Source organism: Python bivittatus, unplaced genomic scaffold (genome assembly GCF_059951505.1).
Source record: "Python bivittatus isolate LINGU-HERP-01145 unplaced genomic scaffold, Pbiv_v1 ctg000610_np1212, whole genome shotgun sequence".
NCBI classification, from domain to species: domain Eukaryota; kingdom Metazoa; phylum Chordata; class Lepidosauria; order Squamata; family Pythonidae; genus Python; species Python bivittatus.
Window position 1 is genome coordinate 29,152,957 of NW_028277088.1, and position 144,179 is coordinate 29,297,135.

The following is a 144,179-nucleotide window of genomic DNA, read 5'->3' on the forward strand; positions in this document are numbered from 1 at the left end:
ATTTTTGAATTTAATTCACAGCCCAGAGTGCTGCTGAACTGAGAATTCATACACAGTATTTCAGTGTTTCTCAACCTTGGCAACTTTAAGGTGTGTGGACTTCAACTCCCAGAATTCCCTAGCCAGCATGGCTGGCTGGGGAATTCTGGGAATTGAAGTCCACGCACCTTAAAGTTGCCAAGGTTGAGAAACACTGCAGTATTTGAACCTCTTCTTGCCAATTAATTTAAAATCCCTGGCTCTGTTGCTGCTCTTCTCACTAGAAATGCAGAATGAACTAGTTTAGGAACTATAAGCTAGGCTCTAGTCCTTAAGCTCAGGTTTTCTAATCACCTCTCAGACCATATTTATTTATTTATTTGCTTGCTTACCTAGGTGATTATGTGCTGTTCCAGTCCAGCAGAACTCTGAGTGGCTTATATTCCATTGTTATAATAAAAGTGTTAAAATACAAAACTGATATTCTAAGATAGCAAACTACAGTACAAAATAATAGTAACAGAAGTTACTAAAAAGGACACTAGGGCCCCTGAGAACAAAAACATCCAAGAACCTCCATGTTTGTCCACTATCCTCCAGTGACTATTAATATAGCAGGCACTGAGTTTATAGCTAATTCCCTGTGCCTCCATATGTCTGAAAACAACTGGCTTTCACCTGCAGCTTTTCATGGAATCTGCAGTCAAGTTCAGTAACTTTCATCTGGATCTTCTCATCTTCCGTATGATATTTCATTTAGCCATCTTGATTACTCTCCAACTTGATCTAGTCTATCCTCCTTCCCCATACATTAATTATTTCATTTTCACTTTCCCTACTTGTATTTTTCTCTTTAACAATCCTCTTTCACTTACAACAAGCAATCTGTTATCTCTATTAATCTATGAAGAGATATAATATAAGTTTATCTATTAATAAAGTAATACTGGGCACACTAGTATGTTGACAGCAACATTTACCCTAAGCACCATCTTAGTGTTGTGCTAAAAGTGAGCTGAACACCATGTATCCCCACGTCTACTGTCTCCAGGCAGCTGGAATTCTAAACAAGAGATACATGTGTATGAGCTGAATATAAAATAATAATACAATCCAAAGTACTAAAAAAATGGACTTCGTGGGGAGTTATAATGACATGCAAGCAAATGAAAGTGCAACGTTCCTTCACACTTCCAACCAAATACATGGAGCTTAAGGAGAGACTAGGCGATTTATTTTCTACCCAGTTCGAGCCCTTGGCATATTCATCTAACCCTCGAAGAGGGCTAATGTTAGGAGCCAAACAGTTGCCTGGAATGCTTTTTCATGACTTCTATGCTTTATGCTGTAGTTTGCTACGACAGACCCCAGGTAATTCCATCATAGCCAAGTGGTGTTCCTGTGTTATATAGGAAGCTGTATTATAGTGAGTTAGATCATTGGTCCATTAACCCATTATATTTGACAGTAACTGGCAGCAGCTTTCCTGCATTTCAGACTGGAGTTTGCCAAGCTTACCTGGAGATTAAATGGACTAAACTTGGAACCTTCTGAATGTAAAGTATTTGATCCTTCCCCCCCCCCCCCTTTGTTGGTGTTCCTAAACCACTGTCATATAGATCCTTTTTCGATATGTCTAAGGCAGACCAATTGAAGTAGCTTGTTATGGTTTAATAACACATGGAGCACCCAAAAGATTTTTTTTCACAATCCACATTTGCAGTTTGAATTCACTTTTGCACATGTACATGTAAATTTATATGGGAATGGGCATGTATATGTAATTCTGTTCTTTTTGCAAAAGTACAGAATGGAGATGTTCAATGCAAAACATTATTTCCAGGTTATTCATATTAAAGTTTTTAGAAACCGTGTTGGGATAAATTGTTTATGACAAGATGATTAAATCTTAACAGAAAAAAAGTCCCATTTCTTGTAATGATTTTTATGTCTTTTATTCAAGTTTGCTTAATGAGTCCACAATATCTTTTAGTGGCTATGTGTTTTTCAAGGTTACGTTTAAATTTCATTTATTTTTACTTTGTAAGGGAAACAGGAAATACCAAAGAACACTAGACTCAATAAACTTGTAATATTTAAGAATGTAGCCCATTATTTCTATCAATTTTTCACATAACACTTTGGAAGTTATGACTAATTACTGTTTGGTTTTGACAGTAACAGTTTAGGAGACTTTTGTTTTTTGTTTTTATGGCTTTCATATTAGGGAGAAAGAAAGTGTTGTTGAGTGATAAAATATTGTCAGGGTATGTACTTGATACTCAATAGGAGTTCAACTTTTTGATTGCTAAAACAATTACATGTGTTACCTGAGTTTTATTGCCATCCTAAAGAGCTAATGATTGGTACAGTTGCTGCTAAGAAGGCAGTTGAATACTCCAAATTCACATGAGGTTAAGGAAGGAGAAGTTTTGTTTCACTCACATTTTATTGCAAATCCATTTAATTGGCATTTTTTAGATAACTATGTAAAACAAAAGACAGCTATTATCTATATACCTTCTTCTCTTAGCTATGAGATATTTATTGATTGTGGGAGGAGACCTGTGTTTCTATGGTAGCCAAAAATCAGGAGTCTAGTAGCACCTTTTTGTCTAACAATTTTATTAAAAAGCTTCTGTGAATGATAGCTCATGTTATCAGATGCATGGAGCAGCTAAATTGATGTAGGATTTAAATTGGGATGAGGTAGAGGGGTGAAAAGGGAGGGGAAGGAAGATGCACATTACATATGACAGAGGTTATAAGTGCCTTATCAATTAATAGTTGTAATATGGCAAAAAACTAATTGTATTTTTTGTGATCTTTTGAGATTGCCTGAAAACTTTAGACACGTATGAGTTCACTAGTGTTTGTGCTGATAAAGTTTCTCTGTTCTGAAACAGCTACTTTGAGATCTGTAATGTAATGTCCTGGTTAAATTGCCTTGATGTTACTTTACCCTTGTTTTAGACTTGATGTCAAACTTGTGTCATTAATTTTTTTGCACAAAGTCTGACCTCTTTGTCCTATGTAGAACCCAGAGGGGCATTGCTAGTAGATGACTGTTTATATCATATTAGAAGACCATGTGAAAGTGTGAGCTGTAGGTGGCAACCAAGGGTGTTTTGTTTTGTGGTCTGTCTTTCAATAGGTCCTTCCTGGGAATTGATTTGGCTCTTTTTGGCTATTGATCTCACTGAGTAGGTAGTTCAGTCTCCTGAACGCCTGGTTTAACTCCCTCAGTTGAGCATCTCTGTCAAGTAGGTGAACATAATAAAATCTGGCAACAAATAATTGGATTTGTGGGATGTTCTGGGGTGAATTGGGAAGCATATAGGTATGTATCATGATCTGTTGATTTCCTGTATAACATACTGTATTTATGTATTCATTGTATAGTTTTACCATGACATCAAGAAATGAATTCGTTCAGTAGATAGGTTGAGGCTAGGTTTGATGGTAGGGTGAAAGTTGTTGAAGTCTTGATGTAATTTGATGAGAGATTATTTACCATGGATCCAGATAATGAAGATATCATCAATGAATTTCAAATTAAAGAGGAATTTCAAAGGGTAATCATTGAGAAAGCATTGAAGATATTGGCATATTGTAAAGCGACCTCTAAACCCATGGCTGTGGCAATGATTTGTGGTTATATGTTGCCAAAGGTAAAGAAGTTATGGGTAAGTACAAACTAACAGTTTAGTGGCAAGGCATCAGTGATAATGTTCCTGATGGCTTGAAATCTGTGGGGAATGTTGAAGTATAGTGTTTCTGTAGCTTCTGTAGCTATGGAGACTAAATGGTGTTGTTAGGGAGGTTGCAAATGAATCCCACTCATCTTAGGAAGTCTGTGGTTTTTCTTATGTAAATGGAAGTGCTGGTAGGATAAGGTCTAAGGACAGAGTCTATGAAACCTGATATTCTGGCTGTGATGGTTCCAATGCTTAAGACAAGGGGTAGCCCAGATTGCTAGATCTTTGTATTTTGGGAAGTAGGTTGAAAATGCCTTGATGGGGCTCCTGTAGATATGATCTTGTACATCCTTAGAAAATTCTTTCATAAGATTGCATAGTCCTTTTTGATATGTTGCTGAGGGATGTCTGAATCCTGAAATTCCATACCACACTACTTTATTTTGCTAGAGTATATTCATTTATTTGTCCCAGTAATAAAAGTAAAATATTCAGAAGCACCAAATGACTCAAGTGTTCATAGTCGTGATTGCCACAAACAGAATAATTTCTGGACTTTTCACCTTCAGAGACACAGGATTGTTCTTTATTCCATTGTAGAAGCAACATTTACTCCAATCTGTTCTTGGGAACAAAGCTACACTGAGACATATTTTAATTTCAGTATATTTTAATAAATGGCTTCTGATAGGGACGTTACTTAATTTCATGCTCTCTGGTCTTAAAATAATCCCTGCTCTGTGAAAATAAATGAAATGCGTCTTCCTGTAAGCCTATAAATGGGGCAGGTAAAATGAAGGACTGTTTGCTGAACCTTACTTATTTTGCCCTATCCACCAATATTCCAAGCAGCTCATATGGGGATAGTGGTTATTATCATGTATGTTACTTTCAAGGATTGAAAAAGGAGGAGTGTAACAGTGATCCTTAGAACTGACTGTTTTCATAAAAATGCCAATTTATTCTGCCAGCATCTGGTCCCAAGACTTCTCTGGATTGAGTTCATTTTGAACTGCTTCATATATCTTGATCTGTTTCTTTCCAAAACAGCCACACTGCCAAGAATGGATTGTCAAACATCAATAATATGATGCACAAATGTCAATAATATGTAGGAGAAGGTAATATATACCTTTTGTTAAATGGTTTGTTTAGTGAGCTAGTAAAATATAGGATTCCTCAGAATTCCAATCAGAAGAGGACTCTGGTTTGGCTGGTAGAATCAATATCTGAATTGGGTCTTGAAATATATGAACCCCGGGACATTTGAATGAATGACAAGAAATATTTACTCATCACTTTGTAATATATATTGAGACTAGATCTGTGCACTGCATACTGTAAAACTCCAGCAGATGGCAGGAAACAGTTATAGTTGGCTAAACACATTTAAAGAAAAGCATTAAGAAAAAGGAAATTGGAAATTGGTATTTAAAGGGTTTGGATTAATAATTATAATATATAATTAAATAATTATATATTATAATTATAATATATAATTAAAAACAATTATATATTGGCTTGCGGTTTTCTGGATAGAGTGGTGGGAGATATAACAATCCTTTCAGTATTTTGTTCCTAGCCTGTTATAGGTCTAAATGGTGAGTCTGCAATAAGTACTTCCTTCAAGTATGTCCTGAAGGAAAGAAAAAGCTAAAGCATAAAGTGCTGATGACCTTTACTTGTTACATTTTCATGTTATTGCTCCTATTTTTCTAATCTTTGGCACATACAAATTTATTTATTTATTTATTCAATTTATATGGTCACCTATTTTCCAAACAGTTCTGGGTGGCTAACAAGGGTTAAACACACACACACACACATATACGCACATATACCGCTTACACACAAATACAAATAGTAAAGATAGAATGAAGGTAGTAAAATAGTAAATGTCACTGTGTATAAGATACTAAAAGAAAAAAATCAAAATCCATGTTAAAGTATTATTTTTTATTATTTATTTACTATATTGATATATGTATATAGCTGCCCATCTCACAGCTGCTACTCTGGATGGTGCATATATGATTAAACAAAAACAAAAACACAATCATGAAATAATGGTAGCTGAGGACAAGCCCAACTCTTACCGTGAAAAGCACAAAATCATAGTGAGAGGCTCACCTGACTTCCAGACCCCATCCCTGAAGGAACGTCCAGGTCTTCAGGAACTTATGAACTGCTAGCAAGGTTGGAGCCTCAGGGGGTGTGGTGTTCCAGAGGGCAGACACTGGGACACAGCATTAGATCTAGTGCGATAAGCATAAACAGTTGGAGGGAGGCAGTCCTTCAAATAACATGGTCCCATGCCACAAAGAGCCTTATAAGTGACAACCAGCACCTTAAAATGCACCTAGGAGCCTGCTGGGAGCTGGTAGGTGCATCCACAAGTGCCTGTGCTATTGTATTCTTTTTCTTTTTTCCAAGTAATTGTTTTATTTCATTATAAGATGTGAGCATTTCAATATAAAATACAGATATTAGCTGGGTACAGTGGTATTTAGACAATAATAACTAGAAATTGTTAACACTATGATAGTTTAGGTAAGTTGAACCTTTAAAGATAAGAAGAAAAAAAATTATATCAATGTTGAATAGAATTTCTAAAATGTTAATGAGCATACGGTTGCTTGAATTGTACAATTAAAGCTGAGTATAGCATTAATAGACAATTGCAAAATGGATTGAATATAATACATAATACATAATATATAATATAACAAGGTTTCTATCTTGAGCTTAATACTGAATACTAAGGTGTCCACTGTATTATCATCTGTTATTGTTTGTAAATGTAAATGTAAAAAGTATAAATGTTAAAAAAAAAGAAAAAACAAAACAAAAAGAAAAGAAAAGAAAAGAAAAGAAAAGAAAAAACAAAGAACTGCTTAGAAAAGTAGGTAATTATTGATTTCTAACTTCCCCCTTTATTATACTTAAACCTATTTGTAGTATTTGTAAACATTTAGACCCCCTTAGGAACCATACTGTAAGTATTTGTATTTGCCTTGCTGAATGATGTATGTGTATATAGAAACCATTCTTGCTTGAATTTGATTAAACTTCTGCTGTGGATATATGCTGTTAGTTTTGCCATTGCTGTGTATTTTTCAAGTTTAAGTTCCCAGCAGATCTTTCTTCCAATGTTGGGCAAAGTTTTTTCTCTCAGCCATGAGCATATATCTCAGTAAATTGTGATGTTTCTTGTTAATATATTCTGGAAATATACCTAATTAAAACTGTGATTTCATTTCAAATTTAATTTCTAAAATTCTCTGGATGGAACTGTGTATATACTTTTGAGTTTTTTTACATGTCCACCATGTGTGAAAAAGTGATCCTTCTATTTCTTGGTATTTTCAACATTTTTTACTGTATGAGTTGTCTCTTGGAAATTATTGATGGAATAGTATACCATCTGTAAAACATTTTATACCAATTTTCTTTTAGATTGTAACTTGGAGTAAATGTTATGGATTTGGTCCATTGTTCTTCCCACTGCTGTGTTGTAACTGTTTCTTTAAAGCTTTGCATCCATTTTATCATGCAATTTTTTATTTATTCGGTCTACGTGTCATATCTGAGTAGGAGTTTACATACGTACCCTAACAGATGGTGTTGATTTTGTATACGTTTTTTAAATTCTGTCCTTAGTGTTCCTCTCTCATTCTTGATATCAGATTTTATCCTTCCAGCAATTTGTAAGTACATCAACCATTGTATATTCCAGCCTTCATTAAGTAATTCTTGCTGTGTCTTTAATCTATCTGAGTGAAACATATCTGCATATGTAATGAATTTTTTCTTACTGTAATTATCTCCATCATGGAAAGCATTTGAAGGAGAGGCTAACAGTGAAATTGTTGGGCTTATTATTTTCTTTATGGAATTCCATGCTTTTATCCAATTTTGTATGATAATGCAGGTAGTCCTCACTTAATGACCATCAGTTCAGTGACTGTTCGAAGTTATGATAGTGCTGAACAAATTGTATTTATGCCCGGTCATTGATATTATGCCCATTACAGCACCTCTGTGGTCACATGATCAAAATTGGGGCACTTGGCAGCCTGCCTGTATTTACGACCGCAGGGTGCACTTCAACTCCTCCAACTGCCTATCTTCCCTGTCTCTGCCCTTTTGCCCACCCTGCACTCTGCTGCCTCTGCCACCCTGCCATCCTACACTCCACCCTGCATTTCCCACCCTGCAATCTGCTGCCCCTGCTGCTTTGCGCTCTGCTGTTGGGCCACCCCTTATGAAGGCCACAGAGAGGCTGCAGTTGCCTCATGAAGGGCCAGGCCGGGCGTGCCTCATCTTCAGCAGGAGGAAGAAGACAGCGAAGATCATCTAGGTGCAGCATGGGGCTTGAGGTGGCACTCCTCTGGCAGTAGCAGTGCCTGTAGTGCTAGGATTAAAGTAGAGGCCCAGGGGCAGTGGCGGTTGGGTGACACTGGTGAAGGCCCCGGGCCTCTACTTCAGTGCCAGTGCTGCAACCGCTGCCGAGGAGTGCCACTGTGCAGGGTGGCCAAAAGGGCAGAGATAGGTGGGTGGGGGGAGTTCAAGAGGAGGCGGCAGTCCCTTACCTTACCAAGGGTCAGGGCTGGGAGGGACCAAGCTGGGAATAGCTTGGATCGGGGTGGGTCCTCTCCTGACAACCAGCAGGATTTGGTTAATGATAGCAATGGGGACTGCCAGAATTTCCATTGCTAAACAATGTGGTCATGTGACATCACGCTTTATGACCACATTGTTTAGTGACAGAAATTCCAGTCCCAATTACTGTCGTTAACCAAGGACTACCTGTAATCCTATACATACGCAACCTATATTAATGAGTAAGTCGTACTGGAATGTCTTTTGAATATAGTTGCATAGGACTGCATTGTGAATTACTGAATTCCTTTTAAGACTGGATTATCATTATTTTTCTTATCTGATTTTCCCATTTGGGAAATCAGGGAGGAGAAAAACAATAGTTCCTAAAATAGCAAGAGTGACATACAGTACCTGTCAGTGATGGTTTTGCTCAGTTTATTTCCTTTCCTTTTATTTAAGAAAAGTATTTTTGTGTCAATATTTGTTATAGTTTTACAGATGATTCCTACTTAGTATTTTTGTTATATTTTTATCATTACTATATACTTAAGATACAATTTTTGTTTGCATTTTTGGGCCATGAACCACATCACAAAATTCTTTACAATATGAATTTTGAACACAGGTCTGATTTAATTTATGTAAATATTTGAGAAGTTAAAACTGTGTACGATTATGTAAACATTGGTATAAAATAAATTTCTTCACCATCACTTCTCCCAAGCTACAGTTAGGGTTTCAATGTATACTTCTGCCTCTTGAGCTGAAATATGGTATATTCTGAGACACCTCTTTGAAATTATTTAATCTTGATTTTTTAAAGATACTTGATACTAATTTTCTCTAATGTTTCTTGCCATAATCAAGTCAAATACAAATAGCATTTCCAGTTATCTGGTGTTTATTTAAATATAAGGAAAAAAGTTCCTGGTGGTAAGATCTGTACAATAGAACAGTGTACCTCTAGAAGTTGTGGGATCTCCATCTCTGGAGGTTTTTTTTAAAAGGCTGAACAGCCAACTCTGATAAATGGCTTGTTTTTTTTGCACATTGCAGAAGGTTGGACTAGAAGATCCTTGTGATCCCTTCCAACTTTGTGATTCTGTGATTCACTATGAATCTCTGTTTTATATCCTTGCTTCTTTATATTGGAGTGGTAGCAAGTGAGATTATGTTGAGTTTTGAATTTGCTCAAACCCGAAAGCAGGTAGTTAAAAAGTTAAGCTTTTGTCTATGTAAGGAACATGTCAATGATAGATCAAATTGTCATTTGAAATAATAACAGAAAATTGTTATAATTTAGCACATTCTTTTCACACCCTTGCCTCCCTCATTTCATTCTGGCCTCACAGAATCATTAAACAATAACATCAGCAAGACTTCAAAAGTTGGCAGACTGTCTACACGTTGCCAAATTGTCTGGAAACTGGCACATTGATTTTCATTTTATCAAAAGGATAAATCCAACAATGCTTCAACATTCCAACAGTTTCAACATTAAGACTGGCGGGTAGGAAACTGGGTTGATCAAGATATTAGTTACTGGGGAAAAATGCAGCTTTAGCAAAAAGAAAAAGAAAAAAGTGAATTTCTTATAAAGTAGCAATCATGTCTCAGCCAACAGATTAACTTGCTCTATACTAGGACAAGGAATTGGCAGTCATGAAGATATCCTTATTACAGAGGTGCTATTAAAATGATTTCCTGAGAGTTACAGTCCGTACTATAGCCATCAATATAAAGCCTGGACATGAAGGAGTCAGGCCAGCTACCTGGATTTTAATCTTCAAAACAGTTTGAAAATAGTTTAGGTTACAAAAAAATATAGTTTCCCACTTTCAGTCCAAATATGGTATTGCCATTTACATTATATCACTACTGTCCTATTGCATCTAGTCTTGCATGACTAGATCTCAGTTTTTATTAAATAATTCCAGTTAAAACAGATTAGGGGAAGCATGAGGACCTGGCTTTTGGAATTCTTTCTAACTCCTTTACCAACAGTGGCCACAGGACTCATCCATACGTTCTTCTAAGTGCATATCTGTGGTTTTTTGCATCTCTGTGTTGCATCTGCACGTGTGTATTGAGAAGGATGCTTAGAATGCAGCAGTCAGTGACATTCTGAGCTGCTGTTCAATTACCACTCCAATAGGGATACACTGTGAGTCTTTTTTTCCCCCCTTGAATGTTTTTCTCTGCATCTCCTGACCTGATAAAGATCATTTTCAAACTCAATTCTTTCTTTTCCTGGCTCCTTTCTCCCTTCACACCCTGATACCAAATTTGGTCCTGTTCAGATCAAATAATTACGAGGATAGTGCTTTGAGTAATACAGTGGTACCTTGGGTTACGAACTTAATTCATTTCGTGACTCTGGTCGCAGCCCAAATTGGTCGCAACCCAAAGCAAATTTCCCCATAAGGTTCAATGTAATTACCGTTAATCCATTCTGGCGTGGAGGACAGGGAGGCGGCTATTGCTTGGAGGGAGAGTCCCCCTCCCTACGACCACATGTCAGGGGCGGAAAATGGCCGCGGACCACGTGTCAGGGGCGGAAAATGGCCGCGTACCATGTGTCAGGGGCCGAAAAATGGCTGCGTACCACGTGTCAGGGGCGGAAAAATGGCCGCGGACCGTGTCATGGGAGGGAAAATGGCCACGTATCCTGTTCGTACCCCAAGGCAGAGTTCGCAAACCGAGGCAAAATTTTGCGGCCGGAGCTGGTTGTAACCTGAAAAGTTCGTTAACAGAAGCGTTCGTAACCCAAGGTTCCACTGTACCTTTGTTCCACTGTTGACTAAAACATCCAGCTTCCACCAAGACACCAAACTGAAAAGAAGTTCTTGCAGGCACAATACTATGAACTGAATCATGCAGATAAATACATTTATAAACTATATAAATGTACATAAGAGAAATTAAATGTGTTTTTCTTATAAAGAATTATGTTAGAATAACTCTGCCTCTTGACACAGACAGCCAACCATGTCATTATCAATCCTCCCTGCATTCTTAAAATCTTTCCTTTGAAAATGCAGGCCTTAGCTTGTTTTTCTGTGAGATGAATTTCATAAATATTTACTTTCAAATCCCTAGGGTATTTTGTTGAGTACTTTCATACATAATAGAATCGTCCCTGCTTTTAGTAACAGTAAACAATAGTACACTTGTATTTATATATGAAAGGTTATCCCTTGACCTATAAAACACAGATGTTCATTTGCTTTCTAAGCAATTGTTAAGCATAAGGTTGGGGGAGGACTTGATAGAAATCAAAAGCATTTTGTCTCCAAAGATTGTTAATAGATGTAGCTGCCCTATATTAAGTCAGAACAACTGGTATCATGTACACTGATTGGCAACAGCTTTCTGGGTTTTCAGGAAGCATTATTTTTCATCTAGAGATGTCAAAGGCAGAACTTCGGACTTTTTGCATTATGTTTCCTATCCCCAGGTTTAAACCCTTCCTTCTGAGAAAGTGAGGAAGTGATAAAGGAATAGCTTTAAACACTTCTTGTTCTACCTTAGAGCGTCCTAGTTTCAGTATGAAATTGCCTTTTCCTTAAGGCATTTCAGGATATAGTATATACAATTATCCACAACGTTTTCTAGTTCTCCAATGTTTTATTTTATGTTTCTTAAGTTCAAAATAGAAGCTGTAAGCTCAAGGATATTATCTAAGCTCAAGGATATTAATCAAGTGATTAAACTGAGTGAGTAGCCCTGACATCTGCTTTCCTGGCTGGAGTGAAAATATGTATTTCTTCCTTCACTACAATCCTGAAGTGAATGTGTGTTTTGCATTTGAAATTTGTTTACTTGTTCATGACACAGATCTGGGGGCTATCATATCACATGTTTACTGAAAATTGGGAAAGCCTTTTTGGATCATTTTCAGATATAATATGGTATAATATTAGTTATTTCACCTATGATATCCCACTTTTATGTACCAATTATAGAATAAGAGTTTTTAAAAATTATTCCTGGTCATCATAAATTTTGCATATTCCGACTAAATGCTATTAGACTGCATACATGTCATGCAGAATATGAGAGAAGTTTTTATTACCTATGCTGGAAAAATGTTAGATAAATTGAACCCAAAATAATAAAAAGTATAGATTTATATGACCATAGCAATTATTACTCATACAGATTGAAAATGTTAATAAAATGGATTATATTGTTTAAAGAAAGAAATAGAAAAAAATTGATATTTTGAACTTGAGATTCTATGTATTAAAAATAGTACCTGATGAGTTACAAACCAAGAACAATCCTGGTTGAACTATAAATATGTGAATCATCGTTCATGTTAGAAAAATTAAGGTGAACTTCAAAATAAATTTCCACTTGATATCATGGAGTACATTATTTCTTAAGTGTCAAGGGAATGTACAGTAACATATATTTCTGCTCTGCCTGATTGACTAAGTTACATTTACAAATGACTGAGTTCTGAATTTCCTTTAGTTTGAATTATAGAACAATCTTTAATATGGCTGGGTTAACACAATGCACTGATTCCATTGATAATATAATGTGAAGCATTTTCTGTTTTCTAATATTGGAGGAGTTTTGGCAATAAAACACTGTTATTCTGTTTATTTATCTATCACATCTGTCACCACCCATCTCATTGAATGACTATGGGCAGTTTACAAAACAGTTAAAATCAATTAAAATTACAAAATTACGATAATAAATAGAAAATAAATAGATCCAAGAATAATTGGCAGTCACTCAGGGGGCCACCCCCTGGCTTGGGTAAGGTTGTTATCACCCCACTCAAGCTGGCAGAGCCAGGTCTTTAATTCTTTCCAGAAGGCCGGTAGAGTAGGGGCCTGCCACACCTCTGGGGGGAAAATGTTCCAAAGGGCAGGGGCAATGGCAGAGAAGGCTCTCCTCCTGGGCCCCACCAGCCAACATTCTCTCATTGACGGGATCCGCAACATGTCCTCTCTGCCTGACCATGTGGGTTCTGTTCTATTGTGCTATATACAACATTAGCTTGGGAGTAGCGCATGTCATCAGGTTCTTCTGTGCCCAGTTAGAAAGGGCATGGAAATATTTGGAGCAAGCAGAGATTATTAGCAGTTCTGCCAAGGAAGCAGACCAATATAAATTAGTTTCTTTAGATCACTATTTTGTATTGAGGTTTGGTTGTTAGACTGCAACTTGGTTAGGATTAGTTTTGATATAGAAATGGCTTTACTTGTTTGGAGGATATGACTGTAGAGCTGGTGAGGAATAGTGAAATGGCTCATTACTGATTTCTTGGGGTTAGACATGAGTTAATTTACTGATATTAGTTAATGGGATTGTTTGGTTTGGCTATTAATGTACCCTATCTATATATCTTACTTCATGATTGCATTTTTACCCAACTTTTCTCTTGAGAATTTAAGGCAGTTGTCTAAGATATTGACTATAACTTGGTAGCATCATGTATTTCTGTTGTTTTGAATTTAGGCTGTTCAGATATTTGTCAGGGGAATGGGGAGAATAATATCATTTCTGTTGTAATGGGTGGAGGAAATATGGTGATAGAGATGGAACAGAGAGAAGAGAAATATTTTATGGTTGTCTCCTTTCCTCTAACTAATCTGGTAGAAACTCTTATGGCACAGAAATTCATTGGTTATCAGATGGTTCTGTTTAATGTCAGCTACAGACTGACTTATGATGAGTGGCACCTGGGTGTGACCCTTGTGTTCTCCAGATTTCTGAATATATCAGTGAGCAAAAGATTATTGGGATACATACTGAGGTATTATCTTTGGCAGCTTCAAGATTAAGGTATATACACTTGGTGTAGGGGCGCTAAGGGCTCAGCTGCAAGTCCCATTTGTGAGGATGACTCACTTACTGATTCTGGAGGATGCAAACTCTCAGAAGGACTCTACAATTGCCCCTAACTTGGCACACAGGCAAGCTGAACCTGTCTTATTTTCCAACCTTTGCCAGCATAAGCAGTGCCATGTAATTGCCAACTACATTTTGTTGTTGGCAGTGTCTCCCCTCCATTTGATTAATGTGCACTGTGTGGGTATGTCCCCTCCTCTCTGCTCATTGGTTGCTGCCCTCCAGGGCCATTTCATCCTGGGCTGCTGGAGTGGTGAAATGGTGGGCTCTTGGAAGTTGATGGGCTGTGTGTACTTTTTAAACCAGTTCAATGGTGGAGTAAACCTTCCTTTAAAAAGAAAAAGAAAAAAGGTCCATTGGTGAAATGGTAGACCCATCTTTCTTTTGTTGTTGTTGTTTATTATGCTTGAATACTCCGGTTTTTCTTCAGATTGTATAAAACATATTATGCTTGTTTTAATCAGTGGATGGGAGAACCACTGAAACAGTGGAGTTTCCTTTTGGTTCTTTTCCTTTTCAAATTAGTTCCATGAAAATGATTTAAAAGGAGGGAGACAACAGAGGGAACAGAGACTGTTGGTGGCCAATACAAGAGAAGAAAATACTGCAAAAAGACAGGATGCAATGGAGAGAAGAGAATTTCTATGTATATGTGTATATGCACTCGTGTGGGTAAATAGAACAAAGAAGCAAGCTATTCCCAACCCCCCTCCCTCTTTCAGGCAATAGTTAAAATAGTTTGGCTTGTTGGAGCCAAAGAGGCTTGCAAAGGCAAATGGCGGGAGAAGGCATATCTGGATGGAGTGCAAGGACTGGGCTGGGGCAATTGACAAAAGTTTGCCTGTTTCCCCTTCTATATCAAGTGACAGCAAGAATGGTGAATTAGTGATATTTCCCCCACCCACCCACCCAGTGGATTGGTGAAATGTTCATTGTGACAAGCAACTCTGCATGGAGAAGGGGATTGGGCTAAATGATTTCTAAGGTCACTTCTATGGCAGTGTTTGTCAACCTTGGCTGGGGAATTTTGGGAGTTGAAGTCCACACGTCTTCAAGTTGCCAAGGTTGACAAACACTATTTGTTCACAGAAATAGAAAGAAATATCCTCGAAGAGTTACCAATGGAAAGGAAAGTGATTGCCACTTGCTTTGGTGACATAGGTAGGAGGGGTAAAGAACTAGGAGATTTTATCAATCAAGGGCCATAATAATTGCTATCTGGACAGAACACCAGGCCAGCAACATTATCAAAGCTTCAAATTCCAACAGTGATTTCTTAACCAGGCTTCATTTCTAGCACAGAGACAAGCAACTTATGACTATCATGAGAATTATCCTAAGAAAGAAGTGGAATTATGTTGGTGTAATACCTACCTATGTAACAGCCTCCCAGTCTCAGCAATGTTTTTAGCATTCCGCAACTGATTTTGTAACTTGATGTTATGGTTTATAGTCTAAAATCAGTAATACAATACTTATAGGTATAGTAACTGTTTAGCAAATATACTGTATAACAAAATCTATGGTCTTACTGGAATAAGAAAACATACCCAAAGAGTTATATGATCAAATACCTAGAGCAAATGGATCATTCAACAAATCAACCCAGAGTTCTCATTCAAAGCACAAATGACCAGGCTTAAATTATCCTCCTTCAGACACATTATGTGAGGATCTAGCTGTCTGGAGAAGGCTCTGATGCTGAGAAAGGTAGAAGGAAAGAGAAGAGGATGATCAGCAGCAAGGTGGATGGACTCAGTTATAATGGTGATAGGTACACCTTCGAAGACCGGAAGGATCAGATTAGGAAAGATTGTCATGGAAAAAATCTATCTATGTGGTCACTAAGAGTTGACATAATCAGTGAAAATATGCTTCAAGCAGGTACTGTGTCTCTGATCCTGCAGTTTCAGGAGGCTTTTCTCTCGGAGGATCTGGGACAGGAAACTTGTTCTATTAAATAAAATTAGCTGCAGCAGTGTTTGTTTTGATACCCATTTCCACTAGTAATGTGAATCAATAGATTCTTCCTCGGTTTAATCCTCAATATAGTCTTGAACATTCACTTTGAGGTCCACTCATTGTGTTAAATTCAGGGACAGGAGTATGTCCAATTTAATACCTAGTACCATACAGGTAGTCCTCACTTACCAACCACAATAGGGACTGGCAACTCTGTCATTAAGCGCAATGTCACTTGACCGCACCAACTTACGATATCAGTTCTGGCTGCAGTCATTAAGCAAATTACCACAGGTCATTAAGCGCGACATCATGTGACCGTGACTTGCAACTTCCTCCTTGACTGTTGGAAACTGGCTGGAAAGGTCACAAATGGTGATCACATGACTGTGGGACATCGTGATCTTCATAAATGCATTGTTGTTGTTGTTGTTGTTTAGTCGTTAAGTCGTGTCCGACTCTTCGTGACCCCATGAACCATATTGCGCCAGGCCTTCCTGTCCTTCACTGCCTCCCTGAGTTTGCTCAGTTTCATGCTCATTGCTTCAGTGATGCTATCTAACCATCTCATCCTCTGCCGTCCTCTTCTCCTTTTGCCTTCAATCTTTCCCTGCCCGAATTGCGATCATGTGACCCCAAGGATGCTGCAACTGCCGCAACTTCAAGGACCAGTTGTACATTTTGTTTTTCAGTGCCGTTGTAACTTTGAACAATTGCTGAACAAGTGGTTGATAAGCAAGGATTACCTATACATGCAACGTGTATAATAGTGAGTGTGTAGCTTCATGCTCAGCACGTTTCGAAGTCTAGGGTATTTTCTTGAAAAAAGAAAAGGAAGTCTTGACATAGAGTTTTTGCAAATGTTTATGTGAACAATTCCTACTATCATCTTTCTGCTCTCTTTAAAGGATATCTGCACCTGGTAAAGTCTCTCTAGAGAATATGGGGAGCCTTTCGAAGAGTGTAGCTGTACAGAGGATGAGAGAATTGGCCCAACATCATGTGCTTTTGCCGAACTTCCTTTTCATAAGCAGTAGCTCCTGCTCTGTGTGATATAATTCAGAAAATGCCCTGGCTACATCCTTGCATTCTAAGGAGGCACTAGGATTGTAAGGGGAAAGGATAGGGGAGAAAAAAACTGGTTGTATGATTTTTCTTTTGCTTTTTTTCACCATTAAATTACATACTATTATCTAGTGAAAGGATGTTCTTTGTCTATATGTTGTTACAACAAACATGTTTAAGTTACAATATACAAATCTGCAAGAGAACAGATAATTAAATACAATTTAGTCATGAATAAATTCTACTGAAATATGATGAACAGCTATGAAATACTGTAACTATAAACTATACATTATTGGACAATAGATTTCTTTTATATTCTTTACACATTCAAGACTATCACTTTTATGGCTGCACTAACTTGGTAAGCATGTGATCCTGACTGACCTTCTGTCATATATTAAGGGTCTAAGAAAAAAAAAACATACTGTGAAAATTGCCATTGCTATTGCAACAATACTGATCAAGCTAGATGCACTTTAATTAAATTACATCTATGATAACCTGTAAGTCTTTTTCTTTTTGTCAGGATATCACAAAGAAGAAGACTTACATCTTTTCTCCTTCATGGTTGTATTACAAAATATAGCTTGTTGGTTTTATGCTATTTTCACATTTGGGCTAGATGTTCAATATAACACTATTTGAAGATGTGAATATGAGGGAAAAAGCAAAGTAAACTATTTCTAATTAATTAATAGTTGTTATTCTATAATATTATGTTGTGTATATTTGTTTCATTAAAAGATGTGATTCTACCCTAGTTCCTTCCTCTAAATGCCATTCATTGTTTTTCCTAAAAACTTTTATGAGTAATGAATTCCTGCCATGACATTATTGCATTACATTTTGCCTTTAGAGGCTTCATTAGGACTTGAAGTACCAGTAGGCATTACAACAACTCTATATAATAGTACACTTTATTATGGTTGATTTAGAAGGAAACTAACAATTACTTTGTCAGGTCTTTTCTCCAGGTGGCACAATAAAATGCTTGGCTATTGTAGCATTGGTATTCAGGGATGTTTATTTATAAACTTTCACAAACAAATATTTCTTTTCTCACATATAAATATATTTTTAGCCAGTTTAACTGGCCCTGTGGAATTAATTTTTTTCTGCAGTTTTTGGAAACTAATGCTTAGTTGGAAACAATACATTAGCGTGTATGTTTGTATATATGTATAATACCTATGAACTGACTTGAAGCAAAGTGCATTTTCATAATATAAGTTCCACCAATGGAATTATGAGCAATGAAGAAATAATCATGCTGGGAAGTTAAGGGAAGAGAACAGTTGTTCCTAATAATCTGATATTGCCTTCAAAGTCCTAGAAGACGTATTCATGAACATGATAGAAATAAATTTATTTCCTCTCCTGAACTAAACAATAATAGGTCATTTATGACTCCATACAAATGCAGATAAGCACAGTGCCATTTAGTGAGTATCCAATATTCTGATAATATATTATTAATATTTTTGTACTAGCAAAACAAGTATTTCATAGGGTTCAAATATAGCTGCAAAAATCTGAGGAACACTAGATGGCAGCAAAGAGTTACAATTTTCAGTATTGTTTTCTGCTTTCTAGTGGTCATTTGGATTTTGCAAGTAAGTTGTAGATAAGTGCTCAAGTTTTCAGTTTCAGTGGCTGTTCATAAAATATGTAACACATCAGCAAGGAAACAAGTAAGAAAATTGGATCAAACTACAAATTGTACATTACATACAACGGTGCAAAGCATGCAAGTAGCCTTTGAGGGAAGTAAAAACAGTTTGTGTTTTATACTATATAGTCATATTCTTAAAGTGAGTTGGTATTCTTGAATGTATAAAGAACAGGCCTACATAGGAAGTTTAATTCCAGGACAGAAGTAGTCAGCCACTAGCTATAGTAGGCAGTCTTCCCAGACCCCATTTTACCACTTATTTAGAGTACTCCCAGATTAGGTAACCAGCATTTAGTGACAAATTGATTAATTTCTGGCAACTGGGGGTTTATTTTTAACAGCAATAATGGTGGAAATGGATCTATTATGCCTCTGTGAGACAAAACCTCATGTACCATAAAATCCTCAATCCTCCTAACCCTCCGCAAAAGGTAATATGTTTTTTGCCCTGCTGTTTCAGTGATATCATTCCATCACTAGACATATTCTCTACAGTCCTTGGAGGCCAAAGGAATAAAGCAGATTTCTCATTCTGGAAAAGTTGTCTCTCTATTTGTTCTCAGCATCAGCATCATCATCATCGTTATTTTATTACAACTGTTTCTATACTGCTTCAGTGATAACATAGAATACATACAATAAATTATATTAAATCAACATTGATAAAATTATATGATAATAGTAATAGCAACATCAATAAATACTATAATATAAAATAATAATAATATAACAATAATAATAATAATAATAATAATAACAATAATAATAATAATAATAATACCAAACTGGCCTATAAGAAAAACCAAATGAAGAATAGAAAAGAGAAATGGCAAGGCACAGTGTTACATGGCCAGTACAGACACACACACACACAGACACAAACTAGCAGGCGAAGCAGATAACAACAAAACCTGGCAATTGCTAAGAGCAGGAAAGGTGAAGAAAGAGACAGAGGGGCTAATTCTAGCTGCACAAGACAAAGTCTTAAGAACAAATGCATATAAACCCAGAATTGAGAAGACAGCAACAGAAAGCAAATGCCACCTCTGCAAAGAAGCTGAAGAAACAGTGGAACACCTAGTTAGCTGCTGCAAGAAGATTGCATAGACTGACTACAAACAATGGCATGACAAAGTAGCAACAAGTGTGCATTGGAGTATTTGCAAGAAATACCATTTGCCTGCAAGCAAGAACTGGTGTGACCACAAAGCAGACAAAGTAAGAGAAAATGAAGAACAGACAAGCACCTGCCACACAACACCCCAGACTTAACAATTGTTGATAAGAAAGACAAAAAAGTCTGGATAGTGGACATTGCAATACCTGGAGACAGCAGAAGAGAAGAGAAAGAACTGGAGAATATCACAAAATACAAAGACCTGCAAATAGAAATAGAACGACTGTGGCAAAAGAAAGCAAATATAGCACCAATAGTAATAGGCACCTTGGGTGCAATCCCAAAACATCTGGAGCACCACTTGAAGACCATTGGCATTGACAAAATCACCATCACTCAAATGCAAAATGGCAGCTTTACTTGAAACAGCTTACATCCTGCAACAGTACCTTTGACACCATCAAACAACGACATCTGCCTTTCCCAGGTCCTCGGGAGGGTCTTGATAGGTGGATAGGGGTGCCAGGTCCAGTCTGGACATCTGGCTGACTGTATGACCAACCGTATTATTATTATTATTATTATTATTATTATTATTAATAATAATAATAATAATAATAATAATAATACCATCACACCAAGAGATCCAGATTCATCTCAGCTCAACTCTCCTTCTTGCCTTAGTCCCTGAATGCTCATTTAAAAACCCATGTTTAAAAGCTTCCGGAATGCTACAAGTGAGGATGTAGTTCTTATATTTGGTTGCCTCCAAGGCCCCTGTCATCACACATCACAAAAGGTGTGAATTCAGGAGGCACTTTCCACCAGCACATTTGGAGCAGGCAGCTTTGAAGATAACTAGGCCCCAAGCCAGTGAGACTTTAGGAAGTTGTGTTCTGGGTATGCTTCATGGCTCTGTTCATACGACATGCTTAAATTAATCAAGAATTAGTATTTGAAAATTCAGTCAGTATAGAGTTAGAGATGGTTAATCTATGGCAATATTGGATGTGTTTTGGATAAAACATCCTTGCCTAATCATCCATTAGGCAAGGATGTTTTGTATCCACAAAAGATACCATAAAGTTGATCATTTTCCTGATTTTTTTTTTTTTTTTTTTTTGCTGTTTTGCTTTTCATCTTCCCTCCGCAGATGCTGGGGATTAAAGTTAAACATGAGGATCACCATAGTTTTTGGTTTGTTTAACTGTCCAAACCAAAATCAAACATGATGGTGGTGGTGGTGATGATGATGATAATTTAAAAAGAAAGCTGTCCAAAAGAGACTGCGTTAACAGTGAACATTATTTCTCTTGATCTAAATAGGGTGGATTTGCTTTGTGCTGATCATCTGCTGCTGCTTCACCACTATATCCTTTAGCCAGATGTAGTGGGAGACTGGGAAGCTGTTTAGGGTGAACCTAATCTCTGCATATGGTGCTACTGCTTCGCCAGCTGTTTCCATTTCCTTTGGATTTCTTGATCCTATTTGACATCCAAATCACAAACATTTTGTTAAATTCTTAACTCCCTAGATTCAGTCTGCCTATTTAATAGGACTGCCAAATTTGGGCTACAAAAATATAGATGACCAGTAGATGGCCACACACACAGCTGAAATCTTCTGTATCTCTGTGCTGCTTAGTGGTCATTCAGATTTCTGCACACAGATATGATAATCCTATTATTTAGACAAGTATGTTAGTAAATCAACACTATCCTCACTTCATTTAAATTATATTCTAGAGGAATGTAATCCACATAGAACTGGTAAGAAATGGTAAGGGGGAATACATAAGACTGTTAGACTTGGCCTGAGAACCATGATTCAAATTCCCTTCAGCCATCTAACCTAGTTGAAAGAGAGAAAATGAGAGAATCTCAAAATCCTTAAGAAATAATGAGGATTTAAGAAAAGATTATACAATTAATCCTCTTGTACTATAATAGCCCTTTTTTCTGTAGAGGCCAGACCTAGACTCTAAATATTTATGGTCTTGTCAACTAAAAATAGGCTAACTGTATTTTGCTACATGTGGGAATACCCTTTAAAAACTATCTGGAAGCTAAATGCAGCTGACATGATTTAGACTACAGGTATGGGGCCATATCTGTAAATGGATCTTCATTACAGCTTTTTGAGCACACATTCTTCATTTGGGTTTAAAATTGTATGTTCCTATAAATGATCATCTTAGTCTATTCTATATCTTTAAAATTAAATTTTAAGCAAACAATTCTCTTTCTAATATAATGTGTACTATAAGATCAGTAATGTCAGCATTTTTTTGATGTCAGCATTTTTTGACTGGGCTCCAATTCCAGGTAGCTTAGCTAAAGGATCAGGTTTCAGTATCCAGTAGAGTTTCTATAACCTTGGAACTCTGGAATTTCTTTAAGTCAGACAATGAGAAAGAAATTGCAGTAATATTTATCAGTGTGGAAAGAAAAACATTCTGAGAAATTCCTGAGATACTATGTAATGGTTATAACTGATTTTCTTATATGCACCCTTAGTCTATAGAATTCAGCAAGGGAGCTACCAATGCTAAAAGCAATAGAATGCTTTATCTTGACTTGATCAAGTGCATGCCTGTTATGCCACACAACACTGCTGATCTTTTAATAACATCTAACAATTGGCAATGCATGCTTAAAAATGACAGCATTGCTTATCAAGGCAATATAATGGATATGCAGTTAGAGGTGCACGTACCACATATTCACTGCTGTTTAGTTTGCCATAAATGTACAGTGACTTAGAGGGTGTCTTTGCATAATATACAGCTCCATGGTTAACTGTTTTTGCACCAAACACTGAACCATAAATTAGGGCTGTACAAATAAATTCAACAAGGTGCTTTATTAATGAGCAAAGCACCTACCTGTATCCATTCTTTGAAGCTGAAACAACAGTTCAAGTGTTTGGTCTATATCTCAGCTTTCATCCAGAAGCCCAAGGCAGCTTATATGATGCCATTAATTAGATTTCTCAGCAACAATCCTATGTAGTAGGTTGGGCTAAAACAGTTCATTGTCATCTGGTGAGTTTCCATGTCTGACGGTGATCTTGAACTTTGGATTTCTGAATTCTACTACACTTTAACTATTGTATCACAACAGATGAAAGTGACTACTTTAAGGCTCACCCAAGATGGCCTGCACATATGTGTGCATTAATAGAAGACAATTGTGTCAGGACAGAGCAAAACATTTCATTGATGATTTGCATAGGCCTAACATAAACTAGAGAGCCAGTTTGGTGTAGTGGTTAAGGCACCAGGCCAGAAACTGAAAGACTGTGAGTTCTTGTACTTAGGCATGAAGCCAGTTGGGTGACTTTGGGCCAGTCCCTCTCTTTTAGCCTAGGAAGAAGGGCTAAACTGGCAAACTACTTCTAAATTCTTGACACTTGAAGACACACACACAACCTCCATCCCATCACCCGCAAACTAAATGACTTGGATTTGCACAACATACAGAGCTGCAAGCTAGCCAACTAGCATATTGTGGAAATCTAGCCAGATAATCCAGATGTTTCAGTTTTGATGAGGTGGTTAAATTGCCTGAGGAATGGCAGGCAGGCACATTTATTGGTTCATAGTTAACTGAAGGACTAATTTGGCATAAAATGGGAAATAAACAAGGCCGACTTTTCAGAATTTGACTGCATCTTCAGGTATCCAGAGAAGTTAAGAGTTTTATTTGATAGAGCTTAGGATTCCAAGAGTCTAGTCCAGTGTTTCTCAACCTTGGCAATTTGGAAGATGTGTGGACTTCAACTCCCAGAATTCTGGAAGTTAAAGTCCACACATCTTCAAGCTGCCAAGGTTGAGAAACACTGGTCTAGTCAGTCTGTATTGTTTAATCAGGCAAAGAGCCACTGTCCTCCATCAAACCCAGCTCAACTAAATTGGGCACCAGTATAAAGTGCTCAGCTCCAGTCACAGCTATATCAACTGTGCCCTTCCTGACCAACAGAGTGAAAGTTGCATAACCTCTCTGATGAGGAGATGGAATCTTCTCTGAGGTCTTGTTCCTCACTTTGCTTTTGAGCTCACTGTAGGTGCTCTACTACTGTATTTCACCAGTTACAAGCACACTAGGTATCTTTGCTCTATTATTTTTGCACCATGTTATTTTCTTCACAGAGCAAATGAATCATGCAAACAAGCCACAAATTTCTCAAAGATAAAAATACCTTGAAGTATTTCAGTGTGAAAGGGGGAGGTAATAACCATAGGTTAGTAATTATCCTAGCAGGTCAAATGAGGCAGAAGATTTCACATGCTCAAGCATCTTTAAAAGACACATCTAGTCTCAGAGTTGTTCAAAATACAGTTTCTCCTCTGCCCATCTCCTAATTCTCTGATTCAATTCTGATTACAGTAATCTGCCATGCCAAGGTCATTGAATATTTGGTTGCTTATATTTCTTCCCTCCTGTATCCTATGGAAACTGGAGAAGTTACAGTACGGTCTTTTCTAATTTTAACTTCACAATAAACATCATAAGCAAAAACAAAAAAAAAGTTAAAGCTAACTAGTAAGATCAAATGTCTGAATGTTACCTAAAATTATAAGTATTTTTCTGCTGAAAAATTTAATCCTGTTGCAGCCAGATAGACATGCATGATATTTATCTGTAAGGAAACCCAACATTTTATTGAAAATGTGAACATTCTGGAATTTGAGGTTTCCTACCCCATTCTCTATACATCTGATGGCATTTATTGTTCTATAAGATCAGATCCATCCCAACATACTTTATTTTTAACAAAACAGGCAGTAGAAAATTGAGAGACCAGCATTGGATGGTGATGTGCTCTACTTTACAAAAACCAACCATCTGTTTGAATACGTCCTTCATAAGAAAGACTGTATAGTACATTTGACAAAGTCTAAGAAAGCAAATCAGGGACTGAAGTTATCATCCAACACTTAGCACCTGGATAACAGACTAAGCCAGCACACAAATCACCAATAGCAAACACCCCTCTATGATGAAAGGGAATGTCTATTTACATTCTAATGATTATATATAAAATTGCATCTTTCTCTTTCTTCATACATTTACATTTTATGAAGTGTATGACCTTTTTGGCATTTTGTTTAAATGATACCTTTCTCTCTCTCTCTTCCTCCCTTCCTCCCTTGCAATGATCAAATGATCACCCTCGACTGCAGCAAAATTAACCCATGTACTATCATCTGAAGGCTGGCATCTCAATTAAGAGGCCTTGTATTTTTCTGGATTGTGAATCACTAGTTAACTGTCCTTATATTTAAGACAGATTGCTAAAAACTTTAGATTTGGCATAGAATAAGGTGCTCAGAGGGATTTGTTGCTCTTGTGCTATCTTTTGTTTTGTATGAGGGGGTTGGCTTTATCCAATTCTTTTTTCATATAGCAGTGAAATAAAGCTTACCTTCCTTTTACAACAACATCTGGATTAATATGTTATGTTTTGTTCTCTTTGTTTACTCTGTTCTTACTGGCTGTCATTTTTGTTCCCACCTGATTTTATTGTTTTTATATGCTTTTATTGTGGTCTTCTTTGCAGATTTTGTTGTGGATATTGTTCCTATTCACCTTGCATTTTGTTAATGGAAGCAAGGAATATAAATGACACAAATAATAATGAATTAATCCCATTTATACACACTCAAAAGTACAATTTACTGGAAAGCCATCTTGTGAATATCTGACTTAAATGAATGGGAACACGTAGGAGCCCAATTTATTCACATATCTTGCAGTGGTATATATCTAGAACTTTCCAGTGAATTGTATCTGTTATGGGGTGAATGAAACCTGTAATTTTCTGTGTTTCACAGGAATACAGTGATTATATACTGCTCACATTCAAACAGAGGACATAGTGACATTTCACTTTCTCTTGACATCACTCAGAAGTTTATTTTCTTAATGACTTGTTAGCAAACAAGGAAGAAACTAGTAAACAAGCTTTATTTTTATGTTATTGTTGCTGTTTAAATAATATGTAGATAATTTTGTGCAATCTGAAGATGATCACATATCTCTTGCAATCTTACCAGTTATTTCTTTCTGCATTATTATTAAACTATCAAACAACAAAAACACTCCTGTTAAAAAGCAATGTTAATCAACCCAGGCAAAGAAAGAATGAAGAAGGGGTATTGCTAAGTTTTGGCTTTATTTCTATTCCTCATAAATAGTAAACAAGTTCTATGAAACTTCTTGTTATATACCTACAATTTTATTGATCTATCCACCTCTAGCTTCCTCTGCTATCTAATATGAAATAAGCGCTAAGATTTATTCATGTCAACAGTTTTCAATTGTTTAAATTTCCCCTCTCTAACATGTACATTAATTGTTTTCCTCTTCTCTAAACAGGGCAATTTGTTTTCTTGTTTTGTTTACTTACATTCATTTCTTACTGGCATCTCGTATAGTTGATTTGATTGGGTGATTTGTTTGGTTTTATTTTCACTCTCATAAGAGGTGTGTGTTATATCTCAAAATTTGGAAAGTCCTAGTGTTGGTTCCTCCTCAAATGCCTCTCATGAAATTCTGTGTAAGCAGGCATATGGGCTCCAGCATTTGAATGTTCAGAAATATAGCCAAGGAAAGATTGAATAAAATTTTGAATAAGAAGATATGAGACCAAAGTATTAACTAGTGATGTCTCATTTATTCAGAGAGCCTTTCAGTCATTTTCTACTTTTTGATCATAGCAAAATGGTCCAGGAAGAGAATGTAGAACTGATGAATATATAAGTACATGCTACCAATTTACATTACTATAGATAAACTATGATGAAGGGGATTGTTTAATCTTTATGGATTCATGCATACTTAAACTGCCTGACTATACTTCACCAGCAAATTTAATATAATTTTGAGGACTTATCGGAAGATGTGTATAGAAATGTAACAAAACCAGAATGCAGAAAAACTTTGACTTTCAACTTGAACTTGAACTGAAAATAGAAATAGCTTCATTTTGCTTTACAGAAATTTGGCTCCTTGCTTCCTTATGAATGTGCCTGATAATAATGCTTCACTTTAGTGTGTAGTGCTACATTTAGAGTTGGATGGGCTTCAAACCCTGCTTAGCTTTTGTTTACCTACAATTCTTATTATTCTTATAATTTTATTAAGAATGTTGATTATAATAATAAAATCTAATACAAACTAAACTTAAAGAAAGAAAAGAAAATAGAAAGAAGGAGTAAAAAGTGCAAGAAAAATGAAAAAAGAAAAAGAAGGGAGAAAAAGAAAAGTAAAAATATAATAAAGAGAAAAGAAATATATGAAGAAGTAACTTCCAAACTTCATCACAAGTATAAACAAATTTAGTGACTCTTCACCCACTCTAAGGCTATAAACATTTATCTCTTCATCTCATTTATCTATAAACAAATCCATAAAAACATAATATTTTCAGTCCTGGTGTCAGCAGAAAGTCCATAAAGCATTACCAGAAGTAACAACGTATCTTGTTTTAACCTTGATCAACTAAACCAACTTTATATTCCTTCCTTTTACTTCTAACAGTCTTAATCTTTAGTTTATTTGAATATTGTTGTAGGATTTGATTTCTCTTCATTTCTTCTTTGCCCTATTGCAGAGTTCTTCAATGCTTTAACAAGCCTCTTTTGTAAATCCAGTAAGAAAAAATTATCCAGGTCACTCTCTTGGTTTGTCATTTGTATTTCCTTTTTAAATTTTAAAATCTCAGCCAGTTTCTTTTGAAGATTCAGTGAAACATCCTTTTCTAAGTCATTCTCTTGGCCTGTCAGTTGCAAGTCCACTTTCGATACCATCTCTATCCTGTCAAAAAAAATTGTTCTACATCTGACATTGCTTCAATAACATCTTTTGGACATAATCTATCCATAGAAGCAGACATCATTACTGACATTGTTGATTTTGTGGCTACTATTTTTTTATTTCATTCTTCAAAAGTCTCCTTCAGTATTTTCATTGTTATAATGCTTTGCGATGTTTTGCAGGCTTGTAAATCTTTCCACTACCTAAAGACTTTAGTCCCCTCTAGTGTCCAGTTTTTGAAATCATGAAATTGCTTATCTTTGTTTTGTCTTGTGAAAAACAAAACAGAATCTATGAGAATCCACAAATCCCACAAAAGCTGTTTGTTCTTTATAATCAGTTCCAAAATCTTATTGTAAAAGTTCCAATTCTATCTGGACCCTTAGTCCATTTATAACTTTTTAAGATTGAAACCTAATTTAGCTTTTTGCTGTTTATTTCAGATTTTTTAAATTCTTAAGCTTATGATTAAAATTTTCTTTCATTCAGGATTGAAGGCAGACTCACCCAGCATTTTCAAACTGGTCTTTCCAAAGGTCTCTAATAGCTTAGAAGCAGTTAATGAGCAATTTCCGAAAGTGATTAGAAAGTGAGGTTTGCGAACTTAGTGTCCTTTAAGAGTTTCTACCATGGTTGCAAGCAAGATGGCTAATCCTGTCATCCCCTGGCACTCAAATCTGCAGAAAACCATTGTCCTGTGGTCTCCTCATGAGAAGCAGCCATCCAGAGCCTATGTGGGCAATCTCCCATCCTCTCCTTATCCAGAGAGATTCCAAGGAACCAGTCTACTTGCTGATTCCTTGGTCTTTGCTGCAGTCGTTGGCTCTGCTTTTGCTGTGCCATCTACAATTTGCCATACCTCCCCCGGAAGTCCCGGAAAATATATATTTTTATCCCTTTAGGTTTTATGAATTTTTGCACAACTGAAAGTTATCAGAGCTTCATGTGGAATGTTCTAAAATATGAAGGAAGCCTAAGGGACCAATAATTCCAAAGTCGTCCTTATTTCATTTGTTTTACAAGCAGAGTCACTGAACATACAGTGTGCCAGTATGAAAAAATAATCATTCCCCTAGTTCAATCAAGTCTAAATAGAGCTAGCTGGGTGAGTACTTCATTAAATAGTAAGGGTTCTTTTATGCCAGCCTCAACCTGTGTAAATGGCTTTCAGAAAGTTGTTTAAAAGCTGAGTTTTTCCAGTGATTTTTCTTTATTTATTTTTATTTCAAATTTGGTCACTGCCCATCTCATGAGGAAGTGACGAGGAATTTTTAATCACTTAATTGCACCATCTTTAATTTTTTTTTGTTTATTTTTACTGTTGAGGTGTATATGCTTGTTATTTTTTAAAATATTTGTGTTTTAATCCTGCCATGGATTTTTTTTGGGGGGGGTCATATCTTTCACCCTACAGAGATTGTAATGGGACATAAATTCAATAAATAAAAATTTCACAAACTTTAGCTCTCCTAGATGCAATAAAATTCTAATAAAACAGGTTTTAAAAGCACACCATGCCCCTTCTCAGCAGAAATTTCTGAAGACTTTCTGAAAACTTTCCTAAATAAGTAATAGATGCTTATCAGTCTATCTATCTCTACTGGCATGTGGGGAGATGGGGTGAAGAGATGCTGCCTAAGGAACAGTCTGATAAGAGACAGCATAGCCCACACCTGCATAATGGACAGGGAAAGAGGCTCAGAAATGCCCTCCCTAGTTTCTCGAGCTGTAAAGAGGAAGGTAGGAGAATTGTACTTTCAGACTTGCAAGATTCTGTTAATGTAGCTTTACAATAAAGTAGAATTAGGTTATCTGGTTGTATTTCCTGACTGGTCTACCTGTAAGGCTGATTCTTTCTTTCTTTCTTTCTTGCTTTCTAGCTATCTAGCTATCTAGCTATCTTGTCTTCAAGTCAGTGTTGACTCCTGCAGTTTTCTTGGCAAGATGTCGGAAGTGGTTTGCCATTGGGCTTCCGAGGGCTCAGAGAGAGTGACTGGCCCAAGACTGGCTTTGTACCTAAGGCAGGATTAGAACTCATAGTCTCCTGGTTTCTAGCCTGATGCTTAACCAGTACACAAAACTGGCTCTCTTATCAGTCCAGAAACGGTTATAAAACCATTTGTAAAGCTTTGGGGTTCCACTAATCCGCTGTCATAGACATAGTCTTGAAATGGAGAAGACTTGGGAAAATAGGGAAACTTTGCAAGAAGTGGTATCATTATTTCTGGGAAAAACCAAATGCTATATTCTAAAATAATATCTTCATACCAAATCTCAAGCATGGAGGTGGTAGAATCATGGTTTGGGGATGCTTTGCTACCTCAGGACCCAAGTGGCTCATCACTGAAGGGAGCATGAATTCTGCTTTGTGTCAGAGAATTCTACAGGATGATCAGACCATGTACTGTCAGTTGGTACTGAAGTGCTGGTGGGTCATATAGTAAAACAGTGATCCCAATAAGCAAGTCTGCAGAAGAATGCAGAAGAAAAACTAATTCCTACATAGCAATATAAGAAATTATTCACAAAGTTCACAAAGCATTTGCTTGCAATTATTTTAGCTAAAAGTACTGCAACTGGTAAATCTAAGGTTTGATGACTTTATGAAATAAATGAAATAAGCACCAAACATTGATGTCATGAGTTTATTCAAAATCCTTTTATGTAGCAGTAGGACCCTCATGAAGTTCTGATGTCTTTCAGTGCCAAAAATATGCAAGAATTTCAGAAAATCTGAGATGGGACAAACATTTTTTCACAGAACTCTGTATGTTAGATAAATGATGAATAGATCTCCAATTTAAAAAAAAAATCAGGGCATGAATGCAGGTATATTTACCTTTAAACATTGTTATGGTGTTGACTTAAATAGTTACTCTAAATCAGCACTTCCTTTTATATTTAAAAGACCTCTGCAGTATAAACTGTTTAGTGCTTCTCCACTTTTAGATAGAGGCTATTGTAGCTTGCATCATTTTAACATGCTCTGCTGGTTGCAGTGTATAAAATAAGCTAATGTAAGGGGGAATGATCCATTTCAAAATCAAAGTGTAACTTCTTGTTGGATACTGTATGTTTTCTCTCCATAGGGGTGCAGTGGCTTTTTTTCTTTTTTTAAAGAAAAAAATCTCCCTGCCCTGCATCTGGATAGTAGCAAAATAGTAGTGCTCCAGCCAGCCAACTCTCTGCAACGAAGCAGGAGAAACAGCCAACAAAAATAGAACGTCCAGGTTTGTTGTGTGGGGGTGAAGCAAAAACCACAGTATGAGTAGAAGCTTCCACAGTGTTATTTTTGAACTTGCACAGATCTATTTCCCTTGTACTCTTTTGTCAAGACAGCTTAGCATCCACTAAAGAGGGAAATCATCAGATAGAATTAAAATATTGATCTCTCTCCATCACATGCATAAACACATTTAAAAATGTAAACAATTGAACAAATAGAGAGAGAACGTAAAGCAAAAGAGAGAGAGAGAGAGAGAGGTGCAGGTTTGGCACTGGGACAAGGAATTGCTTCTGAGGGATTACACTGGAGACCTGCCGCTTTTTAAGACAGAGACTGGCCAGCTGGGTTTGCTGAAATATTTTTAAATGCATTCATGCAGGCTCTGATCATCAGGCCATGCTTGACCTATTTTTGGCTCAGGCCAGCCATTGTTCTATTTCTGTTGCCTGAGGGCCCTGCTGTTGTTGATCTGTATGCAAATGAGCACTCACTAGCTCCAGCCAATTTTGCCAAGGAGGAGGAGAGAGGCAGGCAGGCAGGCGGGCGGGCAGGCTGGCAGGCAAAGACAGAAGAGGAGGAGGAGGAGGAGGAGGAGGAGGAGGAGGAAGCATTGGACTCAGGGATAGCGACATGTACCAGGGTTGAGAGTAATTGAAACTTAAATCCATAGGGAGTATAATCCCTAGAAAATGCTTGCTTGTTTTTGTTTTTCAGTGGCTTTGTTTCTCTCACTCGATTCCCAAGAATAAACTGAAGAGAAATATATCTCTCTTCCACCTGCTCTTTGCATGCAGAACACAGCTAAGGTACATAATAACGTTTATTTTTCTCTCATTTACACACACACACACACACACATAATATATATGCATGCACATACACACACACAGAGTTCATTCTTCTGCAACAAAGTGAATAGTCTTAGAACTGGATTTCATCGTACAGTAGTTGATGCTTTAGAAATCTCTCTCTATAAAAGTAGTTCATATATATTCATTTTGGCAACTTGTACCATGAATATTATTTTTTTTTTAATCCCCCAGAAAGGGTTGTTTCCACATTCCTGAACGGTTGGTGATGAATCTTTCATGTAGCTGAACTGCAGACTGATTGGAATATGCTGCAGACAATTTATGAGAGTGAATTGTGTTTTTTCTCAGATGGAGTTTCAGGACGTGATCAGCTCTTGGCTCAGCAAAGAATGCACAGCATGATCAGCTCAGGTAGGAAATTCAGAGTAATTTATCTATAAAATATAGATGTGACACATTAATAACTGGTTGCTGGGACCTGGATTTGTCATCTTTAATGTTCAGCTTCTTATTAGCTATATTATTTTCAGTATATTGTTCTAATATTTTGTGGGTTGAATGTCTTATCATTCTGGAAATGATTCCTGGGGTGGGGTTGGGGGACAGACATTGTTTTTGTTTTTTCTCTTCTGCATTTTCATTTCTTTTTTACAGTGGGTTTGGGGAACTATTAGAGATTATAACAGTAAATGCACTTAGAAGCTTATCTGCTTGGAAGAAAGCCTTACCGGCTGAGCCGCCCCAAACACACTATCCAAATCAATAAGTCTTACTTTAGGTAGTGTTTTTAGTTGCAAATTTAACAAATTGCTTTGTTGAAGAGGGTTAGATCCCTGTGGCAGGTAGTAGGTCTTTTTGAATCTTTCTTTGGGTTGATTTTACCAATGGAGAGCAACACCAACTCAGAAAGCACAAGTTATTGATGTCATGGAAACATGTTCCCACTGTCATGCTACTGCTGAAAAATTCATATGATACAGGATTTCTGCTAATGTGTTTTTCTGATTCTATAGTGGTGTCTTACAAGATTATTCTTAAGTGCCTTGGTTTGTACTAGATTTGAGTTCATTTCTAGTACTTGAAACATATTTGGGAACATAGAAGTGAAAATTAGATGGCAGTGACTCACTGCAAGTGTTTAGAGAACAGGTGTTCTAAAGATGCAGTTACCAAATGGTTGAAACTACCCCCCCCCCAACTGTTTTGGCTTCTTCAGTTTATGTTCTGCTTAGATATTTTGTAAAAATCATCAAGGTGATGTGATCTTGCAGGAATTAATTTATGTGACTGTCTGCCAGTCATATAATATATAGATAAATACATTAATGCTCTTAAGTACAAAGCATGTTGCTTTTTTGGTACTATATAAGTGTAGGGATTTCTAAAGTCATAATGAGATTATTTTAACCCTAAACCTAACTTCTGTAGTTTGTTCATTTTAAATTCTGCCCACCTTCTTTGTCTGAAATGTTTGCTTAGTCTTGCATATTTTTTTAAAGTACAAGTGATTTGTAACTAGTTTTCTGAGAGGAAAAAAAGAGGTTTGGTTGACAGCTTGCCCATTGTGATATCCATATTCCCAGGGCACCTATTGACCTCCACATGATTTAAAATGTAGGACATTTGATATTCTATTACTTTTCCTGGTTTATATGGTAAAACAGATGGAATTATAAGTTTATAGAAAGGTTAAAATAGAACAGTAGGAAACAAGGTTTCCTGGAAAGGGTGAACTTCTGCTCTCTCTCTCCCCCCCCCCTTTAAACTTGTTTTTGAGAATAATTTACATTGTGCTCATTTTGTAAAAAAAGAAACATCATTAAAATTTATGATAGGCAAATAATACCAGTTGAAGTTTTCCCATTACTTTCTCCACACTAGAAAAAGTTATGTTGATTGATTTCCACTTGTTATACTTCTTTTAAAGGCATTTTATCTCTGGGCATGTGAAAAGTGAGCAAAATGTACTGCCTTGGTTCATCTGGTCCCACCATAATTCTTTTGGGAGGGGGGAAATGGGATGAATATTAAAAAATAACATATTCCCACTGAGATTGTAGCTACATTAAATGTACATAAGAACTTTCTTCAAAAATCATGATGAGACTACACCATTATGCAAATAGTGATTAACTGCAAAAAAGATAACAAGGGCCGGGGTACAGTTTATTAAAGTATTTTGACTCTATGGAGAATTTTATACTCTATTAATATATTACATCTAATCATAGACTCAGAAAAAGGTTGACATTAATGAGTAAGGCCTGTTGAATTCAGTGGATCAAATTTCTGATTAGAAGACATAGGCTTGCACTGTAATTCCTATACAGATATATAAAAGCAAGGTTTTGGTAGGTATAATTCCTTAAACCCATTCAGTACCAAGATATGACCACCAGCATCTCATGAGGTTCCATCTTGTGCACAACAGTTAAAGATACATGGCTTTAATATTTAAAGCATGAACAGACATAATCGGTACAGAGCTATGTTAAATTTAAAGCTTCAGGCTGTCATTTGCATGACTTGATAGTCAACACGTTTTTTCCTTTTGCAGAACATTAGTAGGAATTAATCCATTATGAAACCTCTAGTAGCCACCTGAATAAAATTTTAAAGGGTTTGTTAAACAAGAGAGTGATGAAGAGTTAGCTGATGGGACACAGAAAGGAATATCAAGTAAAATAGGAAGAGCTGTAGAAGAGACACTGGAGAGACAAAAGTTTAGCATAGGGTAGTAGTATGAGGCATTTTGAAATGTCTGGCATATTGTTTATGCCTTTTTATTATAAGTTGTTAGATTCCATTTTTATCATTGATGTCATGTTTATAGTGAATAATTTAATGGTGTTGTGATTAGTTCAGATGTAAGTTAATCTTATAGATCTATTTTTTGAGTCCCCAGCATGGTCATCTGCACACCTAGCAATATTTCCTGTGGTGCCAACCAGGCTGAATGGCCAGTGTATTTTTATTCTACTCTGTTTTGAATTATTTTAATTAATAATCTTAAAAAATGGTTATTTCCAATAATGGCATTGGATCCTACATAGGCCCTTTCAGCATATTTAGGAAATAAAAATGGTGGATGGCTGCAGCCTAGTGCTTTGTATGGAAGTATGCCCGCACAACCAAGGAAAATTGTAAATGCAAGCTGTTGTACAGAGCATGTCAGGGCTAAAAGGGGATGATAGGAAGCAATCTTATTAGTTTGCTTTCTGATAAATGAATGTTTTGTGACTAGCCATGACTTTCATAGCAGCCATTTTGTGAGAGTGTCATGACATGTTCTCTAAGTTTCAGTGTACACATTGATACAAAAAGCTTAGGGACCTTCACTGCTTCAATTCGTCTTTTTTTTTGTATAATCTATGCACCTGGGCTACGTATAGTAAATAAGGATTATTGTTGCATCATTAAAAAAACTGAGTAAAGCAACCAAACATGTAATTGGACAGTTGATGTGTCCACTATTATTAATATCAACTTTGTAGGGCCCTATTTTCTTGTTTCTTGAAATCAACCTGACCTGCAGAAGTTGAATTGATGAAAGTTTTCCCATAACTTTATCTGCATGCCAGGAAGAGCTTTGCATGTTGATTCTCTACATGTCAGTTTCATTTAAATGTGCTTTACATTATCATGACTACACTTACTTTAGTAACCTATGCTACTGAGTTCAGTATGCTTTGCTAATTTATAGACTGGTGCGCTTAAATCATTTGGGGAAAGATTATAGTTCAAGGAATGAATACATGATTTAAGATTGCAAGTTAATGCCTCCAGGTAAAACTGAATAGTTGCTAACTGGTATTAACCAATCTTTCCAGCTTGGTGCCTTTCACATATGCTGGGGTTACAATTCATAGAATGGCAAAACAGTGTAGCCAAATAATCAGGCTGGGAAAGACTAGTGTAGACACTAGTGAGCTATGTATGTTGTTTGATCTAAATCAGGGGTTGGGAACCTGTGGCCCTTGAACCATTGCTGAACTTAGAAGATCCAGGCAACACAGCCACTGGTCAGGGATGCTAGGCATTTGGCAGTCACATCTAGAGGCTATATGTTCTCTTTTTAACTGGCTAGTGCCAGTTAAAAATTATAATACACTTTTGTGTATATAATACAATCTGATATGTATAAATCATCTATCACAGATTATAAAATATGTGCATACATGCATACAAACATGCAACTTTACTATATATTAAACAGATTCCATTGGAATTACAAATCCTTAAAGTATGAAATAAAAATGCATGTAACATGCACAAATTGAACAAGCACAGAAATTTTAGAGGTTCATAAAATGTTGCTTTCATTTGAAATAGCACATCTGAAAGTACTACTTCCTTAGGTTTTAGAATCAGACAAACCAGATATGTATCAATCAAAAGACAGGTGATGATTAGATATTTTAGACCGGTACCAAATAAGGGCAGATATATTACTGCTTAATAATAAATCTTTAAGTTGTTATGTCACTGGAAACTTTACTTTGAATATACTACAATTTTTCCTGTAAGAGAAATACTTTTGAAAATACTCCCTATTTATTAGAACCTCTATTACTAAAAGATGAAGTTCAGTCAGCACTTTGGTCATTACCAAATTGGAATGCTACAGGAATTGATGGGATATTTACAGAAATGTGGTAAGCAACAGAAGAAGAATCAGTAACGTTTCTAATCAAACTATGTCAACAGATTGGAAGTAAATCTGGCCAACAGATTGGAAGACGTTATTCTACATAGGAGACTTAATAGAATATGCAACTATCATACAATATAATACAATTTCATATGCTAGCAAAATAATACACGTTAGAGTCCTACATGGAAAGGGAGATGCCAGATATTCAACCTGGTTTACAAAAGGCCAAGGAACAAGAGACATTATGCATGCTGATTGAAATAGCCAAAGAATACCAAAAAGAAGTCAATATGCCCTTCACTGATTATAGGAAGCCCTTCTATTGTGTTGACCGTGCCAAGCTATGGAATGTCCTAATTACATGTACCACTGCATTCTGGATAAATTGTAGCTTCAAATGTTATTCAAGGATAGTCCCATGTAGAGGACATTGCAATAATCCAAGGAGGAAGTGATCAAGGCATAAATGACTGAGTGGAGCAATTGGCATACAAGATGGAATTATGCAAAGGCACTCTTGAACAGGGCTGCCACCTGCTCTTCAAACGGGAACTGCAAGTTCAGTAGGATACCCCCCCCCCCCAAAATTGCTGCCAGTTCTGTCCAAGGCACTGCTACACCATCAATAACCAAAGATGGAAGATCACCAGATCCAGGTACCTAAAACTCATAGTCACTGAAGCCTGTTCTTCCCCATCCAGACTCCCATAGACTCAAGCACTGAGAAATAACTCCAAAAGCATAACCTGGTTGGCCTGATGTAGAGATATATATATATTAGCATACTGATAATTTAGCCAGTGTGGGCAAATGACCTCACCCAGTGGTTTCATTTAGGTGATATATAGGAACAGGGAGAGCACAGAGGCCTGAGGATCTGGGGCCTTTGATGAGACTTCCCCTCCCCCCAATTAATATCTAATGGAACTGGTCCTGAAAGAAAATAATCATAACGCCTTGCGCTCACTCCCAGAAGGATACCATGATTGATGGTATTTAAGACTGCTAGAGATCAAGGAGAGCCAGGATGGACACGCCATCTCTATCCAGTTCCTGCCAGAGTTTATCCACAAGTGTGATCAATGAGCCTGAAATGTTGGATCCAAGGATGGTATTTTGAGGAGGGGATGGGTCACTACCTTTTCAAAAGTCAGTGGAACCATTATTTCCCTGAAGGATACATTCACCACCACCACCTGGATCCTAGGAGACCTTGATCTAATACACAGGTATTACACTTACAGCCCCAAAGACCCTGTCCATTTCCTCAGAACCAACAGAGTCAAATGCTTCCTGGATAACCAACTCCAATGGATCTGCACAGCCAGATTCTAATTCAGAGTATATCGAAGTGACTTTATATGATGGTTGCCTTGCATTATCTTCCCAGTAATCCTGTAATTTTCCTCCAGCCCATCCCTGCCCAGGAGGGAATGGGTCATCTTGATCAATAACTTCAGCTGGCTATCTGTAGATGTGATAAAAGTGGAAAAATAATTATATTTTGCTACTCTAATTACCACAATGTAATCCTTAATAAAGACTCTTGCCCAAGCTCAATTGTGTCTGCTTTTTATTTTCTTCCATTGGTTCTCTAGGTGTTGCTTCTGTCACTTTGTCTCCCAAAGTTCCTCTGAAAACCAAGGAGCTTTCTGGGGTGTGCGAACAGAGAGAATCCATATAGGCGTGATGTGATCCAAGGGCAAGACTGCCCCCTTGTTTGAAATGCTAATGAAGGCCTTAGTTGAACCATGCATCAGAACCTCAGGAACAATTCCAAATTCCTTTTTAAACCCAGCATGATCCATCAGGCACCTGGGGTGAGCCAATTAAATATGTTGTCCCTGTGTTGGGGAACAGCTGCAGAGAACTCCAGGTCTCATTGTCACTGTCCAAGGAAAAAAATAGGTCTAATGGGACTTCAGTAATTGAGTTGGGTCCATAGTGACCATGAACTCCCAAGCCAACTCTAACCCCATATCCAGGAAAAACAGATTACAATTTCTAAGTACCATAAGTTTTGGAAACTCTAGCACCAATTCAGCCACAGCATCAAGCAGGTTAGAAAGGGAAACTGCTCTGCATCAGGGAGGCTGGTACAATAACATCAATCCCAACTAATTCTTGAATTCAGCTTTATCAACAGGATTTCACAATCCTGTCCCTAGTGCAAGATTGTCAGTCTACACCACCATCATTTGTCTCACTGTGGTAGTTAGAGGCCTAACTGGGGGGTTGGGTTCATAACCATCCCATGTCTATCTCTCACCCGAAGGGGGAGCAGATATCTATACCATGGCCAACACCAGCCCCTCCCCACCCTCCACCAAGTTCCTCTATCATTAAAGTTTATCAAACCTAATCTTTCTCAATCAATTCTTCATAACTAAAAGATGGAAAACTTTGGAACTGCTGGCAGATGGAACAATCAGGACACACTCCAGTCCCCTGGAGTTCTACCTCAAAGCAGAAGACGTAAAATGGCTGCTGCCAGCATGGCAGGCCTTGCAGCAGCTGCAAAACACAATCTAGCCTTCCACAGTCTGCTCCCATAGCCTCTTAGCTCCATCACTTGGGTCCCTGCATTCTACAAGACACCAAGGCTTGTCAGCTGTGGGTCACTATCACCTCCACCTCTCAGATGGAGATGGAGAAGCTGGCCCTGTTAGTTACACTACCAGTTCTGTCACTAACACACTACTGCCAAATCCTCAGCCAAGTGGTGCCACCTCCATCCGGTGCTTCCTATCTCCAAAACAGCTGATTAGCCACTTATCCCCAGCAGCTCACCCCACACTCTAGATGGTTATGCAGCCCAGTCCAAGCCTCAATTGAATGTTAACCACTGAGTAGGTCTTCTAGGCCAGCTGCCCAGAAGGCCACTCCAGAAGCTCCATTCTCCACCAACTCTTACCAGCACAGACTTCTGCTGTGCTGAATCACTGCTCAAAGCAGGTCCAAAGACCATATGAGTCTTTCTCAGACCTCACAACCTCCACACATGAACATCAACATGCTTTAACTAACAACTCCTATACCTGCCCCAAGCAGAATCTAGCTTCATTGCCATTATAAAAAACATTTTGAAAAATCAGCTTAATGCTTATTGTTACTCTTATTTTGTTTATTGTTTCTTCCCATGCAACTTCAGAGGTTCTATTTCAGGTCCATCTGCTATGGCAGCCCATCTCAGGCTCTCCTCTCCTGGTTGGTCTTCAGGGCCTGATGAAGATCTCCTTTATTTACACAACCACTCTGTTTAGTAGTTTGTGGTAGAGAATGCAGAATGTCTCAGGTCAGCAAGTATGTGATAAGGTTTATAATTGTAGCATAAGATAAAATAGAGCAAACTAAAGATAACATTAGATGGCTCCTGTGTTCACCATTAGACCTAGCCAGTTTCAAAGTATTTATCAATTTCTCTTTTCTTCCACATTTCTTTCTGCTAACTTATCCTTGCCTATTTTTTTCAGTAGATTGCTAGCTGAGAACAGTTGTTTTTTAAAATCATTGTCAAAAAATGCACACTTTTTAAAAGTTACAAGCATCAAGTTCTAAGTGCTTCTGCAGTCATTTGAAATAGATAATGGTGGCAGTCCTAGGTTCATTCAATACATGTAAATCTATTATTTCTTTATAGGAAAACAGGTTTTATGGGGTACAGGTAGTCCCCAGTTTAAGAACGAGTTCTGTTCCCAAGGTCTGTCCATAAGTCGAATTTGTATGTAAGCCGGAACAATATTATTGTATAATACTGTATAAGTAGTATTGTGTAATGAACTTGACCTTTGTGTATTTCACTCAAATTTTGCTACAGTAGGTTCTGTTCTTAACTATGGGTCATCCTTAAACTGGGTGTTCTTAACCTGGAGACTACCTGTACATATAAAGAAGGTTCTGTGTTGTCAAGGTTACATGTGATGAATATTGGAAAAACTGCAATTGTAACTGTTCATTATCTGTATAGGTGTAAAATTGGCATGTTTCTCTGTTCTTGCCAATTATCATTATGTATTTATAGCCCATACAGGTAGTCCTTGTTTAGTGACTGACTCACTTAGCAGCTATTTGCAGTTATGATGGTGCTGAAAAAGTAACTTTGTGACCAGTCCTTGCCTTTACAACCTTTGTAGGTTTTAAAGCAAAGGAAAGCTAAAGTAAGATCATAAGCACAGTCACAGTTTCACTTAGCAACCACTTCACATAACAATTGAGTTGCTGGCCCCAATTGTGGTTGCTAAATGAGGACTACCTGTATCTGGAAGTGATAATTGTATAAGGCATGTTTATGTGAAAGCAATCCTGAGCAAGGAAGACAGAAATAATTGAGTTTCTTTTTTAAGGGAGTTTGCTTGAGGGATTTGAGGATTAACAATTAAGTGAGATACAAAACAGTAATGCTGAGGGGAGATGGACATAGAAGTGAAAAAACAAACAGAACAGCTGGATTTTTGTGCTAGAAACATGTAATCTCATAGCTTTTCACATACAAATTCACTTTTGATTTTCTCCAGAGTTTACTTTATTTATCTACTAAATAATTTATATCCTTCAATTCCATCCATTTAATACTCAGCACTGAACTAGAAGTGCAGGAACAAATAGTGCCTGATAAAAACAGATATGAAATGAGATTTTATAAATTATTTTACTCTCTGGGCTATCTCCAAACATGATAAAACATTTCAATGTGCATATCACAATTCCAACAAGTAGCCAATGAAATAGAGTAGGAGTGAAGAATCTTTGGCCCTTTGGATATTTTTAAAACGAAGTGTAATAATGAAAACTTATACTGTGGTGATATTAATTAAATTGGGGAAAGAAGGGAATAAGCAAAGCTGCTTTTGTGAGGAGCGTCCATAGTCCAGTAGTTTGGCTTTATAGGTTGTGACTCTCCAAGACATCAGCCTCACCCAGTCCATTAATCTGAGCTCGTGGCCCTTCAATCTCATGTGGAAATAAGCTAAACAGCTGTCTGAATTTCCTGGGAGTAAGCTCCCTGACTGTATGTACATTTAATTGTACTGTTACTTTTATAGTGAAAGGGTAGTGTTTTGATCCATATCTGTACATAAATACTTTAGGAGAAAGCATTGCTAAGTGTCTGCCTCTTTTATATTGTACAGGTAGAGGTACTGCTTTGTACTAGTCACCAATGCAGAAAATACAGACGTATCCTCCCATCGGCAATATTTTCATATATACTTGCATTAGAATAACAATCTAAAGATAAGAAGCAACGTTGAAATGATCATAATTTAATTTTTTTTCTCTTGCAACCCACAGAATATTAGTTATAAAATGTTGAATAACAGGAAATGTGTAAATTGTGGTTAACATTTTACTTATCCACTTCAAAACTGGCAAACAGTTTTCTAGAAGATACATAGAAAGCGGTACCCTGTTGCAGCTTGTTTGACATATTCTTCATAATTTTCCAAGGCCAGTCATATATAGTCATCCTGATAGTCACTATTAACTCTGAAAGAAAATCATATAGAAATGGAATGTAAAAAAGAAATAACAGCAATAACAATTACTGAATAAATTAAAAGCCAAAATTCAATAGGAGTTGCTGTTTATTAGTTGCAGAAGGGAAAGCATATAACCACACACACACACACACACACAAAAGTACTTTGTATGTTCTTTCTTTCAAAGCTAATAACAACCCTGTGGTTCTGGGTATCTTAAGTTGCAAAACTGTAGCTTGTTGCTAAAAATGAAACCATGGTTTTTTGCTTGAGAAGGGTGGCATATCATACTAAACTGAAAACATTTAACAGACCATGCTACTCTGCTTTTTCACCTGTAAAATATGAATAATAAAACAGTGGATAACAAGTCCTATTTCCCAAGAATAATTTGTATTGAATATTGGATTCAGTAGTTAATCCAGTAAATCCACTGAATGAATAGTATTAGGCAAAAATTGTAATATGAAAAACAGCCTGCAGCTGTTGCCAAAACGTTCAGGCTAATTATTAATATTTTTGTTCATTTTGATTATATGTAATATTAACAATATAAATGTGCATACTTTTTAGAGAAGTATAAAGTGTATTATCTGCATCTAAATTGTGCCAATATGGATTTTACTCAATGGCACCATGTAATATGTGCTTAATAACTCACCTTATAGCTATGAATAACTAGGAATTTCATACAATTAAGTGAGTGAATTGGGTAAAGAGAGATGTTCCATCTTTTCTGGGTTAGCTGAAGAACAAGAATTCTTTCCTCCTACACAATCAGCATGAAATTTCGGAAGTTTTGTTAACAGATGAATAGAAATGTCATGCTGGTTAGTAACTATTGTGGATTTATTTAGAAGACTGGACATATTTGATAGTTTTGCTATGTGGATTTTTTTCATTATTTTACTTTACTTACTCCATTTTTCTAGAAGAAAAATGTGGATGAAATAATAATATAAATTGTTCTGTGTTAGATGCTAATCTAAAGCACAGTTTTCTGTGGAGCAGGCTGACTCCCCTGGGTCAGTTATTCTTAGTCTAGTTTATTTTTATCTTATGGTGTTACAGGTCTAAGATTAGTCAGTTAGGCGTTATCATACCATCTGAGTTACCTCCTAATATAACTCTACACCGGAATGATTATTTATAGACCAAGCATTCTGTCATTTTTGAGTTATTTCTAGTAGTTTAAATAAAGAAGAGTAACAGTCAAGAAAAACCACAGATTCCTTCCTGCTGCCAGAACAACATGATAACTGCTTGTAGACGGGGGAATGATACTGTTTCAACTATGTGTTAGTTGCAAACATGACAGCCCTTTATCTCCATCACTTTATACTAAAATGTGCTGTCTCTTGCTATAGTTCTCTCCTATGGGCATAGGAAGAAGATCAAAATGAACCACGTTGTTAGAACATATATTGGATGATGATGACAACCAGGATAATCCAAGTATACTTGGATAATCCCCTACAGTTTCATTTCATTTTTATGCCTTTGGCATTCTGTTTGTTAGTTTTTATTGAGTTTATAATGTAAGCCACCTTGAGCCTTCCTGATTTGCAGACACATAAGACTAACCAATTTTAGAAAAGTTTATTTTTAAAGTGTTATCTTGGTTGATGACTCCATCCAACATAAGCATGTCAAACTGATTCAGCATCAGCCTGTCTACTGAAAACTTACTATGCAGCATAGTAAAATTGTTGTATGAGAAAGAGACATCCAGAGTTCATTTTAACTGAATATATTAGGCAAAACTTTTCTTTTACCCTTTTCTTTGTTATGTAAGCATTTTCTTCAACCTTACCCTTTTCTATAGTGGTTCCAATGTGACATCCAGATTATCTCCTTTTTATATGCATTTCATTTCATCTATTGGTCCTCATTGCCCATAAGTGTTGATTATCACATTATCATGTTAACCCATCACTCCCTTTCCCACTGACAGTCATCATAGATGGAATCTGTCTTCTTTCATCTGTTTTTATAGATAATTATGATCCATTTCCAAACATATCTTAATAAGCATTGTAATATACACATGCATTTTATCTCAAAATATGTGTGATTGTGCACTTTGAAATGCTTGTGAAAGTGCAAGATCTACTGTTAAAAGTACATGCCAAATCCATTTGTAATTTATTTTATTTTATTTTATTTATTTATTATCAAATTTGTATGCCGCCCATCTCCCCCAATGGGTGACTCTGGGTGGCTCACAATAATAAAAAAGAAGAAAAAACACAGGACTCTCCAGACATGGACATAATCTATAAATAGTTAAAAAACATATATTAAAAATGGCCTAAAAACCTCCTATAATTTGGCCCTAAAAAACCTGTAAGATGCTGGGGGGGGGGACAACCCCTCACCCCACCAGCCATCTCCACAGGTGCGGGCCCCCCTCTGGCCCCCAGGCCTTCTGGCAGAGCCAGGATTTGATCTCTTTCCTGAAGGCCATGAGGGAGGGGGCACACCGCACCTCAGGCGGCAAGATGTTCCATAGGGCGGGCGCTACAGCAGAGAAGGCTCTCTGCCTAGACCCCACCAATCGAAATTCCTTGACCGGTGGGGTCTGCAACCTGCCCCTTCTGCTGGACCGAGTGGGGCGGGCTGAGATGACCGGGGCGAGGCGGTTCCTCAGATAACCTGGTCCCATGCCATGAAGGGCTTTAAAGGTGATGACCAACACCTTGAATTGGACCCGGAAACAAACTGGCAACCAATACAGCTCACGCAACAGGGGTGTTATACGTGCCCTCCTAGGGGCATTAAGAACTGTCCACGCCGCTGCATTCTGTACCAGCTGTAGCTTCCGGATACTCTTCAAGGGTAGCCCTATGTAGAGCGCATTACAGTAGTCCAACCCGGAGGTGACCAGGGCATGAGTGACTGTGCGGAGGCCCTCCTGATCCTAATTATGTCTGAGAGTAAGCAGAAAAATCTGATGACCAAATTTCTCACTATAATGTTAGCTAGACATAAAAAGAAATAGCTAATAATTATTCTCTGTCACCTGTAACCTGTTAACTCAGTTCTTATACCTGATATTTAAACTTAAAAATAGAATGCTAAGGATGGACTCCTCACATGTGCACATTTATTTACAGTGACTTAATTTATCATGTGGCATATAGATATTGTATAGAAATATCTTTTCCCTTGTTTGTGGCCACAGCATTATTCCTTTGGTATTGTAATGTAATTTCTGTGAAACTATCTTATAAAGGAAATACACTTTTTAGGGCTTTGATTGTTTTAAGTTTTGAAAGTGACTTTGCTCAAAACATCTTGAGTGGGTTATAAATAGTAATTCTGATCAGAAAATTAGTATCAACAAGTTGTACATGTTTAATGTAATCTTGATAATCTGGGAATAGAAAAAGAATCTGATCCAGTGTCAGTAATTTAGCCCTTTCTTCATTACTGTCTATACTGCATCTCTGGGATAGAGATGGTATCACATCAGTCTTGTACTGAAGAAGTTTAATATTCTCCATCCTAATTTAAAGATAGGACAAGTACATACCTTTGTGCTTCCCTACTTATAAATAGTCATTTTCACTTCTTCCAAGAAGCCTTCAGTTCTCACACAGACCACATATTACCCAATGCCTTGCATTTGCACATATTAACATTTCTCTATACATTTTATTTTCTTTAGTAAGCATTGTACCAAGATCTCCACATTAATCTATTTACTCTATTTATTGGTATTTTTGTATATTCCATTTTTTCTGTCAAGTATGTCTACTTTTCAAAATATGATAACTGTTGCATTAATATCTCTACATATCTTTAGGCAAGTGTATAGACTTGAGATTATGTCCTAGATCTATGATAAGATGGTAATTACTAATTCCATCTACAACATAGTTGTAGTATATCTGTGATGTTATCTGAAGCATTTTGTAATTTCAGGGTATGTATGTATGTGTGCATGAAACATCTTCAAGTGGTTTACAATAAATATAAAATTTTAATTGTGTGTGTATACAGTATGTGTGTGTATGTATTCATTAAAAAGGAAAGGGAAATAAAATCACAAAGATAAGTGTTTAATTGGAAAAAGATAAGTCTTTATTTGGGTCTCAAAAAGATCTAATATTAGGCAATAACCCATACTTATTGATATACACACAGCAGTTGTACTAGTTATACAGAAACAGAAGATCGGACATTCAGTTGTATAGAAGGCAACTACCTTCCCTGTGAAGGAGAAAGGAGTAAATCTGCCATCATCATATTCTTCATATCTTGCTTCGCCACATAGTGACTGGGTCTTTTCCCTTCACAGAGGCCATTAGGAACAGCTGTCCTATGAACAGGAGAGGAAGGAGAAGCAGACTCTCATCAGCAGCTCTACAAATAGTCTACTGTATTAACTGATATATTATTGTTCTAATTGACCTTATATTAGGTCCTCCAAAAGCCTTGTCAGAAGTCAATAACAATAACAACCAGATGTCCAGGAACTAAAACACCTAGCGCGGTCCTTGTTGACCCGGGTGACGACCAATCCAGTATAGGGTTCTATAAATTACATCTCACCATATTGTTTATGGGAGAGACACTCTTCATCTGGCTCCTCTGATGAGACCTGTCCAGTATGGTTGAACCTCTGGCATAGCTCTCATCCTCCTCAGAACATGCAAGCCCCACAACAAGGTCAAGGTGGTGCCTCACTGGGGGTTAAGCCACAACGGTCTTTAATGATGTGGCCAGTGCAGTTAATCTTAATGATATTCCATTGTGACCCAGTCTGAATACCTAGTAAAATAATATTGGGTATAAAATTAATTCTATTTTTAATCATATTTTTCCACTTAAACGTTATTCTTACCTGTGATTTGGTTCGAGATATGCATACTCCAGGGAGAAATTCAATTAATATGGTTTTTGGAAGCTATTAAGGAATAATGCCAGTGTGTTAATTTCTTCCTGGTGCTTTTTGGAAATAATTAAGGAATAATGTCAATTTTAATAATTTCTTCCACGTGTTTCTTCTAATATTATTTTGGCCATTGGACAATAAGGATAAAATGTAATTGTAAAAATAAAAAGGTGGACTATACCACCTCAGTATGTCCAAGTGTGAAACATTTCAAACTATGCTGAATATACCTTCCAATCCAGTTCTACAATTGCAAAATATTAGAACTGTCTTCATAATTCCAATCCTAAAGAGCAAGTTTAATTTCATAAGAGGATTTACAATACTAGAATTAAAATACTATCTAGGATAGAACCATAAGGTTGTTTCAGTAGCCACAGCTGCCCCCATCCTTTGACCAGAAACCAACAGTACTGTTTATTAATTTATGTAATATATTTTACATATTATATTATTATATCAAGGACTTTACAAAATATGAAGTTTGATAATAATAATAATACATTAAAGCAAAAGAGAACCATATTCATTAAAATGTTGGGGGAGGGGGAGGAAAACAAAAACATAAGACCCAGTCACCTAATATGCACACTCTTCATTGATGACAATTATGAAGACGATTCCATACTTTTCCTAGGAATTAGCAGGGTAGAATCTGGTGCTAAATTCATCTTCCAAGCACTGCCTAATATTCAGACCTTTAGTTGCCAGCAGAAGCAAAAATGATTAGACAGAAATAGCATTCTTGTGACAGAATTTGCTAATGCAACTCTTCATCTGTTATCATTGCCTCTCCAACTCCTTGTTAAAGTTAAGGTTTTCAGGATAACAAGTTGCTGATCTGAATCCTAATTTATGTTGGTAGAATTGATTCTCTTTTCCAAATTCATCAGGCCATATACTGTAGTAAAGTTTTCAACACAGTTATAATAGCTTCATTTTTTATTATAGCTGATAGCAAACAATCAAAGCCTACTAAATAATCTAATCATGGACACAAAGATAAACATTACTATTTTGACAGTCTAAATCTGTTTACTTTGAAATTGAATAAAATGCAGGAAATTAAATTACAAGAGCAAGGTTCTTAAAAATCAGATGGAGTCTGGTAGCATCTTTTCTGACTGACACAGTTTATTAAAAGGTATAACTTTTAATGAGCTTCAGATCACTATATCATATGGATTAGATTATATCTTTAAATAACATTTGTTAGTTGGAAAAAGTGTTACTAGACTCCTGATTTTTTGCCAATCATAGACTAGGTTTTCTAGACTAACATGGCTCTCCTCTTGTAATATTTTCAAGGTTTTTAAGAAACTCTCTAACATAAATAATTAATGGCAATATTAGTATCTTGTCATATTAATGAGAGCAGAAATATCAAAATTTCTGAATATATATTGAAAAGATACTACTGCTACAATGTGTTATTATGTCATTACCCTGTCATTGTGTCTTGAGGAACTTTTCACACTATTGTGTTCTGAAAAGAACAGCAATAACACTGTCTTTTTAAAGAAATCTGTTTAAATATTTGCTGATCGGTTGATTGTGCTCTCAGGTTTATCTATGAGTTTTCATTTGTCTTTTATATTGGATCATATGTGTTGCAGCTCTTGATAGGAAAAGCGTGTAAATTCAAGGAATAAAATTCTAAAATGTAAAACAATAAAGAGTCAAAAAGGAAAAAGATAAAATAGCGCAATCCTGTGTCTACTCAAAGTGGTATTTACTCCAGTGTAAATGGATGTAAGATTGGAGTTTAAATATTGCTATCCTGAACTGGGAATTGAAGAATATGCTGAGCAGACCGAACAATCAACACAACTAATAAGAGTAAGACATCCTATTAGCATTTAGGTTTGCAAGATAGCTCATGGAGCTGATTGGTTCCAGCTTCTCCAATTCTTTTTGAATCATATCTGCTCTTTTCCTCTCTTTTAGATATATTTCTTCTCATCATGCCTCTATCAACCTGATTATACTAGGTCTTCTAGCAGGATGAGGTTATTAATTCTCATAATCAATGTGAATTATGATACACATATCACATTCATAAAATGGACTGGAAATGTCATGAAAATAATAACCAAAGCATTCCATTACTGGTTACAGAGGGGCAAGACAGTTCTGTGGTTATAAGGCAGCCATTTAAAGATTGTGTTAATTAGTTATGTGATAGGAAGAAAAGTTTGTTTGAAACTTCAGTATTCTGTAGCATTGTTTTGCAAATTTCAGAAGAGTAAATATTATGCTTAAGCATAGCTTAAGAAGAAAATTAAGCTAAATCAGGTAATAAAAAATGAACCAAGGAAGCTTCTAGAAGACTGTATTGAGGAAAAATAGGTTGTTCATAAAAGTAGAAAATATAGAAATAAGCTAAACAGATGGAAAAGATGAGGTTTTGTTCAGGAAGATAAAGAAGCATGGAAGATGCTTAATGTTTTTCATTAGATGACAACTGCTACTAGGAAAAAAAATCAATTTTTGATTAATAAAATATTTTCATATTGCAGATCCAGAAGGAATATTGGATACAAAATACATACATCCTTCATTATAAATCAGAGAAAAGAGGGGAAAACAGATCCATTTGTGCCTGATCCAAAGTTGTTAACATAAATTTTGGATATTGTGTGAATTTGTTAAAGTGATATAACACCAGTTAAACTAAGATCCAGATTACTTATCTTACTGATCTGTCTAATCGTAAATGACCACCCCAAAAGAGGTAAAACTGATTTGAACAACATTATGCTAAATGGACCAATGTTACAAATATTGCTGGCTGTAAATTGTTTTCCCAACATATCCAGAGGGCATCAGGTTGGGAAATCTTGACCTTTGGATATAAGTAACAAAGAAAATTTCATATTTTACACAACTGAAATGATGTAACTCAAATTCTATGGTTAAAATAGCTGCAGTACTTGAAGGAGTAAGAATGATTTACAAATATTTTTAGGAATATTACCAACTAAAAAGTAAACTAGCAGGATAATGAGATAAAATGGTGGGCAAAATCAGAGTGAATAGCAGTTGGACAATATAAATTAAACAAAACTAACAATTAATTAGGAAAAGAATAAGTGAAATATTTGGTGGGCAAAACAGCTATTAAAGGGTAATCCATTATTTTAAATCAGTTTAATGTATGAACATAAGAATACCTCTAGTGGGTCTAATCAAAACGCATGCATTTGTCCAGCATTTATTTCACACAGTGTCCAGTCAGGTGCCACTGGGGTGTTTAAAAGTAGGAGATATTAATGCAAATTGTTCCTCTGCAACTGGTATTTGGCATACCTCCCTAAACTTGGAGGTAAGAGATAAATTAATTATATGAAAGTATGGTTTTCTGGTTGTTACGTTTTAAAATAAATACAGTAATTGGTTAGGTATTTTATGTGAGTGGATTTCAATTTAAGTGAACTTGTCCTATATTTTTTTGACTATCTACAATCATACGTATTTAAGGACAGTCCTACTGCATCATACACGTAGCATAGTAAGTGCCTCAATTTACTTTGGATATATCTACAGTATGTACATATTCTAATTACCTGGAGGTTTCTGAGGACCTAAATAGATATAGTCCTCAGCAAACATCACAATCACGCATTACTTTTACAAATGTTGCAGAAATACTTAGTATAGAAATGATCCTGTTTTAATTATAAGTTAGAAAATGATAAGATCTATCTCACATCTATTTGACTTTCTTCTTACAGTGAAGTGTGTATAAGAATAATACCTGGATTCACAATTCTTTCCTATCACATGATGCAATTAACTTTAAAATAAACCCAGGAAAATTATTGATTTTAAAACTGTTCTTAGACAAGTGAAATAATATTGTTTTGTTATTACATAAAAAATAAAGGACCAGTTCTTTCATTCAGTATTTCTTATATGTCAATCATATTAAAATCAGCCAAGTATAAATGAAGTTTCTTCACCTGTTGATTTATACAAAAGAATGTGTGGACCTATTCACAAGATATGCAAAACATTTCATAGTTTTTCCTAGCAAAGCATTTCTATTTCATTTCAATAAAACTTAGCTTTTCATAGTTTAAGGATAGAACTGTCTTTCAGTGTTTAGAACATTGAACTGTAGACTATCAGTATATTGTCAAAGTTTAGACTGTAAACCAGTTCAGCAGATTTTTTTTCTGTTAACTTTGAAGAAATAATGTTATTACTGTTAGTATTTCCTCCTTTCTATAGAAAATGAACAAATGAATTAGAAAATCACTTTTAATTTGAAACCTGAAACAGTATTCAAATAATTTCATTTCCAAACTGTCTAAACATATATTTATATAATAGCTTTATTGGTATAGTTAACCCTGTGTTTTGCCCTGTACTATAGGGAGATTTCATTTTGAGTTTTTAAATAATATGATATTCTGAACAATGATATTTCCAGATGATGTACCTTAATATAGCTAAAGCAAAATCACTGAAATTATAGAAGAGAGTTTCAGAATCCATTAGAAAGGCTGGAGGATAAAGTATGTGCATAGGGATTAAGGGATTTCTATTTATAGTCTATAAATGAAAAAGCTGATGGTTGGGGGAGAAAGCATGATCATATGCTATAAATAACTTCAAGGTAACAACATAAATGAAGGTTAGGAATATTCTTTCTCAAGAGATGGTGGAAAGTGGAGGGCTGGCCCCAAACTAGTTATTAAGCTCTTAATGTATGACAGGGAAAGCTAGTCAAAACCTACAGTGCATAATGTCAGAATGCAAATCCAGAACAGAATGGGGAACACTTAAGCACTGTTGCTTTCAATGGATTGGACACGTATAACTACCTACTGGTTTGGCTTGCAGCTGTTTGCAGTGGGCATAGTGACGATGATCGTGTTGCCTATGCACCAAATGCAAAGCATGCAGCTGTAATTATAGTTTGTGTATCCTTGTGTTGCAGTATTTTTGTGTTGTGTACCTTATGTTGCAGTATGTTGCAAGGAGCTGCTGTAATGATACTAAGGAAGATGCAACATAATTGCTGCATCACTTTGGCTTATTCTAGTTTTGCTCTAGTTTTTTACTGCAATTATGCCAGTCTTCCAGGGTCTTCCAAGATATTTACTTTCCCAGCATAAGAAATTCCAGGGGCACAGGACTTACTGGGGTTCTCCAGTGGGAAAAATGTACTGGCAAAGAGACATCACCAGATACTATTAACCTGCAGGGTACCCAGCCTCAGTCTTTATCTCACAACTGTCTGTCTGTCTGTCTTTTGCTTTTCACACTGAGCTATAGACGGAAGGTAGGCAGGATGCAGGTATGCACTCTACAGTTTTATTATTTTTTCCCCCTCATTCAGAAATTTGAATCAGACCTGTATTAAAAATATATGTTCTTACAATTTCTAAAACTGGTCATGTGTTACTTCAGGGGGAAAAAAAAAAGTGGTAGTTCAGACATAGGAAACTGATAGCAAATCCCATACCAGGTTTTTTGTCCAACAAGATTATTCTCAATCACTCTAATAAGTTTCCACTTTTTGCTGGCCATAAATGGGACCATCCACACATTTCATGGAATGACAGCAATCCAAACAGTACGTGTGTAAACAGATTCTTAGAATAATAAATTTCTCCTTGCCCTGACAATCCTGTTATTGGGTTGAAGGGGTTCTGGATTAAGGTTTCCAAGTCCCAAGGTCTCTACAGTTAATCCTCATCTAAAATGATGTCTCTGCATCGGAGATGGACTGATGAAAAAAGTGCTTGCAGGGGTGCATTCATTTGAGTAAAACAAGAAATCTATATAGTATCATTCATGGAGGCTGAGGAATGGCATGCAGGGAGGATAAAGACCTGCATGCCATGGATGCTAATACAGTTCAGTGCTGTGAAGAATTAGTAAGGTGGCCTGCTAAAAAGAAAGAAGTTTTGATAAGTCTATCAGATCTGGGATGCAAAAATGTGGGTGATCACTGATGGCAGCAGAGATAAGTTTTCAGTTAACTTTCTGCTGGCATCCAGTGTTCTAGAGTTTTGTAGCTTAGATCTGGTAGTCCTTAATATGAACAAAAGCTAGTAATACCAGTTAAAAACTAGGGTGGTGAGAAACAAGGAATTTTGAAGCACTTAATGTAGAATAAAAAATGAGCAAGCACCAATCATCATAGAATCAGAGCAAGCAAGTACAGGTATTTTTAATTTTAATTTTTAAAAGGGTGCATTTTGCAGAGCAACGAACTCTATTCTTTCCAGAACCACAAAAATGTAAAGCTTCAAATGTAATCAAGGACTTTAGCATACAGGAGTCTTCTCCTATTGTCTTACAATTTGAGCAATGATCCAACATGAATAATAAAGAAATCATGGGCATTTACATTCTAATGTGTTTCATTCATTTGATATCAGGCAGGTTTAGAAGATTTTTTTCCCCAGTGTACAGGAATGAAGGATTTCATTCAAAATAAAGATAAATTACAGTTCTGGTGTTAACCCTGTTGTCAAATACTAGAGAATCAGCAGAATTATTATTTATGTCAGATGTTGTGACACAATGAAATGTCAATAATATATTCAGTTGCTTTGCTGTAGAATCTTTCTCTCCTAAACTAGCCATGCAATTCCATTTATGTTATAGCTGTGTGCTTTTTTCTAATATTTAAGTTTTATTTTCTTACAAGTATCTCTTTTGTTTTAAAGAGTGACTGGCAAGGACTGCCTTCTTTTGGCAGATTTCCCAAGAGTAAAGGTGGCCTAGGCATGAAAAACCTAGCTCATTTTCACTCTGTATGACGCATATCAATATTTAATGTTTATTACATTTTGAATGAGCCATCCAGAAATGTATTTGTACTGATTTTGCCGCCCAGACACAGGTGTCTTTTTCTGCAAAGTCAGTTTACTTATTTATTTCAGGTTTGTGATTAACAGTAACATAGTTTTTCCTACTCTTCTTGGATTTTTTTTCTTCTGACATTTTTCTGTATAGCAGCAAAACCAGTTGTAACGGATTTTTAATGCCCAGGTTCAGGTGCTTTTATTTATTTGGAGAACGTTGTGATCACACCAAATATTTTATCTATTTAATGTAATAAACGCTTGAATGTGAACATGTGAAAACTGAAAATGGGATTATCTGTGTTGGTTCCACCTTTTTAGTGAGGGGTTAGAAGTGGGGCAAAGAGACACCCCCCCCCACACACACACACAGGAAGGCTATACTATATCCATACCAAGGTGAAATGACATTTATTTGGCCCGAAACATTTAACCAAGAGCATGTCAATGAAGATAGATATAATCCCTATAGTGAGACAACCTGCAAATCTCACTTTCCAGTGCTGGCTTCAGCCTCTTTCCTTTTGTGGTGCTTGGGAACTGAGGCAGAGTTGTACAAGATAAATAATAAATGAACATTTGGTGAAGTGGTTTGGGCCTGGAGTGTGCTGGTTGGAAGGGAGAGTACAAATGAGTAGGTAAGTTTAACATGCCTAAAAGACATTGCATAATGTTAGAAGTCCAGGGGCTGCTTTCATCAAGGCCCTTTGGAAGGAGGGTTTCCAATGTACAACTTTGTGCTGGTAAGAAAAGACAGAGCATTGTAAACCTCCTCTAATTAAATATTGCAGGAAAAATATTAATCGAAGATTGTAGTTAACTATCTACAAAAGTTGTAAAAGCCGAGGAAGAGTCAGAGGACTGACTGTATTGCTATGATGATACAGTGCATGAGGGAAAAAACTTCATAAATACGTAACAATCTCCATAACACCTTTTTGGATCTAGCAAACAATTTAGCAGAAGCTTTCACTGATTTGAAACTGCCCAGAAATCCTAATTTTGAACGGATCCTGTTTTGGCTCCTTTCTTGTGATGAGGCAGCAAGCATAGAATTTTTTATCACATCACTTAGCTGTGTGATGTTGGAGCCTCTGTAGATTTAATGCACAGAAATAAAATTGTCTTTAGTATTTGGGTTACCATTTCTTTCTTTCTTTTTTTGTTCTGAAACATTTGTGGGCGTCTCCCTCTTTCTTTTAGATAAGCTCACCCCAGGAGAAAAATGTGTTGCCAATTTTTTTAGGTTGTTTAATTAATACCATAAAATAGGTAATACTGTGATATGCAAAAAAGGTATATCTGTGTTTTGTATATTATAAACAATATTAAATGTTTTACTTTTGAAATAAATTACTATCTGTAGGCAAAACAGACACAAAACTGATTGACATCATAATGTTATATAACACCTGTATGTCATTTTACAATGAAGTTTTATTTTTACTTATTTAATTTAACCAGTTCTATTTATTGACAGAAGTTCCTGCAACCCTTACTGCAGTACTCTAAATCTCATGTAAACAAAATTTGAGATTCTGCCTTTGATGGTTGGAGATGTCAATGTGTATAAGCTTTATTCATACGTTCATCTAAACACACAAACCACAGTGTTGGTACAAGTGGTTTCATTCAGTTCTTTGTTACTCAGTGCTGTGGGCTGTGTGAAGTATTCAGAGGGGGTGTGTCACAAAGTACATTGCAAGTGCAAATTGCATCTTATCAGCATTAAAATTGTACCCTCCCAAAAGTTTGGGTGCAGCATCAGTGCTTTGAAGGTTTTTACTGGCTGAACATATGTGTGCACAGACACAAATAATACTTCTGCTGGGCTGTGCATGCAGATAGCTGGGTGATCCCTTTGAAACAGCCATGCCAAGCTTTCCAGAGGATGCAGCTATTTAATGCTTCAAGAACAGGTGTCTCATTTCATCCCTTTTGAACGTTCCACACAGCCATGTTGGCATGTCACATAAATAGGACTTATGCGAGCTATCATTTATTTTGTTTAGATAATCTGTCATAAAATATCACAAATGAGAGTTAATCAGTTTCTGATTAAAAGCTTTTCTCATGTGCTCTACATTTCCATTTCATTACAGCTTAAATTTTTTTCACTGTATTTGGTAGGGCTGCAGAGCACTTAGTTTGTTTCTTGAAATGTTAAAACACCCTGTCAAAGGCACACTGATCTCCCCAGAATACAGCTTTGCTTTGGTGACAATCCCCATGGAGGTGTTACCAGTGCACTTACATGCATGCTGAAACAATGGGGAAGGCCCTGGATGGGACTGGTTAACAGGATGCACTGCCTCAACATTTTGAACAGTGAATGTGGAGGGTATCACTTCCCTCCACATGTACTTGAGGAGGTTTAACATACTGGCCCATTCAGTTTCAAAATATTAGGTATTTCATGTGAGTGATGATACTGATAGGAAAACTTCAAATGTTTAGTTATGGTTTATTTGTAACCTTTAGTACTAGGTTTAGTTTGGACAATGTACATTCAGGATTCAGGAGTAAATGGATATTGTATATCAGTTCAAAGAAATGAAACAAGGCAACAGAAATGAAAATTTTCAACGTATAATCCTAAGGTTCACAGGATCTGTATTTCCATAGTATACCTGGCTGGATATTGGTGGATCATCTAGCCATATGAGTGTATTTTGCCCTCCCTGATCTTAGAGAGTTCTAAATCATAAGGTAGCCTGTGGATATTCAACAGGTTAATCTTCATGGCATTCTTGGAATATGTAGATGGCAAGGCTTGGAGCTGATAAGAATGCAGGTTGGTTGGGACAAAATGTCTGAATAGGCTAGCATAACTTTCATCCCTATGACAGAATGGTCATCTTTGGCAATATTTCTGAACTAAGTTTCATGGAATTTCAGTTTTTCCCAATGGACTGGAAGATGTTCCATGAGTAGGCCCTACTACACGAGTGAGACGCTCTTGGACAGCATTTCCATCCAGCAGAGGAGCAGGATCCATGTGCTCAAGGCTTGCAGCTAGTCATTTGTGCACAGTGTTTTTTCTTCTTATATCCATAATTCACATGCAGTGTGACTCAATCATTGATTGTTTATATGCCATCAAGTTGGTGTCAACTCTTAGCAATCATATAGATACATAGATTTTCTCCAGGAGTGACTAAATGCTAAGAAGTAATTTGGCAAAGGAGATTATGCCAGACCCATCCATGTCTGAAGAGAAGGATAAGGTTAATTTTACAAGGCAGCTTGAAGGAGTTACTTTGTAGTTGAATGTAAAACTTTATTTAATTAATTTTTCCAAACATTGATGAAACCTATCATAGGCAAGATCATACATTTCATAAACATTTATAAGTGATGTATTAAAAGGGATGTTAAAACTTTATTGTTTTATTGTTATTTCCCACCCCTTTTTAAAAAAGAAACTACAGTATTATAGATGTTCCTCTTTTTTTTTTTTTTTTTAAGAATTCTTTGGTATTCTGTAGTTCTGAGAAGTTTAAGAAACATTAAACAAGACATCTAGCAAATGACAGATGGCAGGTACAGCAGAGACAATTCCAGTCTCTCATGTCCCTTGCAGGAAAACACCCAAGTGGTCTTTCTCACACTTTGCTTTTGGCATAGTACAATCTTTTCTCTAGTGTTAAAGAGTTTAACTCATGAACCCATTAAAGTTGCTTTGCTATGAGGCCATGAATTCATCCCCGTGTAAGGCAGTAAGAATTTTGGCATGAATATGGTAAGATTTGATAACTTCTTGGTAGCCACTTATCTATTCTGGTTCTATGGTGGTGTTATCACTAAATAAGCATGGGTTACTTTTAAAAAAAGATTTAATATATTGTAATATCATAGTGTATTCCAAGAATACATAGTGGCCTGTCTGTGCATATTGCAGAAAAATAACTGGCAATGTTATATTTTATGTAATAAGATAGGTTATAAAACTAAATCAGTGCTTTGCTGCACTGACATATCAGGAGCTCAGAATAAAGTGCACTTTCCTGCTTTAGCCATAGCCAGGTCCTAAAATAACTTGAAGAAATTATAGCTCTGATTACATAGAAAGTAAACAACTTAGAGCACTTTCCTAATAGAAGTACAGGAACATACAAGTCTTAGCTATTTGCAGTATTTTTGTAACAGGCATTTCAGTGAATTAAACCACCAGGAAATTCCAGGGCTGTAACATTATGAGAAGACCCAGCTCTCTGGAAAAGGCTTAATGCTGGGAAAGGTGGAAGGAAAGAGAAGAAGAGGACGACCAGCAGCAAGGTGGATGGACTCAATTACAGGGGCGATGAGTGCACCGTTGGGAGACATGAAAGAACAGGTTAGGGACAGATCATCTTGGAGAAAATCCATCTATGTGGTCTTCGGGAGTCAAAAACGACTTGATAGCACATAATCAGTAAACCTGGAATGGGCAGTTGAAAAAATATCCTGGAACAAGGTGATGGCAAATCACTTGCATATCGTTACCAAGAGATGTACGTGGATGCGTTCATATAATCACTAGGAGTTGAGCTCGGCCTGAGGGAAAGCCTTTACTTTTATATTCAATTTATAATTAAATCTAATGCAAAGGACACAAATGCAAAATATTTTGCTTTTGTGTGGGCTTTTAAAAAAATCTATACTCTAATTAGAATTATAACTCTAAATTGTTCAAGCTTTTTTAGATTTAAAAAATATGTGAATTTTTACAGTTTTCATTTTATGCTTAGCTATATGATAAAATAATAAATAAATAAATAAATAAATGAGAGAGAGAGAGAGAGAGAGAGAGAACCAGTTTGGTGTAGTGGTTAAGGCACCAGGCTAGAAACCAGGAGGCCATGAATTCCATGACTTGAAGGCGCGCGCGCGCACACACACACACACAAAGTGATAAAAACAAATTATATGCGATACCTGGCTGCCTTCCTTAAACTGATTCTTTCCATTCCAAAATAATAGGCATCGTACATTAATAACACAGTCCTAAGCCTTTTTACTCAGAAAGAAATGTGATTCACTTAAGTAGGACTTACACCATAGTGAAATTCATTATCCCTTTTACAGCCATATATTGTATGGGAAATCATTAATTTTAAGAGTTACAGCACCACACTGAATAGATTAAAAAATTAACAGAGAATGAATCTCTATTCATTTTTATGAAGGAAAAATAGTTGTTTTGGCAGTTCTCATTTGCCTGATGATATGGAGGCGTCTTTTGATTTGGAATGTATTCTGGAAGGATTCCACAAGTTCAGTTATACATAAATCTGGCTTGGATAAGGCATCTGTAGTTTTTAATATTTGAATGGGTTAAGACTTTTTTTTAGCAAGTAGTTTTTTCTTTCCTCAGCCTTACATAGATTACAAGGTACTCCTTGTTTAGTGACCATAACTGGGACTCTTAACTCAGTTGTTAAGTGAAGCCGTCTCTAAGTGAGACCTTGACTATACTTATGATCTTATTTCAGCTTTCCTGTGCTTTACAGACCTGCGAAGGTCATAAATGTGAGGACTGGTCACAAAGTTACTTTTTGATCATCATTGTAACTGCAAATGGTCACTGTACGAGCCAGTCGCTAATGAGGACTACCTGTATACCAATTATAATTGTGTGTAGGAAGCCTTGGTTGGATGCTGAAGTAACAAACTAAAGTCCCCAAATATATTTCATGATGAAAGTACAGTGAAATCCTCTAATATTTACTCAGAGATAAATATTTTAATTTAGAGAGGTTTAGTCCTAAATGAGTTTACTAGTAAGCAAATCCAATATTCTTCAATGGGGTTTACTTCTAGTCACATGTGGACAGTTGGAATTCTACTTTGATTATTTAACAATGCAATCCTGTATATAGCTATGCAGATGCAGCTTTCATTATTAAATCTGTCTGTTCCTCTTGTTGCACTGTTGTTCAGTAGCTTGTGAGTGAAAATATAATTATTTTTTAATTAAGTTATAAAAAGTATGTATACTTATGTATTTGTGTATATATTTAGAATCCTAGCTCTAAAACACACTTGCTTTTCAGAGCCATACCTTTCCCGTGAGATGCATCAAGAATCCCAGTGTGTTTTTATTTCAGATTTTGTGGAAAAGGCAAAGTCTAGCATGATCTGGCCTTCTTCCTATAGGCATTAAATGATAGATATTACCAACTGTGTAGACTATTTTCAGGCCCATATTAGCTATTCCTGTAGTACTCTACCATGAAACTGAGGAGTTGATGGCTATATCTTTTAGGCAACTTTCTTTGCCTAAAGAAATATACATGATCTGTGTCACTTAGGTATCACAGATCATGTATATTGCAATTTATTATATATTCAATTCATTCACCACCTTTCTACTGTAATTAGAAATTAATTAGTTCTTAAGGTATTAAACAATATGCAATATATATTAAAATTACTAAAAATAATACTAAAACCAGTAAATGCCTCCATTGTAGGTATTCTTTGAATGAATGATGCAAAACAAATACTTTAATATGTATTTATGTAAAATCCACATTACAGGCATGTTCATTTATACAAAACCTTATATAAAGCTGTGTACCTATTTAATCATATCTAGGAATGGTTCTTTTTGTCAGTAATGTATTTATATACAGTAATTTTATTCTACCACATTAATTAGCAATTTCAGCACTTCTATACATACTATGATTTCATATTGGTCCTTTCATCTCATCTTATGTATTTATATGCTAATGCAACTATTTAAAGAATTGGGTGAATGTTCAAGTACATCACAAACAAGTCTTTTCTCATATATAACCCAAGATATATTTCATGACTAAGAATAAGAACTTTGAATTCTTTTGGCATAAATTGAAAGAGTAACATATAACTTCTTCATGTGTACATAAAAACATAGGAGCACCCTGCTGGATTGGACCCCTGGCCCATCTGTTCCAGCAGCTGTTACCATATTGGCCAACCAACTACACAAAGAAGCCCACTAGTCTTCCAGCAGATAGCCTTCAGAGGCAGTGACACTGCCATCAAGGCTAATTGATCCCAGTATAGGCTTAAGTAAGATGGCCTCAAAATATTTCATTTTTGGATCACTGAATTAAGATTCAAAATGAACATTTGCCTAAACTATCATCCTTACCTTAATTTTTCTTTTGCCTTTATTCAATATTTTGAGTAACAAAACCACCTAGGAACCTGTTATGACTGTAATTGGTACCTGAATAATATTCAAGACAAGCCACATATAAATTATTCTGTGTTCTCTAAAGCAGCTTCTTAAAGACCCCCCCCCCATAGTAATTCAAATAATGACATTGCTTCTTTGAGAGAAGTGGCTTCCATTCACATTTCATCCCATCTTTGTACTTTCTACTTATCCGAATAGAAGTTAAGCTTCGGTGAAACTTCCAAATGACCTCCTCCTTCCAAATGACCAAATGAATAGCTACTCCTATGTATAACCTCTAGCATACTTGCATCACTCCCTATAACACAGAGACTTTGCAAGGCAAATCCAAGCTGGGCCTGTTCTCTATGCCTGCTTCTTTGGTGCAAAGTTTCTTGAGAGCACTGTTAGATCCCTTAATGAATAGCCTTACAGCATGACCAGCCAATATCAGATATAGTGTTGATCCATGAACATATACTGTATTGTTAGTTGCATGTGAGAAGAGCTGATGTTGAACATATACTCTATCATCTACTGTATAAAATTAGAATGGAAAATGGGAATTTCAAGTGCCTGTGATAATCATCCTGTACTGATATTGTATTCTTTGAATACAAACTTCCATTTGGAGCTATCTTCTCAAAAGTGTCATTATGTGCAAAATAGAGAAGAGGCAAGCAGCCACATTGCCACCATCCAAGGAGGATCATACTCTGTGAAGTGTATTAACTAGGCTGTAGGGAGAATTACTTACTGAATATTCTGAACTGATAGTTAGCAAATAGTTTTTAAGATTTGGGAATGAGGACAAATTTACCCACACATTATCATAACATGTGGTTTTGCATTGGCATAGCCAAGCAACTCAGGCTGTGACACTGACGTGACTGTAAAAACTCACATCAGCAGGAGGCATTGAGACATGTTTTTGAATACCAACTAGCTGGCAGAAGAATAGCAATTTAGTTTTTAATATACTCAAGTAAATTTGAAGGTTAAATCCACATTTATCTCCGGCCTATTTTTATCTTGCACTCATCAGAAGTTGGCTTTATGAAAGATACTCTGATTCCTTGTAAGGAAAAGGAACTATTTTTTTTTTAAATGAGGATTACTTTATTAGCTAGCAGAAAGTTGTTCTGTTGGTAGATTAAAATCTCTGTTAAAAAAACAACAAAAAGACTAAGATATATTTCAGGTATTGTATTGACATTGTTGTGTGTTTTTGTCATAACTTTGTAAATTTGTTTCGCTAGACATTAACTCCCCTGCCAATTAATAGCAAGAAGTTAACTTGACTTGAAACATGAACATAAGACTGCTCTTGATATAAAGCCACATTTTCTAAGTGATGGAGTACTGAACATTACAAGTGTTTGAAATCAGGAGCCCTGCGTGATTTTGTCTGGGTTTGTTAACTTAAGAGTTAGTATGCAATGGCTTAGAAGTATGTAGTTATCTGTGCTTGCCTTTCAGGCTCTTGGGAAATAAAAGCTTTGCATATCAAAGCTTCAGATAACTGATTAAATTTATTTCATTTCTCATTTCTGCTGTGTATAGAAATATTTAAAGGATATAGAATAATGAGAGACTTTGAACTACAGTGTACTACATCTGTTTTTCTCAAATCTGCCGTCCACAGTTCCCAAAAGCTCCAACACAACCAAAGGACAAAAGCACTGTGGAGGAGCCCAACTGGGTAGTCCTGCCAGAAATAAAAGTCTGTTGCGACTACTGTTGTGCAGGAATGTGTGTGTGTGTTCAACTTCCTCAAAGGAAAAAGAGGCTGTATAAATAGCATGAGTTCACCCTTTGGTGTCCAGATAATGTTGGAGTTATTGTTTTCAGGAAAAATAAGGCTAAGTGGAGTTCAAAACGAATCTTCAACATCAGCAAAGTTGATTTTCATAAATTCAAAGCAATGGTGAGTAGAATTCCTTGATAAGAGAATCTAATGAGAAAAGGAACTCAGGATGGATGGAAAATGCTAAAAAGGGAAAGAGAATTTCCAAAATTGATAGAAACCCTCCCAAAGAATAGACCACAGAAGAAGACTGCAGAAAAAGCTTGGGGAGGACCCCAAGACAAAGAAGTCATATAGGAAGTAGAAGAGGGTTGGGCATCACAGGGATAGTTCAGAATTATAGAGATCATGTCAAGAAAGCTCAAGCTGAGAAAAGTTGCCAGAAACAAGGTATTCTCTAATACGATCAAAGTAAAGAAGAGTAAAAACATCAGTATACCAGTTACTCAAGACAGCAAAATTTTATCAAATATCAATTACCCAACCCCTGTTTTGGTTCAGTTTTCACCAGCAAGTGCATTTTTTAAAAAAATTATTTGTAAGAGTTATAAACCACCTTACTCCAGATGCTGTAGCTAGATAGACTACTGCAATGCACTTTACTTTGGACTGACCTTGAAGAGCATCTGGGAACTACAGCTGGTACAGAATGCAGGAGCAGGGCAGTTATGTAAACTGTTTCATCAGCACACATTCCACCTCTGCTCTGCGAGCTGCATTGGTACTAATATGCTTTTGGGTTGAAATCAGGTGCTGGTGATGACTCGTAAAGCCCTTCATGGTATGTGACCGGATTATTCGAGGGACCTTCTCTCCCCAAATTTGTCTACCCATCCCATTAGGTCTGGCAGAAGAAGAATGCTCTATGTCCCATCAGTTAGGGAATGTCATCAGGCAGGGCCAGAAAGAGAACATAATTGTTGCAAGCCACCAGAATCATGTATTTGAGTTGGCGGCTATATCAATTGAAATCATCATCATCAAAAATAGTAGAAAAATTAATATAGTTAAAAATAACAAAACTATAAGCAATAACAGGCAATAATGGTGTGGATCTTCTAGTTGCTTAATTGTCAAAGATTTTCCAGAAAAGCCAGATTTTAATTTTTCTCCAGAAGGCCATAATAGTGGGGGACATTCCTTCCTCAGGGAGTAGGTTGTTCCAAAGAAGAGCAGTCACCAGGAATGCCTACCTCCATGCTCCTTGGTAGGAGAGAATCATCAGCCAGTACTCCCTATTTGCCTGGCCCTGAGCCATATAAGGCTTTATAAGTATTAATCAGCTCCTTGCACCCAGAAAGAAACGAGTAACCAATGCAGTTTCTTAGCAGTGGTGTTATGTGACAATACCATGATTTTCCAGTAATCACATGGGCACTTGTATTGTGCAACAGTTGACTTTTCCAGGTAGTTTTCAAGGACAGCCCAATGTAAATTGCAGTAATCCAGGTGCCAAGTGACAATTGTAAATAACTGTTTTCAGACTATCCTATTCTAAGTAAGGCTTCAGCTGGCATACCAGCCGAAGCTGGGCAAAGGCCATTCTGGCCACAACTTTATATAGAAGTTCATATAGATGTTAAAGAGGACTGGGGACCGAACCAAACCTTAGCGTACCCTGTATTGAAGTGCCTGTTGATTTCACCTCTCTGCAACCACTGACTGGACTTTCCCATTCAGGAAGGTGCAGAACCACTCCAAACAATGTCTCTTACTCTTGGCTCTCATAAGTGGCCCAGAAGGATGCTGTGGTTGGCAGTATCAAGGTCTAGCAGGACAAGATTATCTGCATTCTGAGCATCCATGTTTCACCACAAGTCATCGATGAGAACAATGAATGTGGTTTCTGCCCCATATCCCAGCCTGAATTCTGACTGCTAAGGATCAAGATAATACATTTCTTCCAGAGCCTTCTACAATTGTTGCCTCACCACTTTTTCCACAACCTTTCCCAAAAAGGGGAGGTGGGATATAGAATGATAGCTGCCAGTATTGTTGCATCCAACCCAAGCCTCTTGAGGAGAGGGCAGACGAGTGCCTCTTTCAAGGCAGCTGTAATATGCCCTTCCTGCAATTAAGTGTTAACTACAGCTTTAATCCAGCTCCCTCCTGCACTGCTTAAATTAGCCAAAAGGGACAAGGATCAAGTTCTCGGTGGTGCTTGCATCACAGAGGATGCTATCCACGGACACAAAAACCTCCCAGTTAACATTGCAAGGCATTGCTTCTGTCATCTCCTTGGATCTGTCCATCTAGCTTACAACTCAGAGCAAATACAGATGATTTTTACCCACAAAATGACTGGCCAAATGATGGTCCCATGCACTTGATGGATCTTCCTGCCCATCATTCCACAGTGATGTCTAAATAAGGCAGCTGACCAGCATTCTGTAGATGCAATAAGGGTTGAGAATTTATAATGTTGCAACAGGCAATTGTGAAGAGCAGGATGAATGAACAAGATTAGAGTCTGAAATTAATAGAAACAGGAAATATCTGATTACTTTGAATGGAATTTAAATTTCCAATGCCATAATTTTGTGTCCTGGGACAACAGAGAACAGGTCTCGACTTTCTTCTATGGCAACCTTTTGGGTATTTGAAGAGTTCTATTGTAACCCCTCTCGATATTTTTTTCTCAGGAGTTAAAGATTCCCAGTTGCTTCAATCTCTGGTCATAGTAATTATTTTATACTTGTATCAGCCTCATTGTCCTGAACATAGTCCTGTTTGTTTGAAACCTTCTTAACATATGCTACCCAGAATCAGATATAATATATGAATTGGGGTCTGAGCAATACAAAAATAAAGCCAAATGATTGACAATTGAAATTGTATTTTTGTATGGCATTGTATTTTGGATGCAGTCTTGAAGTTAGAAAGACAGTTCCATGTAAATATTAGGCAGTTTGATAATGGAACCAATTACCAAGAGAGGCTGGTAGCTGAAGCAAACGCTGGGCAGGCATCTGTTGTGAATACTTTAGTTATACAGACCAAGGGCTTTTGACGCAATGTCCTAAATGCTCTCTTCCAACTCCATGATGCTATGACTTCACTAACAGGTTACCCATACCCATGGAGCTTTTCATGGATGTACCAGAGAACCTTTAGTGACATAACTGCTGTCTCAATGGAAGATTTCCCTTTCCATGAGTAGGAAAACACTGTCCTGAAGAGTCACTCAGCTGGCTGATGGCCAGTTTTTGAATTGCTCCCATTGTGTCATTGATACCACAAATTGTTCAGTACTACTGTGAAAAATGGGACAAATTTGGGTACATGGTTCTGTGTCCTGTAGACCTATGTGGGACTTTAGATGCTTCATTTTGGCAGTATCATGTTCTTACATGTTTATTGGGAGTCTTCTGTTTGCAAGATAAAGCACTTAAAAAAAAAAATATTGCCCTTCTTCCCATAGGAGCCCAGTACTACTTAGTAAGTAAAATGGTTGTGTATGTTCACATGGAGACAGCCAGTAGAAACTAAGAAGCTGCATCAGAAGCAGTGTTCATAGCAAACTATTAGGACAGCAAAACATGTAATGATATCATCATGCAAAACATGCCATTGTATACATGCTTACAACCCAACATCTGATGCAAGTATGTACTGTAAGTCATGGTAGTTGCATGATGACATTGTCACACACATCTTATTCTATCTATCTATCTATCTATCTATCTATCTATCTATCTATCTATCTATCTATCTATCTATCTATCTATCTATCATATTTACATAGCCACGCATCGCACACAAGGTGACTCTTATTGTTTGCCTCCTTAAATATGCCCATGTGCATGAGCAGGGAAATAACATGGCAGCTTTAATGATTCAAAGAGAGGTGTTTTGTACATCTTCTCATGCTTTGCAAAGCATTTATTTAGAACCATTTGCATAGCCCTGTTCAGCATGTTCAGTCATATTTTGGTTTGTTTGCATTTGGCTTGGCATGTGTGAATCTAGACATTGTGATTTGTATTCTAAGACTTAGTGTGATGAAAACTTAGCCAATTAAAGTGTCTTCTTTAAACCATGGTTAAACTATGGCTTGGTAGGAGAAAAATAAATTATTACACCCAGAGAGGGATGTAAAATAGTCACCTTTTGCTGGAGAAGAAGGCTAGGATGTGAATAAGCATACAAATTTGGTTTTGAGATTACTGTTGCAACTACTACTATTTACTACTATTAGTAGTAGTAGTATTCAACATCAATCATCATTTGAACACTCATCAAGAGATTTGACAGTTTAGGATTTTTTATTTTGGGAACAAGCATAGGAAACATGTAGCCTCTGTGCGTAGGGGTTATTTTTCTAGCTGAGTCCTTGTGATATCCCTTGTTACATGCACCTTCCTTCTTACATATTTACATTGTGTGTGTGCTCCTTGGGGTTTGGATATCTTTTTCTGCTTCTCATATCAGGAACATTTTGAACTGTACCACCGTACACAATCTCAAGAGAGTACAATTTTTGCTCAGCTCTAGTAACTTTTATTGCTCCTGGTGAGGCTTATTATGTGTCAGGATAGATGTAAGAAAACCCATCGCTCTACTTTAAACATGATAAGCCTTTGTCACCTACATTGCAATTAGTGCTAAAAATAGAAGAGTGCCTATGATAAGGCTGTGACTTGAAGGGAATAAGCCATCGTCCAAATAACAAAGATTTATCTAGCGGGTTGGCGAAGTCAGCTTTCACTGAGCTGTCAGTTGGCTGATTGCTGTTTCTGTGTGAGTTTGATGAAATATTCATGCCTTTGCTCTCTTCTCTCCAAGCACTATTGATTTCTTGTATAAATGTTGCTATATTTAGTCCAGACAAATGGAATGTAGCTTGCTGCAGCATAAATTGGATAGAAGAACTGGGATTATGCTACCCGCTTTTCTTTTGGCCTGGAACAATTATTTATAATTGAGGATAATTTTTGTAATTTAAGGATTTGCAATTCTGTGATAAATTGTAGAACAAAAGCCAGAGATTGTATAATGCTGTTGAAGCAAGTGTGGTTAGCTGGGAAAATAAACTATGCATTGAGGTTTACAATTCCAGTTTCAGAAAAGAAATAGTGCTTCTAACAGTAATACAAGCAACCATATTTTATATCTGTTGCTAGGAAGTAGTGAGGCATTTAGCGTCTTCCATGTTCCATATCTATCTATATTCCCAATATAAGATATAATAAATTAAAAAATAGATATGCAAAATATGTAATAAGCGTGCATTGTTGCTGCAAATTTATGTTTTTAAAAACTCAGAAAATATTATAGCTAAATCCATTTTGTGATCCGTCTTTATTTCTTTGAACTAAGGGAGAGCTAAAAGTGAACAAACAAATACAGGGATGTTGTCTTAAGAAAACCAAACTGTGTATCATTCTGGTATCCAAATACACATTCTTCTGATACATGTAATGAGGAAATGAGGCAAATCTGTAGTTTGCTTTTTGTTTTAAAAGCTCTTTGATATACTTGTATGTACTGCCCTCTTCTGGATGAAATGTAAATTAATCTGTTTTGCACCATGGGTTTTCTTCTGGTCAGGCTGTTCTCCCCCCCTCCCCCTTAAAAATCTGTATACAGAACTTTAATTCAGATATATATATGTATAAAAGTTCTGTATCCATATCCTTATACAGATGTCAGCCCAATATCTTAAAAAGATAGAGGTGTTACTAAAGCTATAATGTAACAATATCTGCATATTTTATATGGCATTGTTAAATTATGTTCCGATGAGTTGCTATAAAATGCAGCATGGTAACCAATGTATGGCCATCCTACCAGTTAAGCAGTGGTTGGTAATCCCAAATGTATAGGACGCTGCTAATAGCCACATGTACAGACTGTGCCCATCTCCAGTGAAAAGAGTCATTATCTCATCAGATATTCTGTTAGTACAAAAGCTAGATGTCTCATAATTTCTTGTGCTTTCTATAAATAGGACAAACCAAAGGAAGATTTTTTTGAGCTGTGGCCCTTCCTGTCGGAAGATGCAAAGGTAGCAAATTAGTTTGGCAGAAATGTCAGTATAGATGGGTAAAGGAAAGGAAGGTGTTTTACATTTTATATTTCATTTGTTCTGTTTCTACCCTCTGGTCCTGGTATTTCTATCCAGCAAGAAAGAACTGCTGCAAATCCATACAGTATAAGGAACTAGATGGACTAGGGATATGAGATAGACCCACATATGCACAAGTCTCTGCAAGGGGTGGAGGGCAAATGATAATGTGTGGTACTACAAATTTACATGCCACCCGACTCCTAATGGCTCATGTCATGACAAACATGAAAATGATGTGACTTACAAACTTGTTATCGTTGTTGTTGTTATATACTTTATTGGCCAAGTATGAGACATACAAAGAATTTGACTTTGGTGCAAAAAACTCTGTGTGTTTGCATAGCATCAGGAAATGAGGAATAATAAAAAGTAATAACATTATATACTAAAACTATGCAATCAGAAGAGGAGAATTGGAGGAAGAATAATACTACAGCTATTGATTAACATATATTCATTTTTAAAAGGAGAAGCTATTGTCCAGCATGTATTCACATTTAACAGAGCATTATCAGTCACATCTTGGCAGTCATATCTTATCATGCAATGTCAATCAGTTTGTCATGCTGCATTAATTTGGTGTTCAGCAGAGCAATGGCATGAGGGAAAAAAAATGTTCCGGTGTCTAGATGTTTTAACATACGGTGCTCTGTAGCGCCATCCTGAGGGAAGAAGTTGAAACAATTTCTGTCCAGGATGAGAGGGTTCTGCAGATATCTTCTCCACCCTCCTTTTAACCCTCACAGTATACAGATCTTCTATAGAAGGCAGGCGGGTTGCAATTATTCTTTCTGCAGACTTAACTATCCGTTGGAGTCTCCATCTGTCCTGTTTGGTTGCGGAGTCAAACCAGACAGTTATAGAGGAACAGATAACAGACTCAATGGTTCCTCTATAAAACTGTACCAAAAGCTCCTGAGGTAATTTAAACTTCCTAAGTTGATGCAGGAAGAATACCCTTTGTTGTGCCTTTTTGATGATGGTTGTGATGTTAAGCGTCCATTTCAGGTCTTGGGAGATTATAGAACCCAAGAACTTGAAGGACTCTACTACTGATATTGGGCTGTCAAGTATAGTAAGGAGAAGGGAATTAGAAGGGTTCTTCCTAAAATCCACAATCATCTCCACAGTTTTGAGTGTATTCAGTTTCAAGTTGTTGTGACCGCACCACAAGACCAGTTGTTGAACCTCCCGTCTGTATGCTGACTCATCCCCATTTCAAATAAACTTGCATCAGATATCATAATAGAAGTTAATAATTGCATCATTTTGAAAGCATGTTGTCATTTCATCATTGTTGCCTGTTACAGAGACCTATACACTTACATTCCTATGAACATCATTGGGGATTTGTTAAGCATGCTTCGTGAATGCTCATAGTTTAAGAGGCTTTACAAGTATCTATAAAGTATGTTTTTTTTACACAAAACCTCCTAAAACATATACTAACGCTGCCTCTTGTTAGTTCCATAGCTAGCCATAGCATTTAAATAACAAAGTTTTTATCTGGCTATTTTTGCAAATTAGTACAAAATAAAAACAAAAACAACTGCTCCCTAAATTGCCTAATACTCCTTTCTCTGATATTTACCAATTAATTGATTACAAATGGATATTAAACTTACCTTCAGAGGATGCAGATTGCAAACAAAAATGTAAGGCACTTACGGAATATCATAAAAAAAATGAATAAAACAACTTCAATAGAGTGAAGGCAGACACTTTCATATTTAGTAATGTATGTTTAACAACTTTTCACAAACCTACCCTGAGTTTAAGAGGAAAACAAAAACTCCAGAATTTTTAATCTGAAGATTCAGACTATAGAAAGAAATGTGGCTCACTTCTAAACTGTCCTTTCTCCCTCAATATTTGACACTGAAGTCTGGATTGCCTGATACTTTGAGAAAGTATTTGATTTATGATTGCAACCATCAAGTGACATGTGATATGCGGACCACTTAAAACCAGCAGCAGTTAAAACTTTTTCTGTCCATAGCACTTTGAACTATTTTTCTTTTTGAAAAAACTGAAAAGCTTTGGAATTTTCTCTTAAAATCTGTGACAACAAATGCTATCGGCACATTCTTTGAAAAGTAAAAGGCTCTGTTGCTGATCATCACCAGTCTTACAGTCTTATCAAGAGGCCAGAGAAGTCAACTGCTATTATTTGGGAAAGAGGGAGCAACACCTTCATTTCATATATGCATAGAATTTCAATCTTCCCCCTCCCTCCCTCCCTTTTTTTTCCCTGTGTATTAGTGGATGTGAAATCAGAAGTTCCTCTTCGATTAGAACCAGTCACACCATTAGACTTGCGAACAGATCTCAGGATGATGGTACCCATGGTGGACCCCTTGATGCGGGAAAAGCAGCTACAGCAGGAGTTACTCCTGATCCAACAGCAGCAGCAGATTCAGAAACAGCTTTTGATAGCAGAATTTCAGAAACAGCATGAGAACCTGACGCGACAGCACCAAGCACAGATCCAAGAGCACATAAAGGTAGCAGAATTTTTTTTCTCTTCAAACTGCATCAAGAGGGGGAAGGGGCTGGTTACTGTAGAAATTGAGGAGCGGCGGCTGAGTTATTTCTCTTGTACATCAGCGCAGTATGTGATGAAAGTTTATAGTAGTCTCTCTCTCTGCCATATCTGTCTGTCCGTCTCTCACTTTTGTGTAAGAATGCAGACATACATGTGAGAGGAGCTATTTGAAATTAGAGCAGAACAAGCTATTATCAATCGGAATATTGAGTAAAGTCAGCAAATTTGACAGCACTTTTGGAAGATACTGATCTGCTTAAAAAGTACTGTATACTATTGTAAGGCTTACAAATGGAATCAGAAGGCCGGTTTAACATAAGGACCTGTACTTTGCACAGCGTTTTCTAAACTTCAGCGAGATTTATAAAGAGCTTAGATTTTAAATTAAATTTTTGAGATCCTGTTTTTCTAATCATCAGAATTATTCAACATTATTCAGCTACCAGATTGTTTTTATCTGTAAGCTTTGGAAATTATATTCGAAAATGCTTGTTATATTTGGAATCAGTGTGATCATTAAAATGAACATGATAAATGTAACCGTTTTTAGTGCTAAATCTCTTAATGTAAATAAAAATTAAACATGGGCTTCAGTTTATGCATTCTAAGAAAACTGGTATGTCTCATTTATTTATATTTTAACCTCATGCCTTCTATTTGCTCCTCATAATGTATCAGGAATAAGTCTGGATGTGAAACATTTTGCTTATCATGTAATGAACAAATTGAATGTTTGGCAATCATAGCAAATGAGGAAAAGCAGCACCAAAAAGTTACTCATGTAAAAGATCTGGTTGTTTGAAGACTAACCCACTAGAAAAGTCACATCATAGGTTATATAATTACTTATTTTTAAGAGACATCCAAACATTTTATTGGAAGAACAGAAACTGGAAATCACAGAATAAAAAGAAAATTTTGGCCGTGAGTCACCTAAATTTACTTGTAATTAAGGCTGATATCCTTTATATGAAAACGGAATTCTGAAATCTGTTAGGCAATTGAGCATGAACGAGAATACTACCTGTGCTAGAAGTAAGTTGAATGAGTTTGCTATTATTAGAGGATTGCAAATATCCAGGTGACCACTAGATGGCAGGAAACAAATACAGGAACATAATTCTTTGCTGCCATCTAGTGGTAATCCATATTGGATTCAGATGGGAATCAGCCGTAACCATTGATAACTTTATTTCCTTTACTTTCAATGAAATTACTTTTGTCTGGAATAAAAAATTGATTTGATTTGCTATAAAGAGTTTGATTCGCATTTGTAAAATCCACACTTTCCAAACTAACTAGAACACATTTGGTTTTTGCAGTTCCATGAACTACGTAATGCAGTTTTCAGATCCAAATGCAAACATGTAGACATGGAAGTAAATTTCATACAGAAATACTTTGGATACATTTATTGCAAAAAGGAAGGCATTTGTAAAAATTCTGTACAAAAATGAACATATTAGAGTAATGTGTTTAAAAACCTTACACTTGTTTCATGTGGTTTTTTAACTAAAATATTCACAAACTGATGCCGAAATGGAATAGAATAGAATTGTGTTTTCTAACCTTTAAAAAATTAAAGCACGGACTTCTCCCATCCTCCAAATGTATGGACTAGCTTCCAGAATTCTAGCTGTAGCTATTCTGGCTTGGGAAATCTAGGAGCTATTTTTTTAATATGTACATAGGTTGTGAAGCCCTTATTATGGTCAATGCTATCATAAAAACTGCACTTTCTCATGACTTTGTCTTTTTTGCAAGTTACAACAGGAACTCTTAGCCATAAAGCAACAACAGGAACTCATTGAAAAAGAACAGAAACTTGAACAACAGAGGCAAGAACAGGAATTGGAGAGACATCGCAGGGAGCAGCTTCCACCAATCAAAAGCAAAGAAAGAAGCCGAGAAAGTAAGCTCTATTTAGTATGGCTGGAAGATGACATCTAATTTCTGTACACCTCTACCACCATGCTTCATTATCCCTCTTTATAAAAATACGGCCTGACAAGAAAATTCTATTCATATTGAATATATAATTCCCTAAAAATACAGGATTATCCCCTTTAAGTTGCATTTTATTGCATTTGCATTACAGTGTGTGCATATATACGAATGTATACATAGATACAGATGCATATGGGCACGAACTGTTCCTTCTGTTGTTTCAGTTCCATAACTGGTGTTTTGGCTTTTAATAATACAGCCCTCTGTTACTGTGGTTTTAAGGCAAATAAATTCTAAAAGAAAGACATCACTGGAACATGATACTCACTAGGGGGAGGTAGATGCATATAATTCTGCTCACAAAGGGAATGGAAGTAAAGGCCAAATGTTTTGGTATTTCAAAATGCTACTTATAAGAGGGAACAAATTGTAACATCAAATGCCTTCATTATTATTCTGGAATTTCTCATTGATAATGAATTGTGTGCCAATATTGAGTGAAATTGAGAACTTTATTATATCCTTTCTAGATGCTTTCATTTTAGAGGGAAATTATATAAATTTAGCAGTAGCATAATAAGAAGTGTTGGATTTTGAAAGAAGATTCTTGGGAACTTCTTTACTTATAACAATGATACCCATCTTTCAAAATATGCCCTCTGTTTGTTTATGTTGAGCTTATAATAACATACACGTCATACTGGCATTTTTTTGTGATTGTAGCAGTGTTGATTAGTTTAATACATGCTTATTGCTCTTTAATGTAAAGAACTAGGTCTTGAAAGTAATGATATATAAAACCATTCTTTGGTCTCTATTAGGAATTTATTTCATGATCAGGACATTATGTATAACATTTCTACAAAAATATGAATTAGGAACATTGCGCAGTTTACCCGTTGCAGACTGAAACTGATTAAAATCATACCTCCATAAGCATTACAGGAAAGTTATATGAGAAAATATCTCACGGAATTTGGTTTCAGAGTAGTCAGTCACCTTCCTAAAGTGTTTAAAGCAAGAACGGGCAACATTTATGGTGTAAAGACCATGTTTTTAAAAATAACTTTTTTGCTTCTCAGGATGTTTCCAGTGATGCCATTTAGTGGAGAGGACTAGAATTTTGCATATATTTTACATGGTGGGAGTTAAGTATGGAAATGGATGTAATTTGCCTCACAGATGGAAATGGGTGGTGATAAGGCCAAATGCAGCCTTCCGGCTGTGGCTTGCCTTCTCTGATTCAAATAATATACTTATTAGTTCAAGAGATCAGTTATGGTTAAAAAGAAAAAAGCAATAGCAGCATGAAACTAATTCCAGTTGAAAATGCCTCCTTTAATGCTAGAAAGCATTTGCACTCTCCATTTGTTGAAGAGCTTCTAAAGCATTTATTTCCCTATTAAATGCATAGCATTGTGCTTCAAGTCACAAAACCAAGAGTGAACCCAAATCTAATGTTGTTTATTTGTTAGCTTGATATCATGACTTCTTCATGGAGTTCGGGATGGAGTACATAGTACTTCTTTCCTCAATTTTCCCACAACAACCACCCTGTGATATAAGTGAGACTGAGACTTTCTGTCTGGCCTAAAATCAGCCCTTGAGCTGATTTGGTTGAAACTAGACTTGAACTTGGGATTCTTCAGTCTTAGTCCATCTCTCTTAACTATTACACCACACTAGTTTTACTTTGATTTATTGCACGGCTTGATTTCAGGGCAACCAAAATATACTCTATACAATTTCCCCCTACTTTCTTTCTCTTGCCATTATTTTATTTCTTTTGTTCTGGGTCTAAGCCATAATAATTGCTTATATTAGATCAATTGGTTTAGATACATGTTTGAATCACAATCAAAACTAGAAAGCCAAAACACTATGCCTGCCCATATTTGAGTAGAATGATAGAAAATGCTATATGTTTTAGGAGCAGTGGCCAGTACTGAAGTGAAGCAGAAACTTCAAGAGTTCCTACTAAGTAAATCAGCAACAAAAGACTCACTATCTAACGGAAAGAATCATTCCACTAGCCGGCACCCCAAGCTTTGGTACACGTATGTTCATCCTTTTGTATCTTAAGCCGTTCCCTCGATATCTAGTAAAAAGACAACTCTCCATTAGAGATTCCGTGAATTTGTAACCATATGCTATTCAGTATAGAGGGAGCAGCTTCAGCAGCTCCCTGACTATTCCCTTCTGTGCCACTTAAGCCAGCCTCTTTTTTGAATTAAGATGAAGAATTATGTCCTATGAATACAGTGCTGTCGATGTAAAAGTTAATTACTTGTCCCCTTGGCTTCTGTTAATGTAAGGTGTGGGGTACAGCATTTTATTCTTCATCTTGGACTGAAAAATATTTGGGATCATGTCTGGGAGAGGAATTGAGACCTGAAGAAAAAGGCCCCCAGACCCTGTCTGGCCTATTAATTAGAGGTTTCCCTTTTTGTATGAAAATAAGAACAAAACAGTATTATGACTCTGCACAATAGGTTCTTCTAATGTTCTTCTAACGTTATAATGTTATTATAAGAGTTGGTTTCCAAATGATTTACCAGTGGCAAATTTTGTCTATATGAAAATTATCTTGTATGCTTTTAATGAAAACTTTCATAAGATCTTGAGACAATGATGTTAATGAAGGTGGTTGTGGTCAACACACTGGGGCTGATAATCTGGCATGTATGATCAGAACTTGTCTGTTTACATAATGACTGATATATGGGGCAAGGGCCAATCACAAAATACCCATTTAGCAAATCGGTTCCACTCTCTCTAGAGGTTCCTATGCCTGGTTCTAAAATTAAAAAGGTTTACAGAGGTCTTTCCTTTTCATGAAGCTTCCATTAAAAAAGTTAAAACAATAGAATTAAATTCAGGCGGCAGGAACTTGCCCTTTTCCAGAGGACATATTGTTCCTCCAGGCTTCATGAATTATTGGAAGAGTATGACTGTTATGACACTTAGGGCTCTGGACATTTTGAAGAGATAATATATAATACAGCAAAATCATTTCTAAATTGTGGCTTCATAAGTAATATTAATTGATGACAACTAACTTTTCCATAGGGCTGCCCACCATACCTCACTGGATCAAAGTTCTCCACCCCTTTGTGGGACATCTCCTTCATATAAATACACATTGCCAGGAGCACAAGATGCCAAGGATGATTTTCCACTCCGGAAAACTGGTGAGTGTAATAAAATTATTTTAAATTCCAGCTTAATTCTGTAACCAAATTAATCCTGATTTGATCATAATATATTAATAGGTAATATTTGATGTGACTTTAACTAAATCATGGATTATATATGCTCAATGGGAAGCTTGTTTTTCCTTTCCATACTAACTGCTGCTGCTGCTGATGATGATGATATTTTTATCCAGCTTTTTTTATAGATATTTTGGTCAGGTCAAGACAGCGAACATTCCTAATACTCTTGCCTCCTATTTTCCCCACAACAATAACCCTGTGATTATTGTTACAGCTGAGAGAAAGTGATGAGCACAAAGTCAGTCAGCTGGCTTTCATGCCTAAGGGAGGCCTAGAACTCACAGTCTCCTGGTTTCTAGGCCAGCACCTTAACTACTACACCACACCACACCAAACTGTGTGCAACCTAGGATAAAAGATATAATATAGGACTTGTGCTTTAACATATTTAGTGGGTACAGGTGTCTCTGAATCCCTAATTGGGACTCACCACTAGGCTTGATGCAGTGGCCCTAGGAGTAGAGACTTCTCAGCAGCAGGTTTTTTTTTTTTAGATCCATGCCTCTCTTGGTTAGTTAAGGCCTCTCAGGGGATGATATGTGATTAGAACATGGTGTATTCATCCTCGAGTGAGAGGGTAGTTCTTCCTGCCATGATGAAGGTGGTGGTATGTTCCTTTTTAAGAATGTATTGCTGGACCCAGTGGCTCTGGACAATTTTCATCCAGTTTCCAACCCCTCCCCCCTTATAGGAAAGGTTGTTGAGAAAGTGGCTGGGTTGCAGCTTTAATGGGGTTGCAATTTCCCAGATGCAGTGCACAGTTTGGGGTTTTTCCTGGACTCAGAGCTCAAAGAGTGCTAGTAACTGTGGCTAGGAAGGCTTTTGCAAGATTACCAGTTTCTCCCTTTCCTGGACCAAGAGTCCTTTTTTATGGGTCACTCATACATTAATTATTTTATGTGTGGACTATTGCAATGCACTGTACAAGGGTTTGCCTGTAAAGACCACTTGGAGCCTACAGCTGGTCCAGAACGCAGTGGTACAAGCAGTTAGGGATGTGCTTCAGTATGTACTTAATTCAGACTCTCCAATATCTTTTCAAGATGCTTTGTTTCTAAAAAGAACACATTCAGTGCCTGTTTAATTGTTGGGCATTGAAAATGGCATTCATATTACAGGGAATCTGGAAAAGCTTTAGGTCAAGAAAGGAATTTAAATGTGTATAACCTGATTACATACCTATAATAAGAACAAAACATGTCCATTACCACCTCTCATTCTGCAGGATTCTTTTGAAAATACTGTAGCCACTGATAGATTGAAAAATCTATTACAGTAGAAAAATCTTGGCCCTGCAGACCTTAGAGGGGCACTGGAATAGAATAGCTAAATGGGTCTGAATAAGGTCTGTGTTATGCTACAATTCCTTCTAAAATTTTAATTAATACTTTCAAGCATAGATTGAACCATAGAAAGCATTAGGGCCCTACATGCTTCAAAATGATGGAAGAAATTATTTGAATCTAAGTTGAACACAGCACCTCTCTGCTGTTAATTAAAGCAACGTCTTCAGCATGAACTTGAAAAAATATGTTTTGGTTTTAAGAAGTCAACTCATTAAAGCAATTCCTAAAGCCTAGGGATCTTTTTTCAAGCTGATGTGTAAGCCTGAAAAAGGAAGTAGATGCTTTAATGAAAAGCAGAGAGGTACCATTCTTGCATATGTGCAAGGTCCAAAGAATTTAAGAATTATTTGTGAAGGAGATATTATATTCATGGATATTTTCATTTTCTAAAGGATCTTTTTTCTAATAGATTTATAAACTGTTCAGTTACAGTCTAATGTCCAAACTGAAAAACATGAAAAGCTATTATGAAATACTTTTTCAAGGCTGTTTTTTAACAGTAGTTTATTGTAGATTATTGAAATCTATGTAAAAAGATAAAGAATTAAAAGGACTCCCTAAAAGCTACTTTTTATTATCTTTTCCCCTACTGTAATATGGTGACCTTTTAAAAGGGGTGTGTGTGTGGGTGGGTGGGTATACACATGCACACACATATATAGCTTTCCCATTTTAAAAAGCTCCTTTGAAAAGCATTATCAATATTTAAGAAGTATAACATTGTTGATTGGTAAAGCCAAACATTTTCAAACATTTTAACAGTATTGTTCTGTATTGCAGCTGTTAATACTTTTACATCTCCATGGGGGTTTCAAAATATTCTTTAATTCAATTCTCATTGTCTATATGCAAGCTACAGCATAATTAAAGGCAGATGTTTTCTATGCATTATTCCAAATATTTGGGCACACCGCACGTCAGCTGCAGAGAGAATACACAGCTATGAGATACTTTTTAAAAACCTAGGGGTGAGAGAAAAGAAGAATGAACTCATTTCATTTTGGCTACTTCTGTAATCAATGCAGTTATATGCAGAATTTTAGCATAGTAACTACTTTTTAAAGAATTTTTTTTTTCCCAACACAGCTTTATCAGTTGGCTGCTATTCTACATATATCTTGCTTAAGTAATAGGCACTGGTTCCTAACTGGAGGGAGACTAATTTCAGCCTTCAGCAACATATTCACAGAGCTTCTAATGAGCGCTTGACAGTTTTAGAGGAAAAACAACCGGAACTGGGATGACACAAATGAAATGACCCTAAACTGATCAGGGTGGCTACAGGGCACCCCTTAGGCAAAGGGGACATTCTGGAGCCTACTGCATCCTCCTGGGACCATTCTTGACAAAGTTGTCCCATGAAACATTCACAGAGAAAGGGAGAGAGAGAGAGAGAAGCAGGTTCTTTTCTGGCAAATGTTTGACCTCTGTCACAAGAGTGGATGTATCCTCATCCTTTTCTTTTAGCTATGAATGGTGAGTATCACTTGTTTCTGGTTCAGCCAATCAGTGTAGGGTTTTCATCTATTTTTGAAGAAGTTGCTTTATCAGCATTGGGCTTTGTTTTGTCTGTAGAATTCAGAGAAAACAAGGAATCTCTGTTCTTACCTCTTAATTATGAAACTTAAATTACATGATTATGAATTCAAAGCGGAATATATGAGTTGAAATGTCCATTGTTTAAGAAGTTTGGTTATTGATTCTCTCCTGTTGCTTTGTACAGTTGCCAGTTGTAATCAAGAAGGCAGAATTGATGGTTTGCAAATGTTGCCTAAATGTGACCTGTCTATACAGGTACAAAAAGAAGTTTTATTATTTGAATGAATAGGAAGATAGGGAGCCAACCTGGGGAAATAAGTCATCTGCCAGACTATTTCTAAACAAGCTGAAGTCTGGTTGGAGTAAATAAATCCTGTGGGTGCAAGATAACTCAGTAGTAGCCAGGTGAATATAACTTTAAGGGTAATGATGGCAGACTGTACTTAGATTGCAGAATGTATCGAGATGTAGAGGAAGGGATGAATCACATGGACAAAACAGGTTGCAGAAAATATGCAAACAGGCTGCAAATATGACATCAGATTTTTCAAAGATTCTTCTTCCAAAATAGTTTCAATATTGTATCAAAGCCAGCCTTCAGCTGTAGAACATAAATGGAGCGTATTGCTTTGAGTTCTGTTGCTTTATCACTTATAAAAGTTCACATATTAATTGATCACAACTTTCTGTAAGAAAGAGATTTTTTTTCTCTCATTTTATAAAGTCAATAATATAGATAAATTAGGGCAACTGTCTCTAATCTGGTGCTCTCCAGCCATGCTGCCAGACAGTTTTATGAGTTGTTATCCTCACATATCTGGAGGGATTTGGGCTGGACAATGCAATGAAGGCCAGACTGCAATTTGAAATTGATGTTAAGTGACTGGTATTGTGAAAGTGATATTGAAAGGCTTTTCTTTGTTCAAGCACCTTGTGATATATTTCAGAGTTGAGAATCAAATGTATAGATTTCCATCTGTTCTATAGTTTCAGCGACCTCTTAGTCCAATCAATACTTGTAGGATTTTTAGTTGTTGTTTCATTTAAAGCAGACACATCCCCCTTTATTTCTTCCTCATATCACTCACCTGGTGAAAAAGAAGATCTCAGAATGTTAGCTTAGCTCAAACTCTGCACAATTGTGAAGTTGTTGGGATATCTAAATATTTCCTCCCGCATTCAGGAGGCTGTAGAGTCTGACAGTCTGATAAAGTAGTGTGATAGATCTGCAGTAAGAAAGATGTGTAAGGAGGGAACCCTGTAGAGCCCCACAAGAGTAAGGCAGATCCCATTTGCTACTGTAAGGAATTACATATGTAATGGCATTTCTGGTCTGGTCAACACAAACTCTCATCTTAGATGAGAACACAAAGTTCACCCACTTAGTCGTGACTATGAAGCAAGACTTTTAAAACAGACTATGTTGGTTACTAATAAAGGATGTTTTTCAAGTTATGTAGAAGTTGACATTAAATATGTGCTCAGACTCACAACTTGTTATTAAGGATTCATTCTGCCAAGCAACTTGTCTTGGCTAAAGCCAAGTAAGTATTTTGGCGCTCTTTTTGAATAATGGCACTAGTTTTATAGTACTTTCTTGATTTTCTCATGGGAAAGTAATATAAATGAGAGTGATTCCTCCCAGTTGGCTTTCAGTGTTAGCAATGCAAATCATGCTGAAATTGTACATAATTCTCTTCCAAAGAAAAGGAAATAGCTTTTCAATAGTTTTCCTCAGTGTCCCATTGACTTATGGTGGTATACAATTAAGTCTGTAAAATTACTCTACCAGATGGAAGGTTATGCTGTGCATGAAGCTAATTAGGTCAAGCTTATTTAATAATTCAGATTAAAAAATCCAAATCATAAAAGTAATTCTATCTGAACTAAATTCTGTAGGGAGGCAGTAACAGATAACATTGTCACTTTTGTCTTAATATTTATAAATGTTCATTTTTTCCATGCATCTCAGGTCAGCATACATAGTTCTTCCCATGTTATCCCCACAACAATCCTGTAAGATAGGCTAGGCTGAATAATAATGATTAACTCAAGGTCACTCAGGGAGCTTCATGGCTGAGCAGGGATTTGAATCTTGATTTCCCTAAATAAGTCTGCAGGTAATATGTTATTTTGATAAGATATTTGTCGTACTCATTAGTTTGTAGATGTTTATTCATTTGTTGGTAGATGTTTCTCCCTAATCGTTTCTGTATACACGAACTGGAAGTAGAGTTACTGTAGAAGAGAAAATCCCAATCATAGCAAATACTGGCTTTCCCCATAGATGGGGCACAGCTTCACCCACTTGGCCTACTCACTTATAGCCCTTAGAAGCATACTCTTCAAAGTGAAGTGTGATCTCCATCTGCAAAATATTATTCATGCCTGCTCTAATTTTTTTCAAGCCAAAGGTCAGGCTTATCCTTTAAATAACTTGTTGGGGGCCAAATTCCTCAAAATAATCAGAGCTGGACTAAAAAACTTCACAATATCACTCTTTTGGAACTACTTTTCACCTGGAGAGCCAACCGGATGGGTTTCAGTATGCCGCAATGACCAGGCAACCACCATCTGTGACATTTTTTAGTAGGGTTTGGTGCTCCTCTATGGCAGATCATAATTTGATGTTTTGATGAGCTCATGGCAGTTCAGAGCAATTCTGTAAGAGCAGAATTATCCCTCCCCCTCTTTTTTATCTTTATTATTCCATTTCAATTTACTATTATTTATTTGATTTATAGGGCCACCTATTCTTGATACAATAAAGTACTTCCAGATAGTAGAATTGGGTGTAATAACAAATAAGAAGCAAACTAGTAAATTAAGTCAATACAATATTCCTTGACTATTGCTTTGAATTTTTCCTCGTTGTAACTGTCCATGTTATAAAATCAGGGCATCATTATTTATGGGAAATGGTCACACTAAATTCCAATCCAGTTTTCCTGTCTAATTTTTGCCATTGTTGTAAAATATTTTTTTTCATTTAAAGAATAATTCTTCATATTTTATATAAAGTCTTCATCTTTTTGACAGTAGCATAATTTAGGTAACATCATAAAAACTGTCATCTCTCTTTATGCAAATAAATGTAATGCAGCATATTTTATGTATGCATGCATGCATGTATTTAAGAAATTTATATACCACCCAACGTTTGTTCCATAACTTTGGGTGGCTCAAGCCAACAGCAATTAAGCAAATAATAAAGAACAGCGCACCCCCCCAAAACCCCAACTCCTGGTACCCAAATCAATACTCCCCAATACATAAACAATCATAATGACCCTATCCAAATGCTTGATGGAAAAGCCAGCTTTTTATGGCCCACTGGAAAGCTAGAAGGGTGAGGGCCTACTGGATCCCAGGGGGGATCCACAGGGTCAGGGCCACTATCTGATGTGGTGGAGCAGGAAGATACTCTCAGGGAGAGGCAGTCCCTCAGATAGCCTGGCCCCATGATATGTAGAGCTTTAAAGGTGATAACCAGCACCTTGAATTGTGTCTGGAAAGAAACTGCGCCATTCTGCACCAGTTATAATTTCTGGATGGTCTTCAAAGGCTGCCCATTTTGAGCACATTGCCACAATTAAACTGGGAAGTGACCAAGGCATGAGTGACTGTGAGCAAGACTTCCTGGTCTAGGAATGAGTGCAATTGATAGCTAGGTAATTAAAACTACAAGGGCAATGAGAGCCCCTTGGGTCTAAAAACTTACTCAGAGTGAGACTTCTCCTTAGGTGCTGAAAAGCTTCAGTATGGAAATATATACTTAAGGAACATAGAGAACTATATATTCAATTCTAAATGCAAATCTATTCAAAATTAGAGATGACCTTGCTAGCAAATGTAATATTGCAAGATTGAAAGAGACAATCTTTATTATACTTTATCTTTATTGCGTGTTGATGGGGAAAATAAAGCTTGTTAGGAAACAAAACTTCCAGAACACGGCCACACAGCCCGGACGACCCACACCAGCCATCGTATTCTGGCCGTGAAAGCCTTCGACAGTACAAACCATGAGAGAGGGGCAGACAAGTTGTAAAAATATTAAAACAGAATTGCTATAGCTTTGATGGGCTGGTGCATTAGAACAGAACGTTAGAATATTTACTTATTTAACAGGATATATTGCTGACTACTCAATTCTCTTAGTGGTTTACCATAAAGACAAATTTAAAATTAAATTAATAAACTGCTAAAATATCAAGTAAATGATAGGTAAAATTAATGATTAAAATTAATAGTTAAAGCAACAGTTAAAATATGTGTTTTAAGGGCTACTTTAAAAGCTAACAAATATATTGGGATTCTCAAGTATCCAGGGAGTGCATTTCAAAGAGCAGTAGTAGAGAAAGCTCGGTGCTGAGTCATTGACAAACAACTTCCTGGACCTCTCAGATGCTGTTAATCCATGGGATTCATGGAGCAAGAGACATTCACTGAAATAAGCTGGATGTATTGTAAGCTGTGTAGGGTCTTAAAGATAATGATCAGGACTTTGTATTTTGCTTAGAAATGAATTGGCAGCCAGTGCAGTGCCTTAATCACGAATGCAATATGGTTTGTATTGTAGAAGGCTTTCACGGCCGGAATACGATGGCTGGTGTGGGTCTTCCGGGCTGTGTGGCCGTGTTCTGGAAGTTTTGTTTCCTAACGTTTCGCCAGCATCTGTGACCGGCATCTTCAGAGAGCAGGAGCACAGACAGGAGCAGTTCTCTCTGTGCCCAGGATGAGACCCTTTTGTGGGTATTTATAGAGATCTGAAGGGGGGGTTGGGGGTGTGTGGTGGGGGGGTTAGGGGGTGTGTGGGATGTGTGTGGGGGTGTGGGGTTAGGGTTAACGAGTGGCTGCTTGTTTTGTTCTCCTGCTCTCTGAAGATGCCGGTCACAGATGCTGGCAAAACGTTAGGAAACAAAACTTCCAGAACATGGCCACACAGCCCAGAAGACACACACCAGCCATTGCAATATGGTTTCTTTGCCTTGTTATTAAGACCAATCTGACTGTTGACTTTCATACCAACTGGAGCTCCTGGTCTGGGCAGAAAGGCAATCCCATGTAGAGTATATTAATATATAATGGGTACCAGCAAGTGTATCACAATTTCAAGGTCGTTATATTTATTTATCCCATCAATTTCTATCTTGCCAGGTGATTAGACTCAAAACAATTTACTTATTTTATTTTTTTTATTATTGTAATTAAAAATATTTATTACTGTCACAAAAGAAACTAAAACTAGAGAAAGAAAACAACTTTAATCCTCAAAAGAATGATGAAAGAGTACGGGTAGTCCCCAGTTTAAGAACGAGTTCTGTTTCCAAGGTCTGTTCTTAAGTCGAATTTGTATGTACTGTATGCCAGAACAGTATTATTATATAAGTAGTATTGTGTAATGAACTTGAATCATTGTGTATTTAACTTGAATTGGCTACAATAGGCTCTATTCTTAATTATGGGTTGTCTGTAATCCAGGCATTCTTAACCCAGGGACTACCTGTATAGTCTTTGTTGCCTTTCTAAAAGGTAGGAGCATGAGGTCTCTCCAAGCATTAGGTGGCAGACTTTCCACAGGACTAGAACAGGAATGGAAAATCCTTGCTTACTCACTCCCATATTTCTAGCTTCCTGAGGATGGGAATGCGGAGCAACTCCTGCTAATCTACACTAGATGGGAAAATTCTATTTAGACCAGATGGTACTGAAGGAAATCTGAATTCAATGTGCAGTGTTATAAGTGATAAACAGCACTGGAAAAAGTTCCCAACACAGTGCCAACAAGACTGAGGAAAACCAACTAAATGACTCTAACCCGTTAGCAGCCTGGTTACTGTATTCAGCACTGGCTGAATTCTCCAAGTCATCTTCCAAGACAACCCCAACTTTCCTTAAGAAACCATCACTCAACCCGGCTATTTAGATTATTACATTCTGGTGTCCAATCTTTTTTTTTTAGGAAAGGTGCTGGTCTTGCAACTACAGAGAAAATGGATTATCTAGACCCATATCAGTTGAGATTCAAATCTGGGTATGGAACTGAAACCAGACTAGTTGCTCTGCTAGATTGCCTCTGGCAAGGCTGAGATGGAGAAGTGTGACTGTCCTGGTTTTGTTGGACTTTTTAGCAGCCTTCAGTACCATTGGCCATGAAGGCTGCTAAAACTGGTATCTGAACCTCTTGCAGGATTAGGAGTGGGGGACTATTTTACAGTAGTTATTATTCTTCCTGAGTAGCCAATACCAAACAGTATGTGTATGGGGAGACAGTGTGTGTCTGGGGAGAGGTCAAATGCTCAGCTTGTCCATTACAGGGTGCCCTGATATTCAACATTTACATGAAGCTGCTGGGTAAGGTCATTCATTGATACAGGGTGAGGTATCGTCAGTGTGCTGATGATAACCAGCTCCACACCTACACTGAACACTAATAGGCTGGAATAGTTGTGTATCTAAAGGCCTGAATATGGAACAGTCTGAATATGTCTATAGCTCTGGTTATGTAGAGAATCAGGGAGACCACCTTGAGGAAAAGGTAGTATTTGGAAGAGACTGGGATGTAAGAGGGAGAGGAGGTAAAGGACAATCAGGCTTGCAATGACAAACCAGGTAAGGAAACAGAGTCCTCAGAAGACTAGAACTATACTTTATTGAGACAGAAACAGAATTTTCCAAGCCTGATTGTGCTTTGCCTCCCTTTCCTCTTACTGTATATCCCAGTGAATACCATCTTGTTTTCCAGGACTTAAGGAACGTTTCAGCTTCTTTTCTTATATAATGGTTCTTGACTATTTCCCTCAAGGTCATCTCCCTGATTCTCTACAGGATAGGGTTATGTTCCCATATGGAGCTGGTTCAGAATCTTGTTCTTTTCCTGGACTCACACTTCTGCTTGAACAGTAGGTGGAGGCCATGGCCAGGACAGCCATTGCACAATTATACGTAGTGCATCACTTTTGTCCTTTCCTGAATCAGGATGCATTGCACATAATCGCTCGTTTTATTTATTTTCATTTCTATATTTGATTTATATAGCTGCCCATCTCACATATGTGACTCTGGGCAGATTACAGTAAAATAGATAAAAACAAATAACATACATAATATAAAATAAAAACACATAGCAGCTGAGCTTCATAAAATAAATATCAACAAGCCAAGCGATGAGCTCTATCACAGTTCTGGGGCCCCAGACCTGGGCACAAATCCTTGTGAAATGCCAGCAGGGTTGGGACTAACCTAGTCTCAGGTGGAATGAGGTTCCACAGGCGGGTGCCCCTCATGCCCTTGTTACCTTACTGTTGGAGGTTTATAACCTCCTTGAAGACCATTAAAGGAGGCTTAGCCTTGTACAGCATGCATCCATCTGGGTAGTTATGCATGCTTCTAAATTTACCCACTTACCCTCTACTCCAGGAGCTGCACTGCCTGCCAGTTAGCTTTGGGGTGAATTCAGAGTGCTGGTTATCACCTTTAAAGCTCTACATGGTTTAGGTCCTGGATGTCTTCAAGATTACCTTCTTGAATTCTACCCACAGGGATCCTTTAACCTTCTCAGTGATGGCTTCCTTCTGTAGATCAGCTTGCTCTTATAAAACCAAATCAGCACTTTCCTGTTGAAACATGGCTGTTAAAACATGGCTCTTTGACAGCACAATAGGAGATGATAACATTGGACCTCTCCTTGGTGGATTATTGTTGCTGCTTTTGGAATGGGTGGGTGGAGTTTATATGGTTGTAGTGTTATGGTGTTTTAATCCTTTTTCTGATCATTATACATAACTCAGAGCATGTAGGTATGGAGTGACACTGAAAGAGATAAGTAAATAAATAAGTACATTTAAGTACATTTACTTTTTTTAAAAAAATAGAGATATTAGAGTTTATTCTGTTTTTTGCTGTTCAGTTGTGATCATTGCCATGGGCTTAATATGTATTCTTTAAGTATGCTTTTTCACTTAAAAAATAATAAAACAACATTGGTGCATTTTACAGGGCATTTGGGAAATTAATAAAGTAAAATAAATAAATAAATAGTTTTGAAAAATATTTTACATCAGGGTTTGGCTTTCCAGATTTTGAATTCCATTCCTCAGCCCTATCAACATGGCAAATGTGAGAGATGATGGGAATTGCAAGTAATAATATTAAAAAGACCACATGTCAGCCACACTTGTTTTATATAAACATGTAGAATTCATAAATCAAACTCTACTGTTTGATTTAAAGAGGTGATTAGGAGTCCAATAAGCCAAAGGTTTTTGCAGAAGAACAAGCTAATCATGGCTTGTTTGCATTTTGCTGGTGGTTTATTCTTTTTCAATTGGTATTTGTAGATTTATTGGAGGCTTGGTCAGAAAACAATGACAAACCATGAATAAGATGACTAAATACAAACCAAACATTCTATAATTCATTGCATTCCGTATATGTAAACAGATAACATAAAACTGTGGTTTAAAATAGTAGTTTAAACTTATGTATGTGAACCTGCCATTATTTAATCACCTACATAAGCTTGTCCAATGGCCACGTTGCTAAATTGGAAGCTGTAGACAAACACTGCAAACCCAGGACAGCAACAAGTCCAAGAAGGAAGCCTTGCAGGTTTATAGTCTCTAACAATAGATTTTGTGATCTTATTCTCAGCCTCCGAGCCCAACTTGAAAGTTCGCTCCAGGTTAAAACAAAAAGTAGCAGAAAGAAGAAGCAGCCCTTTACTCAGAAGGAAGGATGGAACAGTGGTATGCTCATTCAAGAAAAGATTATTTGAGGTGACAGGTAATGGATTGGACTGGAAATATCATGCCTAAATTAATATTATTTCTGTTATTGGTTTCTTTTGATAGGAATAATTATTTGGAAGACATTTTTTAAGTTAGAGTAAATCCTAGGATTGTGCACTTTTGAAAAATGATTTAGAATAAGTGATTCACAAGAAATATTTCAGACCTTATGTAAGCATGGACCACAGTACCTCCTGCTATATGTTAAAGATGGCCATCCTTTTCCAGGATTCCATGCAAACTTGAAAAAAGATGCTGCTATTTCTGCTGTTTTAAAAGTCACTTTAATTAATGGAGTCTTTAAAGAAATAGCATCTTTATTTTCTAGTTTGTGCAGAAACCTGAAAAAGATCAGGCTCCTTTAATGAGTAGCAGAGAGGTACCATGCTTGCGTTTTCATGAGAACTGAAGCAGTTCTCAATCATTTCAGAATCACAGTCTTAGTAAATAACTAATTTAAAGGAACCGAATGATGTTGCGTGTCTTTTGCTCATTAACATCAAGATTATTTTTGTAGACAGTACTTATGAGCCATCTGTTTATTCACTTTTTATAAAATAAATGGGACTTTATATTTGCATAATGCAAAGTATGTATAAACATACCATTATATGGAATACTTATTTACTCCAATTTTTGTTTATCCAATTTATATGGCTCAGAACAAGTTATAACAAGTGATTTTAATACAGAACATGGAAATAGACTCTCAGTTAATTTCATGTGTATCCTGCGACTGGAGTTAGAAACAGTTCTAGAGAAACAAATTGCTTGATAAAAATTAACTACATCTAATGTAGTTGGAGTAAGCCTTTTAAAAAAGAATAAGAACAGCTAGAAAGTCAAGCTTTCTATTTATTTTGAGGTATATGATTTGCATGGAAACTCACAGTAAAATACATTTTGTCCTGTTTGATCAGCTCATCAATTATATCTTCTTTGCCTACATTAAGAGCGTTAATTAGCTCTTTAATCTGTTCTTCAACAGTGGTATGTTGTTTTGCCTAACCATGTAACCTTAAAAAAGCAGAACTTTTTATAGCAAAACAAAGTATGATATAACCATTAATATGCTATGTTAAGGTTTTGAAGATGCCTGCTTTTCCCTTAGAATTCACTGACTGAGTTGCACTGCAAATGAGGTATTGTTTTTTATTAGTTGCTCATATAAAGGCCGGTTCACAACTGAGTCCTCCAGGGGTTTATCCAAACAGCCTAGGAATGGCACCAGGCCTCATGAATTGATGACATGTTATCTTGACCTTTGGGAGTCCAGTATCTCTATCATGCTGGTCTCTTACAGAGGCAGCAGAGAATGCAGCCAAAAGTACTTCCTTTTCCTTTACTCATTAGGAACTTTTTTTTTAGTATTTTGCCTACCACTGAGAAACTTGCCCATCTTGGAGGGAGGAAAATATTGCTCAAGTAATAAATTGTGGGTTTTTATGCATTAGAAACATTATGAGGTAAAGAAAAATTGTAACATGAATAAAAGAAGACATTGTATGTGCAACTTATTTTCTGTTGTAGCTGAAACTTTCTGATTATCATTCCTACTTATTTTTATTTCCTTTACCAACCTTCTAGAATCATCAGTTGGTAGCAGTTCCCCAGGATCAGGACCTAGTTCACCAAGTAATGGCCCTACAGGAAATACAGAGAATGAAACATCAGTATTGCCATCAAATTCCCAAGCTGAGGTAAGAAAAGAATGGTTTCATGTATCTGGTATTTGGATTACTGGACTGACCTCGAAGGTCACCCAAAACCGCAACTAGTCCAAAATGCAGTGGCTCAAGCAGTTATGGGTGCTAGGTGATTTATCATGTAACATCTGCGCTTTGAGAATTACATTGGTTATCATTTTGTTTATGGATGCAATTCAAGGAGCTGGTTGTCACCTTTAAAGTCCTTTATGGTTCTCCCAGTGGACTCTGCCTATCCTTTTAAATCTGCAAAATAAGGTTTCCTCTGGGTTACTACTTTTAGGCAATGTCATTTTCAGAGATCTCAGGTTTGGGCCTTCTCAACTGCCCCCCATCCCCTCTTTGGAACAACATTCCCTCCAATGTCCGACTGGACACAACTCTGTTTGGAAAGCCATTAAGAACTGATTGTTTCAGTGGACCTTTGGGTCTTAAGGGTTATATCTGTCTCTCCTATCAGAGTGATTATATATATGGGTTATGATTTTTATTTTTAATCTTATTACTGTTTTGGAACTCTAAACATCTCAAAGTCAGACATGATTGGAACAGCATACAAGGATGGATGGATGGATGGATGGATACCTTTTTTTGGACATCTGTGGACACTTTGTCCAATATTTTTCCACCATGAATAGAAGTAGGTAAATGGTCTTATTGGTAGATAAGAAGAAAAACAGTAGTGAACAGTAGTGATATCAGGTCAGAGCAATCACCAGCATGATTTTCTATAATATCTAGGGTGAATATAGTGGCAAATTGCATATTCAAGCACAAGTGAGCAACTGTAGCCATTAGCAGCTGTCTAGAAATGCCATCTCCTGATTCTGATGCTACTAACTGTTCCAAAGCTGTCCTATGGATCGGGGGTAGATACAAGTGCAAAAATTAACATCTAAAATATTGGGATGCAGGGCAAGCTGCCTTTAATGATTAAAATTAACTTCTTCTAGTCTCAGATATGCCTCTATTGCTTTTATATAAACAATGACATAATGGGAGGGAAATGAAACAGCAAATATGCAAGAAATTTAAAATCAAAGGTTCTGTATTTAATGAATTATACTAGCAGATAGGTCAGTTTTAAGCAATGTTAATGGTATTCTGTTTGGATAATATTATAATATATTGTAATGAAATATTTTGTATGCAAACATAAACCACAGTTAACCACAAACTTAATAAAGAATATATATTCCTTGATATTCATGTCTTAGGGGCATATAAGTTTTTAAAAGCCTACATGCAAAGCACACAACCTCAAAATATATAACAATTCAGCTACAGCTGCGTGCAACCTAAGTATCTAAATAACCTTGATTTAAACCAGTTTAGTTTTGTTATTTTACTGAGTTGTCATACAAAATGGAAATTATGTGTCTGGCTAAGTGCAGAGTGATCAAGCAATGCTTTCTTGAGAACAGGAAAATAATTTAGGAATTTAGTTTAGTTGGGGATGTATTTTGAAGTATGGTCTATGCTATTCTTTTATGTAAGACCATTATGAAAGAAAAACTCCCTTTATATTAATTTTAATTAATTTTCACTGGCCAATAATAAGATTTTTTCCTGCTATGTATTTATAGGATGTAAAATATGTTTGTATTGTACAGTTAACAATTATTTAATTTATATTCAAATTTGGTGTGTCAGTGTAGCCTTAATTTAATTTGCAGTATGTCTGCACTATTTATAAATCCTGACAAAAGTTGCATTGAAACCATTGCAAGTGTACCTTGATTCTGAGTTCAAAATAAATACTGATAAAATGAAAGTGAAGTGTTTTTTAGTTTCATGGAATAAAGAAAATGAAAATATTCAAAAGTATCAAAGGCAATGCATTTATCAGACAATTCTCTCAGCTCAGTTCAGAATCAACATGAAGGTTCATTCATTTTCTGAGGGTTGGATCCTAGTTGATAATGCTGGCACAGGTTTATTAATGATACTTCATGCTTGCCAATTATTTCATTGCTGTGAATTGTAATACATTACTCATACTAGTTTTGTACATCCCCAGTGTTCATTAAAAATCAACGTTTACATTGTAAGAGGCTAATATTTATTTATTTGAACATTATATCCAATAATGTTTACATACTGCTTAGGACAACTACCAACACAATATCCTCTTCTACCCCCCAAAAGAACAGTTAGAAGAAAGAAGTGCTTTATCACAAAGTAGGCAGATACAGTTGGTTAAATAAAAACCAACTGTCAAATAAAATTTACACTCCATGTGGACTGCACTTCCCTAAATACGATCTTAACTGATGAAAGGCCATCTAATATGGGGCCAATGTAGACTTTGGGAAGGGAGTCCCACAGTTTAGATGAGGCCACTGAGACAGCCTTTTCCCACCATCAACTGGACTTCCACACAGTTGTATGTGTGTAGTTAGGATGGAGATGTCTATTAGCAATTGGACTACTAAATGTTGGTTAAATAATTTAATATAACATAGGAACTACCAAAAACCTTTGCTGGAGAAATACAACTTTAGAAAAAAATAGAGTTGCAAGTTGTTCTGGAAAGCTTTCTATCTACACTATGAAGCAGCTTGTTTGCTCTGTGGCTGTAATATTTTCAACACAAAAGAACTGTAACTAGAAGGAGGGCGGGAGAATCAGAAGTACTTAATGTTACATACATCCTAAATGTTGATCAGAAGGCAATAGTTCAACTCAGTATTGATCTACTTTGTTCATCTGGTTTAGTATCATCTACTTTTAGATACTTCTCTCCAGACTTGGAAAATATTATGAATTGAACCTGAGATATGTGGCATGCAGTCATACCCTGTACCATGAGTTATTATCCCTCCTCATGTGAACTAAATTATCAGAAAATAAATTTATATATTTTTTAAAAAACTAAATGGTTCTCTTCAGATATGCTAACAAAAAGGCAATCTGGTAACACTTCTCATTGTTCTGCAAAGCATTAACATGTTCTGTCATGATGTTTTAAGTCTCAGGCTTTTCCTGCATTTTGTATGGATGCTTTAAAAAAAATGGATGGGGCTTTACCTAAACACCTTGTATAAGTGAAAGGAAAGGGGGACACTCATAAGCACCATTGGCATGGAGGCACTTTCTGTGTCGGTGAACACCTCTTTATATGCAGAAGATTGTAAGATGAATCCCTGACCTCTCAGTTTAAAAGGATAGGTAGGCACATGATATGTAAGAACTGGGAGGCTGACATATTTTTGCTAACCATCAGGCAAATAACTTAATGCTTAAATATGCAGATAATGATTGTATTTATCTGTATTCCTGGACTTGGATTCATGTATCAAAAAACATTAAAACTTACTACAAAATGTAGTTTTCCCCTGCATAAATCTACTATTAAGCATGTAATTTTCATATATTTGCACTGTGTTGATTTCTGTTAAATTCAATGGAAAATGAAAAAATGGAAAAACATTTGCAAGATTGCAACCTGTGAAATCTTTTGATAAAAAAAAAGCATAAGGGAAAGTAATTTGTCAGATAGAAAGCTAAAAGGATAATTTCTTCAGGTCATTGGCAGGACACTAACCTCTGAAGACTGCAAACCTCAGTTCAGTCTCCAACAGTGACTTTTTCTAATAACGAATTAATTGTATGTGTGAACTCTGATCCAAGGGCAGGCGTGTGACCTCTTCACACTGATAAGTAGCTTCTCTTTGGCCCAGAACAATCCCCTTCCCTAAAAGGTTACATTGATAGCTAACATGTGGTGTTTTTGACTCATAAAGCTTGGAATAAGATTCCAGGAAGTTAAATCTGTAGAATTTCAAAACACACTAATCCATACAGCAGTACTTTCAGCTCTGAAAGTTTAATTCAGATAAGAAAATAATGCTGCATCATCTGTTAATTCCAGAGCACTAATGTCTTCTGAGAAGATTCTGCTACACGTTTCATCATGTTGAGCAATAAAATGGAGTAGAGTTTCTCCATTACTCTATAAGAATTAAATATTTTCTCATAATCCAGTTTTAAGTATCTTTTAAAACTTTGGAGTGGGGGAAAACATGTTGCAGGCTTTAAAAAATGATGTTATTGCTGAATATTAAAGCAAACTAATTTACTATTATATGATATGATTTTAAACTGCTGTTTAAATATTGATTAGGAAACAAGGCCATCATTTAATGGTAAAACATCTGCTGTGCATGCAGAAGATCTCAGTTTCAATCCATGGTACCTGTAGGCTAAGAAAGACTTTGATCTTAAATACTGCATACCTGCTGCTAATCAGGGAAAAGAATAGTGACCCAGATATACCAATGGGTCTGATTCAGTATAAAGATTTCCCTGCCTTCCATTGTTGTTTTAAATATGTATTGATGGTATAGAAAGATAGTCAATGAGCTTATTAATTTATTGTGTTAGGATGGTTGGGTCATATCAATCTCAGGTTTGCAGTGTTTTAAACAATGTGACTTCAGATTTTTTAAAAAAGCATTTATTGTAGGAAAAACTTTGAAGTAGGACTGTTGATTTCAACTGACTGTCAGAAATATGTATATTAGAAAATAAGTTGGAGGAACATAGTTGCTTATGTTAATAGAAATAGCTGTCACATTTCCAATATAGGTACGTGTGTCCACATTATTAAGTTATTTTGATTGTAGGACTTCTTAATGGGGATAAATAACAAAATAAATAGTATATAGAGGAATTCTTACCTAATCTTTCCCCAGTGTTCTAGTGTTATATTTGGCAAGAGTTTTTGTTGGGGGAGCATTTTGTTATCTGAGCCCCATCAAAACTGAAATGTTTATATTTCATTATAATTCCTATAACGAAACCTAAGTCAGTTTGATATAGTGTATTGCAAGAAGAGTTGTAATGTTTAATTAGTCAGATTAAATGATTTAAATATTTTGATCAATTAAAAAGGGCCTCTAATTTTTGTCTCTATTTTTAGGCACAAAAATTGAAGTGCATAAGACAATAGTACTGTGAAAAACAGTGTTTAAATACAATTTTTGTGGAGATTTTGTTTGTTTGTTTGTTTGTTTGAGAAAATTCAGATTAGTCTGGAAATGAAACAGAATGGACACGATTAAACATATGCAAAACTGATATGAAAATAATAACCATCTATCACTCAGAGAAATTTGCTTTGAGACTCTTCACATAGACATGAACATTGAAAAGTGCTTCAAAAGATATTTCAGAACAGAAGTTCATATTGCTAAACTATACTGGCAGCTATTGGCAGGATTGTTATAAGGTGAAACCGCAGGTTTTCAACTGTGCTTTTTTTCAGCTGTTTCATTGTATCTGTGGCTAGTTTATAGTTATATTGGGGCCTTGCAGATGCTCCAATCTGAGTAGATATGCACATGACAGCCAATAAAACAAAGAGAAACGCAGATTGCTATGACAGGAAATTCTCAATAATATTAACAATCAAGCTTTACTACAGTGGTTCCCTTCCATGAAGCACTTTTCTAACTGTACTGATACAGTTGTTGTAACTACTGATACAGCAAAATACTTTTAAATGTCTGTCATTTAGAGCATATTGTTTGGAGGCCATGGTTTAAATGTTTTCTGAAATTGCATTAGCAGATAATTTCTTCCCACTATATTCCTACTTCCAAGGCTTATAATATAAAGCACTTTAGGCAGGAGTAATCCTTCCAGCAACAGAAATACTACCACCTCCACCACCATATTATTGTTGGTCGCATAGTCAGCCAGTTGTTTAGACTGGATTTGGCATTTTTATCCACCTATCAAGTCCTTCCCAAGTTTGTTTGATGGTGTTAAATGTATGGTTGCAGGATGTAACCTGCTCCAAGTAAAGCTGTCTTTTGCAAGTGACTGAGGGTGATTTAGTCAATGCCAATGGCGTTCAAGTGGTGCTCCAGATGTTTTGGGATAGTACCAAGGCACTATTGGTACTATCTTTGCTTTCTTTTGCCAAGTCACACTATTTCTATTTGCAGGTCTTTGTATTTTTTGATTTTCTCCAGTTTTTTCTTTTCTATTCTGCTGTATCCAGGTATTGCAATGTCCATTATCCAGACTTTTTTGTCTTTCTTATCAAAAGTTGTTAAGTCTGGGGTGTTGTGTGGCACATGCTTGTCTGTTTGAATTCTAAAGCCCCAGAGCACTTTAGCTTCTTCATTTTCTCTTACATTTATTTATTTATCTATCTATCTATCTATCTATCTATCTATCTATCTATCTATCCATCCATCCATCCATCCATCCATCCATCCATTCATTCATTCATTCATTTTCTTGACCACCCATCTCCCCCCCAATGGGGGAACTCTGGGCAACTCACAACAAACATTAAAAACATAAATATATATAAATACATAAAACATCAGTTAAAAACATTACTAAAAAGGGGAAGGAGAGTCCAAGAGGATGAAAAATCTGAGGCTGAAGACAAGGCCTCTATGGGGCTTGCCATCCCCATGCTTGAGGTATTCCCTCCCCACCCCAGGCCAAGTGGCAGAACCAGGTCTTCAAAGCCTTACGGAAGGCCAGGAGTGAGGGGCCAATCGCACCTCTGGGGGCAGAATGTTCCAAAGAGTGGGGGCTACCGCAGAGAAGGCCCACCTTCTGGACCCTGCTAATCAAAGTTCTTTCACTGAGGGGGTCCGAAGCATGCCCTCTCTGTGTGATCGAGTGGGACAGGTTGAAGTCATAGGGGAGAGGCGGTCCCTTAGGTAAACTTTGTCTGTTTTGTGGTCCCACCAGTTCTTACTTGCAGGCAAATGGTGTTTCTTGCAGATATTCCAGTGCACCATTGTTGCTACTTTGTTGTGCATTGTTTGTAATCAATCTGTGTGATCTTCTTGCATCAGTTAACTAGGTGGTCTATTGTTTCTTCAGCTTCTTTGCAGAGGCGGCATTTGCTGTCTGTTGCTGTCTTCTTAATTCTGGCTTTGTATGCACTTGTTCTTAAGGCTTGGTCTTGCACAGCCAAAATTAGCCTCTCTGTCTCTTTCTTCAACTTTCCTGCTCTTAGCCATTGCTAGGTCTTATTGTTATTGGCTTTGCCTGATAGTTTTTTTGTGTACTGGCCATGTAATAGTTTGCCTTGCCATGTCTTTTTTCTATTCTTCATTTGGTCTTTCTTGTAGGCCAGTTTGTCTATTATTATTACATTGTTCCAGGTATAATTTTTCTGCTCTCTGTGTAGCTCAGTAATGTTGTTCCACTTCTTGGACTATATCTCACTATCTCTGAGAATTAGCCGTATTGGGTGGGGGTGATGAGATCGTACCATATCTGAAAGACTACAGGTTAGCATCCATAACATACACACGTACATATATACATGTTATTATGTTTCTGTGTGTGCAGTGAGAGATGTAGGTTTGAAATTTAATCAGATAATCAATTTAATTTTTCTTATCAGTAGCAGATTTCTGATTATTTTAAATTAATTATTTACAAATCAGTGGGTGGAGAGGTACTTCTTAGTACAAAGTACTTTTAGTACTCCTTTTCTATAAAAAAGAAAATTTATTTCTAAGTATCTGTGACGACTTCCCTTGAAATGCAAGCACTTTCTAATATACTTCCTCTTTCTCCCTCCTGAAGTTATTCAGGGATTCCCATGCTCCAACTTACATAATAAAATATGTATGATAATTGCTTTCCCTGCAAGTAGTACTGTATCTAGTTTGGGCTGGCAATAATATTAGTTTACTGTTTAAATAATAGTAAATCAATAAAGTTAGCTGTAATAAAGAATGTTATTTTTGCCAGAACTTTTAATATATTTGTATGCAAATTCATTTGGGTAAATTATTAAAATTAATACTACAGTATTAATTAACCATGCAATCCAATACACATTTACCTGGAAGTAAGCCTTGATATATTCCATGGCACTTATATTCTAATAAGCACATGAAGGATCACACCCTAAATTTCTGTAGACCAGAGTTATAATTATTTAAGTATGTAGTTATTTACAATAACTAGAACATCCTATCTGTACACAACTGTAGTAAGAACTCTCAAGGAACTTGGGAAAGATGACTCTGTAGAGAAGGTGTACAAAATGTCTGTAGGCCATTCATCGTAACAGCACCTCTTCAGTGGCCTTCAGTCAGTAGTTGAGAAGAGGGTTGAAAGTTGAAAGTGCTGGTCTTTTCAGACAGTTAAGGAGCAAAGTGGTTGCCTTAAGCCTTGCAGGCACAGCAGTCCTAATTCCCTTGGGGTTTGGTGTCTGTCTTATATAAGTCTAGCTTATCATTTCAGCTCCGCAAACAGAAACTGCTTCATTATTTAAATGTGACTACAGAAGCATCAGAACTGATTAAAGTATTCTGTTTATTTGTGTAGTTTATTGTGTGGATTTTAAATTAAGAGCTACACATGAATTTCTTCTTAGATTTCTTTCTTAAATGGCAACTGCTCTAAGACCAGCAAGATAGTATGTACAGCAAGAAAAACCTTTAAAAAGAAGGTCTTCGCTATAGGCCACACATAGTCTGTAATTTAGATATCATTGCCTAAACATCCAGATAAACATCCAAACATCAGTCCTTGGTCAAAACTGATGGGAGAATTTGACTTGGCAGTGTAAATCATATTAGATGGGAACAAAAGAAATGTTTGTATACCAAGCCAAATAATTGATCCATCTTATTATTATTTCTATTGAAAAACAGTAGCATTCCAGAGTTCCAGCAGGAATATTTCCGTGCCCTACACAGACATTTTGAATGCACTGCATGCTTTACCACAGAGCCCTTGCCTAAAGATGCATGTAGTAATTGGTCTGAAGTTCTTCTCTGCACAGAACACTCTCATTAGGGCATGACATTTTGTGGCTTCTGATCTGTGTTGCCCAAGAAAACAAATGTCTGGCTCCTTCTCCTTCACAAGTCATGTGATGTTTCCTGAACAGCCAGGCGACCACAGAGGATAGCCGTTCATTCCACTGGAGATTGTTGTGCTGTTCTTTACACCATTTTAGAATGGCTGCTATGGACCATTAGTGGCAGGGCAGCTGTGATTTCTTTTGAATTAAATATACACTATTTGAATATTACCAAGTGTGTCATTAAAGAGCATGCAAGCTTTAAAGTTATATTTAAGCATCCTTAATCATATATTTCTAAGTCTTGGCATTAAAAAGATATATTAAATAATATACTTAAAATTTCAAATGTGTACAATGGTTGTTTTGAAATAGAAAGAAATATAGATTTAAAATATTCATTGCACAATGTATTAACTGAATAAAAAACAGTTCACAAACTACTATAGCTCTTGCATGTTTTCAACTTCTACAAAATATAAACAGCATTTCACATAGAATTATTATTCTATTTTATTTTCACATGGACATGAATATAAATACTTTACACTGGTGGGTGTTTTCAGTTCTAATTTTACACAATAAGAGCTGCATTCAATTCTAATGGATGACCTATATAGACAATTCCTTTATTATGTCAAGGATAGGCTTAGTCTCCAAACAAACTCTATGGGAAGGTTATGTTTTGGAATAACATCCTGTGTTTTTGGGCTGTTCAACTCTTTAGTGACAGTCTGAGGTTGTATTGTATTAACTCTAGGTATTTTTCCAGCGTTAATTGATATCCCAGGTTTGTCCAGAGGAAAATCTACAGCTCCACACAACATGCTTGACAAGTTATTATATTTATTTTAGTCAAAGCTTGAGTGCACAGGATCCCTCATAGAGGTGGTCTATTATTGGAGGGCCATATGCTTTTTGTTTGGGAAGAAAGCAGTCACTGTGTCATACTGTTACAGAGGGTATTCTCTTTCAAGGATGTGGTTCCCTTGAGGACCATATCATGCCAGAGTTCCAAAGTCCAGTAAGACCTTTTGCAGCTCTGATTGTGTAAAATGTCTGGGAGGGAGGGAAGAGTTAAACAATAACAACAAAAAAGGTAATTCTAGAAGGTATAGTAGGCCACATGTTGAAGAGCATGAATGTCAGAGAAGGAAAGGGCAAAATTAACATTTTCATTAAGAAAAATGCAGGAACCCTCAGAAAAGCATGTCCAAAAAAGCAAGTCCCTGACTCCCTAGGTTTCATGCTTTATCTGACATTGAGTGACCAGACTACTGAGAAACCATTTACATATGGTAAAAATGATGTTAGATTGTGAAAGGGCATGTTATATTATCTCAGATACATATGAAGAAAAATAGTAATATTTTATCTAATTCCAATATTTTCTGTGATATCTGAAATGAAAAGTCATGTACCTTATGAGCCCTATGGGAAGAATTGGAACAAACTAACCAGTGCACAATGTATGTGGTTAGATAAATAGTACTACCATTATAGATGATCAAGAGAAAGTGGCAATTCCCAGCTAATGTCAGGCTTGCAGTATTTATTATCCCCCAACACCCCCAGCGCACCAGGTGCCAACAAAATACTTGACAACTCTGCTGAGTTTTGCAGTTCCAAGCAAGCAGAATGAACAAAAAATAATGTGGAGATTAACCTATTACACTCCAGATATACTGGAGATTAACTCTGAATTTCCAGTAGGGTGTGGATTGATTCTCCATTCAGGTTCCAATGGCTTGAATTTAATAGCCACATTTGTGAAATTGTGTTCTAAGAATTGTGAAGCAAAGTCTTCCATTATCAGGATTTCAGTGGAATACTACTAGTGTGAAAGAGAAATGATTTCCTCTTGTTTGTCCAACACAACATGGAAATATCCTTGGCTAGTCAGACATGATCTTCTTTTTTAAAAAACTTCCACAGGATATGGTTCCACAGCATCGCATTCTCATCAACGAAGAATCAATGAACCTTTTGAGTCTCTATACATCTCCTTCTTTACCTAACATCACTTTAGGACTTCCGGCAGTACAACCACCACTCACAGTAAGTGACTGGTTTAGGAGAATTTTTGTTGGCTTTAATCAAGATGTGTCAGCTTTTTTGTATTCCATCACATACTCTTAATTCAAGACAAAGGCAAAGTTAAGGTAATGCAAAATGATTCCAAAGAAAAATGCTGAACTATATACTATTGAGAGAGAGAGGCTTTATTCAACATTTTACATTTTTACCTCAACAATTTTATTATTATTTCAAGTAAAGAAACAAATTATATCATTGACTTATTAATTTTGAAGTAATGTGCACCCCAGGGCAATCTAACATTTCTGTCTCCCACTTTTTCTATTTACCTTTCACCAGCTTCTTTTGTCTGATGTGGAATATATGTGGGAAATGGATACAAATATGAAATGACAGATGACAAGAAGGGCTGAAGATGCCTCTCTTATCTGTCATATCTCTTTATTAAACATGCACACACTTGTTTGCTGGAGAATGTAGTTTCAGACACAGACTACTGAGTTCCACCATTAGCCTGTGCTGTGGGAATAATGAAGTTTTTCCAACTTATATGTTCAGATTTGTAAGTTTTTAACTTGGAAGAAGTTTTCTTCTTTAATATTGTCTTCATTTCTTAATGTAGGCATCATCACCATTTAAAGAAAAACAAAAGAATGAGGCCCAGACAATCAGGCAAGGAGTGGCTATGTCTAGTCAGTACAGGGGGACCATCTCTTCACCTTCAGGCCCTCAGCCCATTGTCTTAGAAGGGAAGCCAAACAATAGCCATCAGGCTCTCTTGCAACATTTGCTATTGAAGGAACAAATGAGGCAGCAAAAACTTCTAACCACAGGTAATTATGAATCAATTATTGGAAACAGACGTTATTTTTAACTGAAAATGCAATTGTAGAGAAAAATAGGAAGTTGCCTTGAACTAACTCAACATCTACTGTGTCAAGGATGAACAATCCTTAGTTCAGGGTTCCAAACCCCAAACTGCTTTTATGTTGCCCCTAAGGCATTCTCTGACCAAAATACCCTAGTTTCTTGCCAAATGTGTAATGTATATTTTCCCCTGATTTTAGGCATGAAATAGAATACAGTTATTGTTGAGGCATAGAATAAGTTTAAAGTATGAAATAAACATGAATCCCCTCTCATTCCCCCAAGGCTTCAGTCTGAGAAAACCCCAGTCCAGTCCATTTACATGCAGTCATCAATGGCAAAAAATATATCCCCAAACCAAAGAACAGTTTCCAGCCCATCTCTAATATATATATATATATATATATATATATATATATATATATATACATACATACATACATACACACATACATACATACATACATATACATACATACATACATACATACATACATACATACATACAAATAAATAAATAAATAAATAAATAAATTGCCAGGATCAGGCAGCAGTCTGGTTACTCAAATCTTTTAGAAGAGATACCAAGGGTAGAAGTATGAAGTTTTTACATTTCATCCACCAGGATTCTGCTTTCGTCGAACTCATTAACTTTCATGCACTGAAGTTTTTTAAAATATTAATGAAGAGACTGTGTAAACATTTCTATCATTTCTAATTTATACTACAGTATAAATGTTACTCATACTTTTTTTTAAGAAAAAGAAATATTAATATGGAATTCATAAGTTGCTATTTTGTACAGTGTGCAAATCCATTCCAATTTGATTTAGACTATCAGTCCAGATCATTGTATTGACTTGACTTGTTGGTTTGATTCAGAAAATCAGTTCAATTTGGACATCCAGATTTATTTGAATCATCCAAATCTGGCCTATTTTATTCAAATTAATTTGGGCACTAAAACCAAGTGTGTATGTGTGCAAGGTCTCTATGTTAGGTCAAATTGCAGATGTTCATTTTGATGGTTCACAATAAATTGTGGCTTCAGTTTGGAAAAACAATGTACATTGGTGATTCAAATATCACGCAAGCCTAATTCTATACTCAGTTCAATTTTATGAAAAATGATAAGATATTTGATATTCCCAGATTTCATTGGCTTTTCGTTTGATGAGACATATATCATTGACTTGCAGGTACAGTGCCTCTTCATCCACAGTTACCACTGGCAACAAAAGAAAGAGTCTCACCTAGCCTAAGAGTTGCACATAAGTTACCTCGACACAGGCCACTAAATCGAACTCAGTCTGCTCCCCTCCCTCAAAGTACATTGGCTCAACTTGTCATTCAGCAACAGCATCAGCAGTTTCTAGAGAAGCAGAAACAGTATCAGCAGCAGATTCACATGAACAAAGTAAGTTTCTATTTGAGTGTAACACAAAACATTTTCTTTTAATCAGTTTAATCATGTCCAGTTCTCGGAGACTGCCTGGACAAGTCCATGCAGTTTTCTTGGCAAGGTTTTTCAGAAGTGGTTTGCCATTGCTTCCTTCCTAGGGCTGAGAGAAAATGACTGGCCCAAGGTCAGCCAGCTGGCTTTGTGCCTAGGCAGGACTAGAACTCATCATCTCCTGGTTTCTAGCCTGATGCCTTAACCACTACACCAAACTGGCTCTCTAGTATATAGTAGTATGTATAATACACTATTATATATACACATATTATATACACATATTACACGCAACAAATATAGTAATATGTATAATACATATATCTTCAAGAGGGAAAAAATGGCTAGATATAGCTTCAGTTTATAGTAGACGTTCTTTTACATTTAATTTTTTAAAAATTATTGACAATTATCAGAATTTCCTGTGACTATGATTTAGAGAACAGTATCTTGGCTTAATGATATAAAAATATTAACACATCTTTTCTGCAACCTCTTCTTTCCTGTCTGCACAGTGCTTTTGAAAGCAGAGCAGAACTTAATTATCACTTTTTATTTCACCTAAACCAGGAAATTACAATTATAAGCATTGGAACAAGCCAGGATCACATTAATGGGAGAATTCTGCTTTGTATTCATGCATGCAAGAAGGGAGAATGGGAACAGCTGCATGAAACCCAAGGCTAATTCATAGTTCCACTTATTAAGCTGAGATTTGATAGTTTAAATTTTCTAAGCAAGCCATTATTTTATTACACATAATACATAATTCAAGTCTAAAATGTTATGCAATAGAAATAGCTATTCTAATTTACAACACACACAGCACAAAGATAAAAACTAGAAATTAGACAGTAGTCCCATTCTAAAATATAGGAACTCAATGGCACTATATTTTAGACATATACAAATGGTTTCTGTTAGAATTAAGAAGAATCTAAGTACTTTACTGTCAGAATATAGTTATCCATTGTCATCATCTATTGTATGATCATTCTATGTTCTATTCTTCGAATAATAGAATCTTTTGTCAGGTATTTTATACAACTGCTTCATGATTTTAACACATCATATGTTTATTCTTGTAGACAATTTATTTAGGGAATTTCCAGGACTCCTAAGTACAAACTATTTTTCCCCCTCTTTTTGTGATAGTAGGTATAATCAACAATCATGTGACAAAAATAATTTAAACTGTGTTACATCCATCTCACTGGGTAGCTTTTCCCCCATGAGGTGCTGATTCTTTAGGTTCTCTTAAATATTCCCAGCCAAATTAGAAACACAACCTGAAGTTTAACTATATAGTTTGTACAGTGGTTTGATTATTAAATCTCATCTTAATTAGGAAAAATGAAGACTAGAAAACTTCAAAGTTTAGAACTAATCCTTGCACGTTAACCCCTCTCAACTTGGGTGTTTTGATTACTCAACTTCAACTCTGCTTAGCTTTTCATTTACTATGTGTTCCATATGTTTAATCAAGATGGCATAGGTACATTTTGAAGCTCCCAGGTTTTCAATATATTTCACTATCATGCAGTTGCCTGAAGAAACGCAATCTTTTATTACTGATTGAAAGAGAGAATCTCTGATATTTTTCTCAAGGGATACAACATAGTGATAAGCTGCATTTCACTTTTTTTTATAAGAAGCCAGTATTTCAATTTATATTATTTTCTTATGTTTTCAGACATGTTATTATTTCTTCTATGTTAGTTTATTAAGATCCTCATCCTCTTCATCATCATGCAAACTACTGCAGGATAAAGGCTTCTTCATTGAAGGTTTTGGACTGTAATGTAATTGACCATACTGGTCTAGTGCAAGTCGATAGATAGATACTTTTCAGCTTCCTCATCTAGAGCTGAGGGAGAGTGACTGGCCCAAAATTACCTAGATAGCTTCTAAGCCTAAGGGAAGACTAGAACCTGGGTCTCCCCAATTCTAGTCCAGCACCTTAACCACTACACTACACTGGCACTTTTAGCCATATATAGCCATCTAAAAATGCATCATGATCTGCCAAATGCAAGATAAGATCCCCTGATTTTTGTAGTTCCAAGCAGGAAGCCAAGATAGTTGGTCTGCCATGCTTAGATAGTGGACCACATTTAGCGTGATAGTCAATAAGCTACAATTGCATCTTAACTGAAAGTATAGTACACTGAAAAACATATTCTCCTCATACCAAAAAATGTTAGTGCTGTATGAACTTCAGTGGCAAAGAAATGCATATAAAAGATTGGCATGTCATGGTTGCCATTTACTATTAGGCTGAGGCTTAATGGAGGTAATGGAAGAACTGAAAAAATTCCTAGTCAGAACAGCTCCCCCGTGATGTTATACTGTATGTTGTGTCTAAGTGGTTTATCCATTTTAGTACCTAATGCGAAGAGAGATCTCTTTGGAGAAGACCCTGATGCTGGGAAAGATTGAAGGCAAAAGGAGAAGAGGACGGCAGAGGATGAGATGGTTAGATAGCATCACTGAAGCAATGAGCATGAAACTGAGCAAACTCAGGGAGGCAGTGAAGGACAGGAAGGCCTGGCGCAATATGGTTCATGGGGTCACGAAGAGTCGGACACGACTTAACGACTAAACAACAACAACTTTCAGTACTTAGAAACGACTTAAAAATAAAGGTGGAGTGGCATCAAATCACACACACTGTTTGTGTTCCAATAATAAAGCCATGGGAAAAATTGGGGAAACTACATTTTTACAGACTTCCCTCTGTAAGAATACTTTTGTATTTTTCAGTATCACAAAAGTACTTGACTCAAATACAGTTCTCTTATAATCAATTCCAGCTATAAACCAACACTGTGATTAGAGTGACAACTACAAAATACTAACACAAGCCCAAAATACAGATTTTTCTGGAATATTTCTACTATAAAAAGAAAGAAACAAGTAAATTGGAGCAACAACTTAGCAATATTTCAGTGTAGTGAGAGAAAAAATCCCAAATGGTTTCTTCTGTCATTTGTCGGAGACCCAGCTTTTGATGTAGGAAACAGTATCCCTTCTCATTGGAGTCTGAAGTTTATACCTGTGGGATGCAATATACTGACCTTCTCAAAACATTTTAGCTGAGATGCAAATTTTGACATCTCATCTAGAAGTCAGCAGAGAGTCTTGCCCTTACTTTTTGAAAAATGAATGTGTGGAAACCTGAACTCGGCTTCCTATTTAAAGATACTTTGCTGTTGCCAGATTTAATATAATTCTATTGAGATGACAGCTTGTTTCCTTGCAGAGTCCTTTGATCATAATTTTTAGAACTCCATTCTGTCCAATAAAAGGAATAGCATGTCTGGCAGTTCCAGTTAACCAAATTGTCGTAGGTATCAAAAGACTGACACTGCAACAGAACTTTTACTGTTTTCAACTCCTATTAACTATCTCTGATTTAAAAGATGCCACTTCTATTCACACCATGTACACCAAGCTATTTTCTGTTACCTGAAATGTTAAAAATAAAATCTGCCAGGTCCAGTATTTGCTTCCCCCAGGAGCCATCTGTTTCCCCAAAAGAAGCCCTCAAGCAGGTCATCACTATAGTGCTCTACTATTTCAATAACTAACATTAAGAGGCATACTGCCCCAATCCAGGGCATAAAATTTAATCATGATGACTAATAACAATTGATGTTGTTATTTTGTCAATTATTTAAAATTTGTAGTCATCTCTATAGCTTATGATAGTGAATTGGATGTACTGTGCAAAGATATATTTCTTTTTGATTTGTTAGAATCCACATCATTCAGCTTAGTGGCAACCATAATCTTTCACTATTTTTGTCAGAATGATGAAAGCATCATGGTTTCACAAGCTCCACCCCTTTCTATGTGTCATGACCCTTAAAAAAGGGTGCAACATTGCTAGCATCACTCTGATCCCCTTTGCCCCTCTCACAAATCATTCTGATTCAGATTCAGTTTCTCATACTATGAGAAAAAGAAGAAAAAATACTGTAACTTTCTATCCACTTCCTTCTACATCATGCCTAATTTTACACCCTAAATTTTCCATCTACACATTTTTTTTAAGCTACAAACTCCCATTGTTGTAAATTTCAAGTTGTACGTACCCTTGAATTGACATAACTGTAGATTGTTCTGTAGAGCTGTATGAAAGATCTCCAGCATATGTTTTCCTTTTTTCACAACAGTCACACATTGGGTTGTGTTCTCAATCAGCTACCTATCAGAATTCCAAGATTCTTCTCTTGATCTGCTTCTACCAGTTCCAGATCATGCAAAACTAAAAATTGTATTCTGGATCAACTCAAAATACATTGTCTCCTACATTGCCTGGAAAGGCAAAAAGATCTAGTCTAAATTGCTAAAAACTACTTCTGACCACCTGAGACTTCCCTGTTAAAGTTGAATCCAGGACAGCTATAAAACTATATACATTTGATTATTCAAAGGGAGTACAGGCACCTAAGACGAAACATCTTTTTTTAAAAAAAATCCATATTAATCAATTTACCTATCCAGAGTCCTCATTTGTTTGAATTAAGTGTCAGTTTGTTTATCTATCTTGAACTTCTGCCTGAGTTCTACAATGAAATGAGAGGTAGAGTTGAGTTTCAGCCATAGTTTGAGAGCATTTCAGTGAAACCTCTAACAAAATTACGCTTTGATAAGATACAAATATAAAATTGGGAGATAATTTTAATAACAGAATTCCCCAAGGACCATGTTCTAAATCTGATAATCTAGTCTTGCTTCCAAAGTCCTACTGCCAGTGTAGAGCAAACATAAATCTAGATGAAACATGTATCACTCACACTTAACAAAGTCTGTAAAATACGAAACACAAATAGTGGTTCTTAATTCAGCAGGTGAAGTTACAGCCTATGACTTCTGTCAGGAAAACACCTTGAGCAACTTTCAGAAAATCCAGCCTCAAGGTTGTAGCAACATTCAGAGCTGCAGAGCTATCCCAAAGCCCTTAGAATGGTATGGCAGACAGCCTGTATTCCTGTATTCCCATTCCTTACGATGAACTGCAATCTTGCAGTGTGGAATGGAAGCCTCATAAGAGCTACAGCTATGTAAATAAATAGTAAAGAAGTCAGGGTTATCAATAAATAATTGTTCCAGCTTTTAGTCATCACAGGATCCTTAATCACCTAAACTAAATACTTTTGAGTATTTTATCAATATTTGCTTTGGTATTGCTAATCTTATAAAATATTAATTTTTATTTCATGAAGACAATTTCTCTAAATAGGTTTTATTGAGGTTGAAAGAAGAAAAATCTATATGTTTTCATTATTTAAATAAACAGCTGCTTACTGCCACAAGTGATTAAATGCATGGATGGATCTATGCATAATATTGGTTTTAGCTAAACTGACTAGTATAAATTATGCCCCTTAGGAATTTATGTCATGCTTTTTGGAGTACTTTGCAGAGAGTATGCAACCTAATTTATCTCTGTAGTCCTTTATTCTGCTCCTCTTAGTAGGTGCTTTATGGGTCCTTTGTTGTTTGAACATCTGCATGGCTATTTAATCTGAAGGACTGCAGGAAATTATGGATTTTATGAAAGCTAACACTTGGGAAATGCACGTGTGTGTGTATCTATGTATTATATTCAGTAGCCAGTTTATTTACTTATATTTTCATGTTGAGTGAAGTCGCTTGCTTGCTTGCTTCATTTTTTCAAAAAAAAAATAAAAAATCCTGTACTACTGCCCCTGCTTAGATGGGCTTATGCAAGTTCCTTGTGATTTAATTTTCTGGGGAACAAAAAAAAAGAAAAAAGAAAAGTAAAAAAGAAATGGTTCAGGTATCATTTATTGGAAGCTCCTTTTTTACATCTTAATAATTTGCAAGCACTGGTGTTGTGAAGAAAAAAAATACAGATTTTAATCTAGTCATTAGTTCAAATAGACTATACATTCATTATTAAAGAATTGTCTTTCTAAATCATAGGCCTGTAGGCAAACAACATGTACATTTAGGATTTCTTTATATAGCCGTTGTATATTTTGGACTTGATTATATACCTACAGTTGTTAAGTGACTGAAATCCCTAACCAATTGGATACAGTTATAACTGATTGAGGGAAGCAGAATCAGACTGACTTTCACCTAGTTCCTGTAGTTGACAAGCCCCCACTCTCAAAGTGGGATGTCAAATTTGACACCTGTAGTAGGGATGAGTATTTCTGTTCATATATATTATGTCATTCATAATATATTTTCCCATCTCTGCATTATTATGATTTTTTAAAAATGTGCAAAAATTATTTAAATACTTTTTTAAAAACCATTATAATAATAAAATATGCATTTATAAATATATTTTGAGTCAAGTATACATTTCTGTTTCTAAACAAAATGAAGTTTTAGGTTTAGTTCTTATTTAGCTATTTCAGTTCTTCTGGAAAATCTTTATATAAAAAACAAGTCAAATTTATTTTGCTCATAATAGTTTATTCATTCATTCATTCATTCATTCATTCATTCAATTTATATATAATAGTGCAAAATACTCTTAGTATAAAATATTTTGCTGTCTAAATATTAATATTTTAGCCTTTCTAAAATTCTGATTCTTGAGAGCAACTGCTGAAGCATTTAGCAGGTGGCATTTACTGTCTTGGAGCCAGAAATTATGTCATGAGGTTAAAAAAAGAACAAGAAGCAAAGTATGAATGTAAGTATGGATGGGGTGGAAGCAAGGATGATTTGCAAATATAGAAATATGTGGAGAGGAGAATATATTGATAGGGTTGTGTGTGTGTAGGTGTACTAAATTGTTTGCGAACAGCATGTTCAGTTAAACACCATCCCCAACATAAACCAGTTCCTCTTCTGTACAAAGCATATATTTTCTATTATATTTCTGTCAGGGAACATTCCTCTACATAATTATTTCAAAGTTAACTATACTGAAACTTTACATTTGAATTGTTAATTGAGGTTACAGGATGTTAGATGAAAAAATTTGGATTCCTGTTCCAAAATTGGACAGCCTGTATATTGGATAGGCTGTGATCTGGACAGGCTTTGTATTGTTAAAAGTGTTAAAATTCATATTCTAACAGAAGAGCTAATATCTAATCTCTGTAACTAGAAGAACATGTAATTAATTGGTAGAATGGATTGTACTAGGGCTGTGAATGCTTCAGAAATGATTGGGAAGGAGTGCTTCAAGAGAGTGTCTATCTCTACTTAGCTACATATGTACTGTACCTACCACACACAACACAAATGTCAAACAAATCAACAAGAAAACTTAACTTAGCAGTTGGCCTTTTATACTGATTATCATTCACAAGATTTTTTTCCTTAGGTAGCTGTTAAGAAAAAAATCACCCATTAGCATCTTTGAGAGGTACAGCCACTGTTCTGTATGTTGAGTAAGATTTAAATAGTAAGCCTTGTATATCCTATGTCCATGTATTTACAGATAATATGAGCATGAAAACGACCAGTATAGATTTTAAATTGCCATTGTTGTTCAGTCGTTAAGTCGTGTCCGACTCTTCGTGACCCCATGAACCGTATTGCGCCAGGCCTTCCTGTCCTTCACTGCCTCCCTGAGTTTGCTCAGTTTCATGCTCATTGTTTCAGTGATGCTATCTAACCATCTCATCCTCTGCCGTCCTCTTCTCCTTTTGCCTTCAATCTTTCCCAGCATCAGGGTCTTTTCCAAAGAGTCCTCTCTTCGCATTAGGTGACCAAAGTATCTGAGTTTGAGCTTCATTATCAATCCTTCCAATGAGCAATCAGGGTTGATTTCCTTTAAGGTTGACTGGTTTGACCTCCTAGCAGTCCAGGGGACTCTTAAGAGTCTTCTGCAGCACCACAGTTCAAAGGCATCAATTCTTCGGCATTCAGCCTTCTTTATGGTCCAGCTCTCACAGCCATACATTACTACTGGAAAAACCATAGCTTTGACTATGCGGATCTTTGTCGGCAAGGTGACGTCTCTGCTTTTTAATATGCTATCTAGGTTTGCCATAGCTTTCCTCCCAAGGAGCAAGCGTCTTTTAATTTCATGACTGCAGTCTCCGTCTGCGGTGATCTTGGATCCCAAATAAATGAAGTCTGTTACTGCTTCCATTTCTACCCCTTCTATTTGCCAGGAATTGATGGGTCCAGATGCCATGATCTTAGTTTTTTTAATGTTGAGTTTCAAGCCAGCTTTTGCACTCTCCTCTTTCACCCTCATCAAGAGGCTCTTTAGTTCTTCTTCACTTTCTGCCATTATTAAATTGCCAATCCTGCTTCAAATGCTGCTGTTATTTTTAATATCCTTATTATGAGGGACATGATTTTCTTTTTCCTTACTGAGTGCCCGGAAACACACATGCTAAAATTTATCTGCTTTATATTGAACTGTCAAATATATCTTAAAATCATGTAATCAGCCAGCATTTAGGGTATAATTCAGCAGCAGCTGATGCGAATAACCTGGCCTACCCCATATCACCTGCCATGTCCCAATATCAGTCTTACAGGTTTTGTGTATGGCGTGGAAGTTGGGATTATAACATCTTATTCTGTACTTCAGTTAGCATAGTATCTTGGGTCAGCCCTCCAAGTTATCTGCCACAGCCTTGTTCTAACTCAAATCCTCCAAGCTTCTCTGTCCTATGAGCACTTGATTTCCTGCTTGCCTAGAGACAAACAGTTCCAGGCTGTCTAATAGCTTGGTTGGCCTCTTTGGTCAAATACAATGCACCCTTGATTCTCAAAGGTTTCCAGCTTTTTCCTTTGTGCTAGTTTTGATTCCAGAAATTTTGTCAGCTTCTCAGTCCTTTACAGCTGCTAGGAGACAAATAAATGCATCCCTAATTCCAACCCCCTGCTGCAAAAATTAGATTGAGCTCCAGTTGTTTTCCTACCACAGCCATATGGGTTCTTCCCCTTGAATTTCTGACTGGGAGCTAGAGACATCCTGTGACAATTGCATAGAAAGGTAGTGATCAGTTACATTTGATTAAGCTGAAATGTTATTTTTAAAAAATTCAATTAAGGATATTTTAGCAGAAAAATGATCTAAATTTCTTCAGTCACACACAACATGTTCTTGGGGGACTGCAGCTCTCACTTTGGTGAAACAAGGATATTAATGCTTACTTTCTCTGTATGTGAGAGTGTATGTATGTGTAGATGTTCTAAAAATCCACTTATGTATATAAATCTACTTTTATATATAGTAGATATATATACTCCAAAAAAGACTTGGAATTTATTTAGTGTATCAGTGCTAAAGTTGCTGTAAATGTGCTCTTTATGTGAACTATTCCAGATGTCACATGAGGGTTGCAACATCTGCCTTTATCAGGTCTGCAAGAATAGAAATATAATGCATTGCAGAAGAAAAAAAGATCCTCACTTTGAACTTGAAAGCATGCAGAAGGAGTACAGTGAGGAAATAAATATGTTTCCTAACTGGGCTGTAATCTGGATCTCATTCTCTCTTGGATTCTCTTTAAGGGTAACCCACCTGATGCCGAGCAACTGGCATATGGAATGTTTTACAGCTGGTCCAGCATCAGTGACTCATGTAGCTGTAGATGATTATCTGTCACACAGATGTTTTAGCTTGTATTTTTCAACTAGCCAGTCAGCAGCAGCCATTTCTGGTGGTTCAGTAACAGATGTTTCAAGCGTCTGAATATCTTGTCTATTCTGAAGATAAGCAGCTAGTTTCTTTGCATACTTGATCCATTTCAGCAGTTTTGGAAGCAATTGGAGAATGTGTGCTTCCTTGTATAGCATCTATCTTGAGTTCCATCATCACACTACAAAAGATCAATGTGCTACTATTCCTTGCTCTTACCCAAATGTGCTGTTGTTTTCAGAAGGAAATCTGGGATCCCAAATGAAATTATTATCAGTCTTTTAATTTTCTTCTTGTATTTTCTTCTTCATTTATTGAGTTATGTATAATTGCAGCTAGCAAAGGCAAATATCAGCAGCCCAAGATTATCAACTTTGCAACAGGCTCACTTACAATGAATAAAAGAAAATAAAGAAAAGCCAAAGTCAGTTTGCTGTCATTTAATAAACTACAATGATGCAATCTGAAAACTATAGGAATGTTCCAATAATATTTAGGACATTTAGGACATTCCAATAATATTTAGGAACATTTATATAGATATTGCTAATTAGGAGGCAATTAGTCAAGTATAATTAGAAAATTAGTTATCTGTTTTCTCCCTTAGCAGTTGTTACAAAAGTTGTTGAAAATCATCTAGCATGATGTTAATCTCTCTCTCTCACACACACATACTAGTTAATACTTCCCATTATTCTCCACTGTCATCTCTACACACTTGCCTGTAGAGACAGAAGAATGAGGAACCACCTAATAATAAGTATAGTAGCTTTAAAATAAAATTCACATTTAGAAGTTGAAAACACAACTACATAAAACTAAGCTAGTTTTTCATCATATCCCTAAATCTTCAAAGTCTGCTGAGCAGTGAAACAACTGTATAGTTTTAAATTCATAATTTAAAGATCTTACAGCTACTATATTTCTTACTTGGGAAGGAGCACCATCTGTTACAGAAAATGCTGTATTTAAAAGTAAAAAACATGAGTAAAATCAGCATCTGTTACATATGCATGTTCAGTTGACAAATTCTGTTTAGTTTTGCTGTTTATGAACTTGGCATAACAAGTATGTGGATATACTCATACATATATTGTAATGGACTTCTAATGTATATGTTGTTGTACACAGTTTTTCTAGTATAATTTTTTCCATGCAGTTTTCCATAGTAAACTGTAGCTTTGTGCATACTTTTCTATAATAAAATGCAAAATGTGCATTTTCTTGTAATATACAGGTGTCAGTTATATTGTCCACTGAAACTAAATTCTCTTTTATAAAAATTACTGTGCCACAAACTGTTCATTTAATTCCATCGTAAAGAATTAAGCCAAGTAGCTTTTCATCCTTATATTTCTCTGTCTACTCCCTTCACCCCATTCCTGTTCCCTATTTCAGATGCTTTCTAAGTCTATAGAACAATTAAAACAACCTGGCAGTTTAGAAGAAGCCGAAGAAGAACTTCAAGGAGAACATTTGATGCAGGAAGAAAGAGTTTCTCCTGTTGGTATCAGCATTAGGGATGACGGCAGTAGTATTTCTTTGGACAGCAAACTGGGACAACCTCTGGGGGCTGTGAAGGTGAAAGAGGAACCAAGGGACAGTGATGATGATATTCAAAATCAGCAAATGGAATCTGGGGAGAAAGCTGCTTTTATGCAACAGGTAATAGGCAAAGATTTAGCTCCAGGTTTTGTAATTAAAGTGATTATTTGAGTACAATCATAATAACATTTTAAAATCCCTAATAGACAGAATGTTTATTATATTTTTCCATCTTCAGAATCCCAAGGAATTATGTGTTTTAACATTCAGCAAACGTAAGAACAGCAGATGGGCCCATACTTTAAGCATAGTGAAAAAGTGCTTGTTAAATTAAGGATGACTTGCTGTTGTATACACTTTTTAGTTATTAGTAGAAGGCATATTAGCTATAATGGATTCTGCCACATTAGTTCTAGTGGAAAGGAACTCATTATTGTATAAACTTACTGTGGAGATCAGTGACTGCTGACCAAACCTGAGAATTGTGCTCTTTCACACTCACTCTTGCCTATCTCTAAACTTCTTTGACCTTGCTTAATGTACATTTTCTTCAGTTTGTACATGATGTACAATACTAGTCCTACACACTGTTAAAAGAAGAGGAATCTTCTTTCCTTTGTTAGACAGATTCTGGTCCAAATATCAATGATCTGAGCTTTGTATATAGAATATAATATGAGGGAACCAAGATAGAAAGCTAATGGAAAAAAATTGAATGCACTGTTCAAAATGAATTTTGTTTTTTGGGGTTTTTTTTCCTTTCTACATTCATTAATTTTATGTCCCTTTTCAAAAAAAAAACATTCTTGCCTCTATTCCATTTGAAGGTATTTGTAGCAAGAAACCTAACTTTTAAGTTACTAGATCTTTTCCCATCAGCTGACTTGTTCAAAAAAAGTAAAATGACAAAACAGCACAGACTTTAGCAGAAGGGTTACATGCTGATGACAGTGTCAATGTTTTCAGCATCCACCTGGGGGACAACGTTTTCCAGCACACTTCTTTCGTTGTTCAAAAGGCAACAACCATTCATTATGAAGTAGCCCATCAAAGCCATTGGGGACATTTTGCAAAGCATAGATGCTTCGGTGCTTATCCAGATTCCTAGTAATATGTGAATTATAAAATATGATAAAACAACAATATCATTTGGGGAATTTTTCTTAAGAACTATGTACAAAAGTATGTTATATACAACCACTAGTATGTTAAAGAGGGTTTTGTCCCCCGTCCCCCCCCCCCCCCCCGAGGCATGCATGCATTTGTAGGTGGTTGTGCCTCCAGAAGGATTCTGGTCCTTTCAAATGCTATATCATTGGGATAACTTGATATGCAGTAGAAACTGTTGCTTACTTAAGTCAGTGCTGTGTCAGTCACTTCTTTTTTCCCGAAGAATAATAATTGTGTGGAGCTGGACAGAAATGCCTTGTGGAAACAGGAAGTCCAAGTAATTCATGCACTTGGAATGTAAGAACTGAGCAAAGAGAAGCAGAGGGTAGTGTTTTATTCTCTGTTTTGTAAAGGGCACTGTATGAGTTGATTTATGTTCAGAGAAAACAGCACAGCAAATAGGGAAATCATTAAGGAAGTTTTCCAGTGAAACATTTCCTTTTCTATTTCCTTTTGATATGTTTACTATGTTGTAGTTTACTTCTGTTTAGCTAAAGATTCACTGTATTAACATCCCCTTATGGATAATCCAGGACTGACCTGGAGTGAATTTTGACACTTTTTTTCTGTTATACTGTTTATATTTTAAGGTATTTTAAGGTTCAGTATCCTTTTCAACAAAGAGAGGTGTTTTGCCAAATGAAGAATATTGTTCTAATATAAGCTTGTGGTATTTACATTTTAACTTTATTTTCTAGAATCCATTATAAAATGTTACAATATGTACAGAATAATGTTTTCCATGTATAGGTATATACCTATAATCATAAAAGATAGGGTGGACAGGCAAATAAAATGTCTTTATAATTGACTATTTTCTTACACTGGACAATGTTCATAGTTGAAGGTTTATATCTAGGTTATTTCTTGTGACAAATGTAGATATCTACCTAACTCAGATTACATGTGATTACCACTGTGATCATCATGTATATGTGTGGCAAAATAGGCAAATGTTCACATATGATGGTGAACATGAGTTTCTTGCACAGGGAAAATACCAGAATAAGAAAATGGTGATGCGTAAAGCAATTCTAAATTCTAAACTGTACACCTATAGTACAACTGTTGCCTTTTCTAGTCACATTTAGGGATTGGAAGCATTTTCTCTAGTGCTGTTTATTTGGTGCTTCCCCTCCCCCCACCTCTCCTCAATGTGTATATCTGACTTCCCACAAGCAGTTTGATTTACTAAACCTGAAACAGAGAACTCCACCATTCAGACAACCTCTTAAATATGTGCAACGCTTTGAGGAGGAGGGGCATAGAAGGTGATAATTCATTGTTGAACTTTAGGAACAGAATTGTTTTTTCCAGTAGAGGCCAGCTAAAGTATTTCCATCAACTTCATTAGCGTATACAGACAGACCATTATGAGGTTTTAGAATGTAATGCATCTGTGGAAGCTGTTTTTTCCTGAACAGAAGTCACGAAACAGGCATATGATAGGGGAAATATGTTCAGATTCTACACATTTTAATTTCTTTTTATTCATACAGTCTTTTTAGCACAGTGAAACAGAAATAGTGCATCTTTTGTGTACATTTTATTTGGATAAGAATATGAATATGAATACATTTTTCTATAAAAAATGTTTCAAAAACACATGTAACTAAAAAGGTATTTTTATAATGCAGTTGAGAAAATTTACCCCATTCTAGTCAATGGATTTCCATGCCATTCAAATTTTTGAGAAATTACCTGAAACCAGTGAAAAGGGAAAACCGGGTTTAAGGAATCTTATTTTTGATTGCTAATTGTCACACTTAAAATCTATTGTATTTATTATAATTTACACTTTTGGTGATCTCTTGTTCGTGTTGTAAAAATATTCTGTTTGTATGTTCCCTATTTTGCCTAATACAAATCTATATATTCCTTTCGCAAATAAAGTTTTTTTTTTCTCAAATGATTCCCTTTCACCTACTTGACTTTGTGTAAATTTGATTAATTTTCAACTAGTGCTTTTTATTTCATATTGGCAATATGTTTGCTTATTATTGTTCAAACAGTGGATTTAGGACCATGATTTTATTTCCCAGTTTAAATTACACAAAGTCTATTTTTGGTCTGTTATGTGATCCCACATTAACCATTACACATTGTAAAAAATATGGAAAGATTCTCTGTGCATGTTCATTTTATCCTCATCACATTTGTCTTAAATATGTGGATCAACCATTTTATCACCTTGAAGACTGTAATGTAAATAAATACTAGTTTTCCAGAATTTTGATTCTGGTTATCCAAAATTTTGACACATGAATATTATTTGACTCCAAGTGTTTTAAAAATTAGTATGGAAGTGATTTATTTGCTCATGAGATATTATAGAATTGGTGGTAGTCCTCAGGAACTTACAGATAAGAAGTACAAGATGACCATATTAAGGATTTTTTTAATTAAAAAAAAAAACATATTAAGAGCTAACGTCTCCAGTGTAGGACAAATTGATCATATTTCAGTTTCATTCAAATCAGTAGGACTAGTTAGTCCTGTCCAGCTTACTGCCTTAATTCCCAAATAATTACCCCACAGTGAAACACAAACCTGTGCATATTTGCTAGATGATAAGCTCAATTTCTTCAACTAACTCCTAGAACAGCATTTATAGGATTGCATGTTTTCTGGAGTGGCATCAACTTTTAAACAAAATCTAGACATCAACTTGGGCAGGACAATATACTTTTTAAAAATAGCTGAATATGCTGCAGTGAAAACATAGTAACCCATGATCAGTAGTCACCTTTCACGTGCTGAAGTAGATTAATGAAGCTTATACAGTAATGAATATATTAACCTCTGAGGTGGCACAAGATTCCCTCATTGTTTTCCCTTCAGAAAATTTAATACAGCTATCCTTCTGGAAGCTTTTTCTTTGTATGTCATTGCTGATGAAAAGGATTCTAGATAAATCATTAGAAAAGATCACAAAAGCAGTGAAGAGCAAAGGAAGGGCATTTCACTTGGACCAATGCATTTTGTGAAGCAGTCCCTTCCAAGTACCACTTTGTTTTTTATGCCTGTTCCCATGCTCTATGAACAATAATACTTATAAGATTTATGCACATTATCAATAATTAAAACTCTAATTTTCTAGCTTAAGCTTTATGCCTTAATTTTTTTCCTCTGGAAAAAAATATTTTGTGTCTAGATACAGCACTCACAATATCATACTCATTTTTATCGTCATCATTTAGGGATGTGCAAAACATTTTGAATTCATAATGCTGCAATACAGAAATGCTGTGTTTCAAGTTTGAACCATTGCAGAAGTGTTTCAAACTTGAAACAGTTCTGCTTCAGAATCAAAATAGATGTCTTGACCTTGAATTAAGGCCATTTTGACATCAAAGAACTTCTGGAATAGTTAGGTAAATCCATTTTGAGCTCAAAATGTTTCAGACATGAAAAGTTTTGAACACCTGTATCAGCATTAGGTCACATTTTGTGATATGTTGTTCCAAATGCTGCCCATTATTAAAAACTTATGTATGAATGACATTTCATTACATAAAATCTTAGAGTTCAAAAGAAAAACAGAAAGCTATGTCTCTCCTCAAAGTGTTAAAGCGGCTGCATCCTCTGGAAAGCTCAGCACAGTTTCTTCAAAGGCTTTTCCCAATGCGTGTGCATTTATGCACATGCACATTCAGTATTCCCACTGAGGCTGCTAATGAAGTGAAACAGCTAATGTACTATATATATGATGCAGAGGCACTATGGGTGGCCTTCAAAGCACCTGCATCCAACCTTCTAGATGCTTCTAGTGTTTCTCAACCTTGGCAGCTTTAAGATGTGTGGACTGAGAAATGCTGTTCTAGAGGACATGGTTACTTTAATAACTCAAACAAGGGTATTTCACTTGGACCAATGCATTTTGTGAAGCAGCCCCTTCCAAGTATCACTTCGTTTTTTATGCCTGTTCCCATACTCTATGAACAATAATAGTTACAAGATTTATTGGCTATACAATATATTTTCAGCAAACAGTTCCATATAAATAATGTATACACTTTAAGGATTCCTATATCTTAACATTTTCAATAACTATATTTTTAAAATTCAAACTAGATTTTTGCCTGCCTATATACTAAGCTCTGAGAGCCAGTTTGGTGTAGTGGTTAAGACAACAGGCTAGAAACTTGGAGGCCATGAGTTCTAGTCCTGCCTTAGGCACAAAGCCAGCTGGGTGACCTTGGGTCAGTCATTCTCTCTAGCCCTAGGAAGGAGGCAATGGCAAACCACTTCCAAAATCTTGCCAAGAAAACTACAAGGGACTAGACTAGGCAGGAGTCAACGCTGATTGATTACACACACACACACACACACAGTATATATCCCTTCAATCATACACACACCCATACACACACATATACAAACAAAGCTCTACTTTCCATTGATCAGTGTGGCATGTGTAAAGTGGAAGACCAAACTAAAGTAACCCATGAACATTTTACATATGAATAAAACTGGGGCTGGGAATATTAGGGGAACAGGTTGCAGTGTCGCACCCAAGTCATAATATTAGAACTTATAAGTTTAAAAACTGTTTCATGCTACATTTCAGGACATTCTTATGCCCCGCATATTGTGGAAATGTATTAATGACACTAAATTTTATAGCACTTTTGATTTTGAAGACAAAAATATTTCTTTAAGAGAAAAAATAAGTCTGTACATTTAACAATTTCAATCTGTAACTGTGGCAGGCCTGCCCAGTCTTTCAGATATGTTGGACTTTATTTCCATAACTCCCAGCCATCAAAGACTAGATGTTACGAGGTTGGGAGAAACTATTTGATAAACTACAGTTGTTTAAAAAAATAAAGTAGCTATTTCTATAAGCTAGCATGAAGGTTCTAGCTGCCACCACAGTTGTGTTGCTGCCACAATTCTTGGTGCTTCAAGAAATGCATGTTAAGGACTTTAATCATTTCCACTAAAATGCTTGTTGCATTGAATAAAATCAACGGGTTCTATTTGCAATGCAATTATTTTGCTTGTTTGTTTTGTTTATCTTCATTTCAACCTTTGGCTGAAGTCCTAGTTGCATTCAACTCACTGATGAAGTCTTAATTATCCTCATGTAACTAAATTTCAGTCAACCTTCTCATTTTTATTACTGAAACCTAACTATGCTGAATGAAAAGACAAAGTTCTTTTCACTCATTTCTCTGTAACTAGATGTCACATTTCCTGTTCAAAATTAGTAATTTTGTAATTAGTAAAACTAATTCATAATTAGTAAATGCTCATTCCCTGTTTTATCTTCACTGGCATTCCAAGGTACTTTAGACAAAAATATAATTCTCTATTTTCCTCAGGAACCAACCTTTTTTGTTCAAATGTTAATACTTTAGATTAACATTATCATCTTAATTACCTCTTCCTACAGTTACAACCAGTTCTTTTGCTTCTCCACAAATAAGGATAATTAAGGGTAGCAAGCATTCCATTTCAGTACTTCACTCTCCCTATCTTTCAGCCAGAGTATCATGATTCTCTATAGCATAAAGACTTCTCTTTCCAGTAATGAATTTTGCTGCTCCATTACATTGAATTCTTGTCATCCTTGCCTATTTGTGCTCCTTCTGTCACATCAGTGGCAGAGTTTTCATTCCATAGAACTTGGATCCAAGCAAAGTGGCATGCATGCACGATACAGAGTATGCTGAATCTTTTAGGTCTGCGTTTCTGTTTAGTCTTAGATCCAGATGTTCATTCAGCAGTGGAAACCAAAGCAACAGTGTCAGCAGTCCCTGTGTTTCTCTCTAGGAGGTCCTATCAGGTCTTAAGATTTAAAAGGGGAAGACTCGTGCTTTGAACTGTATAGTGCTAGATGACTAAATCCCCCCACCACCACCATTAAATCTCAGTAGATTTAATAGAGTGATATGGAGACCGCTTGTAATTTTTTTTTTTTTAATTCAACTGATATCACAATGCCTCAATGTCAATGATATTGAAGCACCCAAGATACAGAATAATTTTCATGCTGTTTTTGTTCTCTTTGTGTTAGTTTGGACTTTATCTTCAGTCTTTCATATTATTAGGAATTATATCTATTTACCATAATTTCTAATAAATTTAGCTGGGAAACTATTAAAATAGTTGGGGATGGAGGGTTCCCAAAAGTGAAAGTAGGGCCACACTGTACTTCAGAGTTGAAGGCCAAAAGGTGCTTCCCTCAACCAGGAATACAGACATAATCTCTGTTCACAACTCCTGAAAACTGCTGTGTCTTTTCCTGGAATCATGTACCTGTCCTTTGCAGCTCCCCTGGACTCCTGGGAAAAGGCACATTTGATTTAAGGTGTTGGAGATAAGTGCTGTGTTTGTGCCCCCACACACAGCAAAGCAGCTTTTTTGCCTTCATATCTAATAGTAAGTTCTACTGGTTTCGTCAGTTGTAACAGGGATCATGAAAATATATAATCTGAGCAAAATATATAATCTGAGCAAAATGATGGGGGGAAAATCACTACTACATATATCTAGAGACAAATAGCAATAATAATGCTGAACTAATTACTTAGGCAAAATACAAGAAACGTTTCCTATATTCCTATGCATATTCCATGGGTCGTACAAAAAAGTCTATGGAATAGACCTGTGTAAGGAATAGGAACTGTGTGAGAGTCCAAAATTAGAATCTGAACTATATGCCACCTTCAAGCCAAGAGTACTGCAGAAGTACTCACTCCCAACTTCTTCCACCCTCTGACAGCCTTTCTTCCATTCACATAGATACTGGGAGCAATTGTTCCGTCCGTGAACATCAAGAAAGGAAATAAAAGGAGGGGTGTTGGCTTGAGCCTTGGCAGGTTGGATGTGGAGAATAGGCAGCCATATCTAAACCATGAGCTGGAGGTTGCACATTCCTGGCATATATACATCCCAGATATGTTGGGATAATGCCATTCCACAAAGCAGGGCTAATTTTACTATTCACCTCTTCTTCCTTATCCAACAACTCTGTCTATATGAATATTCCAAATTTAATTTATATATTAGCAATGTAAAATGCAACCAACCACAGATATGACAGCATCCGTAATGCTCCATAAATCATAAAAGCTGGCTAGAAATTTGTGTATCTTCAACTTGTATAAAGCTTTCTTTACCTGCTTTTTTTTTTTTTTAGGTGCACATCTGAAACATTTCCATGAAACTCAAGTGTGGAAAGGGTTTCTGTGAAATTTCACAGAAATTTCACTGAAACCATAGGAGAAGCCTGTAAGCCCACATGAACTGCATAATTGAATTGCTGCCCTTAAAAACTACTTCTGGGCTATAAGCGCTCAGTACACATTTCAAGTATCACAGACATAGCCAACAATATTTATTTTTAGAAAAATCTAGCTGGCATGTTTATGTATATGTGCCTATTTGTTGCTGAATGATGTGAAAGTACTTTATAAGTGCTTCAGTGAAAGAGTTACTGGGCAAATAAATGTTATAGGGAGACAAGCCAGATTTTTTAAAAAATCCAAAATATATTCCTATTTATATTAAATGCATTTTACAATGATAGTTGAGGTTTATCATATATGAGAAATGTTCTTACCATTAGACTATTCTTGTAAACATTGCCTTGCTCTACCACAGTGATAGGCAAGGATAAAGAGTGCCTTACAAATAGCAATTTTGGCTGATGGGCTCTCAAAACTTACCAGTGATCTAATCTGGCACCCTCATATATTCAGCTGTATTATTTACCAGCATACATGTGAGTTGGGTTTTTAAAAATCTTTTACTGCCAAGCAAAGCCAACAGTGACAAATTATTTCAGCCTGCTGCTGGCAGTTCCACTGGAAATACCAAAAAGTGCTGATAAATATATTGTATGACTGAGGGCCAACCTACACATCAAGAATCTGTGTAGTATGATCCTTCTGAAATGCTACTGCTTAAGATTGCAATTGGGTCACTGTGTAATGGAATGATGCCCTACAAATGGCACATAGCACATGTATGTAGAAAACTAGCCAGCTAAGAAGAAAGTGTATTTTCTCTCCCATGCTAATTCTACTTACAGGATTTGTCAAGTGTTTCCCTACAGCATTTGAAATATTACAGCCCTAGAAATCTTGCATTTCATTCTTTTTCTGGATGACTACAGTGATTCCTATATTAGACCTGCATTGTTTCCAGCTTAGCATTCCTACACTAAACTGGAAGACATCCTAAAAAGAAGACTGTTAAAGAAAAGGCTACTTTTTATTTAATCTGGATAATGAAAATAGAATAATGCTGATCTATTTTCCCCACAATGTTTGGGTTGCGCGTGTGTGTGTATGTGTGTGTGTGTGTAGACCTGAGAGGAGAATCTAGATTGTGGATGAGAAAGTAATATGCACAGTCCAGAAATAACTCTGACTTATATGCATAAGAATGATTAAAAATAAGGATTAATTTTAGCAGTGGATCCCTCAGACTGCTACATCCTGATATCCAAGACCAGAGATGGCAGCCTTAAAATTATAGGTATCAGGCTGCCCACTGGCATCCCAAAGCACATCCTTGATGCCCCACAGTTCAAAAAGAAATAATAAACATTTTAAAGAATCATTCAGATCTCACAAGTTCACCAAATTTAGAGAGATTTCAGCATGAAGTGTTGTAGCTTTTGGCATTCTTATACAAGATGTCAGGAGGTCACTGAAATCATGTGGGTATGACTTTGACATTCTTGCAAAATTTGGATGAATGTGGGACAACCAACAACCAGAATGCAAGATTATACAGTGGTATTCATGGCCTGACAAGGTTTCTGAACCTCCTAAGGTAAAGATAAGCCACAGGAAAAGCAGATTTGTCATGTAGCCAACAATATACATGTTTACTCAGAATAAGTTGCAGGGAATTCAGTGGTACTTCTTCTGAAGTGAATTTGTAAACATGCATAGTATCGTTGCCTTATCTAAAGTGGGTTCCCGTAGTGTAATAATGTTCATGTTCCACTATCTGATCAAATGTGCTAGAAAAAAAATTAGAATTGTTTAAAAGAAGATTAGACAATTGATTTAGGTTAGGCTTTGGCCCAGGTCAGAATATTCATTTGAGCTCCATTACCCATTTTTTTCATTGCCTCCTACATCACTGTCAACTGTTTTTCTTTATCCACTGAAATCTCTGGGTCATGTAATAGGTGTTGTACTTGGATGAAAAATATCAGTTGATCATTTCAAGTACTGAACCATAAATTGGATGGACTGCCCTTTGAGAGGCCTAGAGCAACTGGGTTGCATGCATTTTTGCATATGTAGGGCTGGAAAGTTTGTCTTTTAATAACATTTGTGCTGAGCACATAGGAAATCTTAGGGTCTATGCAATATATCTCTGAATTTTCATTGCTGGGGAGCAATGACAAAAGCATGGTAGTAGCCTTCAACTTCGTCTTATGGCATCTCTTTATCAACTGATTGGCCATTGCAAGAAAAAGATTGTTAAATTAGCTAGGCCTTGGACTGATCCCACAGTGCCCTTATTCTGGTCTTGAAGGAAAAATTAGATATGTACATCCTTTTTAAACACACCTACTTATATTGATACTGATAGAAATGTGCTATACTTTGAAGCAAATATTAGCAATTCCAAAGTTCAAACTTTTGCTAAGATTTCTGATTTCTCTGTTCAGTGCATAACAATCTGACTTTGTACCCCCTCCTCCCCCAACAACAACAACAACAACAAATCCATATCTGAGATCTGGACACAATGATAGGGAGATTATGAAGAAATTATATTATTCATATATTAACTTTCTCACTTTTGTGAGCATCTTACATTTTCCAAATGATTTTACTTTTCCTAGCACTAATCTAGTATAAAAGTTTTACTGTTACAGTTTGTGTGTGGCCAGGCAATGCATATGGAAAACATGTTTCCTGCTATTTAATTTAATTACTCCAATCATGTGCCAGCCCCAGGCATGTCATCCTGGACCTGTGAGGCTCTTTGTCTGTCAAAGAGATGGACAATATCTTGGCTTTGTTTAGTTGCTCTGCAGGCTGTGGATAAAAAACACTAAATACCGACTGTTTGTTTAACCAAAGTTTGCATTTTTTGCCATTTGGCTTTGATTTCTTTTTGTTTTCCAGCAAGGAAAGAAAAGGAAAGGACAGGACAGGACATTTTGGCCTTGCGAGCTAAAAGGGAAACATAAGGATAGGAAGATGAACCATCACATTTCTGAGGTTTGCTATATGAAAATGTGTTCTGGTTAGAAATGAGCTTTGTTAGCAGAAATTAAAGACATGAATCACGGTTTATTTTAGACTTCCCTGCTAGCGTGGCACAACTGGGAAAAAAAAAAAAGAGGATCTGTTATAATTGTTTCCTTATAATGAACTTAGTTTTGAATAAGTTTTTGGTGGTTTGGGAATACTATTTCATGTATGGCATCATTTTTAATGGGCAAAACAATAAAGGGGAATACACACACACACACTCCCCTTTGAACTAATTTGCAGATACAGAGGAAAGTGCCAATTGTTTTTTTTCTTTCTTTCTGATTGTTAGCAGTTCTCCAAAGTTTTTTTCCAAGCCCTACATGGGGACTGAACCTGGAACCTTTTGCATAAGACCATTATTGAGCATCTTGCCTTTCTCCAGAATGAAGGAAATCAAGCCTTAGAAAAAGCTTTAATATTAAAAAAAAACCACCTAGTATGATATATGTACTATGCATATGTAAGAGTACAGTAGAATTGAAATTTCTGAAAAATTAGGATTTCAGAACAAAGTTCTGAGCGTTTACCTTGGCTCACCTATGCAGTAAAAGAAGGTTCCCTTTGCAAAAATTCTTATGCATAGTCTTTGATATTTCCTTTTTTGGTATTTCCTTTTCCCAACATCCTGGAATGTGGAGGCTGCAACAAGACTTCTGGGTGCACAGCATGAGCTTAATCACGAAGTAATGAATTAGTCCCCACAAAAAGAAACTCTTCTTGAGATGGTGCTTGCCATCTTCAATGTTAAATAACAATAACCCCAGTCTCCAGTTAACTGTTCAATTTTGTTAATCAAAAGGATTTTATTTCATCAAGCTAACCAATGAAGTAATAAAAATTATTCAGTGTTTCCACTTTAAGGTGACAATGAGTGGTTTAACATTTGCCTGCCTGTGCTGCCCATGGTTTATTCCTATAGACGTGGCTAGGGAGCATATAACCTTTGGAAGAGGGTACAATGGCTTCTGTATGTTGAATTGGTTCGCCATTGAGGATCTAGGCTCCTGCCTTCAAGCACCTTTGTAAATGTACCTTCTGATGTTGGTAAGGTTTTGTCATCTAAGTGGAGGAGAGCACTACTTCATTGTCCATTTTAGATTTTCAACAACTTTGTGAGGTAGGTTTGGCTGAGAGAAAGAGAGAGAGAGAGAGAGAGCGCCTTTTGGCTGAAAAGGAATTTGAATCTGGACCTCTTTGGTTTTAGGATAGGTCTTAGTCCAGCACTTGAACCACTATATTACTTCACATTCTGTATATACATATATAGTGACATAATTAATGATCAGAATATTAGAAAGCATATAGGTAGCTCTCAATTTGGTGAGCAGGTCTATGGATTCAGGTGAAATTTGCCTATAATCAAAAAATGAGATTCAAACCCAAACCATGCATGCACACATATACACACACCCACAGGGTCAGTTCTCAGAAAGAAGTAGCTGAGCTGAACCCCCAAAAACTGGGAAGCTCCAGTAAACTATTGCAGGTTAAATCCCAGGCTGATCTGAGGCACCGTGGAAGAGTAAAAAATTATTTATATATACTCACTCAGTTCAGTCTAAAGAAAGTTAGTTGAACTAAGGAATGAGTTAGTTACAACTACCTAAACATCCTTTGTTTTCAGTGGGTCTTTATAAAACATTTTGGTGGATACATGACTATTGTTTTCAAAGAGAATGTGCCAGAGAAGACTAGAAAAAAAAGCATGCTAGAAAAATGCAAGCAAAACTGTTGAAGTCAATGATTGTTAGGCATCCTTGTAACTTCAATTAATTCCACCAGTGCTTGGAATTTAATTTTCTTTGAACTGTTTTATTTAGTTTTATCAGTTCAGTTAGAGGTATATGATGAAGTGCATATTGAATAGTTAGCATTATCTCACCCTGCTTGATATGTTATGAGTAATCTGCCACAATGACTTATTAACAGGAGGTTGACAGAAGTGTCTACAGAGTCCAACAGTTTCACCAGAATGATAAAGTGAGCATCACAGTGGTGGGGTGCCCTTTACATAATGTGATATTGAAACGCACATAGCGATGTGATGATATGACACTCATTTTGTTATTTGACCTCTCTTGCCTCTCTTTCTTCAAAATGCCTCAGTAGATAAGGTAAGAGATGATGCAGGATCATATCCTAGGTAATAACAGAGTGGCTATCTGTCAAGAAATCCCTTAATTTGGAAGTTGGATGTAAAGTTTTATGTGGTCCTTTCAACTTTATGATATTGTAAACTACAGAATTACTGTTATAGGAATTGTACTTGTAAAACATTGGGAAAGGGGAGGAGATATAGTCTAATGTGACATGACTTTCATCTAATTTAAATAAGCAAGGAATTCCACTCTTTGGCAAGAGCCATCTGAAACAAACAGAAAGAAGTTGGGAGAAAGTGAACTGGAAAGAGAAAGGGTGCTTTTGGCTAATTTTGGTTCTGTTCATTTACAGAAACAAAAATAAAAATATTCCATCATTGATTTGCAATTGATGCAGACCTGCATAGTTCCCAAACACCCTGAAAAATGTTTATTCCCTCTTTTCACAAAATAGAAATGAAGATGAAAAGGGCAAAGAAATAAGGAATAATTAAGGAACTTATCAAGCCTACCATAACTAAGTGTTAAATAGACCAACCATTTAATAAGCTTAATAAAGCTGCAATTAGCCCGTCATGCTCTTTGATATGAATAGAGTTATCAACCATAGTATTGGTAATCAGTTACATAGGGAAGAAATACACTACAAGGCAAAAGGATGGTATGCAAGAAATAATTGGTGATATATGTGTAAGAGTTGCTCTCCCACATCCAAATAGCTGACAAGTAAAATCTGAATGTTGCAAATCCATTGTACTGAATATTCTATAAGAAAGATATTTATGAATATTAGGCCTAACGCTGAAAATCTGTGCAAGCTATTTGTGCTTAAAGATCTACACTTTAAAATGATCTGTAACTGAAATGTCCTTTGAAGTTTGCAGTTTCCTACCTTCTTTGTGGCTGACCAATTTTTTGAAAGGTTGATGAGAATATGTTAAAATAATAAGACAGGCCTATACTCTCCCAGCAATAACTTTTCAGAAATTGCCACAGAAGTGTTTTTATGGTCTTTCCATAAAATAGATAACACACTTGTACCAAATAGCCTATGGTTCTGCATTTATCTGATACATAGCACCTAAAGCCATTTGACATTTGAATATCAAACTTCTTTAACGGCAAACTAGTGCATCAACTACTCTATGGAATGTAAGCAGAGAGAGATGGAACTGTTGTGTTAGGTGCCACAAAACATCGTTGATAGAGTTCATTGGCAGTGGTGCCAAAATATTTTGGAAATAGCAAATGTTTTTTCCATCACACCTGCTTTTTTTTTTTTTTTAATGGAAATACTCATTTGTCACTGAAAGGTCAAAGGACATGTGAAATTCCATGTGAAATAGGAATGGATTCTAAAGTTTGCCAGAAACTACTATTATTCAGACCCCATTAAAACAAATAGGACTGAAATGAGGATATGTAAATGTGCCTCTGCCTTTTAGGGTGATCTTATTTATTTATTTGATTTTTATCCCTCCTTTATTTTGGTCAACTCAAGGCAGCATATACACCTAATGCTCCTGCCTCCTATTTTCCTAACAACAATCCTGCGAGGTGGGTTGGGTGACTGGCCCACCTGGTCACTCAGTGGCTTCCATGCCTAAGGGAGGACTAGGACTCAGGTTTCCCCACTTCTAATTCAGTACCTTAAACACTAGACCAAAATGGCTCGATGTCTCTTTCAGAAAAATTAGCATAGTGCTGATCAACTGCATGGAAGGGAAGCAGATCACTGCATTTTCCTCATTCTTTGGTTTAGAGAAGGAACCAGTGGCCCTCCAGATACTGTACTTGTATATCATCCACCCCAAGGAAGTATAGAAGAACAATTTTAAGGTCAACGCATTTATAATCTCTGCTTAGAATGATGGACATTTTCCACAAAAAGTTGTGGCAAGGAAAAGAAAAGATCTCCTCACTCAAAAAGAAGAGAAATCATTTTAGGAAATTGGAATACTGAGTTTGGATGCTGGGGTGAAATCCAGATTCAGTTTCTTTGTCAAAATGAAACTTGAGATGATTTTTGACACTGGGTTGGTGCCTGAAAAATATCAGCCCCATATTTACTTCTTTCCCCAAATATTTAGGCACCAAATCACTTCTGTATTCCTCTTCACCAAGCTGTCAGGGAAAGCCTAGGATTTAGGAAAGGCTGGAGAACCATTCTCAGTGATAGAGTGCGTATTTGTTTCTAGAAGATCTTAGATTCAGTTCTTGGCATTTCTACTTAAAAGAATGGAGAATGGATGATTTCTACCTCATAACCTAAAGAGCTGGTAGTACTAAAAATAAACAAAACAAAGGACCATCTTTCTACACTATTATATTGCAGCTTTCTATGTTAAATACCTACATCATGAAATAATATGATTGTGGGAAGAACTTTACAGATTTTCCTTTTTTCTATACGATCCTGTATCAAGTAGAACTTTGAGTTCCACTTTCCACTTGAGTGGTTGTGCAGAAATGATGAATCTCAAATATGCTGATCTGATATATGACGAGTTTAGGAATCAAGGATGACAAATACACATGGGCATTATTTATTGAATAGCAGATATCTACATTTGGCATAGATATTCAGTTTAGAAAAGGACATTCCAGGAGTTTTGCCAGTTCCTATCAGCTAGCAAGGGATTAAATACAAAGCATCCCTTTGTTTTAGAGGATAATATACTCTTTGTATATTATTTTGAAACAAAATCCACATACTTTGGGTTCCAGCTAGGGATACCTTATCAGGGCTGCAAAAATCTAGCTGACCACTAGATAGAAGTAAAAAGATAATGGTCATCCAGATTATTGCAGCCCAGATATGGTAGCCCTAGTTTTAGATTCATTCAAGTATACTAGATCCACACAGGTTCAGCATACCACTCAAGTATATGTACAATAGTGTAGGAATCATGCAATCATACGGTTGGGAAAAAAACCCTTGGGGTTCTTCTAGGCCACTCCCCAGCCCAGAGCATGGATTATTATACCATTCCAGGCAAGCAGCTGTCCAACTTTTGCTTGAAAACTTCCAGTGATAGACCACCCCTGATACCAAAAGATTGGCTATTCCACTACCTAATAACCCTCAAGGTCAGGAAACTTCTCCTTATTTTGAGTTTGAATCTCCCTCTGTAAAAGCTTCTACCCACTGGTTTTTGTTCTCTCCTCAATATAATATTCTCTCCCGCCCTTCCTCTTCCTTGTGACTGCCCTTCAAATATTTGAAGACTGGGTTCATGTCTCTCTTTAGCCTTAGTCTCTTCTTTAGTCTAAATGTACCCAGTTCCTTTAACCATTCTTCATATAATTTAGCCTCCAAGTCATTTACTATTTTCATCCTTCTTCTCTGCACCCTTTCTGGTCCCTCAGTGTTTTTCTTGTATTGTAAACACAATATTCCAGTTGTGCTCCGACCAAACTATCACTTCCTGCAATCTCAACCCTATACCTCTGTTGATACAACCCTAGATTGCATAAGATTTTTTGGCCGTGCTGCACACTGTTGGTTCGAGCCAGGTACCACTTATCCTGTACCTGGTCGTCTGGTTTTTCCTACCAAAGTACAGAATCTTCCATTTCTCACCAATGAACTGCATTTTGTTGGATATGGCCCAATGCTGAAGTCTATGAAGATCCTTTTGAACCTTGAGTCTTGAGGCTGTCTTCGGAGGTATTAGTGATCTCCCTCCAGATTTGTGTTGCCTGCCAGCCTGATAAGATTCTCTTCCATCCCATCCTCTAAGTCATTTATGAAAATATTGAATAGCACTGGGGCCTGGACAGAACCCTTAGGTACCCCACTGAATACCCCTCTCCACGACTGCATATAACTTGGTTCTTGCACATTCCACCTAATAATAAATAAGCTCTGCAATAACCAAATTCCACAGTTTCATACATGTACTTGAGTCCTACTGTTTCCATGGGGTTTCAATCTGTATAACCAAGAGCACAACTGCAGCCTCAGAAAACAGAACAATTGGATTTTACAGATCTGAGAATAAAATGTAAAGAGTGGGTGGGATAATAGTATGAAATACAATTCTGGAAAGTTTAAAAGAAAACAATAAAATAGAAAAAGGAGTTGCTTTTTAGGATCTACACCTATAGCACATTCCTCTAGTAACTGACGGCTTTGTTGAAATCACTGAAATATCTGAGTTTATGTACTGAAGGTAGCAAGCAGGGTCCAAGATTTATTGCTTTTACTAAGCATAACAGTATGAGAGTATCTGGCTGCCTGATGGGTTGCATTTAAATGAGGGCGCCTTTGGTTTGATAGGTGGTGTATTTGTTCTGTGGCTAGAATTCACTCAAGGAAGGATTTTTGATGCCCTAGCCAATGATAACTGTCTGGGAAAATGGAGAAATCCAAACCTCCAAGTTTTGGATAGAGGACAAAATGAAATACTTGGATATGGAGAAGTGGAGCTTTGGGGAAGCCAAATTCCATGGGGATGTGAGGCAGCTCTGTCCAAAAAGCCCTCATGCGGTTTATCACCTTTAAAAAAGAATCGCATGAGGCCAAATCATGGCAATTTGAAGCAGGGAGTGGTATTCTTTTCTTTGGAGGGAAGGCTGCCTAAAATGGAGGAAACCATGATTTTGGACCGCATCACTGAGCTATTCCAAAAGGAGACTCTTACTACCGGTTTGGCTTCCCTTTTGAGATGGTTGCTTACTTTTAAATCCTTTCAACAAGACCTCACTCCATTTGGACAACCAGCATGAATCACTGCAGAGGAAATTAACACAGTATTTTCCCAAGTGCCCAATCTGGTTTGGATTTTCTTTTTCTTTTTTTGCATCTGAAACATAAACAGACACACGCACACAAAACGAGTTTCATAAGCTTACAGGCTGTGGCTGCAATTCAGCTTAATACAGCTGTGAGGTTACCTTGAATCGAAAATGCTTGTAATTCTTAGAAAGAAAAGATGTGCCTGCTCTGACCCAGAACAGCATTTTTGAACTTTGACTGGGACTCGTGGTTTGCCCAGGAGAACAAAGTTATGCATTTACCATCTTATCCTAGTAAATCACTGGCTTAATGGGCTCTCCCTTTTTGACTCTTCTTCAAGTGCTAGGCTGTAGTGCTAGACTCTGCAGCCCTTCTGTCTTTCTATTCTTCTGAGGTCTTTGGAAAATGTATTTCACTTGCAAATATTTTATTTGGTTGCAGAAAGTTTGAACAATTGCAAGGCATACGCTTTTCTAGATCTTCTTTGATGGGAAATTTAGGAAAATGTTCCCTTCCTGGATTGGAGGACACTGATGACTATTTTTTCTCCAAAGACTTCTGTATCTTTTAGCATGAAATAGAATACAGTAAATATAATGTCTATTTTGCAGAAAGGAGGGAGGGAGGGAGGGAGGGAGGGAGGGAGGAAGGAAGGAAGGAAGGAAGGAAGGAAGGAAGGAAGGAAGGAAGGAAGGAAGGAAGGAAGGAAGGAAGGAAGGAAGGAAGGAAGGAAGGGATTATACGTTTTGGTACGAATGTTTGCCTGCTATGTAAGGAATCATTTATATTATGCTTATTATAAAACAAGAACAATGAGCATATTAGTCCAATTTGCTTATTAGTCCAATTTCCTCGTAAGTCCAATTTATCATGCCTCAGTAGATGGATAGGAATTCAATAAACACATATCAAAATCAAGGCATGGAAATGCCATTAGTGTAATATTTACTTTTTGTTTCAGTTCCACATTCATGAAGTCTCTATATGATCATGTCATGCTTAAAGGAAACCTATAATGGTTTTACTCATCTACTGCTGACACCACCTACATGCTTGTACACATGTGAGTCACGTCTTAGACAATCTAGTATAAACTGCAAATGCTCTGTACCATGAAATGAAAACACACCTGTCTTAACTTAAGACTGACATATGCAGGCCCATGTTATTAGTGTAGTGAGACAAAATCTGCACACTTCACTTAAGAAATGGAGGTGTGGAAAAATGCAAATAATTTTTAGACAAATTCATTCTCAAATCTAATCTTTTTTCTTTTATTCTGAACTGTCTCCAGAATTGATAAAAGTGCTCTAATATTCTACGTAGCAGAGACACTATATGGCTAAATACTTTTTCTTGAAATTAAAACCTATTAATTTTAATGGGGCTTATTTCTAAGTAATCTATATTCCATTGCTTTTTCTTGCATTTCAATCACTTCAGACTTTAAAAGCTTACTGGGTAGGTGCAGCTAGCAGCATAATATAAGGTTATGTTATTTTTTCCATGGTCTATTAATATCTTGTTACTGTGAGGCTGTGCTGGTTGGTGGTTTCTAGACTGTGGTATTTGGCTTCAAGGTAAATGGGGAGAAAAAAACCCAAGACCACCTTCAGTATGAATATTTACCTCCAACTGCTACTTAACATAAATTACATTGGTTATTTTCATGCTTATATTTCAACAGAAGCTAAGTGTTTGATGTCACCCTGGCCAAAACTGCATTCCAATCTTCAGCAAATTGCATTGCATTAATTGATACCGTCATAATTTTCAACAAGCCTATGCCCTTTTTCAAAAGCTAGACAACATATAGACTGCAGATTGTAGAATATTAATTAAGGCCATATCAAATTACAGGCAAGGTCTCCAAAGATCTGTTCAATGAGACAAAAGGAATAAGTGAACAGATTCTGTGTCAAATGAGCCCCATATGGATATTACCTCTAAGATCCATTATCATTTTCATACTGGGTTGCTTTAATATGGAATATAGCTAAAAGCAGGGAGATTTATATCACATGGATGCACCACCCGTCTGCAAGATAAATTAGATGAACTGGGCCAATTCTGAATAAGACAATAGAATTTCCCTTGCATTGCTTCACACTTAACAGTGAACATACTGAAATGGTTTCTTTAATTCTGTGTAAGACTGTAACCCACTGGCCACAGAGACAGTTTTTTCCAAATAGGAAAGAGAGTTCCAGCTTCAAAGGAGGTATGATTTTGGAGTACCTTTTGCTTTCTTCACTAAAATCTCAGGACTATCAGTTTGTTGTCATCAGGACTGTGACCCAAAGGGATGAAGGAAAATTGTCATAACAGAATTCTATATAGCTCTGGATTCATAGGATCCAAACCCTTCCTACGCTCAATCACTGAAATTATGGGGAAAGTTAGGATTTACCCCAATTGCCTTCTCTTGCATCAGTTCCTGTTAAGAACTGTAATGGAACATGCAATTCTTAAGCCACCACAGGATCAAGCCATTTGGAATTTTGAGACATTGAAAGTAGTATCTTGAAAGGAGCACAAAACTCTATTCAGTTAATGCAGTTCAACCGAAATAGGTCTAATATATTCAGAATGTCTGGCTTCAGTCAGCAGTCTGATTGTTGCAATTCTTACAACTGTAGTTCCCAAAGTTGCCTTCAGTAGTTGCAGTATCCCACATAGAAGGTTCTGCAGTAGTCCCCTCCGGAAGTAATTACTGAATGAATTAATCTGTAATGTAAATGTTCAACTCTATAAGGAAATATTGTAGGAGAACAAATCACAACCCTATCTGTGCATGTGATTTTATGGGTGAGACTATAATTCACAGTCTGGGGGAACACCAACTCAGGTTGAAAGTTTACCCAACAACATGACTTCCATTTTTATGATGTTCCTTTCCATCCAGATATTTATAGGTGACAATTAACAGTTCAGGATTTCTACTGCTTCCCTAATAATTGTAAATGAGAAATGTAACTTACTATTTTCTAATTATTGGTAGCTGTAACCAAGTCACTAGTGTTGAATGGTACGGAGAGAAGGAAGAGCTCTGCAGAATTCACAGCCACTGACAAGGAAGAAAACATCAAACCTAATTACCTAATACCAGTTTCCAGTTATTATGCCAATTTATATAGCTGTCCATCTCAAACATATGACTCTGAGTGACTCAAAAACAATTAAAAACAATATCAAAACAACAAAGCAATACAAAACCTGTAAGAACAATGAAAAAATATGAAAAACCATACAACAATGTCCCCCAGCTCTGTTCCTCTGATTCAACACATATTTGAAACCACTCTAAGATCAGGTAAACCAACTAGGCCGCTTTGTTCCCTTTTCTAAGATGTACCAGAGCACCTGTGTCACAAACTATCTCCAAAAACCAGGATGAAAGCTAGACAAGAAGAATTTCTGGATAATATTTGCATGCCTTGTCTAAAACAGGAATGGGTAGCACTGATTCAAGTCAAAGAGATCTCAAAATACATTAAAAACATAAACACAGAGAGCTTCTTTAAGAAAATGATCTTTTACTTCCCTAACTCATGTGACTTAACTGCAGATCTAACTGCAATTACAGGCAAGAACTTTCTTTGCCAAAAAACTAGTCTACTCTCCCAAGGCCAGAAAGATAACAAGCATTCAGTGAAATCTGACAAATAGCTGATATTTCTCAGACCTTCTACTGATAACTGGAGTCTAGGTCAGAGCTGATCGAAATGATTTTATCTGTAAAATGCCACTTGAATAACTGGAAAACTTCTGAACAATTCTTCACTTCTTTCTGAGGACCAAATTGTAGCAGGCCCTTCATCTCATGGAATGGTATCAGTGAGGAATACTGAACAGATGTAAAGGTGACAGAGAAGTCATTTCCTTAAAATAGTCTTACTTGGATCTCCACTATCATTCTGGCTCTGTGCATCATTCATTGCCAAGCTCAAAAGCACTGGAAATGGTTTGGCTGCTTTGAACAGCATATGATTTACGATCATGCTGTGAATTGGTCATGTGCTTTAAGTAATAGCTGCTTCAGTGTATGCCAGACATCAATACAGATGATCCACCCAGCCTATTTTTCCACACAAACTAGTTGGGTTGTGTAAATTAAACTCCTGGAGCTATTTTTCTAAAATTGAGCCTATTTTAAAGAAGGAAATATGATTCCACCATTTCTTGTGCATCCTCTCTCTATTACTAATAGCAATTCAGAGAGATTTTTCAGTGGTATCACAGACATGGTAGGAATAGGAAAGTCATCTTACCTGTTTATCCACCCAAACATTAATTTGTCAATGAAAAGGCTTTTTGTACTCTTGAGCTGTTCACTGCTTCTATAACACATTTTTTCATAAAATCTCAATTCTGAAACCTGATATTTATCTTGTTAAAAATAGGGGGAAAAAACCCACAACTTTTTATGCAAAGCAGAAGGCAGGCAGGAATCAAAGCCAAACCATGCATTTTGTAATAAAGTAGATAGCTGAAAAATCTTTCTAAGTATTTTATTCTTATTTTTATCATTATTATTCAGACTTGGCAAATTTATACATAAAAAAATATAACATGCAGTACATTTAAATCCTAAGCTTTTCCTTGCAAATGTTGTATCATGAAACATATGTATAGATAATGCGTTTCCATCAAACAGATATCTTCAAAGCCAGGTCAGAAAAGTCAAGATGGTTCTCATGGCCCCACAGTCATGAGAAAGGCCACTCCCTTTGAAAAAGATAATATGATACTCATCAAAAAGGGTGTAGCTTTGATCATGCCACTGCAGCTACCATCTTGACTTTCTTGTCCTCCCCTGCAAACAGCCCTGAAATCAAATGTGCTTATTTCACTTCAACTATATGCAAAAATCTAGACCAGTGTTTCTCCATCTCATCAACTTTAAGACGTATGAACTTCAACTCCCAGAATTCCTCAGTCAGCATATTGATCTAGATCGTTGAAACCTGCTCATGCTTAAAGCTGCCTCTACTCTGTTAAATATTACCTTTAAGGGCATGCAATCCAACATTTTTACCCCCAAAACAATCCTTTGACTTGATTTTTCTCCATTAGGCATATGCAAATGTTTTCTTACTTTTTTATGATACCACTTACATATCTCTATATTTATATCATTATCTCTCTATTTACATATATATAGTATATATTCAGTATATGTGTTATATTTATTACTTTGTTTGCATAACTTACATTGCAATATTTATTTTCCATTTTATGCATGTGCATTGGAGTTTGAAATTCCCGAAGTTGTTAATTTAAGGCAGTGTTTCCCAAACCTGACTAAATTACCCAACATAGGGTAAAAGTGGTTTTTCTTTGGGTAGCAACACACGAACCCATTACCCAATCACAACAGGGATATTTAAATTGAGTTAAAGATTGCCACATGTACTAAAATATATTTGAAAATCTCCCAAAGTATTCCCATTAAGACAAAAATCAATGAAATTACCAATGATAGTTCGTTGAAATGACATAAAGATCATTCAGTGATATTGTTTTTATAATGCAGGTAGTCCTTGAGTTATGACCATTCATTCAACGACTGTTCAAAGTTGGGGTTTTGGGTAATGAAGGAAAATGTTTGGGAAGCACTGATTTAAGGGATATTATTATGCATTGCACAAAATGGGGAAGTAACAAAATCACTACCTCTAATCACCCAAAATTATTCTACCAATTTCTGCCCCTAACATTACAGCAGATGTTACCCATAAACTTATGTACTTATCACTCATGTCTTCACTGTTCATCAGGACTAGAAACTCGTTTTTAAAAATATGACAATTCAGATTCTTGAGTACATAAATTCTTACTCCAGTAATATGCTTTATCTAGTGACATCTGTGTAATGCAGCTCAGAAAGTTCAATGTACTTTATTTTGGTCATTGTCCAGCTATATGTTAGAAAAGAAAAAGAGATAAAAGATAAAACAAGATAAATAAAATGAAACATAATACAAGATAAATTAAACACAGCTAGCACATGTGAAAATTTCTCAGTTCAGGTAAATCACTTTGAACACTGAGATTATTAACAATAAGGCTTCACTGAAAAGACCATTGTAAATATAGCTAGAAGGAGGTAAATGGGAGGGTTAACAAATATAGTTGTTACTAAGCTAGGACAAATGTAATCAAGTCAAACTGTTCCTAATGAGGTTGTCAAATTTTGCTGGCTGTTATTCAAAGCTTGGTGACATTATACTGTAAGAGAGGACAGTGGTCAGCAAAAAGATAATTGAGATAACAAGGGTCAGTATGGCAAATGAACAAGAGATCTATTTGTGTTGCAGATCTTGGGAGGATTGACATTAGAGAGGCACCTGGGTGAGTACTGCTTGATAAGGGCTAAAACAGCTTACAAGAGAACAAAAAGGGAGCTGTTGTGAGCAGATTTTTTTTAAAAAGGTGATTAAGAAGAGGATAATGCTGGGCTCAGTCCATCTCCTAGTTATGTATACATGATAACTGGATTATTTACAAGGACGTAAATTGATGGACCTGAGCTTGGAGCTGAAGCTGTGGAAACACATTCAGGCGAATCTTTCTTATGAAGGGAGAGGACTTTAACTTCCATCTGAAACAATACTAATGCAGGGAGGCACAATCAGGTCTTTATTTTGTGGTTTCTGAGTGGGCGAGTCCAGGCACAGCATCCTGTATGTCCAGCAGGTGTTGCTGTAAGAGCAGGCAGAGTCTTTTTCCAAGAGAATCGAATTCAGTCATAGCCTGGGACTCCGCAGCCCACTATAAATGCAGGCATCTCACTTGGCAATGGAAGAGACTACTGCTGTGCTACTGGAGTGACCCCACTACTCAGGCATGCCGTGCTAAAAAACTTGTGGCAGACAAAAATAAAAAAGAATTAAATCGATCCCAAGGAAGAAAGTTTTTGTGTGTCTGAGAGAGAGGGGAGGTGGCCTTTTCCAATTGGCCTTAAAAAAAAAAAAAAAAAAGCAGGTTCAGAAACTGCAGTAGCCATAAAGAGAAAGGGATGCTCCACTCTACATATTCCAGACAAAATCAAAGTGTCATTAAATTGTTTTTAAATGCAAATTTACAGAATGAAAATCAAGGCAATGTGAAGGTACCAGCCAACAAAAGCAAGAACAGCTGGAAAGCCAGTGACCGATTACAAGTTCAACATCCAAGCAAAACATCTTGAATTGCTGGTAGTGTAATAAATTACAGTTTTCACTTTCCTATTTTGCAAGTGAAAACAGCACTACATCAGGCTCAAGAAAGGCAGATGAAATGATGACCTTTTTCTTGAGCCCACCTTAGTTTTCAGCAAAGCTCTGGGTGCCTTAAGTAGGAGAGTTACATACCTGGGCCAAGAAGCGGGCAGCTCCTCCTCTGGCTTTGGTAAAATGAGGTCTTGCTTGCCAGGGAATAAGAGATGAAAGCCAAAATTCCAGACGCTGTTAATTGTTGTCCTTCCCATGATTAATTTGCTCTCTTTAATGAGATCAAAGTTGAAGAGTGGGAGGTGGCCCAAGGTGTTCAAAGGGCAAGAAATGGCCATGGGCTGGGTTATTTCAAGTCTTTGATTGGACCGTTTCAGAGCTTGGACATGGAAACCTGCTTGGTGTTATGAATGAGAAGCTTTTCTAGAGGTGCATGATAAGGGAAATATAAACTCCACAGCTTCACTAACATACAGGGAGGAAGGGAGGAAGGGAGGAAGGGAGGAAGGAAGGAAGGAAGGAAGGGAGGAAGGAAGGAAGGAAGGAAGGAAGGAAGGAAGGAAGGAAGGAAGGAAGGAAGGAAGGAAGGAAGGAAGGAAGGAAGGAAGGATTTTTTTACCGATTATCTTGACAGTGATTTGTTCTTAGATGGCATTCTGGACTATATCTGTTTTGAATAACTCCCTTGATCTTGACACAGGCAGTTGAGTTTCAGACAGGAGAAGATATAAGATAATGGAATATCCATTAGGAGGCTTCTTAGGGTTTGCTGTAAATAAAATGTTATCTTCAAAGGAAGAAGCATCTTCAAGTGACAAAGGGCAGTTATGTCATCAGTATACTTTCTATAGCAATTTATATTCATTTGACCCTATTTTTCTTAGTTTTTTACCATTCTACTGCTATTCTTGTAATTATAGGTGAAAACAGTAGCATTTTATGTTCTAGCAACATGTTGGGGCAGATACAAATTTAATAGATCAATAACCAATATTTATATCATTTTCAATTAAAGATATTATGTTCTACAGGTGACTGTTACTAAGGATCAATAAAAGAGTGAATTAGATCATCATATATATTTGTAAATGGTTTAGTAGAGAATGCTGGTATTGGCCGTGATTATATAATACCTTTGTATAGAAAGTGATAAAACATTCACTATATTATTATAGTATATTATATTAATACTATATTACATTATCATATCTGTGATAAGGGATTATATAGTGGGAGATGAAAGGCTAATATGTTGAGAGGAAAAATCTTTCAGAAGAAAAGGCTAACAAAGCTGAATTTGAACCAATAGGGAATTATGGAAGAGAGACTAAAACAAATCAAAAGAGATAAAATAGAGAAGGTTATGAGCAAAAAGGGATAGAAGTCTAGAAAGATAGCCAGTCACAGTGTGTAAAGGTGTATTCCAAAAATCATGGAAAGTCTTTTCCACAGACTTTAACAGATGTTAATTTCAGGCCTGAAATATGTTTCAATATGTGACTTTATGGCAAAGAAAAGCTTGAACGTATTAATTAGACTAATATTTATTCTAGAAGTGACCTCCAAGGAATAAGCAATTAGACTCCCCACAACCGCTGCTACCAGATTGCTCCTGAACCCAAGTAAAGCAGCATTTTCCTAAGAAATGGCTTTAATTGTTTATATTCTATGTGTAGCTCAATGGCTTACAGGGAGCACTGCCCACCCTAATGCCAATTATTACAATCTGGCAAAACAGTATCAAAGGAAGGAAGTATTGCATGGCGCTGATCAAAATACCACAAGCAGCTCTAAGAACTCCCTTAGAAACATCTATCTCTTCATGTCTATGTATTTTGGCTGGCACTTGTTCAGTACAATTCAGAGATAATCCAAAAGGGTAGGGATGCAAATCTGTTTTAAAGTTTACTTTAAACCAATCAGATCTATCAGAAAACATTTCAATCTATTTTACCAGAAACTCAACTCAGATACCTTTGCTGTTGTCACTGTTGTTATTATTTATGCACTGATAGAAATGTGAAATGTTTTCGTGGAAGGTAAACGTGAAACATAATGAGCTACAACAAAAGAGTGCAACTATATCTCTACAGGGATTGTAATAGGACTTTGTTAATTAATCAACTAAGTGCAACTTCAAAATAAGGTCTGTTTTGTCCAGTATAAGGTTTTCTTCTAGTTACGTATGTATAGAAATATCTGTTGCTCTCCAGATATTCCACTGGTCACACTGACTGGAGCTGAAGTGAATTGAAATTCCAAAAAATCTGCTTACCCCTTGGATATAGGATTGTAGCTAAGGTTCTGGTTGATGAAGCTATCCATCAGTTGATTCAGATTTGTTGCTCAACAAGAATAAATGGTTAATATCTTTTTATTGTAAAGCAGTGGAACTTCTCCCATATTGTATATATCTGCATGTCTGAACAGATTGATAATAATTTAATTATAGCCTTGAATCAAACTACTGGTTTGATTCAGCCACAAGCGGGAGCAATCATAGGAACTATGGGTAGTTACATAAACAAACATGTTGTCTTAACTAATTGTACAGGACTCCTTAACCACCATGGCTTAATGTGTTGCATGTGAATACAGAATAACTTTCTAGCTTCCACAGAGTAGAATTGAAACCTTCAAGTAATTGTGGTTTCAAGTTCTGATTCTGAGTGGAAATAGTAGCCACTGTGAATTCAAAGAGCACATCCTGAGACGCAACTAATTTTACTTAATTGCATTGCTTGCTTGGACACAATTTTGCCTTCTCCACTCATGAAGACCCCTGACCTGCTCAAGCACATTGTGGGGAGAAATGTGGCAATCACCATCATAATGAAACAAAGTGGAGAATATATGGAGAAAATTCTGAAATATTGTTTTCCTTTACAGGAAGAGGAATCTAAGAACTTTTCTCAGACAAAAAAAAAACGTTCAAGAAACTATAGTTTAGTTGTTCCCTTGCTGCCAGGCTCTGCTTCTTTTCAAGCAATACGTGGGTGAATATGTCAAAGTTTGCTGGGTTTTGGCATACACTGATGTGTGCATATGTAGGTGAGTTTTCATTTTTTAAAAAATGGATCCATATTGAAGAATGATCACAGTCATCTGTCAGTCTAGAAGAAGGATTATACCAATATGATAATTTTGGTTTTAAAATTTCCTGTGACAAGTGAAATTGGAAATTGGGAATAATGAGAACACTAATAATAAAAAAATATTCATAGATTTGTTGGATATTAATTAGAACTTAATGAAAAAATAAAACAAATTTTTAAAATTATTTTTAATGAAACTATTTTTTATAAATCCATGCAATATTCCAACTGATTATAACAACAGTTTGCAACACAATTTTTTTGCATTTATTATTTTCCCCAAATTTTATACTTAGATTCAGATTGCCTGAAGAATATAAGACTTGTGTGTTTAGGATCTGAAGACCTGGCAGCCAAATTATTGTGCCAAATATGCTCAGACAGAAAAAGCAGTTTCTGATATCTTACAAATTTTACAATTAGCAGGTCTCTGCATATTGCCTCAAGACAACCGCTAATCTGCACCATTGCAGCAACCCCATTCAAAGCAATGATTTAACTAAGAAAATCAAGTTGGTAACCTTAAGTGGGTCAATTTGAGTTGGCTGGCCACATTGATCCAGTGGAAAAGAGCCTCTGTATGTAAACGGAACACATGTGGATAAGCCCCTTTTAGCTCTGGATTGAATGTAGATGACTGGGACAAACTGATGCTTTGTAGGAACATTTTGATCAATACTTTATTAACATTTATATGGCCACCCAACTCAGCCAAAGTGACTTTGGGCAGGTTTCAGAGAATTCAGCAGAACCTAAGAAACAAAAACAAAACTGTAAAACATAAACCAATAAACAATAATAACATAATAAAATGAATATTGACATTATTATCCATTTGGAGCTCCAACAGATTATGACCCAAAGGCCTGGTGAAACAGCCAGGTCTTGACAGCCTTTCTGAAGGCCAGCAGAGTTGGGGCCAATGGTATGTCATTAAATTGAAGTACTTTTTTCATTACTAGTCTTGGCAAATGCATTCACCCAGCTTGTAAAACTTGGAGAACATTCTGCTCCAACATAGAATGTAAAATTATGCACACAGTTGGTAAACTTTCAAACTAACCAGGCTCCACCAGAGTGCTTTTTAATTAGACCCTTATCTGTGCTAAAGATCATATGGACTATGGTAAAATGCTGTGACTTATTTTTTAAAATTAGTTAATGACACTTCCATACTACCTTTCAATAGAACAAAGCAGTTCTTTAATGTTAAACACTTACTCATTGGCCTGTAGATTTCTGTGAACTTAATGCTCGCTTCACTCAATACATCTGCCTTTTTGTTTGAAGCACCTTCTTTCTAGAATAAGTCAATTTCCCAACAAGTTTTAATGTAGCTGCTATTCTTTTCCAATCCAAATTGAAAACTCTTTCTTGTTTCTAAGCATGCTTGTTTGTCAACAGCTTTGGCTGAATTTCCAAGTGGTTCTCATCCATGACAGGTTCAAGAAACTAT

The 144,179-nt window shown here is 36.4% G+C and overlaps 1 protein-coding gene across 4 annotated transcripts; it reads left to right on the forward strand.

The window, feature by feature from the left end:
- Positions 1-31,593: 31,593 nt before the first annotated feature.
- Positions 31,594-116,753, forward strand: HDAC9 (histone deacetylase 9). 4 transcript variants are annotated; one of them, XM_088150674.1, is made up of 12 exons: positions 31,594-31,825; positions 32,180-32,242; positions 70,976-71,217; positions 73,032-73,170; positions 75,136-75,256; positions 76,275-76,396; positions 88,021-88,152; positions 89,745-89,857; positions 100,599-100,721; positions 101,323-101,533; positions 102,767-102,984; positions 114,020-116,753. In XM_088150674.1, the coding sequence occupies exons 2-12, from the start codon at positions 32,221-32,223 to the stop codon at positions 114,335-114,337; spliced, it is 1,761 nt and encodes a 586-aa protein (XP_088006800.1). In that variant the 5' UTR covers positions 31,594-31,825; positions 32,180-32,220; the 3' UTR covers positions 114,338-116,753. The 4 variants fall into 4 exon arrangements, with proteins under 4 accessions (XP_088006800.1, XP_088006798.1, XP_088006799.1 ...); XM_088150672.1 differs by having other exon boundaries at positions 31,595-31,825; positions 73,023-73,170; XM_088150673.1 differs by having other exon boundaries at positions 31,595-31,825; positions 75,136-75,262.
- Positions 116,754-144,179: the final 27,426 nt, after the last annotated feature.

What these genes read in the sequence shown, in the direction of transcription:
- HDAC9 (XM_088150671.1), top strand. Translation starts at nt 32,221, where the DNA reads ATGCACAGCATGATCAGCTCAG. An exon ending in AAGATTATTTGAGGTGACAG is followed by an intron (nt 88,153 to 89,744) that starts GTAATGGATTGG and finishes CCAACCTTCTAG; the next exon opens with AATCATCAGTTGGTAGCAGT. An exon ending in GCAAAAACTTCTAACCACAG is followed by an intron (nt 101,534 to 102,766) that starts GTAATTATGAAT and finishes ATTGACTTGCAG; the next exon opens with GTACAGTGCCTCTTCATCCA.